The sequence below is a fragment of the Alnus glutinosa genome, chromosome 11 (genome assembly GCF_958979055.1).
Source record: "Alnus glutinosa chromosome 11, dhAlnGlut1.1, whole genome shotgun sequence".
Lineage (NCBI taxonomy): Eukaryota > Viridiplantae > Streptophyta > Magnoliopsida > Fagales > Betulaceae > Alnus > Alnus glutinosa.
The window spans coordinates 10,750,087-10,894,265 of NC_084896.1; the positions used below are offsets into that span (position 1 = coordinate 10,750,087).

A 144,179-nucleotide genomic window follows, 5' to 3' on the forward strand; every position below is an offset into this window, starting at 1 on the left:
AATACTGCAAATGACCAATTAACTGTCTACGAAATGAAATTTCTCAATCACTTCTTTCATCCACTTTCTGCATCGAACCCAACACATACTCATAAGAATCATGAATCATGTATTCAAAAACCTCTAAACCATTAACAAACAGAAGAAGAAAAATAAAAGTTTCACTTAACGAAGTATTGTAACAGCAATCAAAGGAACAACCATATACAACCAAAACAAACAAACAAACAAACAAAAAAACCTCAATATTAACAAAACAGAGACCCCGGCAACCAAACAGAGTCCAACATCAAAAATTCAAAAATCAGAAACCAAACCCGAACCCGAACCCATGGGCTCGGAATCGATCTCAATGAGATCCCCTTGCCGCCGCTCGCGGAACCCCTGCCGGATTCGATGGATTTGGTCCGGACCTATCCTGGACGGCGCAGCCCAGGGGTCCCGGGAGAGGAAGATGCTCAGGGCTCGTGCCCGTGCGGCGCGTGCGGGCGGCCCGAGGTCGGCTTCCACCTGGGTGTGGCGTGGGCGGATGTGGTCCGGCGGGAAAATCCCAGGCGCCGGTTAAAGTCTCTGGTCCGGCCGGAGACCCATTCTGGCGCTTGAGAAAAGAAAACTTACTTTTATCTTCTTTTTTTGAATCTTTTGTTTTGGTTTGGATGGGTATGTTTTGTATGTTTTGTCGGATGGGTAAAATTTGAATTTAAAATTTTAAAACTGTGGCAAATTGTCATCCTTTAGATCTAATGGAGGGTTAGGATTAAGACATTTGAGAATCTCAGAATTTGAGGGGTCCAAAAAAAAACACCGTATGGAAGATAAAATTATCTTTCTTTTTCCTCCTCCTTTTTTTTTTTTTTATTTTTTTTTTTGTATGTGAGACAAAGTTCTAGGACGTCTATTTTTAATCCTTATTTATTTTGTTGTGAATAATTTTTTATTTTTTTATATATTAATTCGGCCCCTCATTGAGCCTATCCCACGTCGACATTCTATATGCTTAAAAAAAAATAAATAAATTGGTGGAGATTCAGGTGATGCTTATCTGGAGTCTGGACGAGTAATTCTTGCTGTAGACAAAGCGTACAAAAAGTGTGTAATTTGTTGAAAAAAAAAAAAAAGTAATTTTTTTTTAAATGAATATTGTGTACTCCCGTGACAACGAAAAAAAAAAAACCACAAAAAAACAAGAGAATTAAAGTAATATCAAAATGTATAATTCCCCACGTGGGTGGGATGGTGACCACGGACGAAGGAATCAACGCCACGTTAGATGACCTGTGCATGATTTATTTATTGAGTAATTTTAGTAAACTTATGTATAACTACTATGCTATAATTGAAGGGCGTGATATTAAAAATTATTTTATAAATTAACATTTGATACTTTTTAACGGTTCTAATTTTTAAAGCTTGTCAAAACTTGTTGCCTTCTAAGCAAAATTTACTGAGAAAAAGTGTAGTAGATAATGCTCTCTGCCCTTCCTGTAATTTAGTAGAAGAGTCTATTGTGTTAGAAATAATCAACATATTATTTAATCTAACATGCGCAGCGGAAAACAAATAAACAGGATTCAGGCTTACCTCTAGCCATGTTTGCTCAAGCATCTCCACGATCCATCTGAAGAACAAGAAAGATTATTTGAGGGATCTTCTAACCTATGCCTATTGCTTGATGGCTGTACTGATGGTGTACACAGGCACTCTATTTATAGGCTAGGTTAGGGACCCCTTGATGGAAGGAAACAAATACAAAATGGTAAACACCGTATTTGTTTCCTTCCATCAAGGAAACAATATCGTTAATTGATTTTAAAATCAATTAACCGATTCCATATTTACGGTAATCTAAATTAATAGAAATAACCATAATACCGATTCCATATTTACGGTAATCTAAATTAATGGAAATATCCATAATGCCGTATATGTTTATTGAAAAAATAATAAACATAGTAAATACCGTAAATGTGATATAAATGCCACAACCAAAAAGGAATAATATATTACATTCTCCCACTTGGACTTTATAACACATGACCATATGGTATTAGGTTCTTTAGTTTTGGCCAATCTTTTATGGAATCCTCCAACTCAGTTAAGAAATGTTTCACACGAATCATGGCGGTAAAACCATTATAAAATTAGGTCGTCCCTTCCATGTATCACGATGTAAAACACTCCTTACATGAGTACCTTATGGATAATCAAGCTTTATGAATGAACTTCCTATAAGTCATTCGGGTCCAACTTTATTTATCCTCATGGATAAAATAACAAATGTGCACAAAAAATCTTTATTACAATAACTTTATGTCTATAGACCAAAAAGAGACAAACCAAGCGAAAATGAATTAATGAGTCTCATATATTCCGCATGACTTTATTCTTTCTTTACCGGTAAACTTTAAGTCATGGGATCCGCAATCATTAATTCAGTACTTATATGCTCAATAGACCCTTTATGTCTCTTAATGTTATCTCTCGTACTGAGATACTTAATGTCGATTTATTTCTGCTTCTACTCTTTATTCTTATAAAAGAAGATTATAGTAGAATTACCGCAAAGTATCTTTATGGTCTAACTGTAAAATCGACAAGATTGAGATTTTCAACAAATGTCTCAACCATCATGCCTGTGTACCAAATTCATAGCACGCTAGACTTTTAGCTTTCTTGGTAGACGTAGCAACTATAGTCTGCAAACTGCATCTCTAGGATATATCCTTCAATAAAAAGATATATACCTTAGAGTAGACTTTCTACTATCTACACAATCAACAAACTCAAATCTGAACAACTAACCACCTTCAAATGGAAAGTGTATCCTTAGGTTAAGTTGTTCTTCTTGGTTCCTTGCATATACCGCAAGGCTTTATTTGCAGCACTTTATTGACTCAATATACTTATTGTCAGTCATATGGTTATGTATAATGCAGACGCTTAAAACTTTTCATCTGCCCTTATTCCAATACCTTTTAGGACATTAATCTGTATTTAATTAGTCCCTCTTAATTGCTACTGAAGGTGCAAATCCTTCATTCTAAATTTTTTCTAAAACTTTTTTCAATGTAGGCCTTCCGAGACAATGTTAATATTCTTTATGTCTCTGTGAATCTCTATGTCAAAAGACATAAGAGGTTTCACCCAAATCCTTCATTTCAAAGTTTTTGTGAACTTTATGTAGCAAACCTAAATCATCACTTGCAAATATAGGACTATAAAGATTACTGTACTCCCACTGACCTTAAGGTATATATACTAATCAACAAGGTTTTCTATAAACAATAACCTTGTAAGAAGTATCTTACCATTGAGAGATCTATCACAGCCCATAAATAGAATTCTTTAATTTTGCAAGCTTTTCTGACTGTTATTTATAAAACCTTTTAATTGTTTCATGTAAACCTCATCTTTAAGATCCTCATTTAGAAAAGTTGTTTTCGCATCCACTTGATGTAGCTCTAGATAAAAATGAGCTACTAATGCTATGATTATCTTGATTAACCATTCTTAGACACTGGAGAGAATGTTTCACGATAATCAATGCCTTCCTTTATGAGTAAAACCATTGGCTACGAGTTTAGCTTGACCTTTTAGCAATGGACTTATCTCTTACTTCATGGCACTGAATCTCAATGTGGAGTTTTCTCCACTCATAGCATGTGAAAACAAATTTGGATCATCTTTATGTCCAATGTCAACATCAGACTCTGGGAGATATACAACATGATCACTAAGAATTGTTGATCTCCTTATTCTATAGGATTTTCTTAATTCTACTTCCTCTGCGTTTTTGCAATGGGAGAATAGACTTTTGAACCTGTTCTGTATGAGTTGGTTGTTCTAGAAATGATTGTGGCTCAGGATAATCAATATGATTTTCCCTGAATACAATCAATCATCCTCTATGAGGAGGAGATTTGGCCAACTCTAGTGCTTCCTCAAATTCCAATTTATGTGAATGAGCACTCCCACTAGGTTCTGCATCCTCTAGAAATTTTATAATCAACAATCCTAGGATTATATGAAGGATAATAAAACATTAAAACCCTTTAAAGTTTACTAAATAGCTTATAAAAGATCTACTGGTTGTCCTTGAATCTAATTTCCTAAGGCGAGGATTATAAATCCTCTCTTTAGCAAGGCAACCTTATATGTGTAAATAATTTAAACTTGGCTTCCATTTATTTCATACTTTAAAAGGTGTCTTAAAGACAACCTTAGATGGAATCCTGTTTAACATATACACAATGGTCTTCAAAGCTTTACTTTATAAGGGCAATAGCAGATTAGTATTACTGATCATTTCTCCTTTGTGTGTACCTACCTTAATACTCTATGCCTATATTAGATCTTATGATCTTCATATTGTTTCTCTTCTTCTTCCTTATAGGTTGAAAGCATTCAATACCCCAGCTTTAATATTTAGAAGATAGAGATACATAAACTTTATATGGTCATCACTAAAAGAGATAAAAAATATCTCTGACCATTTAGGCAATGAGTATGAAAAGGTCAACACCTTTCAATGTACATGATCTCAAGAATCTCAAAATGCTCTCTTTGGCACCTCTAGTGGTCTTGTTGGTATGCTTTCCCTTATGCAGCCCACACAAGAACCAAAGTCAGTAAATTACCGACTTTTATTTATTGTATGGAGATATATTTCAATCTCCAAAGCCATAACCAGAGCATTTTAAATTCTCAAAGACTCTACTTTACGTCAACATCACTATGCAGAAATAAACAAATAATTTTGTTTCAAAATTTGGGACGTAGATCAATTTTAAATAGACTTTAAATAAACCTCAACCAATATTCCACCAAAGATAAGAAAAACTTCAAGTTTAAAATAAAATTGAAATTTTCAACAAGCCAAACTAGAAAATAAATTTCTAAAAAAATTATGGAATATAAATCATTTTTGAGGTCAAAATTATGACTGAATTTTAAAATTAACCTATAGATCCCAACAAGCTCAAATTATAAACACGTGTTATTCATTTTAAAAAGACTCTGCATTTGTGTTGACAACGTGGATTGATAAACCATAATCAATCCACAATATATTTGAATGAGTCACTAAAGGAGATTCACGACATACTAGATATATGAGATTATCTTTATTTTAGGTCATTTCTTATACTTCATGCAATCTTTCTTTATATGCCCTCAATTTTCCTTATTTCATGAGAAATAGATATCTTGATTGCCATAATACTTTATTGGCACCTTATTCTCATGCTTTAAGTGTTGGACATGATTGCATTTATTGGTCCTTCCCTTGACATGAGTAATCATGTGAACACTTTATAAATTCTCTCATACCCTTGAACACACATGGTTAGAAGTTTATTTACTAATCATTTATCCTTATGTGTGTTACAAGATAAAATTCTACACTTAGAAGAGAGAATTCAAAAAATGAAATAGACCAACAATGACTCAAAAAATCTCAATCTTTAGGGACTTAAGCTAATCTATAATATCCTTCATTCCCATAATGGGATTATAAACACTTCAGAAACTGTAAAAGGTTTGTCTTTAAAGCTTTTTCTATTAGGGTGCTGGCCAAGTTTTGTTTGAACTTACTAAATGTTCATAAACAACCTTTATAAAACTTTGGCTTTAAAACATTCAGGAATAAATCCCTGATGACTTTAGTGACATGAGATTTCTAACTTAAGTGATTAAATCACTCCCACCGTTCATGCTTAATAATCTCACGTGGCGTACTTAATTCCGCGGGAGTAGGTGGTTTGTCCACACGGAGCACCAAAATTTTTAACACCCCAAATGAAAAAGCATATCAATCATTTTTCCAGTCAGAAAAATATTATCATAATGTATTGGAATATAAAACCACCAAAAGGTAGAGTAACAGGAATAGCTGCAATAACCCAAAATTAAAATAAATACTTTAATGCTATGAATTAACTTTATTTTAAATTAGCCAATGCCAATTTAAATAGTAAATTTCAACCTACCTGTGGGCAAAGGTTGCATCACGCATGAAATTTACTCTTTATTAATAAGACTAAAGCAAATTTAAATATTAATAAATAAAATTCTTCGTACCTTTGGGCAACCGAAAGAAATTTTACTTTTAATACTAAATTTGTTATCTTATTCTAATTAAGTCATAAAAATAAAAACTTCCCTGTGGGGATAAGTAATTAAATTTATGAATTAATTACAAGACGATGTTAATTTTTCTATATGAAGTTCATGTGTACGATCCTTATGCAATTATTATAAAATCGAGATGCTGTGGCTCTCTCAAAATCATAATAATCACTCTGTAATTTATGAACATCTAACAAAATTCTTTATGATGTTCTTATGTATAATCCTGATGTAATTATCTTTAAAAAACGAGATGCTGTGGCTCCCCAAAAATTATAACGTTAATTACGTGTGTGTAATCTTGATGCAATTATCATCCAAATTTGGGATGCTGTGGCTCCCCAAAATCATTATGATAATTGCGACTTCATTAACATCTAACAACTTTATAGATGCCCCCTTAATAGCCCCAGGAATATAACAAACCAATACCTAAATGGGGTAAACAGCATTTTCCAAGGTGCAAGCAGATGAGCTCCCAGGAAAGTGAGGGGGGTCACACCGGACACACTTAAATCCCAAGACTTTCCTTGCCAGAACTTTCCCCGACATTGCATTCTTAGATATTACTGTAAACACACCAGTATATATGGTATTGTTAATTATTCTTAGGTCTAGGCATCAAGCAATTTATATTTAAACAATATAAATTTAAAATATATATTCCTCAATATATGTATTAAAGAAACAATAATCTTAAAATACAACACTGTAAATAATAAGTGGAATAAAACTGCAATATGAGGATATAATAAAAAACATGACCCAATGGTTTAGTAGGTGGCCAAGGCCATTTACACTTGGTGAACCCAAGTTTTAAACACCATAAGGCCTAAGTTCCCCTTTTAAAAAAAAACTTGATGGGTTGTTGCAATGGGCTAGTGGATCTCTTTATAGGGCTGGGTCAAACCCACTTAAATGGGCCCTTTTTTTTTTTTTTAATAACCGGATAGGGCCTATTGGGTTTCTGGATTGGGCTGACCCGAATGGGTCAACCCACTTAAAAACCGGGTGGGCAAATGGGTTTAAACCCAAGCCATATATTCAATACCCGACTCGGACCTTATTCCTTTACAGGTCGAAATCATACCCGGTGGCCCAGGCCCTGAAATTAAGTCCCAGCCCGAAAAACCCCAAGACCCGAAATCAAACAAACCCTAACCCATTAACCCGCTTTATGACCCGGAAAAATAAGAACCCTGCGCCGCCACCCCTTTATGAAAATACCCATATCAAAATTACAACAACTCAAAATTAGGCAGTATATCATAATACACAGAATAGTGATAAAACAAAAAATAGTTTTATCAAATTTATGGGTTTTCACAAACAGTACGTGAACAACAAATATTCACAAAATAATCGCTAATGCGTTTCTATCATGTCACAAAAGACGAAATATTACTCAAACAATATTGACAAACAGAAGTGAACAATACCAAATAGAATATACTTGATTCAATATTGATAACAAATAAAAAATACTTGATTCAATATTGATAACACATAGTAAAATTATATGCTAAGCAAAATAGCATAGAGGCTGGCTCTGATACCACATGTTAGAAATAATCAACATATTATTTAATCTAACATGCGCAGCGGAAAACGAATAAACAGGATTCAGGCTTACCTCTAGCCATGTTTGCTCAAGCGTCTCCACGATCCATCTGAAGAACAAGAAAGATTATTTGAGGGATCTTCTAACTTATGCCTATTGCTTGATGGCTGTACTGATGGTGTACACAGGCACTCTATTTATAGGCTAGGTTAGGGACCCTCAAAATGGTAAACACCGTATTTGTTTCCTTCCATCAAGGAAACAATATCGTTAATTGATTTTAAAATCAATTAACCGATTCCATATTTACGGTAATCTAAATTAATAGAAATAACCATAATACCGATTCCATATTTACGGTAATCTAAATTAATGGAAATATCCATAATGCCGTATATGTTTATTGAAAAAATAATAAACATAGTAAATACCGTAAATGTGATATAAATGCCACAACCAAAAAGGAATAATATATTACATATTGTCCATACTTTATGAAATTGCCTTGGGGCTCAAGATGTGTTAGGGTTGTGGTCCTATTTTGATTCAGAAGTGCCCTTCCATTTTTTCTGGTATGGTAGAACTTGTTTCTTACTTATATAATAGACTAAATGATGATTTGTTGAGTTTAACAGTGGCTGTCTTTTATAGAATTTGGTTGAGAAGGAACAAGCTGATTTTTGAGGAGCAGTTTTTTTTTTCCCAATGATGGTATTCAAAGAAGCTTCTAAATTGATTGAAGACTTTAGAAATTTCAACTGGAAGGAGTCTTTGTTAAGGGCTCCTGTTGTTCAAAGTTTAATTGGATGTAAAGTTTGGAAACTTCCTGATGTTGGTTTTTTGAAGGTAAATTGGGATGCTTTTGTAAATGTAAATGCTGGTGTGATTGGTTTGGGCTATGTTATAAGGAATGAGGAGGGTTTTGTTATGGGGGCTAAATGTTGTGTTTGTAAAGCTCAGGCCGATTCGTTATTGGCAGAGGCCATGGCTGCTCTCCTTACATTAGATTTTTGTCTTGATATGGGCCTTGCTAAAATTGTAAGTGGAGGGGATTCTTTGCAGATCATTAAGGGGCTGAGTGTTCCAGAGAGTCATCAAGACCGAATTGGGCATTTTTTTGCTAGTAATTAGATAAAAAGCTTCTTGTTTTTCTGTTTGTAAGTGGGCTTATTGTTGTAGAGAAGCTGATGAAGCTACCCATATTTTAGCTAGAAAGGCTTCCTCAAAATGTCTATTCTTTTGTTGGGTTGAAGATCTGCCTTTTTTTTATTTCCACTGCTTCTCTTAGAGACTATTTGGTCTCTATGCTGTATTGGTTCTTCAGTTAATGGAATGTTATTCGGTGTTCAAAAAAAAAAAGAAAAAAAGAAATGATATAAATATATTTTTTACACATTTTATTTTCAAATTCACTATTAATTTATAAGACACATACATTTAACAGTGAATTTGAAACTTACCTGTATGGAAATGTGTAGAAAATGTATATATATCATTTCTTTAATTTTTATTATCGCATTGTCAAATTATATGACAATTGTACTTGAGTTAACTAAATAATATTACGTACAATGTTATTTAATAGAATGTTATATGATTATCATACAATTAATATGATATAACGATAAAAATAAAAATTAATAATAAGCTGTCATAATTATTTATGGTAGCATTAAATATACGAAAAATCTATGTTATATCATTAGGTAAACGCGCGATTTGAAATCATTTACTCATTTTTTAAAAATTAATTTTTTCTACTTAAGTTTTTTGTAGATTTGAAATTGGTCCCTCCAAGAATTTTTCGTCTATTTTTGTAACTTTTGTTAATGTCACGTTAGCCTTTTCACTACATCATCTAAAAATACTATTTTTTATTTTATTATTTAAAAACTTGAAATTTAATTATTTTTTATTTAAAAAAATGAAAATTGGGGTTTGGAGTGGCTACCAGCTCTCCTTGGGGAGGAGGGTGGCACACAGCTACCCTTAGATGTGTGCCACCCCTTTGCCCTTGGGAGTGGCTTTCGGGCCACCCTTATCTCCCTTTCAGGATGTCTCGAAAGCTAGCCCAGGCCTTGGGTTGGCCGCGTGCCACTCCCGGCCAAACTCCTATTTTGATATTTTCATTTGTTTTTAGAAAAATAATAAAATTTCAAGTTTTTTAAAAATACAATAAAAAAAATAATATTTTAATATTATCCGGTGAAAAGGTTGATGTTAGTGGAAGACTGTGGAAGTTATAAAAAGTGAACAAAAAATTCGCGGAGGGACCGATTTTTATTCTAATTCACAGTGCCATGACTGCCATCCCTGCCGCTGGCTGCAGGCGTGAGCCTCCCACCACGCCTTTATGCGGTTATGCCTTTCGTGGCGAATAGTTCAGCCAGACTGAATCAGGTACAGCTCAAGTACAGAGGTTTTCTCTACTCCACCACATGGGTCCCACGGAGGGCCTCATGGGTGTGTCTGAAACGTGTCGAGATTCTGTCATTATGTACAGTAGATGTGTAGTCGTTGTCGTTCTCCCCAGGAGCGTGAAGGATCGAAACAGAACATTCATGCATGACACCATGAGCAACTAAACAAAACCCAAAATTTAGAACTAGAAAAAGTTGGAGAGAGAGAGAGAGAGAGAGGGGTGCAGTGTCACTTCGAGCATACAGGATCTGGTGGGACATGGTCGGCTTGAATTTAATGCTACTTTCTATTTTTCATTTTATAGTTTTTGATTTTTCTGATTGGAGCAGAGGTGGGCTTGGAATTTTGATAAAGCGAATCATCTATGGGTTTCTGGCTCTTTCGGTCTGAATTATTAAGTGGGTTTCTCCTTATTTCACTTGAAGTTTAGCTCATCTCAGAGATTCTTCTTTCGTTTGAGCTTAGCTTTGGAGATCTACCTCAGGCGAGCTTTATGTTTTCTCATTTAAAATCATTGTATTTTATTGTTTTGGTTCAAGTGTGTACTTTCTTGATCAAGTTGATTCTCCTTATCAAGTGCAACTGTGAATTCATCACTCTATATGAGGTCACTGAAATTTCTATATACAGATTTTATTTATTTATTTATTTGTTGTGCCAAATTGGGAATGGACAATTATTCTAATAAAATTCTGATGATGCTGATTACAAGAGCTTCATTTTTTTTGTTCTTAAAAAAATTATTTGGATAGTTTTTGCTAGTTGAGGTGGATAAAGTCATCAATTTGTCTTATAACATACGTTTGTATGTGTTTTGGAGGGATTGAGTGAATACAAGCATTAGGTGTTGTATTATTGTGGAGAGGACTTTTGATATTGTTTGTGCGAGAAAGACTGTTGAATGAATGATAAGATGTGGTCGTAGTCAATCATAGGTTAATTTGTTAATCAACATTTAAGATGAAATGTATTAAAAGCGTAGGTGGCCTACAATGGCTCCAATTAGATGGTGCATTATGCTTTAGGCAGAGAATTTTGGAGGGGTGGTTGATAGTTTCACTAAAATCCTAATTTGCTATAAGTGGAATTTTGGATTTGAAATTAAGAAGATGCAGGAGATTCTGCTTATTAACATTACTCAGAAGGACCTTTCTATTTCCATGGCTCAAACTAATCATGAAAGAGAGTGTGCTTAGCTGCCGGTGAATATGATTCGTGCCATTAAAACCTTTTGGTTTGAAAGATTTGACTGGCTGTTTAGTTTGTAGAGGCTCTCTATAAACTTATGCAGTTGTCATCTTGGTTCTCACCTGGCAAAACTATCTGCTACGGTGGGACCTGCTAACTGTTAAATTTTAGATACTGTGGTAGGTGACGACTTTATGTGGCGTGCCTATCCTTTCTTTACTTGTTTAGACTAGAAATGTTTGTCCATACTTGTTTTAGGTGAAGGTTGGGATGCATAAAAACAAGCATTATACAAACTGCACTTTGTTTTCTTTTTATGCTAAAGAATGCACCTAAGAAGCAATATAATGGTATGGAAACAGAATCAACATGATTGCCAACTATTATGATCAAAATGCATGATTGGACCATGAATTTTAGTTCTTGAGGTCTTTGAAGCAACCAAATTTTTGAAAAGAAAAAAAAAGAAAAACTGACAATAATAGAACTGTATAGCAGTGAATTTTTTCTTTTGCAACATGGGAGAATGGAAGCTTTATTGTCTTAATTGCCATGTTGTTCTTTGATGTGCCTGCTTGACTAATACTAAGCCAGAACTGCCTTGTTTGTTCAGCGTCCCTAACTAGACATGATGGCCTTAATTAGGCAGTGAAGCTGAAAGACGAATTTCCTTCTCACAGTGCTCAAATGACATTTAAAGTTGAGAAATGTATCTGAGGTTAGGCCTGTGAAAGGCATCCAGATCAGCTAAATCACTTATCATACCCTGGTCATGGAGTACACTGAAAGGTAATAATTTCTCCTTGATAGATCTTGTTCTCTCCATCCCTCTCTCTCCCTTTGTGCCTCTCTCACTTTTCCAAAGTAAGAATGTCTGGCTGTGAATAAATGAAATCATGCTTCTTATGTACAATTTTTGATTTTTAGAGCTGATGGAGTTTTGGTTTAAATGTGTTTGTATTTTTTATTTGTTAAGACTTAGTGACAAGGCCTTTCCAAATGGAGACATCTATAGTGGTAATTTTAAGGGAGTACTGCCCAATGGCAAGGGTAGATATACATGGTCAGATGAAACAATTTACGAAGGTGATTGGGAACTTGGAAAAATGACAGGGAAAGGACAGATCATTTGGACATCAAGGGCAAAATATGAGGGTGATTTCTCTGGGGGTCACCTTCATGGTTTTGGCACCTTTACTCAACCTGATGGCACTGTTTACAGTGGAGCGTGGAGAATGAATGTTCAGCATGGAATTGGAAGAAAGCAGTATTTTAATTCTGATACATATGAAGGTTCATGGAAGGAAGGAGTACCTGAAGGTTGTGGCAGGTATTGCTGGAATGGTGGAGACACATATATCGGGAATTGGAAAGGTGGTAAAATGTGTGGTAGAGGGGTTATGAAATGGGTAAATGGTGATCTTTATGACGGATTTTGGTTAAATGGGGTTAGACATGGGTCTGGAATTTATAGGTTTTCTGGTGGGGGATATTATGTTGGAAAGTGGAGTAGGGGCCTAAAAGATGGAAAAGGAACATTCTATCCTGCTGGATGTAAACATCCAACTCTAAATAAGTGGTGTGACTCTCTCAGAGATGATGACGGAAAATGTTTTTTGTCTAATAGTTCGTCATTGAACTCAGAGGAAGGTAGTGGTCCAAGACCAAGTGTCAAGCGCAGTCTTTCTGAGAAGATTCTTGTTGATGGAACTTTAAGAAATACAGGTCGAATTTCACATAAGGCGTCATTGTTAGAAGAAAATTGGAGTCTCTGTGATCCTGCCAGGCACTTTAGATGTCATGAATCTTCAGGCATGTCATCCTACATCTTTGATGAAGATCAACATGAGGCACAAGATAACAGCACTCTATTTTATGAACGGGAATACATGCAAGGAGTTTTAACCAAAGAGAGAATTAGGAAATATACAGAGTCATCTCGCAAAACTAAACAGCATAAAAAGTTTAATGTGAAAGAAACAACAAGGAGCTCATGTCTGGATTTTTTCAAAGGAAATCAGAGCTATTATTTAATGCTTAATCTGCAACTTGGTATAAGGTAAACCAATTGAGACCCTGCACTTAGAAATCTAAGTTCTATCTTTTATCTGTCAATGAATCTTTTATTATTTGAAAAAAAGTGTATATTATGAAGTGTGTACGTTACTACTGTGTATGCAAATTGTAAATTTGAAGTTAGAATTCTTGTCAATCATTATAAGTTTCAAGATATATGAATGATCATTCTATATTAGTTTGCACTCTTACCAAGCTGGTCTTTTGGTATGATTGCTTGATATATTGTGTTAGAATATTGATTGAATGATTGAGTTCATAATTTTCTATTAACTTAAGTTTTTGGATTAATTGGTGATTTAACTTGATATCAGACCAGAGGTTATGACTTTGAACCCTTATTCTATAGTTCACCTCCCATTTCATTAAATATTCCACGTGTTAGGCCTCACTTATTGATGACGAGTTTGAGCTCATATGTGAAGAGGAATGTTAGAATATTAATTAAATGATTAAGTTCATCATTTTCTATTAGTTTAAGTTTTTAGAATAATTAATGATTTAACATATTGTTCTTCTCTTTTTTGGTTTTTCCATTGTATGTTTTTGCTGGCATTTACTGGTTTTTTTTTTTTTTTTTTTTTTTTTTTTTTTTTTCTGTTAATTGATTCTTATATTCTTGCCTATCACAGTTGTTCAATATTTAATTTTGGTTAATTTTGTTCACAGATACACTGTTGGCAAGATTACACCAGTGCCCATGCGTGAAGTGCGATCTTCTGATTTTGGTCGTCAAGCTAGAATAAGGATGTATTTTCCCAGCAAGGGTTCCCAGTTTACACCTCCACACCATTCTATTGATTTCTATTGGAAAGACTATTGCCCAATGGTCTTCAGGTATCCATCAATCTTATGCATAGTTGTTGCTTAATTGAATCTTTTGGTTAAGGGGTACTTAAATATGCATCTTGTTGTTTAGATCCCAAAAGGGCTGCAAACTGTGGAAATTATTATCTTACTTTTATAATTGTTGAGTGTTTTATGACCTTTACTAAGTTAACAAGAAATTGAAACCACTATTGGTGCATTTCTAATAATTGGAATGACTTAGATTCTACATTTAAGAATGCTGTTTTAAGTATGGTGACAATACACCATTGATCACCCTTGGGTAGATGGATGGAGCACTAATCACAATTTGGTGAAATGTATAGAAGGAAGGAGATGAGGGACAAGAAAGAGTTCTTTGATACCAATCTGACTTCCCACTTTCGTAGAAATTCTGCCGAGTAGTCCAAAGCGGGAAAGCTCCTAGTATCTGAAAGTGAATCGCAACTAGGTGGAAGATAATTCTTGATATGGTCAAAAGAAGTAGATGCTTTGACTTAATTTATGATGTTGGCTGCTGCTTGAGTTATTATTATTTTTTTTTGATAAGTAATTGCAATTATATAAAAAAACGCAAAGGGGCGCAACCCTTATACACGGGAAGTATACAAGAGAACCCCTAACAGGGACGAACAGAGAATAAATTTAAAAATTCTACATAAGTAAAAGCACTCAAACTAAGATGGCCATTGTCAAACTAAGATGGCTGCTGCTTGAGTTATAGAATGCACATAATGTTACAAATGTTATTTAAGTAGTAAAACTAAGGGGTAATTACCTTTTTCTCCTATGAACTATTGGCCATTGTCAATATACCACCGCGAATTGATACTTCGACCAAAAGAGAACATGCAACTACCATTTTTGTACCTTTACCCCCATTCCGTTAGGGAATCTCGTTAAATTAGACGGAACATTCGATTTTTAAACGTTAAATTTTGTTTAAAGACAGAAATACCCTCAAACAGTAATTTAATCATTATTATTATTTTTTTGATAGGTAACATTAATTTAATCATTATTACTATTATTATTATTATTATTATTATTTTTTATATAAAAAAAAGAAAAAAAAAAGGAAAAATAGAGGGGGTGGCCGCTAGCCACCTCTAGGGGTGGCTCGCGGTCACCCCGGCTTGCATCGGGGTGGGCACGCGGCCACCCCATTGGCTAGGAGTGGCTGCGAGCCACCCTCGGCTTGGATTTGGGGTAGCTCGCGGCCACTCCCAGATCGCCGCCACCCCCAGAGGTTGCTGGCGCCACCTTTGGGCGTGGCTCGTAGGCCACCCCCTCCCCTAAGGGGGTGGCTACCACCACCTCTCTTTTCCTTTTTTATTTTTTTTAATTGTTTAATTTTAAGGTATTATATGTAAATTTGAAACTTGAGTTAGGGTATTTGAGTCTTTTTAATGGTAGTTGTATGCTTTCTTTTGATCGAGGTGTCAATTTGTGGTGGCATGTTGACAATGGCCGATAGTTCATGGGGGGAAAATGTAATTACCCCTAAAACTAATTATTTTGCGTACAATGTGGGGAGACTGAAAAGGATAGATTTCAACTATAGGAATGTTCAAATAATAACTTGAAAGGTCACACATATTCACTGCCCCCCATGATTGAGGTTGTTTGAGTTTCTTTAAATTCCATTTTATTACTAGTTTCACAAGCTGACTTTGTTAGTTGTACGCCATTTTGGTGCCTGGATTGTCCACTGCCCGTCCTTTTTGTCTGTATGAAATTATTTTGTATTTTGTGAGCAATAAGAATACTCTTGACAACTACTTATCGAAAATAATACTCCTGACAACTGGCGAATTTAGTTTGGGCAAGGGTGTGGTTTTATTTATTAATAAGCAAGGTCTTTTTCTTATAGGAAATTTGGTTTGAAAATGATTTAGTTAATATGAGTGCGTCAGTAGCATGGGAAATTTGTGATGAGATTGCTATTTTTTATGCACTTATACGCAACTGAGGATAATGTTTGAGGAATTATTCATAGAAGAATTATCCATTAGAGCATTAACAACTTTCCTTTGATTTTCTCTAAATTTAGGGAACAAAATTACTTTTTGCTTCCCTATCCAAATTACACCTCACAATAGTTTTCCTTATCTTTCTCTATACTATTAAAATATTATTTATTTACAAGATACAAGTTCCCTATCTATCCTCACATTTTTTACAAAGTCCCAACACAATACCCAATGAAAGGCAAAAAGATGAGAGAGGAGAGAGGAGAGAGGAGAGAGATATTTGTGTTAAACTAATGTATAGGGAAGCTAAAGTGCTACCCATTGTATTGGGTAGCACTGTAGCATTCTCAATGTTTAGGGGTGCAATAGAGAAGCTGTTGCAGATGACTTTTTGTGGTTTTGTTTTTGAGTTTTTCCCTATATTTAAGGAAGGGAATAGGTTATAGGGAAGCTGTTGCTAGTGTTCTTAGAGTGAAATTTGGATTTAAAAAGCAATCTTACCAAAGTTAAATTATTGTGTGCTTTGTGGGATGTTGTAAATAGTTTTTCTTCTTTTGGGTTGTTCCTTTCTTTTTTAAGGTCTAAGTATTACGTTTCTTGAAAAACAGTTACATTATGAGGAAAAGGATATGTTATGCCTGGTTACTTTACAACACATGCTAATGAACAAGAAAATTGTATTTGAGATTTATAGAGCAAGGGTCACCTTCAATAATGTAACACCCAGGATTTTTACTCTTTGAGATTTAGGCATTTTAAATTCAAGGATAAGGAGGACGTTTGACATTTTATAAATAAAATATTAATTTTGGTAAATTATCCTTTTGGAATTATTTTCGGAAAAGTCCGATGAATGATTTATTATCAAGGCAAGTGGAATTTATAATATTTTGGAAAAAACAAATATTTTTTTTGATAAGTAAGCAAAGAAGTTCATAAAAAATGTAAAGGTGTCCCTAAGCATACATGAAGTTTACAAAAATGACACCAAAATAGAAAAAAGAGGGAAGAGAGGAAAAACACCCGCAAAACCCAAAAACAAGAAGAAATCCAAACATCCCAACAAAACTTGCCCACAAACCCTTAGACTATTACATCACATTAGTGGCCCTCTTGCCTTGCCCTGGCTAGAACCAAAACCCTTGGCCTCATAATTAATCGTGCACTCTAAGTTCTCAACTTCACGACTCCCTTTAAACTTAGAAGTGGAGACTGGAGACCCTTGACGCTGCTCCGCATCAATTTGAGCCATAAAGTCTAAAAAGCCCTTCACATTTCCCTCCGGAAAAAACAAATATTTGATATTACTGTGCTAATTTTTATTTGAGTGTACGCTATTTTATAGGCTTTAATTCTACTTGTTCAGGATTCGTGATCAAATTATGGGATTATTTGGAACAATTGATTGAGGACTTTATTCTAGGCTTCGAATTTTATTGAGAAAGGTTTAGAAGTGTTAAAGAATTTTGTTTGGACTAATGGGGATTTTCGAAAGTCTGTTTTGGGTATTAGATAATTAAGAGATAAGATGAATAATGAAAATAAATAAAAGAAAAAAGGGGCTGACTTCGATTGATCGAACCTACGATGATCGAAGTGGTGTGACGTCACTGGGCGAGAAAAGATAGGCATTTAATAGTGTGATCTGACAGACTTAGATCGATTGAATCGAAGGAGAATCGTGAAAGAGAAGCACAAAAAGATATATATATATATATATTTTTTTTTTTTTATGACAAGGAACCCTTCCAAAGTAGGGACACTTCATGTACCCCGCCCCTGTCAGGCAAAATTTGGATCCGTGCAAAGTGCCCATTCCGCACAGATTGAGTAAGACTCAGACTTCGCCGGCGGGAGTAGTCACAAGGAATTGTTTGTACTCAAGGGGATTCGAACCTTAGACCTGATGGGGATACCACAAAGACCAAGACCCTTATCACTTGAGCCAACTCCTTAGGGTTACAAAAAGAAAAATATCTAAGAGGGGAGCCTTTGTTCATCTCGGTCATACCCCCTTTTTAGAGAGAGAAAGAGAGAGTGGGGAGAGAATGGGAGAAGGATCGAGAGCTCACAAGGAGTAGTCGGCCAAGCCTAGAACTCAAGGAAGGTAAAAATCTCTTTTGAACTCTTGTCAAAGATTTTTTGAGATGCTCATTGTGTTTGAAGTTTGATCTTGTGTTGGATTCTTATGAGCATGGCTTTTGTAGTTGGTTTGGAGATGGGTTGTCTAGTGAATGGGTCGATCTAATATGGTGTGTGTGTGTGTTGTTGTGCATGAGAAATGGAGAAAAGAAATGTGAGAAATAATTGTTGAAGTTTTGGGTTGAAGGGTGAGATTTTAATTTTGAAATGATGTTTGGGTAGTTGTTTTTAGTTGTGATAACTTTGGGCTTTGGATGTTTAAGTGAGTTTTGGTTGTGGGGAAGAGGAGAAAGGAACGAAAGTGGTGTGAGAGGGGAGATAATCGTGCGAATGAGAGTTAAAAGTGGTTCAGGTCTGGTTCGATTGATCGAACCAAAAATAAAACGGTTTGATTGCTCCTTTGATCGTCGTCCGATCGTTCAAACCAGATTTAGAATGGTTCGATCAAACTTGATACAAAACGATTGGATTGATCCCTTGATAGATGTTTGATCGATCGTGCCTATGGTGTTCAACTAAAAATGATGGACTTAAGGGATTTTAATATATGGCCCAAAATAGTCCTAAGGCACTAGAAAATAAGGATTATAGGTACTTGATGTTATAAAATAATTTAAATAGGCTTTTAATCGTATTTAGTGAATGGTATATAAATTAAGGTTTTGGTGCAATAATTTGAAATGCAAAAGAGGTTAAGTATTTTAAAGGTTTGGAGAATTAGATTTAATCCTAGTCGTGTAAAGAGGTTAAGTATTTTAAAGGTTTGGAGAATTAGATTTAATCCTAGTGGTGTAAAGAGATGTTTTAAGGCCGAAGGAAATAAGTAAAGAAGGACAAGGTTAATTTTTGGGAGTTTAACCCTAGTTTTGAGAAAGATGAGAAATGCTGCATGAGAATGGAAATGAGAATGATGGATTAATAGGGTTGTTCAGTTGTTAGTTATTCAGACATTGGGTTGATGTCGGGTAGGGTTTTGACAATGGAGAAATTTAGTTAAAGAGAGTAAAGGTAATTATGGTCTAAGGAAATTATGTCATGTGACAATAGGTTTTGAGTTATGACTTTGATAAAGCATTTAAAAGAAATTGATTGTAATTGGTGGAATGAAACCCCAGGGTGTAAGTACTAAAAGGAATGCAAGTGCTTGAAGTAAGCAAGTTACGTTTGTGCTAGCATTTTTATGGATGTTGAAGTACACAAAATTATGCAATATTTTAAAGGAAAACCCCAAGTTACTTTTTAGCATTGACCATATGAAATGTACAAAATTGTTTTACTCATAGAAAGTGTGATGTGAATTGACTTCACAGTTGCTTATTTCAAAATGATGCATGCTATGTTGCAATCAACTGTTTTACTATGTTATTTACAGAAAATGTTATCGTATGTATGACTAAGTAAAATGTGTAAGTGAAATGATTAGGTTAATGTAAAAGAATAAAGTTAGTTGGTACCGAACTAAGGGATATTGTACAACACACTGAAGAACGTTTACGTGAAGGTGTGGCCTCATCTGGTGGATGCATACACTAGCCGTAGCATGGCTAGGCAATTATAGGGTTTTGAAGAGAGGGAATGTATGAGACCAGTCCTATGCCGAAAGGGGATGTATAGGACACACAACCTTGTCTCTGGGGGTTAAACAAAGAGATGAAGAAATGTTTACGGTATAGTAAAGAGCTGTTCACAGTAAATGGATAAGTGCTTACCGCAAGGTAATAAAATGTTTTTAGTAAAATGATAAAATGTTTACGGGCTAGGTCCTTGTGGGTTTGTTTAGATTTTTTTGTTTTGTTGCTTTGAGTGCTTCTTGTGGGTTTTGAGTTTAAGGGCTTAGGTCCTGTGGGTTTGTTTGGATTTCTTTTTGTGGGATATTTTGGTTGTTTCTATGTATACTTCCTGTATACTTAGGGGTGCCTTACGCTTTTTTATAAAACTTTTCTTACTTATAAAAAAAATAAAATAAAATGGTTATTGCAAAGTTTATTTTCGTATTTATGTCATATGATTATAATTGTTCAATGATACTGTTACTCTGTCAATGAAATGTTCACCTAGTCACAAACTAGCATCAGCTTACCTTGCTTACTGAGCCGTGGACTCACCCTTCCATCTGTAAACCTTTGGTTTTAAGACGGGCAACCTTTGTTACCCGATGAAAATCCTCTTCAATGGCATCCAAAATCACGAAGGACGGCTCTTCATCCTCATCAGCATCCCTCAATCCAAGTGATGACTCTTCATCCTCATCACCATCCCTCAATCCAAGGGCATGTTGGGAGGACAGGCACCCAAAGGGTGAGGGGAGTCTACATCCTCCCCATCCCAAACCTCATCGCCTTGATCCATACAACAATCTCCCCAGACGGGTCAAAACCTACCGGCTACTTCTGATATTGGATCAAACCGTCCAACTTGAAATCCTCACCCTTTATAGCGATTGGAGTAATGCAACCACCCAAAAGGGAGGGAGCCCTTTTCGCCCCATCTTTAGGCGAGAATGAGGAGCTACCTTAGGAAAGCCTGGGAGAAGAAAGCCTCGCCGAAGAAGGCTAGACGGAGGAGACTTTTCGACCACTTCCCCCACTTGGCTTTAGCGAGGACTAGACCACGGTCCCGCCAAGGGCTTGAAAAAGCACCCAAAGACGGCGCCGTCGGAGCACTAATCGCCGTTACAGCTTCATCAAACAGAGAAGCATCCATCTGAGCACCTTTGCCTACCTTCGATCTCCGGTGATATCTCAACACCTATTTGGACTCCGACGGGTAGATGGGAGCCCCACACTTCGACATTACCAGAAGAGAAAAGCGGAACCTTTCACCCAACGGAGGTGCCCCGAAAGAAGAGGCACCGAAGGAATCAGACCCAACTTCAGAGAAAGCTGGTGCCGAAGAAAACCCATTAGTATTCGAGTTTACCTTAACTGTCACAACCACATTCTGACCAGCTCCTGATGAGCACCCGAAGGGGAAACTCACTGCTTTTGGCGGTGGAGAAAGTAGAGCAGAGGCAGAGGAGACTATCGCAGAAGGGGAAGAAGACGCCGAGTACCCGAAGGGGAAACTCACTGCTTTTGGTGGTGGAGAAAGTAGAGCAGAGGCAGAGGAGACTATCGCAGAAGGGGAAGAAGAAGCCATAACCCAGCCCAGATGGAAAGCTTTAAAATTGAAAGTGGGTTTTAGACCCATCCCGAAAGCAAACGAATGACTCAGCAATGACCCAACGACCCAACCCATTATCCTTGCTAGAAGATTCCTCCACGTACACAGATTCAAACGAGGGAATATGTTCCTCGCTGATCCTGGTGTGCCTTGGGCAGAGAGAATACGTGCTGGATGTTCCTTGCCCAGCGGATTTAGGAGCAAGTCCTTAACCAGTGGTTTCTTCTCCATCACAGAGTAGTCCAGGGCCATCTCGCCACCTCCGAGTTTGCTGGTCTCACCACCGGGAGAAGATCAAGTTCACGCATCTCAACTAGCGGAACTTGTAACTTGACAGGACGACTAGCCTCTACCTCACCACCTCCGCGAATGACGGTAGAGCACCACCCACAATGGGCCAAGCCTCACCTAGGCCCCTAAAGAGGAAACCTTCAAACTCAAATCCTTCTTCTCCACTGGAGACAACACACCATTGGGAGAAGACCCAAACGTGGTTTCCAGGAAAACCATCACCTTACACAACTCACCAACCACTCTATTCCGGCTCTGCCCTCCTTGTCCCTCTGGGAACAAGATGAACCCACTCCAGCCATCCATTGCATAGATCACCAACTCCAAGAAGCGACCAGCCTTATTACAGCCTTTCTGAACAATCGAAGCCTTCGAATCCTCGAAAGGATTTGACAAAATCCTTGACCCCCTGAGACTGCAAAGCATCCTTCACCGCTGCGACAACCCAGCACAATCCCTAAGAAGCCTTTCCTTCTCTCCTCCATTCTGCAGAACCACCTCTTCATAGCCATCCTCTACAGAGCAGAATGAAATGGAATCCTAGTGGGACGAGCATTCACGCGCTGCCACTAGAGGAAGAAAGAAAACAGCTCTTCAAGAACACTATCTGCCACGCCTCTCTAGCTCCAGCAACAGCACGTCTTAATTACAGAGAAAATGATGAATGGCCCCTAACAACAGGATAGAGGCGGCAACAGATTAAAAGTGCAAGTTGTATGTAATGTTTTAGACAATTCTATGTTATATGTAAATTGGGTTGTTTATGAAATGTTTATTATTTTATGAGAATTTAGAGCTTTGGTGTATTTGAGACATGGAAAAAGTTTTAAATTTTCTGCTGCTTTGGCTTTCTGGAAATGTTTATTGTTATGTTTTCCGCTGCGTAGTAACAGATTAACATAGATAGTAGCACTCCCGGCTATTCAATTGGGGATTAGAATTTAGGGGCATTACAAATAATGTGTGAGGAAGGAGATTAAATTCATTAATATCACAATATTCATGGTTAATGTATAAACCCAAACTTAAGGGAGAGTTTTTGATGCAGACTCAGATATTTTATATTTCATATAGTCCCAAATAGCCACTAGGCCTAAGCTTAAGCCTATTCTATTAACTCAGTCATTAAGAAAGTATGGAGCCCTAATTGTTTAGTGTCAATTTATTTAATGAGTGTTTCATTTTATATAGTTCTGAATTTTTTGTCCCTTTCTGGAGATTTAGGCAGTGCCACCTTTTCTAGGATCAGGTAATATCAATTGCTCAGGGTTAATATTGTCTAGGTTCAATATGTGTTTAATCTAGCAAAAATTTGTATTTTTTCAAATTATTGAAGGGAAAAGAGAACTTCGCTTGGGGATTAATATTGTCTAGGTTCAATATGTGTTTAACATAGCAACAATTTGTATTTCCAAACAGTGAAGGGAAAAGAGAGCTTCACATTGTTCTCTTCTAGCACTTGCATGACTCCAATTAAGCAAGACGTTCAAACGAGCTCAGAGATTTTACCGTGAGTAATTTTACCACCTCCAGTTAACAATTGTTTTGTCGATTCTTCCCATCAATGCTATAAATCTAGTGGATATGTACTCTTTTATTAGCAGACAAGATTTTATTTCCTTTGCATTCTCTCATAGCAGTTTTGCTCCAGGGAACATACTGATTACAGTTTTCTAAGTATTTACTTGCTTCACGAAAGGTGTATCCTTGCTTTATATTTATTGCATGTGCTTTAATCATATACACAGGCATAAGCTCTCATGTATGTCTTGCTGCAATTTCCTTAGTTACGAAGTATATGACTGTAAATTTTAGATAAATTTGCACATATTAATGGAACCACATTATCAGGAATTTGAGGGAGATGTTCAAGCTCGATGCGGCTGAGTACATGATGTCCATGTGTGGTGATGATGGTCTAAGGGAGCTTCCTTCTCCCGGGAAAAGTGGCAGTATCTTCTATCTTTCTCATGATGACAGATTTGTTATTAAGACATTAACAAGCCCGGAATTGAAGGTTTGATGACAAACTTACATATATTATATCTTGTCTATTCTGTGTTCCAAATCCGTAGCATGTCAACCAATCTACTTGTTGTGTAGTGAACTTACCTGTTCGCTGATTGCTATGAAGATCTTCCATTTCAATTGGCAACTTTATAAGCAGATTCAATTATATCTGCTTCTGATTCCGGAGGATTTAGTTTCAGTTTGATTGTGCTTTTTTAACTTTGTCCTCTTAAAATAATTATGTTTATAATATGAACTTAAAGTTGCTTCCTTGTTGCGTGCTTAGATTAACTATACAAATACAAACCATGTGGCAAATGGAATTGTTACAGAGATCCCCTTTGATTCAACATGGCCTTTCTAGTAAGATTATGGCTCCTGTAATTAGCGGGCCAGTCTAATTGTAGAACCTTGAGCTAACAACTGTTTTTTTTTTTTTTAAATATGAAAATATAAAAAACAAGGGATTAGGATTAAGGAATGTGCATGAAAAAACAACAGTATTCTGCTCTTATTTGTCATTCTCTCTGTCAAACAATGATTTTCCTCTAATATATGATACTGTTCATGATAACATTTTGTTGGTGAGGAATATTATGCATTTCTAAGTAACTTGTTAGATGAAGTAATGGTAGTGATAGTTTTTTTTTTTTTTTTTGATAAGTAATTGACTATATCATTAAAAAGCGTAAGGCGCCCCTAAGTAAATTGTGAGTATATAAAAAGAAACACCTAACTAAAAGAACCAAAAAGAGTAAGGAAACCATTATAACTAATCAATTGTCCACAGATTCAAAGTTCTAAAGAATAGAGATAAGTCTCTCTTCCATCATCCTTTGTCGGTTCTCAAAACTTCTGTCACTCCTTTCTCTTCATAAACACCATAAAATGCACGTAGGCACCATCTTTTACATTGCAACACTTTGCGAACTGGCAGAGGTCCACCAGCATGTAGATTGACAACATGTATAGGCATAACCCACGACAACCCAAAACAACTGAAAAAGGCAATCTAAATGGCATAGGCCACGTCACAATGAAGAAGAAGGTGGTAACATGCAACATCTGTCCATCACAATGATGTGCCGCTTCCTGAGATTATCTATGGTTAGGATTTTACTTAGAGCTGCCAACCACGCGAAAAAGGTTGCCCTCAAAGGAACTTGAGTCCGCTATACACTTTTCCAAGGAAAAGGGCTCCCTTCAGAACATGCCAAGGTGCTATAGAATAATTTGACCTAAAACAACCCTCTTTTGGATGGGATTCACTACAGCTTATCTTAACTTCCTCTATTCACTCTAACAGCGTGCAACACCTGGAAGAAAGAGACAAAGATATCCCCCTCCCAATCTTGCGCCGCTTTGGCAAACCTCACATTCCATTGGTTAGAGCCACCAAAAAACTACAAGTGATCCACAATAGAGGCATCCTTTACATGAGCAATACCAAATGAAGTTAGAAAAGCTGCCTTAAGAGCCACATCCCCGCACCACTTATCTTGCCAAAAACTAATTCGAGATCCATCTCCCACCACAAAATTGGAATGACACAAGAAATTCTCCCATTCTTTCCTGATATTCTTCCATAACCCCACCCCAAATGCTCCAGCAGGCTCAAGAGAACACCACCCACCCCATAAACTTCCAAATTTAGAGTCCATCGCAAATCTCCACCAAGCCTCTCTCTCAAGCCCATAATGCCACAACCATTTGCCTTAGAGAGCTTGATTGAATACTATCAAATTCTTAATTCCCAACCCTCCCTCAGAATTGGTGAACAAATCTCGGATCAACTCACTAAGTGGTATTTGAACTCTACACCTAACCCACCCCACAAGAAATCACGTTGGTGTAAACCGTATCATCTCCACCTCAGCATGTCTAGATAAATCTGAAGCATCTCGTCCAGATCCGTGTGAAGATTCCTCTCTTGTGCAGAACTCTAATCATTCCTAACTACTAGATAGGATAGCTACTAGATAAGATAAGATTCTGTATGTTTAAATTAGAGAGTTTGAATTCAGTTCAAACTCTATTTCTGTTCAAACTCTAGATAAGATTATTCAAATGTTAGATAGGTTTACCTAACTGATCCGAAGATCATGTATTTACTCTCTCTATATATACGTTACTACATATCAATACAAATCATTGAAATTCAAAGTCTATTAGTTGGAGCTTCTCAATGCGTTTAGCAACACTCGCCGAGAGAGGAAAGAGGGACATAGTCACATAAAGTTCGTAGGCAAATTGGCAAGGGTACTCTTAATAAGGGTAACCTTGTCAACCTTCGACAAATACATCATTTTCCAACTAGCCAATCGATGGCAAACCAAGATACTTCACCAGAAAAGTGGAAACCCCACAACCTAGCAGTCCCACCAACCTTTCCACCTGATCAACATTCCCCACAGGAACCAACTCAGACTTGGCCAAGTTAACATTTAAGCCTGATGTAGCTTCAAAACAAAGGAATAGGCTCCGCAAAAGGCGCAAATGTGCGGGAAAAGCACCACAGAAACTCAAGGTATCATCAACAAAGAAAATATGAGAGATAACAACGTTGCCCACTGAAAAACCATCCAATAGCCCCCCACTAATTGCAGCAGAAATCATTTTACCCAAAGCCTCCATCACAAAAACAAACAACAAGGGGGATAAGGAATCCCCTTATCTCAAACCATGGTAACTACCGAAAAAATTTGTAGGAGTGCCATTAACCAAAATCGAGAATCGCACAGAGGATATACAATGAGCTATCCAAGAACACCACTTCTCCCCAAAGCCACACCTCCTCAGCATATACAATAGAAAGTTCCAATTCACATGATCATAAACTTTTTCAAGATCCATTTTGCAAATAACACCTAGCACACTATATCTTAATCTACTATTAAGGCATTCATTGGCAATAAGGACAGGATCAAGGATTTGCCAACCTCTAAGGAAAGCACTTTGCGACACATTTTAGAAGACCAAATTGTTAAAGTATTGATTAAGTAATTAAATTTATCTTTTCCTAGCAGCTTAAGCTTTTGAGATAAGTGGTGATTTAACATTTTTTTTTTTTAGAAAAGAAGAGAATTATTCTTATTGGTCACAGTGTTCCATACGACTACATTGGTTAGATAGAAAAAATGAAGAATTTCACTTATAATCTCTGATCTTTCATCACTTTTGACAAAAGGTACCAAAACTTTAAAAAGTGTCAATTTAGGGTATCCATCTTTCAATTTTATTTTTTTTTATTTTTTTTTTCAGTTTCAACCATCCGTTAGAATTTTTTGTTAAATTCTGTCAAAATTTTCAAAATATTGCTCTTTTTTTTAGGGAAAAAAAAGAAAAATATTGCTAGGATTTAGGTGTTGGTTAGAATTTAATGGAATTTGCAAAAATACCCATGCTTGAATCTTTGAATTTTTTTTTTTTTAAAATTTTTTTTAAAATAAAATAAACACAAGGGTCTTTTGATAGGATTTAACAGAAAATTCTAACGGAGGGTTGAAATCGAAAAAGAATGAAAGATGGATACCATAAATTGACACTTTTTAAACTTTGGGTAACTTTTTTCAAAATTGATGAAAGATCCAGGGTTATAAGTGAAATTTTTTCTAGAAAAAACCTAGACCCTAATATGGAAAGTATTACAACATGGTCAAATCAACATAAATAAACATTGATCACGGTGAATCAAATATTCAGCAAATCTTCAACACTTCCCCTCAAGATGGGGCATAAATGTCTTGCATGCCCCAGTTGCATAAGACTATATGAACACCACTAGATACTCCATTTGTCAAGATATCTACAGTTCTCCTGTCTTCACATATGGAGTATAGATGATACCTTCTCGGAGTTTTTCTTTGATAAAGTGTCTATCAATTTCAACATGCTTGGTTCGGTCATGTTGGACTGGATTATGAGCAATACTGATTGCCGCTTTATTATCACAATACAATTGCATCAAGTCCTTGGAGTCAAACCCAAGCTCTTTCAAGAGTATTTTCAACCATAATATTTCACACACTCCTTGAGCCATAGCTCTAAATTCTGCCACTGCACTGGATCTGGTAACCACACACTGTTTCTTGCTCTGCCATGTAACCAAATCATTTTGTTGTTGTTGTTGTTGTTGTTGTTGATAAGTACGATCAATTCATTAATAGAGCGCATAGGGGCGCAACCGTAATACACATGAAGTATACAAGAGTGCTCCTAATAGGAACGAACAAAAAATAAATTAAAAAAATCTGCACAAGTAAAAACACTCATGCTATGATGAGACGTTATCCAAATATATAACATGTTAAGTAAACGCTTCCGTAGCTCCACCATCTATGTCTTGACATCTTCAAAATGTCACACATTCCGCTCCTGCCAAATACACCACGTTAAACACAACTAGTCTAATTGCCAAACTTCCTTAGCTGGACCATACCCAAATGATGCGCCTCAACTAGTCAACAATTCTAGCACTCTTCGTGGCATAACCCAAATATAATAAGAATGTAACTAAATAGATCGCGAGCAACTTCGCAATGAAGTAGCAGATGTTCAATTGACTCCCCACTCTTTTTACACATACAGCACCATTCAATCAACATGACATTCCTCTTTTGTAGATTGTCATGCATCAAAATTTTACGTAAAGCTGTTGTCCATACAAAGAAAACCACCCTCGCCGGATCCTTAACACGCTCGATACTCTTTCAAGGAAATGAAGGGCCATCTTTCCTATTTAGCACTTCATAATAGGACTTCACTTCAAATAGACCCCTTTTGGAGAGGCTCCAAACTAACCTGTTATTCTCTCCATGTCAAACCGAAATAGAATAAAGCTGAGCGAAGAAAGAAAGTACCATCTCCATCTCCCAATCCTAGACTGGACACGTAAAAATAACATTCCACTGAATAACTCTATTTTGAACAACCAAGTTATCTACCACTATCATATCTTTATTCCTCACAATACTAAACAAAATTGGAAAACATTGCTTCAAAGATTTATCCCCACACCACCAATCATGTCAGAAACTTACATGTGACCCAACCCCAACCTCAAAACGAACAAAGTTATAGAACTTATCCCACCCCCTCCTAATATGTTTCCACACGCCCACTCCAAAAGTACCCAACACCTCTTTAGAACACCACCCACCCCTTAGACTTTCAAATTTGACATCAATCACCAATCGCCATAAAGCCTCTCTCCCTACCATACCTCTACAACCATTTCTCCAAAAGAGCTTGATTAAACTAAATGAAATTGTGAACTCCCAAACCCACTTGAATGCAATGGAGTACAGATCCTGTTCCAATACACTAAATGAATTTTGCCTCATCTCCAATGCCACCCTATAAAAAATCCCTTTGAAGTTTATCAAGTCGGTTAGCCACGCCCATTGGAATAGGGAACAATGACAAGTTATACATAGGAAGGTTGGAAAGAGTACTTGTAAGAAGAGTCAGCCGACCACCCTTCGACAAATATATTCGCTTCCATTCAACCAACCGTCGTTCCATTTTCTCAATGACACCATTCCAAATAGACATGACCTTATAAGAAGCCCCAACAGCAAACCCAAGTATGTCATAGGCAAAGATGCAACCCGACATCCAAGGAGTTGAGCCAACCCCTCTACATTCGCCACCTCACCGATAGGAACAATTTCTGATTTTCCTAAATTAATCCTTAATCCGGAAGTTGCCTCCAAGTATAAGAAGATATAGCACAAATGTCGAATTTGTTTTGCTTGCGCACCACAAAAAATAAGCGTGTCATCAGCAAACAATAAATGATTCACAAATAAAGCATCAAAATTCATGGGTCTCACTGAAAACCTTGTCAAGTTACCTTAATCCATTGCCGCAATCAACATCTGGCTCAAAGCCTCCATAACCACCACAAACATTAAAGGTGAAAGTGGATCCCCTTGTTGCAACCCATGAGTGCTATTAAAAAAAATCTGACAGAGTTCCATTCACAAGAATAGAAAATCTCACCATAGAAATACAAAATCATATCCAAGCCCTCAATTTCTCCCCAAAACCACAACGCTGTAGCAAATAGAGCAAGAAGTCCCTATTAACATGATCATATGCCTTTTCCAAATCCAACTTACACAGCAGCCCAGATTCTCCTGATCAAATTTGACTATCCAAGCATTCATTAGCAATAAGCACTGAATCTAAAATTTGTTGACTGCCAATAAAAGCATTCTGTGTGTTGGAGATAATCTTGCCCAATACTGACTTTAACCTATTCGCGAGAACCTTGAAAATAATCTTATACATCCAAAGCACAAGTCTTCTTTGGAATTAGACAAACAAAAGTAGCATTAAGACTCTTTTCAAATTGACCTCAATTATGGAATTTTGCAAATAGAGCCATAAGATCATTTTTTAAAATTTCCCAACACTTTTGAAAGAAAGCCATTGTGAAGCCGTTTGGACCTTGTACCTTATCTCAATTCATATCCCTGACCACTTCCCACAACTCCTCCTCAAATTCTCTTTCTTACCAAAACTCTCATCCGCATCAATGGATAGGAAAGATAGATCATCCACCCTTGGCCTCCAAGAACATTGCTCAAAATACAATTTGTTGTAATAATGTACCATGTGCTCCTGTATCTCCACAGGATTCTTGGACTTTGCACCATTTATATTCAAAGAGTCCACTTGATTGAATTTACGATGTGAGTTGGTCACCCGGTGAGAATTTTTTTGTGTTCTTGTCCCCCTCCTTCAGCCCCAAAGCTCGTGATTTTTGTCTCCTATTCATTTCCTCAAAAAGGAGAGTTTTCTCCAACTCTCTCGACATATCTATCTTTCGAACCCTTTCGTCCTCCTCTAAGCAACGACTCTCTTCAACTAAGTCCAGCTCTCGAATACCCTCTAATAATTCATTATTTTTCTTCCCTACATCACCAAACACTTCCTCATTCCATTTCTTCAAATCTGTCTTCAAAGCTTTCAACTTATTAGCCAAAATGTAACTTGGTAATCTAGAAAACTCATAGGCCATCCACCAAGTTTTATCCTGATCAATAAAACCATCCGATTTCAACCACATGTTTTCAAATTTAAAATACCTGCTCCCTCTTGGCACCCCACAATCCAACAACAAAGGAAAGTGAACGGATAGAAGTCTTGGCAATCTCCTCTATATCACTTCTGGAAAACGTTCTTCCCACTACAGAGAAATTAAGAATCTATCAATTCTAGACCAAATTTGAGCTTCCTAATTATTTGACCAGGTATATTGGCCACCTTCAAGCGGTAGATCCACTAAATTCTGAATGAATATGAAGTTTGAAAACTCTTCAATTGCTCTAGAAAAGCCGGCAACACCTAACCTCTCACATGGAAATCGAACCACATTAAAGTCTCCCCCAATACACCATGCATCTCCCACCAACTCATCAATCTAGCTAACTCATCCCACAGTTCCCTCCTATCCTTGTTATCATTCGGGCCATAAACCCCCTCAAATGCCCATTTAACATTATCACCAGTATTGTGCAGAGAACAAGCAACTGTATATCTTCCCACACACTCCTCCACCTTCTCCACCACCCGTCTATCCCACATTAACAAAATCCCGCCTGGCGCTCCACTTACTCCCATATATTACCAATCCACATAATGGCAGCCCCATAGACTCCGCACCACCTCTCTTGAGATAATTGCCATCTTCATCTCCACCAAACATACAACATCCGCCTTCCAATCTCTTAGTAGCCCTCTAATCTCCAACCTTTTATTAATCTCATTTAGCCCTTTGATGTTCCACATTAAGATTTTAGGCTTCATAAAAAGCAAGATGATCCCCTTCCCCTATGACAGCCTCTAACAGATTGTACCCCCTTCTCATAATTAATGGACCAAGCCAGCCTATTTAATTCCCGTTGACCTTTTGCCCCTGGTGTAGACGGATAAGTATTCTTATATTTTTCCATTGATTGATCTCGGGCAGCTTCAATCTCCTCAAATAATGCCAATAGTTTATCCTCACAACCTTCACAAGATAACCCCACCACTCTATAAAATCCTTAAACTCTTTTCAACACCCACCTAGGTGACACCCTAGGATGATGGCCATCTTCGACACCACTGCCAGGGGTGTGAGTAACAACGGATCACACCCCTCCAAATCCCCCTTTCTATCATCTTCTTCATACTGTAACAAAAGGTCTTTAGGTAGATACTCCTGCAAGTCCAAAGAATACTGATACAAAACTCCCTCCTCCTCTCCAACCACACCCTTGGATGTAGACCCAATCTCCCTTTTACCACCACTGCTCTCCCGGAAAAAGCTGCCCACTTGCTTCCCCACTAAAATGACTTCTTCTGTGTTGCCTCCCCCCTTGACCTCTTCTAACGAACTATTGATCAGCTTGAGTTCCGTGATAGCTCCCGTCTGGCCAAATCTCTTCATAGCCGGGGAAAATTGCTCGAACCATGCTCTTTGAGATTGTTTTAGGCCATACAAAGCCTTCTTTAGTTTGCACACTTTTCCCACTGAGGATGAATCTTCCAATCTAGGTGGAATTTTCATTGTATACTTCTTCTAGGTCTCCGTGAAGAAATGCATTTTTAACATCAAATTGATGTAGAGGCCAATCCAAGTTCGTTGCTATAGAAAGTAAAATCCTAATTGAGTTCATCTTTGCTACTGGAGCACATGTTTCCTCATAATCAATCCCATAGGTCTGTGTATAGCCTTTTGCAACAAGTCTGGCCTTGTATCGTTCCACAGAACCATTGGCCTTATGCTTGATAGTGAACATCCGCTTTCATCCAACAAACTTCTTTTCATTAGGTAATTTAACTAGATCCCAAGTCTTGTTTTTGTGAAGAGCTTTCATCTCTTCTTGCATTGCTGTCCTCCACTGGATCACTAAGTGCCTCCTGTAGATTTCTAGGGACAGACACAATAGACAATTTGGACACAAAGGAACAATATGATGAAGAAAAATGTTGATAAGAAACAAAATCTGAAACGGGATGGTGTACATGACCTAACTCCTTTGCGTTGTGCAATGGGTAGACTTGTATTATTGACAACAGGTATTACAAAATTCATATAAGAAGTAGAAGTAATATTACCTGAGTCAGGATCATATGTTTGGCATGTAGCATCCAAAATCGTCTTATTTTTCTGGCATCTGGATTAAACTCTCAACTCTTCCACAGGCGGCGTAAATGGCTTATCTGTAGGTTCAGTAGAAGACTCATTAGTAAGCTGTTGTTGCTCCTACTCAGGCATAAGTAGGGATAAGTAACGGAGTTAGAAAATCCTCTTCAATCTTACTCTTTCCCTGAAGAGGAGTTTGGGATGTAGAGAAGTAAGATTGTGTTTCAAAGAAAGTGGCATCCATGGAGACAGTGTTTTCTTCATGGGGGTTGATAACATTTGTACCGCTTTTGAATAGGGGAATAGCCCAAAGACACATGTGAGGGCTTGAGGGTCTAACTTACCCCGAGCAGGACCATGAACATGGACAAAGCAAACACAACCAAAAACTTTCGCAGTGACACCTTTTGAAGTAGAGAAAGGTGGGGACAACACCTCAAGGTGTGTTTTGAAATCTAATACTTGAGAAGGCACCCTATTGATGAGATAGGTAGCTGTGAGTAAGGTGTCCCCCCAATAAGATTTGGGAACATTCATGTCAAGCATTAGGGAACGAGTTACCTATAAAAGATGCCGATTTTTCCATTTAGCAACACCATTCTGCTACGGAGTACAACACACGTGTTTTGGTGTATAATGCCTTGCTCTTGAGAATACGTCCCAAGATCACCTAACATATATTCACCTCCATTGTTAGAACGAACAATTTTAATCTTGGTATTAAACTGAGTCTGAACCATCTTGTGAAACATCTGAAACACAAAACACATCAATTTTGTCCTTTAACAAGTAGATCCATGTGGTCTGAGAAAAATCATCAATAAAAAAGACAAACCACAGATAACCAGATAAAGAGACCACTCTTGAGGGCCCACACACATCAATATGAACAAGAACAAAAGCTGCATCACTTTTATTGATACTAGGGGAAAAAGACATGGTGTTTTGAAAGTTCACAAGTTTCACATTGAAACTTAGAAACATTATTATGCAAAAATAACGTAGGAAACATGCGTTGCAAAATGAAAAAGGAAGGATGCCCTAATTGCTAATGTCGGAGCCAGATTCTAGTTGCAGAGTCATCCGCCCGAACCGTATGATAAGCCTGTGTGAGCTAACCTTGTGAGTTGGGCTGAGAGTCTAGATAGTATAAGCCATCCTTCAAGCTACCACTGCTAATCATCTTCCCCATGACTAGGTACTGAAAGAAGCAATAGTAAGAGTAAAAAATTACTCGACAATTCAACTCGAGGGTAATACATGCAATCGATAATAGATTAGCAACAAGATCAAGAACGTGAAGGACAAGGGACAGAGGATAGAGGACAAGGTCATAGAAGGGGTGATAGAAACAGATCCTTCACCCGACACTGGCGACAGAGAACCATTAGCTATTCTAACTGTCTCTGCTTGAATAAGGATTATATGACGAGAATAAATGATACATACCAGTCATATGATCAGAGGCACCAGAGTCAATGACCCAAGGATCATCAGAGAGAGTAGCAGATGCATTCAGAGCAGTGGCTAAATTACCTATAAGAGCGAAGGAAAAGGATGTAGTAGTAGATGTGTCCAATCAGACATAAGTTGACGGAGTGTTTCTACCTTGTCTTTACTCAGGTCCACTATATCAGTGGCAGAAGGATATGTCTCGGGTGTGGGAATGACCATCTCAACTATGGAAGTATGATTGGCCCGAGGTCTGATTTGCCCACCTGTGCGACCCCCATGACTTCGGGTAGGAGGATGGCCCCAAGTATGTCGCGACCTATTACAATGGTCACAGAATAATTTGTGTTTGTCATAATGAACTCTAAAATCACCTCTTGAAGCATGTTGCGATGCACCAACGAGGGCAAATTGGATTTGTGAATTGGGATGAAGCATGGTGCTACGACGACTCTCATTTTGAATGTATGATAAAACCTCTTGTAGTGACGGAAGAGGTTCCTTTCCAAAAATTTGAACCCGCACATGATCATACTCTGAATTCAATCCACCCAAGAACTCATAAATGCATTCCTCTTCAATTAGCTGCTTAATTTTTATAGCATCAGTTGCACACTCAGGTTGCAAGTTTTGATAATGATCTAACTCCTGCCATAAACTATGGAGCTTATGAAAATAAGTGGCTACTAACCAGTCACCTTGGGTTAGTCCATGGATCCGTTGCTTCAAGTCATATTTCAGTGCAACGCTTCCCACTTTGGAATACATCTAAGCAGCTGCATCCCAAACCTCTTTTGTCGTACGAAGAAAAAAGTATCCTTGACTGATTTCTGGTTGCATTAAATGCAACAACCATGATATAACGAGAGAATTTTCTGCTTCCTATTTATCATAAGTAGGCCCATTGGGCTTTGGTTCTTGAATTCTACCATTCAAGTGTCCCATCTTCCTTCTGCTCTTAATAGACAAAAGAGTAGATTGTGACTAAGCAAGATAATTGAGCCCATCCAATTTGACAATTGTGATTTGGAGAGTTGGATTTTCGCTATGAGTGGTCACCTGACTCTCTACCCTTTCATCTGATTTGTCTCCAACATTTTTAAATCAGACTTCCAACCAAATAAATTGCTCCAACACAAGCAGTGGGCTAAAAAAAGAAAAAAGAAAATGAAAATTACTAAAAATCAACCATAATACCAACTCATCAACACTGATTAATTTGTAATCAAATTGATTGATTATTATTTTTTTGCTATACTATAGGTTGTTTAGGCCCTACATGTCGTATTCGTTCAGCAGTGGGTCAGAATCCGTCGTCCTACCCTAGAGAAAATGACAGATTATGACCCACTGTTGAACGGCATGTCGTTTTCCAACTGCCATAAAATGACATGTCATTTAGGCTACAATTTCAATTAAATACTCTACGTGTTGGGCCTCACCTATTAAAAGGGAGTTTGAACCCACATGTGAGGGGCAGTGTTAAAGTATTGATTAAATAATTAAATTTATCTTTTCCTATCAGCTTAAGCTTTAGGATAAGTGTTGATTTAACACAAATGTGTAGGCAAATCAAGTTTTTTTTATAGGTTCAAAGAAATATATAGAAAAAAGTGTAAGGCGTCTCTAAGCATACAAGAAGTCAAAAGAAACCAAACACGAGCAAGCAAATAAAACAAAAGAGAAAACCCGCAAAACCCTACAAACAACCGAGACACCAAGACCCACAGCCCAAACCCTTAACCCGCCAAAACACCTAAGACTACATTACATCAATAGTCATTTTGCCTTTACCCTGGTTAGAACAAACACCCCTAGCTATCAAAGTTAATTGAACATTTTAAATTCTTAACCTCTCTAGTCCCTTTAGGCTTAGGAACAAAAGCAGGATCTTGTTGACACTGACCCTCAACAATTAAAGTCAAAAAATCCAAAAAACCCTTCTCATCACCCTTGAAAGAAATCCCCATTGTGGGATAGCGCACTTTTGCATCCTGCGCAACCTCAGGGTACCCTAAAACCCCCACCTCTACCTCCTCTCCAACACCATCCCCATCCAGATCACCCTTCTGCGATGGTAGAGATAACTTGCATTGCGGGACTCTGACCAAGAAACCCCCACCGAAGAAACCCTTTCGTCGGAGGAGAGAGTGGTTGCCTCCACGGACTCAGCAATCAATCCCATCAACTTCGCATCCTTCATCTTCCGAGAATACCTCAACACCGGCTTGGAATCCAACGAAAACAGAGGCGCCCCATCCTCCAACATCACGGGACACGGGAGGCGGAGCCTATCACCTAGCGCTGCCGCCCCTGAAAGGTCACCTGAAAAAGCTAACCCATTGCCTGCCTTCCAAGCCTATGAATGTCATCGGAGAATGAAGTCAAAGGAGAAGCCCCTATTGAAACAACCTGCCCAAACCCTGCCTAGAACGACCTAGACTTGATTGCCGGACCTGCAAAACCCCTAGAAACAGATGAGAAAAGAGCAATGGCCGTCGACGACACGATTGCAGCTTTGGCGTCTACATGCTCCTCTAAATTGGTTGGAGTAAACAACCCACCACCTTTGGCGTGCACTAAGAAAAACGGATTAACAACTGGAAAGCCACCCACGACTTACTACGAAGGAAAAAGAATATCAGCGATAGAAGACTTCTCCAAGAAAGTCTTTGGGACAAAAACCTTTGATGGAACAAAAGAGGAATGTTCTAAATGCGCTAGAATAGTAACAACTGAGAAGCCCAAAGCTTCCGGTGCCGGAGAAGAACCTTCGATGTCCACTGAAGATGAAGACACCTCCTGACCCGAATGTTTAGAACCCAAACCCCCTGAGAATGCGTTGGATCCATAATCTGGAACAAAAACCATCTTTTTGGCCTTCTATGTTGGGCATAAAGCCCATCCTTCTGGATCCAGCCCGTAAACAGACCCCTCTAATCACATAAATAACACACTTTTACACCCGGCCCAAATCCATACAGTCCAGTTTCCGTTTCAGCCGAAAAGAAGAGGTCTTGCCCAAGTTCGTTGAACGCCCGTGCACCCAATCCAGCCAGTCACCAAAGATTTCAAGAAGTTTCCTGAAGATCCCATTCTCCTCTTGCCCCGAAGCGTCACATTCACACTCGATGTCACCCTCTATAACCTTACTCTTCGAGCCGCCTTCCAACACCCTCTGCAACTTCGATCTTGGAGCCATCAGCATGACGGTCTTTACCCAAAGGACCAGAAAGAGTCCTCTCCAAAGCGAAACAATCCACTGCCTGCCGGACCATCACCTGCTCCAGGCCCAGCAGAAGAATCTTCTCCACCTTGCACCAAGCTACCTCTGCCAACTGGACCATCACTGCCTTCAGGAAACAGGGTCATCGCTCTCCGATTGCCCACGGTGTAGACCGCCACCCCCAAAAACCGGTTGAATCTATTCCCACCTCTCCGAATGATTGTGACCTTCAACCCTCCCCATATGATTTAACGAAATCCTCATAACAGTATTACGCAACACCTCTTCCCCCATGGAAACCAACCAAGCAGCGCATAGCGAGCCCAATAGAACAAACCTAGAAAATCCTTTCCTGTTTTCCACCACCCTCAGCTCCTCTGACCCATTCACCACCAAGAAGATGAGGGATTTAGCCTCCACAAAGAAACGTCTCTCAATCCCCAACCTCACATGGCAACCCCCGAAGGGCAACTCGACAACTACACCACCACGTGACGACTCTCATGGCTGCTAGCTACGGTGTCACAAGCTACCGAGAGAACAACTGACGACACAACCAGGCCAAACCAGAAAAAGATTGTTGCTTGAGAGAGAGAGAGAGAGAGAGGGAGTCCAGTATAAGACTATTGAGGCTAATCAAGTTAACATTAACATTAATACACTGCAATACATTTGATGTCTTCTGGATTGCGTGATTTAGAAGACCTGCATATTTGACCATTTCTTTTTTGTTGTCATTGTATGCTATGTACCACCATGTCAGAACCTTGACCATTTCAACACATTTTAGCAATGCAAATCCAGTTGGACAAAGGAACACTTGTAATTGTAGTCACTAATCATGTCTGAAAAAAAGAAAAAGAAAAAAAACGTGATAGACATAAATGACAAATAATTCCTCACCTTGAACTTCCATTTGAAATTTTGACGGAAATCGTCAAAGTACGATATCAACATTGATAATAATTCGACATGTGTCCCCTATAATAAAAAAATATATAAAAAAAAAAAAAAGTAAAATTGAAAAATATATAAAAAAAAATGAAAACAAAAAGAAAAAAAATAAAATTCTATTGGGGTGGTTTGACCCCAAGCCGGGTAGATGGGTGGCTGAACCACCCCCAGATTCGGCCAGATGAGGTGACCAAACCACTCCCAAGGCTTGGGGGGTGGTTCGCCACCTCCATGATATATATATATATATATATATATATATATATATATATATATATATATATATATATATATATATATATATTTATATATATATATTTTTTTTATAGGGGACACGTGTTGTTATTATTATTGGTGTTGATGTGACACTTTAACAGTTTCCGTCAAAATTTCAAACAAAAGTTCGGGGTGGAGAAATCCATTTATGCTTACCATGGGGAGGTTTTATCCACTTTTTAAACCCTAAGAGCTTATTGGAAATCAATGTGACCGCAAATCAATGTGACCACAAAGATTGGTTTTTCTTTACCCCCCCCAAAAAAAATAAAAGTTAGGGGGAAAATTAGCATTCAGTGTAAGAGAGAACATCATGACTTTCTCACTAAAGAAATTTCAGAATATTGAAAATAAATCTTGCTAGTGCACCAAATATGACATAGAAAGTGAGCAATTGGATCATGCTTAGTCTAGATAGATGAATCTACAAAGGTTAGGGTGACTTGAAAGAGTTTGCACATGCATATGTAGATGATCAAAGAGACCTTTTAAGAACATTAGGCGACCTAATATCTATCCCAGATTTACCCCCTTCCATAAGGCCACCTGAGCTGCAGTTCTGGTGGATTTGATAAAAAAGAGTTGTTGTGATGTGACTTGACTTCAATCAAGTCATGTTGGACCTAATGTTGAAGTTGGGCTTTTTGGATTGGCTGTTGGGTTTCGGCTGACACGCTTATTTATCCTAGTTGGATTAGGAGTTGTTTTTGGCCAACATAAAACAAGGTTTATTTTCCTTCAAGTGCATGAATTTAATTGCATTAAATGCACTATTTTGCAGCCGCTTCTTACTCCTATTAAAACGCATTCGGTCTTTCATACAGAACGGAGAGAGCCTCAAGCAGCACAGAAACTCTTCACAATTTTTGTGGTGCCGCACGGCAGTGATTGCTAGAGAAAAATCTCTTTTGTGTGAGAATTAGGTTTGGGTGTATTGCCTTTGGATTTTGAGGGGTTTTCTCTTCACTACTATTTGTACTCCCTCTTTTGATAGTGGAGTTTTCTCATGGTCGTATCTTCCTGTAGATGTAGGCTTGTTAAGTTGAACCACGTAAATTTTGGTTTTCTCTGTGATTGACTTATTTTATTTTGTTCGTTTTGCTTCTTTGTGATCTAAAATATTAATTTGTCATAACAAATTGGTATCAAAGCGTGTCTCTTTTTTTTTTGGGGGGGGGGATGGCTGTTGAAAATTGGCTGACCAACGCCTCACCTGCACAAAGTACCTACGTAGTGTAGTGTCGGTCACACATTCAACATAGCGTTCGGACTCATGTGCCTTCCAGAACCAGGGGTCTTCCAGCTTGCTGCGTACGATTAGCCAGCCTTACGGCGGTAAAAGGATTAGACGTTCCCCCATAAAGAAAGAAAGACATCAATCAATAAAGCAATCAATCAAGAAAGAAAGGCAGCATCAAATTATTTTACTCACTAAGCTGAGATAGATTTGTTCTATCTGTGTTCATCTAGCAAGAAAATGGATGCGCTAACGCGCAACGGCTTTCACGCTAGTGCACTTGTCCATTGCTTGTTCGTTAGCACAATGGACGAGCTCGCTAACGGCATTCGCGCTAGCGTGCTCGTCTGTCGCTTGTTCGCTAGTGCGCTCGTCTGTTACTAATGCGCAACGGCTATCTAAAGCTCAATCCGTTGCTTGTTTGGTAAAACAATACTCATTATGGAATTGATCAACAATATTGCCAAAGCAACTCTCCCATAACAACATATGCAACTCTCCCCTACTAACATATTCATCTAAATTCTTTTTACAAACTTTGTGGGGGCCATGGCCCCCACTGGTCTTCACGTGGCTCCGCCACTGATTGTATGGTAGAAATACCATCTCCTAAATAGACATTAAGTCTGCTTTGAAATCTGTGGAGTTAAGGACAAGATTGAATGGAAAAGATAGTGATGATTAAACTGAGGTTTTATTTGTTATGGGTCGTTCGGATAATTCTTCTAATTCTAGAGGTCGATCTAGTGAGAGAGACTTAGGTAAAGGTAAACAAAGATCAAGATGTTGATCGCAATACAATTAATTTGGTGGGTTCAATAATGATATTGTGTGATTTGCTTTAGACTTTAGGTGACGTGTCTATTTGTTAATTTAGCCTTTTTCCTTCGTAATATACATTTCATTGCGAGTGTAAGTTGAGGAATTATCAGCTTTCTTTGATTGTACCTCTTGTTAAGGAAGGATGTTAGCCTTAAATATAAATGTATAAAGCAATACTTTTTTTTTTTTTTTTCCTGTTTTATGTAGGTTCTCCTCAAGATGCTACCTAACTATTACCGTCACGTAGGAGAACATGAGAACACTCTCATAACCAAATTTTTTGGGCTCCACAGGATAACATTAAAAGGTGGAAAAAAGGTATGTGCCATCCCGTCATATGGCCCTGGTTTCCTGTCTGTTGTGCTGGTCACTTATGATTAGTTTTGGTTTTTTTGGTCACTTTGTTTTTAGGTACGCTTTGTGGTCATGGGGAATATGTTTTGCACAGAACTACAAATTCACGATCGTTATGATCTAAAAGGGTCATCTCATGGAAGATTTACAGATAAAGACAAAATTGGCGAGATTACCACATTGAAAGATCTCGATCTATCATATGAATTTCGCATGGATAAATTATTGCGAGAATCCCTTTTCAAGTAAGTTCCCTTGTTTTGAAAAATGTGATGGAAATTTTGATTTTATAGCGTATCGGTGATCCGTTTCATAATAAGTAATGGATTTGATAGTGTTGTAGATTGTGCATGAAAACTTTAGAGAGAAAGAGGAGGTCATTTGTTCTTACATAGCCTACCTCACATGTTTTATTATATAGGTTTGAAAAGTATTACAATGACCAAAATACTCATATACATCAAACCTTAACGAAGTCTTCTAAAACTCCCCTCAAGCTGGAGCATATATATCATATAAACCTAGCTTGGAACAAATAAACTCTAATTGGTTATGACACAAAGATTTTGTGAACATGTCAGCTAACTGGTCTCCAAACTTCACGAATGGTGTAGATATATATCTCCACTGAGTATCTTATCTCGGATAAAATGACAATCAACCTTAATATGTTTAGTCCTTTTATGAAAAAGCTGGGTTAGATGCAATATGTAAAGCTATCTAGTTATCACAAAACAATGGGATAGGAGTCGGAGTTGAGAACCCAATCTCCTGGAGAAAAATGTTGCAGCCACGTCAACTCACTAGTAGTAGAGAGTCATTGCCCAGTTTGCTGCTTCAACACTAGATCGTGCCACCACCGTTAGTTTCTTATTCTTCGAAGTTACCAGATTACCGCCTAAGAATGTACAATATCCTGTAGTAGACCGTCTATCCTAGGGAGAACCTACCCAATATGCATCAGCAAAACCTTTTACCTTGAGATGTTCATTCAGTCTATACAGTATCCCAAGACCAGAGGCTCTCTTCAAATATTGGATAATACGAGTAATAGCTTCCCAATGTGAAACCCCGAGGAGCAGCCTCCAAGAACTTTTGGTTTTTTTTTTTTGTTTCAAGTATTTTTTTGTCCCCAAGGAGAGGGGGAAGGTGAAACTCGAACTAGTAACCTCTAGTTCATGAGATGTTTGGCCTGATGATAGTAAGATAATTTAACTTTCCAACTAGACGACGATACCTACCAGGATCTTCAAATAATTCCCCTTCATCTTTTTGTGATTTTTGATTCAGATCCATTGGAACCTCAATACGATGAACACTCATAGGACCCGACTATGCTAACAAATCAAGTGCATACACATTTTGAGATAAATTGATTCCTGTCCGAGATCTAGCAACTTTAATACTTAGAAAATATCGAATTTTGCCCAAATCCTTTCTTTTCTAGTGATATTGAGATAATTTAACTTTCCAACTGGATGAAGATACTTACCAGGATCTTCAAATAATTCCCCTTCATCTTTTAGTGATTTTTTATTCAGGTTCATTGGAACCTCAATGATCTGTCTCTTCTAACAAATCAAGTACATACTTTTTCTGAGATAAATTGATACCTGTTCGAGATCTAGCAACTTTAATACTTAGAAAATATCAAAGTTTGCCCAAATCCTTTTCTATGAAACCTTTGCTGCAAAACTATTTCAATTGGGCAATGCCTCTTGAATCATTTCCGATAATCAAAATATCATCTACACGTACCACAAGGAGAATATGACCTGCACTAGCATATGGGCGAAATATTGAATGGCTTGTCTGACGTCTTTGGAGACCAAACTTCAATACTACCTGAGAGAATCTTTCAAACCATGCCCTCGGTGATTGCTTGAGACAATACAAAGCATTTTTTAACTTACAGATACTGCCCTGACACTCCTAAGCAACAAACCCATGTCTTTGCTCCATATAAACCTCCTCATGTAAAAAAGCATGTTTGACATATCCAATTGAAATAAGGGTCAATCTAGATTAGCAGCCAATGAAATAAGCATACGAACAGAAGAAATTTTGGCAACTGGAGAAAATGTCTCATCGTAATCAATATCATACGTTTGGCTATAACCCTTAGTAACCAAACGAGTTTCAATCTTTCAATTGATCCATCAAGATTAAACTTGACCGTATAGACCCATTTGCAACCAACAGTCTTTTTACCAAGAAGAAGGCAACAAGCTCCCAAGTCCCATTCTGATGCAAGGCCTCCATTTCCATATCCATGGCTCACCTCCAACCATATAGGTTTGAAAAATATTACAATGGCCAAATTACCCATGTACATCAAACCTTGACAAACTCTTCTAACAGATAGCAATGTGACACCTTAAGTGAACATTGAAAGGTCTACTACAAGCTCAACCCCCAAAATTGATTTATTTGTTCTTGTCTATTGTTGCTTGTTATAATAATTTAGTGTTAGCTTGAATAATTTCCCGTTGGTTCTATTCTTTTTATTTATATATTTTTATTATGTGGCTTTCTGAGGCTTCTTGAATTGTTAAAAGGATAGAGATTTCCTCCAGATACCCACTCTATACAATTTTCATGTGTCCATTAGCATGTGAGAAACACATGATTTTTTAGTAGCATTAAAAATTCTATTAAAAAATGCCTTGTTAAAACTCTTTCGTTGTTAAAAAATAAAAAATTCCTTATAATAGCCAATGCGCTTTAGCTTAAATGAACTCTCTCCTCTTGTAAGAATAAGGTGGATCAAGAGTGAGGTTGTGGGTCGAATACCCAGTAAATGCGTGTGTTAGTTACTAATGAAATAGTCTTGTAACACTGGCTGGTTTAAGATTTTTTCTTTCACTGATAATGATTAAACAAATTACTGGGTATTAAACTTGCTCTTACAGCAAACAAACTTGTGCAGAGTACCCAAATAATCATGCTCCGAAATTGCTCTTGCTCCTACAAGTCTCCAAAGCTGTTTGTAGTGGAGAATTCAGTTCAAGCTCTCATTACTCTGTTGCTCAAAACCCCCAGAGTTTGTACAGATCAGACATTGAACTTATGACATAAGAATGGAACTCATTCCTCTTGAGCTCCCTACAGGCTCCCTTAAATCTCCTAATTGCCTATCCAATTTCATATTGGATTAGAATAATAATAGGGTGTCAGCACCTTCATTGACGGATCTCCAGACATCCATTTCACTATTTTTTTCCACACCTCTCAACATATGGACCATAAATTGTACAATATTGCATACTGTGCCTGGAGCAAAAACAAATAGGTGGAAGAGAGTGATCCCTACTGCAACCCTAAATCTGAATGGCCATTAGAATACCTAGAAATCACTTTTAAAGTTGATTTGCATGCATGACTTTAATACTTAATGAGTTAAAATCAATCTTATGGTTGCCTTTTTTATTTAGCAAAAAACAGAGTGAGAGGGAAAGTGCACATGTAGTTGACATCCTGAATCTTGAGATCCCAGTTTCAATGAGAATTTAAAAATATGATGTAACCATTGAATCGAATGCTGCTCGTTTGTCTTAAATGTTCCAAAAATTTAGATTTTGACACAGGTTACAATAGATTGATTATCCCTTATTGCAGAGAAAGATATATGATGGCAAACATGGATTTCAGATTGAATGGATATATTACCTATTATCACTACTTGTTTTGTTCTCTTTTCGAGATTTGTCATATGATTGCCTGCAATAGTACATAATATATTCACTTCTGATAGTGTTGACTTGTCGCTAGTATCTTAACTGCTTAAGTATGCATCTAAAAGAAAATATACAGAGTATGCGTCTAAAAAAGACATAAGAACTGTATGATACTTATCATTGACTGTATATGTTAGGTATTCTTTTCTTTTTTTAAAAAATGTTTGTATGGGTTAGTAAATCCACCTTCTAATGTTGGTAGAATTCTTTTTTCCTGTTCTGCAGACAAATTTATCTGGACTGTACGTTCTTAGAATCTCAGCAGATTATTGATTATAGCCTTCTCTTGGGGTTACACTTTAGAGCTCCTGAGCATCTGAAGGCTCTCTTAGAAAATGCCAGTGCTATGCACAATCATGAGAGTTTACCTTCTGGTGATGGTAGATATTTCTTTCTGATATGAACATCTTGTCTTATAAACTTAGACTTGTTTTCCTTATGCTCTTGATTACATTTTGGTTAACATCTTTTTGCTTTCTCGATGTCATTTAACCGTTTAGTTGCCAGCAAAGATCTCTGTCTTGGTGATACATAAGAAAGTGTTTCATAAAAGTGGTTGCTCTCTTCTGGTAGTATATGAGATATTACTTTTTGGTAGGTTCCACCATTTAAGCTATTGAAGGCATTGACTACTGTTTTTTCCTCCTTTTTTTTTCTTTTCTGGAGTGGACGAGGATAGTATTTTTAAATTTCATTGTGAAGATGGAGGGCATTCCAACATAGAAATTGTTGAGGGATGAGTTATCTGAATAGAATATTCTGGAATATTGCATCATCTGAGTAGAATATTCGTGAATATTGTATCGAAGTAGATAATGATTAGTAAATGGCTCCACGTGATACTGTCAAAATGGCGCACTGATATTCTATGTTGCATGTAGGTGTCAATTGGACTGAATACCTCTCTTTGTGAGGGTTATCGTATTATATAGAGATTGAAACGTTAATTACAAGTCTTAATCTCAGCAATTATAGCAATCTAGGAAACCAAATAAGGCAACTACAATCAACCTACTAATTACAGGATATTTACAGCAATAATATAAAAACATGCCATAACTAGAGAGACTAATTATGGCTAATATATGTTGTATCTGACTAACATCACCCCTCAAATTGATGCTGGTCGATCAAGAAGCATCAATTTGCCCACAAGGAATTGATGGCGCTGTTGTGTCATGGCCTTCGTGAAGACGTCAGCTATCTGGAGATTAGTTGAAACATGAGGAAGAGATATAACACGAGTGTCCAAGGCTTCCTGAATAGAATGACAGTCTACTTCAATATGCTTCGTACGCTCATGGTAAACAGGATTAGCAGCTATTTGAATGGCACTAATATTATCAGCATGAAGAGGAGTAGAATAAGATTGAGAAAAACCAAGCTCAACCAGAAGCCCACGAAGCCAGACAATCTCAGAACAAGCAGCAGACATTGCCCGGTATTCGGATTTAGTAAAGGATTTAGAAACGCGAGCTTGGTTCTTACTTTTCCAAGAGATCAAAGAATCACCAAGAAACATGCACCAACCCGTCACAGACCATCGAGTATCAGGAAATCTGGCCTAATCCGCATCACTGTAAGCAACAAGGTGAATAGGAGAGAGCCAATTGGAAAGAACAACCCATTTCCAGGTGACCCCCGAAGATATCAAATAATACGGCGAACAACAACTAAATGAAGATGGCGTGGAGTTTGCATAAACTGGCTAACCTGCTGGACAGCGAAGGAAATATCAGGCCGAGTAATAGTCAAATAGTTAAAGCTCCCTACCAATTGTCGGAACACAGTAGGATTAGAAAGAAGATCACCCTCCTCACCTCGATATTTCACATTTACCTCCATAGGAGTATCCACCAAAGGCGAATCCTGAAGACCAGCCAGACTAATCAAATCCTGGGTATATTTGTGTTGATTCAAGAATATACCTGAAGAATCCATGTGCACTTCCAAACCCAAAAAATATATAAAAGGACCAAGGTCTTTCATATGAAAAGAAGCCTGAAGATTCTGCTTGAGGTGGGCAATCAAGTTGGAGTCAGTCCTAGTAATAACAATATCATCCACATACACAAGTTAAAGAACTAGACCAGTTGGAGTCTTGCACAAAAACAATGAGGAGTCATATTGACTTTGAACAAAGGAGATGCGACGCAAAGTAGACTTGAATTTTTCAAACCACACTCGGGGAGCCTGTTTTAAGCCATAGAGAGACCGGTTTAACTTACACACAGCCGAAGACGAAGAAGAAAACAAACCCAGAGGAGTCGTCATGGAAATATCTTTTATGAGATCACCATGAAGGAAAGCCTTTTTTACGTCCATTTGGTGAAGTAGCCAGCCTTGGGAGGCGGCAATAGAAATAACTGTACGCACTGTAGTCATCTTCGCCATCGTAGCAAATATTTCCTTATAGTCCACCCCATATTCTTGCATGTTCCCAAGGGCAACTAACCGTGCCTTATACCAATCCAGAGTTCCATCGGAGCGGAGCTTAATCGAGAAAACCCATTTCCAACCGATGGCTTTAACAATAAAGGGGCAAGGAATCATATCCCATGTATGATTGTCCTAGAGAGCTTGAAGTTCCTTATCCGTCGCTTTTCGCCAACATTCATGTTTAACAGCCTCTGAAAAGCATGTAGGAATGGAAATAGAGGACAAAGTAATGTTAAAAGAAGTGTGGTAATCACCATACCGATCAGGAGGACGTGATACTTGGGTAAATTGTCGAGGACCAGGCTCAGGGGGCATGAGAGAACTGATCGGATCTGTCTCAGATGACATGTCAATCTCAAGAGAAGTTGTCGAAACAGTTTCAGATGAAGGGTCAGTCTCGGGAAGGGGCAAAATTGGTCGACGTCGAGTATACACAATTCCAGGTATGAACCGTTCAGGGAAAGGAGTCAATTCATCAAAACAAGGTAGAATACTAATCTCAAGCAATGACTCAACATGTTTAGAAAAGAAACATTGATTCTCAAAGAAAATAACATTACATGATATACAAAATTTGTTAGCACAAGAATCATAGCAAACATAACCTTTGTGTGAAATACTATTACCCATAAAGACACATTTAACAAACTGAACAGAGAGTTTGTGACGTTCATGAGGAGGTAAATGAACAAAACAAACACATCCAAAAGTATGCAGATTGAGATAGCTAAGATGCTGATGGTACAAACGATAATAAGGAGAATCAAAATTCAAGACCTGAGAGGACAGTCTATTAATTAAGTAAACTTCTGTAGATAATGCCTCAACCTAGAATTTAGAAGGAACGGATGATTCAAGCAATAAGGTGCAAACAACATCCAAGAGATGTCGGTTCTTTCGTTCTGCCACCCCATTTTGCTGAAGAGTATAAGGACAAGAGCGGTGAGAGACGATTCCTTTATGGTGTAAGAAATCATGAAACTCGTGTGATATATATTCCCCACCAGAATCAGACCTCAACATCTTAATACCTGTAGAAAATTGGTTCTCAATATATGCGACAAAGGTTTGAAACACATATAGGACCTCAGATTTGACCCGAAGAAAATAGACCCAAGTATACCAACTGAAATCATATATGAATGTCACAAAATATTTATATCGAGCATGAGAAATTACAGGAGAAATGCCCCATACATCACTTTGCACAATATCAAAGCATTTTGCAGCACGACTACCATGAGAAGGAAATGAAAGAGTCTTACTCTTACCAAATTTGTATACAGAACAGTCAAATGACAAGTGTTTAGAAATATGTTCTTTATTGCCTAACAAACAAGAATTTAACATACGAGACAGAATAACAGAGTTTAAATGACCCAAACATTTGTGCCATACTTCACTCGGAGTATTAACTATCATACAAGCCACAGACAAACAACTAGGAACTGAAAATTGCAGTGGAAAGAGTCTTCCAACTTTAGGCCCCTTCGCGAGTATCTTCCCCGACACCTGATCCTGCACAAGACGACCATCACGAGAAAAATGGGGATCACAGTTTTTCTCAACTAATTGGCCAACCAAAATAAGATTATTAGATAGTCCAGGAGATACATAAACATCTTTAAATGAATGATTGATATCTCATATTTCATTAATAGCTAAATGACTCCCATTAGCTACCTGAATTTGGGATGAACCGTGATATGGACGAACATTGCACAGAGTATCAGATGATCTGGTCATATGATTGGGTGCAGCAGAATCAATAAGCCAAGATTTATGCGAAGTAGTATCATTACCTTGAAGCCCTAAGGCGGAAAAGGTTGACATAATCATCTGCTGGACCATTTCAAGAGTAAGACTAGAGGATCCGGTTGCAGACGAAGAAGCTGAGGACATCCCTGGAGCAAAAGAAGTGTTCACTGTAGCCTGATAGGCGGTAGCTTGACGATTTGGAGGTCGAGTGGGACATTCTTTGATAAGGTGACCTTGTTTCTTACAGTAATTGCAAACTTTCTTTGCACAGTTGGCGGCAATATGACCATTTTCCTTGCAGCTGAAACATTGGACCTTGCGCATATCCTTACCATTCCCTCTCTCGTAGGCTGCATAGGCGACGAGATTCGGGTTGGAATCTTGCTGGAACGTAGCCTGTGTGAGAAGACGCTTCTCCTCGCGAAGGAATTCTCCAAAACAAACATCCAAAGATGGTGAAGGATCCCGGTTCATTAAATTTGAGCGAGTAGCCCCAAATTCCGGGTGCAATATCATCAGAAATTGATCTCTCTTGTTGTGCTCATGAACAGGTTCAGGCTGAGAGAGATGCAGTAGGTACTTTCGCATAAACCACATTAGAAAATTCTCCCCACAAATTCTGAAAACCAGAGAAATACTCCTAAATGGAGAGATTGCCTTGAGTGTAACTAGCAATCTCATATTCCAACAGAAATCGACGTGCGGTATTATCCTGGTGATAAACCTTCAGCAAGTATTCCCACATAGTCTTCGCAGTCTTATAGGCCCTTAAATTGAACACAATAAGAGGATCAAAAGACCCTAATATCTAGGATATCACACGTGCATCTTTGACCTTCCGCGTAGCCAACTCCTTAGGCTCCGTAGGAGCTGGATCACTACCATCAATCTGGCTCCACAACTCTTTTCCCGTAACAAACAATCGAAACTGAAATTCCCAAGCAGAGTAATTTTTTCCAGTAAATAGAACCCAAAAAGAGTCGCTAGAAGACATTATGAAACCAAGAAAAATTGAATCAGAAAGTATATGATTCACCAAAAACGCTCCTCTAGAGCCTATCGACAGCCACCACAGACCGCCGGAAACACTGCAAGAAACACTCCAAGACTGCACAGAACCTGCCGACAACCTGCACCAAATCACCGAAAAAAAATAAAAGCACCAGAATAACTGCACCAGAATGCCGACAGCCACCAGACCTAGATCACCAGAATGGGTAACAGGCCAGAACGCCGATGATCACCGGAAAAAAATAACAGCACCAGAAGGCCAACAGCCACCAAATCACCAGAAAACACCAGAACGCCGACAGCCACCACAGATCACTGACAGCACCAAGTCACCGTAAACTGCCGCTACCCTCAACAAAAGTTGCCGAATAGCAGTTTAGAACCCACTGGAAATCACTGACAGCACCAAGCCAGCAGAAACTGACGCTACCCTCAATAGAAACTGCTGAATAGCAGTTTAGAACCCACCAGAATTATCGACAACTTCCCCTGAAGTTACCGACCGCCAAAAGAAACAAGAGCCCAGATAATTGAAAACCTAGAACAACCCTAATATGGATGATTTTGGCTCTGATACCATGTCAATTGGACTGGTAATTACAAGTCTGAATCTCAGTAATTACAGCAATCTAGGAAACCAAATAAGGCAACTACAATCAACCTACTAATTACAGGATATTTACAGCAATAATATAAAAACATGCCATAACTAGAGAGACTAATTATGGCTAATATCTGTATCTGACTAACAGTAGGAAACTCAGCTTATATCTATTAAGTTGAGGACCATCAAATCATTCTACCCGAGTGTATGACATGGAAATATGACTTCATTATGTGTTTTGAAAAATGAGAGAAAGCAAAGATGGAAGATAGGGGTGCACTGATTCACCATCTTCTAACATTATTCAAAATGCCATTGTATCTGTATCATCTTTATGCTATATTTGTTAAATCACCACTTATTCCAAAAGCTTAAACTAATAAGAAAGAGTAAATTTAATCATTTAATCAATACTTTAACACTCTCCCTCATATATGGGCTCAAACTCCTCCTTAGTGAGGTTCAACACGTCGAATATTTAATTAAAATGGAAGGTAACTGGAGTCAAGGTTCGAACTCAGGATCTCTGATGTGAGTTTTCTATTTTTCTGGAATTTCAAACCTTTTTTTTCGATCTGTAAATCTGGGGCTGTTTGGGAGTTTTTGCTGCATGGTTCTCTTTCCATTGGGGTTGAATAGAGTGTAGAAAGTCTGATTTGCTGCTGGTTTGTTAACGTGTTGGTTTGTTTTGGATTTTTCTATTGTTTGGTACTCTCGGCTTTTCACTCATGGGGGCTGGGTTTTTCGAAAGTTTGGTGCAAGGTTATTTTTGCTTTTTTGGGTTTGTTTGTGGAATTCCTTTTGTGGTTTTGGTTGACTCGGTTCTTGTTAATTTGCTGTTGGGTGGTTGAATTTGGTTATAGTTCAAGTTTGGCTTAGTTGTGTTTGGTATTACTGAAGAAAAATTAATTGTTATGGCTGAGGGAAACCACCACTACTCCATGATGATGATATGCCTAAATCAATTACCTTGAAAAAATTGAACGGTCTAAATTATCTAGCTTGGGCACATTCGGCAAAAATCTTTCTTCGTGGGAAACAAAAATTGAAATATTTAACAGATAATCCACCTGATAAGGGAAATCCAATTTATGAAGATTGGATGAGTGAGGATTGTGTTATGGGATGGCTATAGCATTGTATGGAACCCACATTGCTACTACGGTTGAATTTTGTGATTCTTCTAAAAATATTTTAGAATCTATTGCAGAATCTTTTTCCCATTTGAGTAATGTCTCTCAGGAATATGAGACATATGTGAGACAATTTTCACTACTAGGCAGTCTGGAGCAACAGAAGCGACATTGGGAGGAATTTATAATTTTTTCCTTGCTATCTAGTTTAGACTTTGGTCTACGTGGGTTCAAAGATTAGATTCTTGCTAGTGAGACCTTACCTGCCGCTACTAATGCTTATTCTTGATTATTGTGCTCATCCTTGGGTCAACATTCCACTGTCACTTCCTTAGAATCTTCTGCTTAAGTTTTGAGTAATGGTGGTCATACTGGTAGGGCTGGTGGTAAGAAGTGTGATCATTGTAATGGTACTAATCATACTAAACCTTATCGTTGGGTGAAATATGGCAAGCCAGATAATGTGCATCAGGTCATTGATCGAACTACTCAGTCACAGCCTACTTCTACTTCTTCTAGACAGATATTTTTTGGTTCTTATTCCTGCGATGCACTCACCACTTAGCTTAGCGAGCTTGTTCAGCGCTTGCGCACTGCACTTTCTTCTTCCACTACTACATTAGCTAATTCAGCTGCTTGGGTCATTGACTTGGGTCATGGACTCTGGTGCTAACAAACATCTATCTGGTATATTATCTCTCTTTTCTGATTTGATTCCTGTTGACACCAAATTGTTTTTAGCTGATGGTTCTTCTTGGCCTGTTCTTGTAAAATGTGTTGTTAATCATACCAATTTTGTATCCTTACCGTCTAGTCTCTATGTTCTAGATTTTCCTTTTAATTTGCTTTATGTTAGTCAATTAACTAAAGCCTTACAATGTGAAATTTGTTTTTTTCCTACTTCTTGCATCTTTCAAGACCTCAAGACCAAGAAGATGATTGGTTCGGGGCATGAGTAGGACAATCTGTACTATTCGGATCTTGATGGCTCTTTTTCTCTCATTTCCTCAATCTTGAGTGCTGTTGTCTCTCCTCTCTAAGGGCATTTTTGTTTAGGTCACTCGTCCTTGGCCAAACTCAAGTCAATGATTCTTGTATTGAGCCATGTGCCTAATTTAGATTGTGAAACATATCAGTTAGGGAAACATCTTCGATCCTTCTCGAGTAGTAGTCATAGTCGTCAGTCGTAGTCTTTTGATGTAGTCCATATGGACATATGGGGTCCTCCCGGAATTCTACTTTGAATGAATTTCATTATTTTGTTATTTTTGTCGCTGATTACTCTCGGATAACATGGTTGTTTTTAATGAAAGAGAGATTTGAGTTGCCTTATATTTTTTCTAAATCCTATAATGAAATTCTTGTTCAATTTAAGAAGTGTATTAAGGTTCTTTGCTCTAATAATGCATTAGAATATACCCAGTTTGTTATGAGATCTTTTTGTGGTGATCATGGTATTATTCATCTGACTAGTTGTACTCACACTTCTCAACAAAATAGTGTTGCTGAGCGAAAGCATTGTCATTTGTTGGATGTTGCTCGCACATTGTTGTTTGATATGAAGGTAAAACATCTTTAGGGTGACCTTGTTCTCACTGCCTGCCATCTTATTATTCGTGTGTTTGGTTGGGTTGCCTTTGTTCACGTCCTTGATTCTCACCAAGATAAGTTATCCTCCCGGGCTCCTAAGTGTATTTTCCTTGGGTACTCTCGTACTCAAAAGGGCTATCGTTGTTACAGTCCGGAGTCTAGTAGACACTTTGTGAGTGTTGATGTTACCTTCTTGAGTCAACCTCCTCCTCACCTGGTCAAAGCTTGTCTTCTGACCATATCTCTAGTACTGAGAGGGAGTCTTCATTATCTTCTCCTACTCTTCCGCTACCTTTAACTTCCTCTCCTATTCCTCCAGTACCCTCGGCTTCCCCTCCTAATCCTCCATTACAGGTTTATCAACGATCTCGAGATAGGCGCGTTGTTTATTATAGCCACGACACTATATGTTCTCCGTCTGAGGTCCCCACTCCCCGCTCGATCCTCCCCTCCTTCGAGTACTGATGATTTACCTATTGCCTTACGACAAGGTAAGCATAATTGTACTCAACACCCTATTGCTCATTTGTTTCCTATGATCGTATTTCTGCTTGCTTGCATTCAGTTGGATGTGCCCTATCCTCTATCTCTATTCCTTCCTCTTGTAATTAGGCTTCAGCTTCATCTAGATGGAAGCATGCTATATATGAGGAAATAAGTGCACTACACAAGAACCAGATCTGAGTTTACATTGTTAAGTATCTTCCTAATGGTTCTGTTGAGCACCTTAAGGCGCAATTGGTTGCTAAAGGGTACACACAAACATATGGTGATGATTATCTAGAGACGTTCTCTCATTTGGCCCGTCTCAATTTTGTTCGGAATTTGCTTTATGTTTCTGTTAGTCGTTCTTGGCCTTTATACCAACTTGATATAAATAATGCATTCCTTCATGGAGACCTTTATGAGGAAGTATACATGAATCAGCCCCTTGGCTATGTTGTTGCTAATGAACACCTGATATTTTGATTGTGAAAGGCCTTATATGGTTTGAAGCAGTCTCCTCATGCTTGGTTTGATAGATTCAATGTCGTTGTACTTGGGTATGGGTTCCAGAGCTCTAGTTTTGAACATTCTATCTTTGTTCGTCACTCTTCCACCAGCACCATTGTCTTGATTGTTTATGTGGACGACATTATCATCTGTAGAAGCGACTCAACATGTATTGCTGATTTGAAAAGATATTTGGGTCAGCAATTTCATACTAAGGACTTGGGGTGCTCTTCGCTCTTTTCTTGGGATTGAAGTTTCTCGTTTTTCTCAGGGCATTTCTTTATCTCAGCAAAAATATGTTTTTGATCTTTAGTTTGAGATTGGTCTCTTGGGCATTTGACCTACTGATACTCCTATGGACTCTACTATTAAACTTGATGGTGAGCAAGGTGCTTTGCTTACTGATATTGATTTATACCGCCAACTAGTTGGGAAGTGAATTTATCTTACTTTGACTCGCCCTGATATTATTTATGTTGTTGGAGGGGTTAGTATATGCATGCTCCGTATCAACCTCACTTTGATGTTGGGAAGTGAATTTGTCTTACTTTGACTCGCCCTGATATTACTTATGTTGTTGGAGGGGTTAGTATATGCATGCTCCGTGTCAACCTCACTTTGATGTTTTTTTTCGTATCTTGCGTAATTTTTAAGGGTGCCTCTGGTTAGTATATACAAGCCTGGTGCTAATTTGTTTGTCACTAGTTTTAGTGATGTTGATTGGGCTGCAAGTCGCTCTAATAGAGGGTCCACTTCTAGCTACTTTACCTTTTTTAGTGGTAATCTTGTTACCTGGCGTAGACCTATGACTCATATTGCTTCCAAGATGTTATGGGTTTGCTCTCTTTGTGACTTGGGTCTTGATGTTGCTACTCCTATGCAGATGCATTGTGAAAACCAGGCCACTATTTTTATTGCTAACAATTTTGTTTTCCATGTGCATACCAAACATATGTAGGTTGACTGCCATTTTATTTAGGATTTATTGATGCAGAAACAGATAGTCATTCCTTATATTCACTCTGACGATGGACTGGGTGATATTAACTTGTTATTCTTATAGCTTAAGGGTATTCATGTATTCATGTTATATTTACCCTAACATAAATATGTGCTATGATGAAGGGACTAGGAAATACAGTCCTAAACCTTTTCTAAACATTCTCTCTTCCTTCTCTTTTCGTCCCTCTCCCCTGTAAACTTTACATTTCAACTCTCTCCTATTCAAACCCATGTATATGTATGGAACTATACAGTGAAATAAACAATTTTTCCTTCCTACCAAATTTCTCTTCTTTCTCCCCTTCTCTCAACTTGGTATCAAAGTGGTTTCTTGTTTTTTCTCTGGGTTGGTTTCACGTCTTCACTGTACGCATGACGGCTGACGCCATCCCTGCAAATGCTAACGTCGGCATAAACCCATGTATATGTGGGTGTGCATTTGATGAACCCAACATGGCGAGCGGCACACAGAGGTTTTTCTATTTGGCTTAATCTGAGTCACACCATTAGATAATGGTGGAGATTTGGTGATTGGCGAATGCAAGCGTGGTTGCATGGTGCATTGTATTTTTTGACAAATCAATCATGGAAGATTGTCTCATTTGGTTCCTCGGAGGCTTCTGGGTGTTTTTTTGGAGTTCTTGAGGACCACTACCGTATTTTCGTGGTGGCGGTATGATCTCAAGAGGCTGCACGTGGAGTTGTGATCGGGAAGAAAAACGATGCATCGTTTTAGGTATATTGACTATGAGGAAACATTTGCTCTGGTAGCAAAGATGAACTCAATTAGAGTTCTACTTTCTGTAACAACAAATTTTGATTGGCCTTTGTACCAATTGGATGTGAAAAATATATTCCTGAATGTTCATCTAAAAGGTGTTTATATGGAAGTTCCTCTTGGACTTGGAAGATTCATCCTCTATGAGAATTGTAACGACTTACCCCCAACAATACAATATTGTCCGCTTTTAGCATTCCCGAACCAAACTTCCCAAGAGGTCACTCATCTTAGTACTACTCTCGCATAAGCACGTTTAATTGTGTAGTTCTGATAGGTTCATGACCATCACAGTTTTAAAACTCGTTGTGTCAAGAAGGGTGTAAATATACATATCAGCACATCCCCATTCGACTCAGTCGATGGGGAACGTCACAATCACCCCCTTTGGGACGTAGTGTTCCCGCTGGCGACTCTCATGGAATCACCCCATTCTTGGCGTCCTAAGGAGTGCCCGCTAATGGCCCTCATAGGCTTATGCAGACTCCTCCCATCTCAGGTTGAACAATGGCTCTGATACCATTTGTAACGACCCACCCCCAATGACACAATATTATTTACTTTTGGCTTCCCCAAACCAAACTTCCCAAGAGGTCACATATCCTGGTACTATTCTTGCATTAGCACGCTTAACTGCGGAGTTTTGATAAGTTTATGGCCATCACAGCTTTAAAACACGTTGCGTCAAGAATGATGTGAATATACATATAAGCACATCCTCATTCCAATGCCTAGGTGATGTGGGACGTCACAAGAATAGTGTGCAAACTAAAGAAGGCATTGTATAGCGTAAAACAATCTCCAAGAGCATGATTTGAGCGATTTTCCCGGGCTATGTAGAGATTTGGTTACAAGCAAAGTCAAGTTGAACATACACTTTTTATCAAGCATTCCACTCAAGTAAAAGTAATAACTTTGATTGTGTATGTTGATGATATTGTAGTAACAGGAAATGATGATTAGGAGATACATAACTCAAATAGCTCTGTTGCCAACGAGTTTGAAATAAATGACTTGGGCGGTTTGAAATATTTTCTAGGCATTGAAGTAGCAAGGTCGAAACATGGTATATTTATCTCCCAACGAATATATAATCTTGATCTTCTCAAGGAAACAAGAATGCTCAGATCTTCTCAAGGAAATAGAAATGCTCAGATGTTAAGGCATTGATAATCCAGTGGAGGTGAATGTTAAGTTGGGAGAAAGTAGTGAGAGTCCTTTGGTGGATAAAGGTAGATATCAGCGATTGGTTGTCTGGTTGATTTATTTGTCTAACACCGCCTAGATATTGCATATGTTGTTAGTGTTGTAAGTCAATTTATGCATTCTCCACGAGAGCCTCATATGGAAGCGGTTTATCGGATCCTTTGCTACTTAAAATTCTTACCAGATAAGGGGCTATTGTTTTCTCGACATGATCATTTGAAAATAAAAGCCTATACATATGCAGATTGAGCTGGATTGATTAGGGATTGACGATCCACGTTAGGTTATTGTACATTTGTGGGAGATAACTTGGTTACATGGCGTTGCAAAAAACAATAAGTGGTTGTCAGATCCAATGCAGAAGTAGAATTTAGAGCCATCGCTCATGGAGTGTGTGAAATGTTATGGTTGAAGATACTCTTAAGAGAGCTTGGTTTGATTCCAAGGATTCTATGAGACTATATTGTGACTTCAATCTTGCAATTAATATTGCTCACAATCCAATCCAACATTATCGAAGCAAGCGTGTTGAAATTAACTGACACTTATTGAAAAAAACTCCAAGCAAGTATCATCCGCATACCATATGTAAAGACAGGAGAACAACTTGTGGATATCTTGACGAATGGAGTATCTAGTAATGTTCTTCATTCAGCCTTATGCAAGTTGGGCATGTGAGACATCCATGCCTCAGCTTGAGGGGGAGTTGAGGATGGAAACTACCGATATGCTATGATTTTATTTCCTTATTTATTTCTATTATTCTTATTGTAATCTCCTAATAATTTCTTTCCATAATAGTATGTATCTCTCCTATTTAAAGCCATGTAAAGTTATGGAACTATAGAGTGAAATAAAATATATTTTCCTTCGTACCAAATTTCTTGTCTTTCTCCCCTTCTCTCAACTGATTTGATGTCAAAAAAATTTATGGGATGCTTAGGTTTGTAAAAGACTGAATCTTGATTAAATTTGATGGCTTTTTGGTATTAAAATGGTGAAAGGTATTCGAGAATTGGAATGTATTGATGAAGATTAGGGGTTAGTGGAGGAGGAGCGGGTGCGGAAAACAAACATGATTAGGGAGCTGGAAAAAATGCTCCTCTTTGAGGAGGTAAATTGGAGACAGAAATCTCGGGCTTTGTGGTTGAAGGAAGGGGACAATAATACTAAATTTTTCCATAGGGTGGCCAACTCACATCGTAGATACAATCATGTGGGAGCATTGAGGATAAATGGAGCTATGTCTAGTGATCCGGTGGAAATCAAGGAAAATATTGTAAAATACTATGACAAATTGTACACCGAGCAGAGCATGTGGCGGCCTAGGGTGGATGGGCTCTCTTTCTGATCCATTGATGTGGAGGAATGTCTCTGGTTAGAATGTGATTTTGAGGTGTGGGAGGTGGTGCGGGATCTGAATGGTGATAAGGCGCCGAGTCTAGATGGGTTCACTATGGCATTTTTTCAGAAGTGTTGGGTGGTTTTGAAACAAGATATTATGGCTGTGTTTTCAAAATTCCATAATAGACGCCAATTTGAGAAGAGTTTTAATGCAGCATTTATTTCCCTAATTCCTAAGAAGGCAGACGCTGTGGATGTAAAGGATTTTAGGCCTATTAGCTTGGTGGGAGGGGTCTATAAACTCATTTCTAAGGTCCTTGCTAACAGGTTCAAATCAATGTTGGGGAAAATTATTTCTTGCTCTCAGAATGCTTTCATTGGTGGACGGCAAATATTGGATTCAGTTCTCATAGCTAATGAATGCCTAGATAGTTGAATGCGGTCGGGGGAGGCTGGGTTATTGTGTAAACTGGATTTGGAGAAAGCGTATGATCATGTTAATTGGGATTTTTCGCTCTACATGCTTAAGAGGTGTGGATTTGGGTAGAGGTGGAGGGATTGGATAAACTTTTGCATTTCTACGGTAAAATTTTCCATCTTGGTGAATGGTACCCCGTCTGGCTTCTTTCAGAGTTCTCGGGGGATTAGGCAAGGTGATCCGCTTTCTCATTGGTTGTTTGTGGTGGTTATGGAATCGCTAAGCCAAATGTTGAATGCGTCTATGCTCCAAGGTTTGTTGACAGGCTTCTCTGTGGGAACTAGGGATAATGAGGAATTAGTGGTGAATTATTTGTTGTTAGCGGATGATACTTTAATTTTTTGTGGTGCACAGGCATAACATGTTCGCAATTTGAGGTGTACTTTCTTATGTTTTGAGGTAGCATCAGGGTTGATGATCAATTTAGGTAAATCCGAAATTGTTCCCATAGGCAAGGTGGAAGATGTTGATTTTTTGGCACATGTTCTGGGGTGTAGACTTGGGTCGTTGCCTGACTTATTTGGGTTTACCGCTGGGGGCTTCTTTTTAATCTATTTCTATTTGGAATGGAGTTCTCGAGAAAGTGGAACGAAGGTTGGCTAGTTGGTAGAAACTTTATTTATCCAAGGGTGGTAGGGTGACGTTGATTCATAGTACTCTTTCTAGCATTCCTACTTATTATATATATTTGTTCCCCATTCCTATGAGTGTAGCTAAGAGACTGGAGCGACTTCAACTGGATTTTTTGTGGAGTGGCATGGGGGATGAGGCTAAATTTCACTTAGTAAATTGGCATAGAGTTTGTACTCCAATTAAAGCAGGTGGCTTGGGAGTATGAAATGTTATTAAATTTAATCAACCTTTATTGGGGAAGTGGATGTGGAGGTTTGTTCAAGAGCACGAGGCTTTGTGGAAATCGGTGATAGATGTGAAGTATGGGAGTGTGAGGGGAGGATGGTGTTCTTTACCAGAGGCGGGGTCTTATGGTGTGAGTGTATGGAAGTATATTTGAAGAGGGTGGGATACTTTTGCTAAGTATGTGCGATTAGAGGTGGGAGAAAGAACTTATGTATATTTCTATCGAATGGTTGCATGATTTAAATGTCATTGATTTCTAACATAAGTGTTATGTAAACCTAATCAAATAAATCTTAAAGTATTATCGTAGGTGAGGTCGTACGTAGTCGTTTCTACAACAGAACTTCTACGTGTAATCTTAGCTGCCAAGTATGTTCAAATGTTTTCTATTAGCCGGTGTGTGCTATATCAGCTATGGGGGTTTTCAAACAAAAGTTTATAAAATTGGTGGCTGTTATAGTGTACGCGAGACTAAAAAAAAGAAAAGTTGGTTCTTTACGAAAACTCAGTGAATAGTATACCTCTGAGGTCTTAGTGTATTTATTTATACTAAGATGGTGGGCTCATAATTCCACCTATACGGATGTGGCAAACCCCCACAACCGTATAGATGTTCCTTTGGCTGCAGGTACTCCGGTCATAGGGGAGAGTGTTGTAGATGTGCACTTGGGATAATATGACCGAAGCTCGCCGCGACGGTCGTAATGGTTGGACCACAGTTGTCCACTATTTTATAGGTTTTGTTTATGGCTGGTGACGCTTTAGTCACTTGTTATTGTCATTTTTGGCATGATTTGTGGTGTGGAGATAGGCCTCTCAAGCTATGTTATTCAGTTTTGTACACTCTTGCTCGTTTTCCAGATGCTTGGGTGGTTGATAATTTGTCTGTGGTAGATGGAGTTGCTTATTGAAATGTTGTCTTTACGCGTTATGTTTAGGATTGGGAGGTGGAAATGGTTCTTTCCTTTTATGAGCAGTTATATTCTACTCGGATTCGGTATGGAGAGGTTGATAGGTTGGTGTGGAATCTTTCTAAGAGGAGTTTTGAAGTGAAGACTTTCTATAGAGCCTTAGCTTGTCAAGATGTGGTCTCTTTTCCTTGGAAGGGTATTTGGCGTGTTAAGGCTCCGAAGCGGGTGGCCTTTGTTGTGTGGACAGTGGCATTAGGAAAGGTTTTGACACATGACAACTTGCGTAGGCGTCATATAGTGGTGGTAGAGTGGTGTTGTACGTGTAAGAAGAATGGGGAATCCATTGATCACCTTCTACTTCATTGTGATGTGACACAGGTTGTTTGGAGCTCTTTCTATAGTTTGTTTGGGGTGGAGTGGGTTATCCCAAGAAGAGTGCTGGATTTGTTGAGTGGTTGGGGCACTTCGCTGGGTAGTGGTCATGTTATGTGTCTTTAGAAGTAGGTTCCCTTGTGTGTTATGTGGGGTCTTTGGTGTGAGAAGAATCCAAGGCTTTTTGAAGATGTAGATTTACCGGTTGTGGACTTGTGTCGAAATGTGCTTAATATGTTATATATTTGGTTTCGGCGCATAGCCCGAATCGTATTATGTTTGTTGAGTTTTTACATTCATGTTCTTTTGTTTCCTCTGATTATGGGCATTTTTGTATACTTCTTGTGTACTAGAGTTGCGCCCTTCTGCGCTTTTTATTGAATTTTGTTACTTATAAAAAAAAAAAAAAAAAAAAAAAAAAAAAAAAAAAAAAAAAAAAAAAAAAAAAAAAAAAAAATTGGTGGAAGAAGAAGAAGAAGAAGACAAGTGCATGGAATCATGCCTGGTTTCCTAAGCAATCACACTTCTTTGGAGAAGGCAATCACTCACTCAAAGCGTTAAAAGCTGTTGAAATTTTATTGGATTCATCCATGCATGTGGCTTTCTTCTTCTTCTTCTTCTTCTTTTTGTTTTTGTTTTTTTTTTTTTTTTGTCTTCCCTTGCAGGTCAGGAAGATAAATGAATCTGCATTACCTTTTAGACACACCTATAAACGATATACATATACATACTATTACTCACATATAAACAGTCTCAATCTACTTAAGGTGTGCATCTTAATCTATCTATAATTTTTTTGTTCTTTTTGACAACGGGGATGTCTGGAGAATCCATTTATCATTATTGAATTCGTAAATTTTAAATATACCAGGTAACAATTACAACTGAAGCCAATGGCCTTTGGGTCAACTGGCACCTACACTCCCATAGGAATGTTGTCGTGGATGAAATCACACCTAGAATCCTGTGGGACGCGAGAGTTACTCACCAATCAAAATTTGTTATTGAAATTGCATCATTTGACTGACCTGTTTTCTTATATTTAGACTATAAAATTTGATACACCAAGAGGCTTTACAACTGGTAAACACTGCTAGAAATTTGTGTTTGGTATGTTTTGCACACATTATTTATGTTGGTTTTATTTCCCGCTGAATAAAACACGCCAACAATTTCAGGATATGGGGCTATCATATTTGTCTAATTTTGGAAGAATGAATTGTTATACTTTTTAGAGCGAAAACCTGAGAGTGATCATGGGAGAAAAAAACAATGCATGAGAAGAGGGGGATAATCTGTTGTCATTCAGTAGTTTATTGAAACCATTTGTATACTCTAGCAAATTAACTTGGTAGATTTGTGCGTCTGCATGTTTCTGAGGACACTTAATTATCTTCCTTGGACTTTCTTTAGTATTCTCTGGCCTCAGTTTCCTCTTTAAAACTCTTAGGTATTATATTAAGTAGCTTTCACTTTTTAGCTTATGTTCTGCTTCCACTAGGTGCAATTTTGCAAGGAGAACCCATGATTTCTTCTAAGGGCCTGCTACTTGTAACTCATGAGCCCAGCTTTGTCAACACGGCACCAGGTCCTCACATCCGAGGAAATACATTGAGAGCATACTCTTTAGGTGACAAGGAAGTTGATCTCTTACTACCTGGTACTGCAAGGTACGTAGCTCCTATCATTTTGATTTCTGTTGCTAACTTACTGCATTTTCTCCCTCTTAGTAATTATACATTCAGCCCCTCACAGTTTCTCTTAATGTTCATGGAATGACAGCCCTCATGATATTATGATCTCCTGCACCTACTCATCAATTGTTACATATCGATCGTTATGCACGCATACACATATGTGCGCACACACACATATATATATTTATACGTGAGTCATGTAAAAAATTGCCAGCTCTTATGTCACGTGTCAAGACATATGTATAAAACTATGAAGGTCAACCATAACCTGACTCATTTAATTAAACGGGTCAAACATTTCTACCCTAATCCGATAATTTCGTGTTGGGTTTATGTCAGGTTTGCAGATCGTGTCGAAAATTAAAAATTGCTAGCTAGCCCTACTTGCCACTCCCAACGTTATAATTTCTACTCTACTTGATCAACTTTCAGGAATATATAGTGATCTATTTACACAGATGAGTGCTAATTGCATGTTTACTCTCAGGTTACGAGTGCAGTTAGGAGTTAACATGCCGGCTCAGGCTATTCGCAAGCTTCAGCGGGATCGAGAGGATGATTCTGAAATTGGACTTTTTGAGGTTTATGACGTTGTTCTTTACATGGGCATAATCGATATATTGCAGGAATACAATGTGAAAAAGAAACTGGAACATTCATACAAATCATTCAAATTTGACCCCCTTACAATATCAGTAGTTGAACCCAAGCTGTATGCCAACCGTTTTTTCCATTTCTTGAAGAAGGTTTTTCCAGAAAGGCCCTGAAGAAGAAGAAGAAGACCACCTTCATGTAATTTTCTTTTTTCTTTTATATATATATATTGGAAAAAGCATCGTTTCTTTGCGTGCTAACATGTAATTCTTTGACAGTCAATTCATTGTAAAGTATAATATCACTTAATAAATAATCCCATTCACTTAATAAATAATCCCATTACTTTTTTTTCCAATGGAAATTGCTTTAAACAAAAATAGGTTTAGAATAACTCCACAAAGTAAATCCACTGGAAATTGCTTTCCAAAATAGCCCTCCCTATAATTTAACTTGAATGGTTATGAAAGGACAAGAAGAATGTTGAAAACTACTTAAAATACAATTATATGATGCAGGTCTGGCACTCTTTTTTCTCTCCTCCATGTGTTAGAATCCTATGAGGATATCTTATCTTATTTACTCATGTCCATTTTGGTTTGCAATTTTAATAAGTATGATTTAGAAACGTAATTTTTAAAATTGCAGTTTAGCCTGTAAAATCATACATTTTAAGAAAAGCAACTCTTTACTTTCAATTTGAAAATGCAATTTTTTTTTTTTTTTTTATTTTATATTTTCAAATAACAATTTTTCAAAATAATGCACTTCAAAACGATACATTTTTTTACAATTTAATTTAAAATCGCAGTAATCTCAAATGAATCATTTTCTATGATTTAACTTAAAATCTCACTTTTTGTCGGCGAAATCGCAATGTCAAATGCACCTTTGCATTACATGTTGACATCTTGCGGATATTAGTGCCTTAATTGTTATGTATTAATTTGCCAAATTCTCTTTTTCTTATTATGCTTACATTCCACTATAAATAGGCCTAACCATTATACAGTTGTACTCACTCAAAGAAATTCTTTTGTATGTTTTTGCTTTTTTTATTATAGATAAAGTTTTCCTCTAAACTGAGTTAGAGAAAGTTTCTTCAACGTAGTTTATAAAAATGACATGTCTTTTGAATGTGAAAAAACACATACTTTTATAACAATAGGGATAAAGTTAGAAAATTTTTTATTGAAAAAGCAGTTGTGCATCTTACATGCTATTAAAAAATGGACATGTCCTTTTTAAAAATTAGGTGAAAGAATTTCGTCTAACTCAGTTTGGAGGAAATCATTATCTTTCTCTTATAATATTGAGAAATGATTCTCCTACATCTTTCATACATTTTTCTCACACCTCATCCTACGTAGTCTTTTTTTCATTTTCATTTTTTTTTTTTTTTTGTCATCAACCAACTTTTAGTGACAGAGATTTAAAATGGAAAAAAAAAAAAATAGAAGAAAAAAACGCCACGTAGGATGAGATGTGGGAAAGGTATATGAAAGATGTAGGTATTAGTTGAAAGAATTTGAGAAGATTTGTTTTGGTTAACTTAAAACAAAGGCAGAGATTTGTTCTTAGATAAAGGGGAAATGATGAGAATACTACCAACAACTAGAATGCCCAAATTGCCACATGATAGGTACAGAAGTTTGCACTTCGATTAACCTTACAAGTTGTTCAGCTAATACGGAAATAGTGCAAGCAATTCTTCAGTTTTGAGTAATAGCGAGCAGTTGAAGAGCTAGAATAACTATAAGTGAATTATCTTCCAAAACATAGTTAAATAAGCCCAAAGAAACCGTCAGCCCACATATACTTACGACTGGTTTGAGATTGTATTAATTAGTTTAAAAAGTATGTTTAGTATATAGAAAATTGTGCAAAGCAAAATAAGTCTTTAAAAAAAAAAAACTTTATATTTCAACACAACACCAAACATGCCCATAGTAAAATTTTCTCACTTCATCAAGGACCACGTGATCTATTTAATATTTATGATTTCCATCTTTGTGGATGGCCGTGTCATTTTCAGTGTCTTAAGAAACTCTGCAAGTTTGCATTGTTGGCAGCTGGGGCCCAAATTATTCTATTTTTCTTTGCTCATTTGGTTCATGCTGGCCAATGTGGCCATGCTTCTTTAGCTCATTTTTTATTTATTTATTTTTTATCTGGGATTCATGACAGAAACATTCTTCATAAGTTGATTTCTTTTGTTGTGCAAGTTCCTTTTCCTTTTTTTTTTTCTTTTTTTTTTTCTTTTTTTTCTCGTAATGTTATATATCATACAAACATCTCAGGAATATCTCGCGATATTGATGTAACAAAGTTTAGTAGTAATTGAATTTTCTTTTAACAATGGCTGATCTAATAGCTATTAGATATTGTCACATTAGCTTTGTGAGATATTAGTAGGATATTTGTGTAATATATAACATTACTATTTTCTTTTTCTTTTTAAAAAAATAATATAAATAAGCTATGTGTAATTGGATTCGAATCTCTTGTCCAAATAAGAATAATAACAAGGAGTTATGAGCATGGGCCTGTCCAATTTGGGCTCGCCTGCTCCAATGAGCCCCTTCTTGAGCAAGGCTTTCATACTCGAGCAAGAGAGTCTCATCTCACATTCTCCATCCGAAAAAATAAAAGAAAAAGAAATGTGAATAATAATAAAGATCATTAATTATAGAGAATCCATGTCCAGGAGCAATTTGAATCTATCATTTATTAGAGCATTCAGAGCAGCCTAGCCAAAATAGCTTTTTAGTTATTTGGCTTGTCAAAATGCAAAAAGGAATCTAAAAGCCTCTTCATCAACCCCATTAAATTGCTAAAAAAACTACTGATTGTGAGTAGTGCACTAGTGCTCAACGCATTTTGTGAGCACTGTTTATTCACCAAATAAGAAATAAATTAATTAAAAAAAAAACATTAAAATATTTTGAACATTCTCTCCCCTCTTTTTTTTTTTTCCACTCTCTTCTTGGTATAAGAACCTGAATATCTAGGCCGTTCATTTTTTTCATTTCATTTTATTTTCTCATTGCACTCTTCATTTTTTTTTTATTATTATTATTTTTTCATTTGGATACCAACCTGAATATTTGGGGCTGGTGCAGGATAATGAATTTGAATAATAATAATAATAATAATAATAATAATAAATTATCGATAAGAAAATATAATTTTATAAAATATGACCATTATGAAAAATATCATATTTTTAAAAATATGACTGTTAGGAAAAAAAATAAAAAATCTTTAAAGATATGATTGTTGGATGGAAAAAGAATAAATAAATTTTTAAAAAACAATATTTAACGCAAATAGTAAAACTGCATAAACTAAAATGCCGAGCCTATTGTATAGGCTTTGAAAAAAATAGATATCTAAAATAATGAAATATAATTTATTTATTTATTTTTAACTATTTTGACAAGTAAATTTGTTGAGGATGTTATGAATTCATAATCTTATTTTTCTTAAGAATAGCGGATTTCATACTCTAGATATGAAAGAAGACTGAATTTTTTGATTAAGAAGAATATATTATTTTCTCATATACTGATTTAAGCATCGGAGCGAGACCACCGAAATGATCTCTTTAATTTTAATTGTTTTGCAAAGCTCTTGAAGAACACAAAAAAGTATGTCAAGTTCACGACATACCGAAAACTATACCAACAATTACTTTCTTTTCGAAAAAATAACATACATTGAAAAAAGAATTAACTAAAAATATTTTGTGAGTATATTTTTCTTTTTTATGTGATTACAAATGTTTAGCCGGCCTATTTTTCCACATTCTACTAATGAAATAAAGAAAGAAGTATCCGTGTGTGTGCAAGGCCATGGAGTGTCACAGATCATCACGCCGATAATCAGTGCCGGGGGTGGAGTAGAATACTAGAATAGTAAAGCCAAGTCTTTGAAAATCTGAAGCAATATGTCCCTTCAAGTCATTCAAGGCAGTCCCTGATCAGTAACCCACCCTCCGCCACCTCTCAATATTTCAAACACTTTGAGAAGCCTTTGGAAGAGCGAGTTTGAGATTCCGAGCAAATTTTGGTAATTTCGTCCGACCCATGCGAGTCAACTCGCCCAGAGAACTCAGCAGCTTTTGGAAAAGGAATCAGAAACTCCTAGGCCCTAGCTAAGTTAACTTAAATGGGCTGTGGTTTCGGAGATGGAGCATGTTGTGTTGGGCATTTGCTGTGAAAAATGAAACATTCTTATTTCTTAAATAAAACAAAAAAGCCCATCAGCCCCAACGTATTAATTCCACGGGTCGTTGAGTGCCAGTCCATTTGCTTGCCACCTTCCTACTATAAATAGTTAAATACATACACACCAACCAGCGCCCCAACCAACCCTCTGTCTGGCGGAGCTGGGGATGTCAGATGAGGGAGGGGGAGACGACGACTAGAATCTAGACGCAATAGACCACGCCAGTGGTCAACGACCCCCATCCTCTGGACAGACCTTCTGGCTGGTTCGACAGCCCTTCTGTCAAGTCCAAGCAGGCAGCTTGGGGTAGGTCTGTTAGGCAGATCTGTGCCTTCGGAAGACTTCTGGAGGTGAAGTCTCTTTCTTTTTTCTTTTTTCTTTTTTTCTTCTGGGTTAGTGGGTTGTATTCATTTGTTTGAATGCTGAGAGACTGAAATATTTGGTTTTTGCTCCCTTTGTTCTGGGATCTTTGCTGCATGCCGAGAGTACCCATTTAGGCCTTCTTTGGGAGATAGATCTACGAGGATCTTCGAATATTTATTCTTTTAAGGTGCAAAACTGAAATAAGGAAAAAGACAGCTCCTTTGCTTAGAGTTAGAGATAGGGTGGTTTTAATTTGAAGTAAACGAACATATGCGGATCTGTGATTTTACTTGTGCTTGTGGTCGCTCGCTGAGATGTCAGGAGGACTCGGAATTTTCATGAAATTTTCTGGCTTAGGATAGAGATAGAGGGTGGTTTGCTTTATACTTAATTTGTTTGGTTGAAGGAAAGCAGTGTGTTTATTTGGATTCATAGCTTTCTCTTAGCCTTAGGAACGATATATTAGAGCATTCTGGATTCTTGAGTTTGTTATGTGGTAGAGAAATTTGGTTGGGCTTTCTGGGGATAGTTGGATAGTGCATGGAAAACCCTGATTTTACCTTATTCATTCTGCCTTCACACTTCCTAGAGAATCTGCCAACGTTGGTGTCTATTGGATGGATTAGGTGGCATCAACGTTGGTTCTGTGTGGAGGAATTAATATGGTACAAGGTGTAATAGATTTTTCTGATTTTGGACTTTTATGAAATGTAAATGGAATTAATTGAATGTAATAGATCTTATAGGTTGTTTGGTATATGATTGTTTGTAATAGATGTAGGTTGTTTGGAAATATCAAGTAATTGACTTGACCACTATTCAAAAGAACCAGCATGTGGATGTCCACGTACAACTGGTTTTGGTCAAAAGAAACGTATATTTATGTAACCTCATGTTTACAAGAACCTGACTCAGCAGTTAAAGATTACATTATTGATTTCTCTCTGTTTACGAATAGCTAACTTTACCATTTACAACAATACTACTATTGGCAGATAAAAAATAGATTTTACATTGGAGAACAAAATTTCATCTATATATCATCTTACAAACAATACTAGAATGTATGTTTAATGTGCAGCACGAGGCCAATAATAGGAACAAGAAGACCCAATTAAGATGTCGAATTCTTTTTGAGCCCACATATTGTCTTCAAAATCAACTGTTTTTGTCATCTGCAGAGAGGTGCACAACATCAGATACCAAATTCAACCCAATGTAAAAATTTATATTTGATATGCTAAAAATGTGAACAAGTATTAGATAGAAGAAGGTAACCTTTTGCAGTGAAGCTCGAAAGGCTTCTTTTTCTATTTCTCGTCGATGCTTCAATTTAGCTTCGACCTCATCAACTTCAGCGTTTTTCATATGATGCTTCAATTTATCTTTTACTTCGTCAATTTCAGCCTCTTTCAATTGGGCTTTAATCTTTGTCATTTCTGCAAATAAACATTCAATCATGTTAATAAAAGAGAATTGGTAGATGGATGCCAAAAATATAATACAAGTCAACTAATAATGCTTATAGGTAAATAACAATTACAATTTTTTTTTTTCTTAGCATAATAAGTTTATACATGAGCTATAGAAAATGAGTACAAAAGCAAGAAATGAGTAACTCACAATAAGCCAACTACTAGAAAATTGAAAAGAGAACTGGTTTGATAGCATATTATTGAGGTATTGATAGCATTTTTCCCTTGCAAAATTGATGATTATACCACTGTACAGATTTAAGAAAAGAACATGATAATGAAATTTTTTGCAAATGATATCTAGATGATGTAATTTCTCTTTTCCTATATATTTATATATTGTAGTTGTTTTTGTCGTGGAAATTCTCATAGATAACTTTCAAAACACTTGCACTGCAGTTTATGGTCTATAGAATAAAAGTATCCTCTAAAGGTTCAAATGTGGTAGAAAAAAGGGGTTAAGACGGATGAGGAATAAAAGTATCCTCTAAGGGTCCAAATGTGGTAGAAAGAAGGGGTTAAGACGGATAAAGAATAGTAAGAGTTAATAGACTGCCTCACTAATCATCTTCCTTAATTATCGTACTACTACAACTAGAAAATTCTAAATTAAAAGTGCATAAATTTGCTGCTGTTGCTGATAAACTTGGACCACAAATTAGCTCAAATGCTGCCTTTTATGAGAGACCACTCACTCTTTGCCACTTATGTGCGCCATTAACGATGACACCTTACCAATTACCATATTATTAATTTAGCTACTACCTACCTTGGATCTCTCATCTCTCTACCAAGTTTACTGCTGCAAGGGCAGAGTTTAGAGCTCTAATTTTTGGGACGATTAAGATCTAAAATTATAATTAACAACTAGGCCAACCAGCTATACGAATATATATATGTTAGAAATTTTGTCAGGTAGCAGAGTACTAAACCAAAATCCTAAATCTTTTCATGCACTATTCAATTTGCAATAATTCTACTAATATAATCGCACATAATTTTGTGCATACACCCCTAATATAAACAGTACATACCCTTTCACCTAATATAATATTGACACAATGTGTATCTTAACATTAAAAGAAAGGACTACTTGATGATGGAAAACCTCACTCTACGTTAGACTTGCGTGCAAAAGTTGAGCAAATAGCACAACTTTCTATTCTTTTTTTTTTTAGGCCAAATGTATAAAAAAATAAAAAAATCAATTAATTTTTCTTTTTCTTTTTGAAAAGTAGAGCTATGACCAGTTTAGTAGAACAAAACGACCCAAACTATTTACGGGACAATCAAATCCGATTGAAAAGTAAAAAAAGTTTCAAAACTACTAAACATTGTTCTAGCACAATGAATTGAACTATCATACTAAGCTTTGTCCTAACACGTTTGCATCTGCCAACAAGCCAAATAATAATAAAAAGTTTATAAATTAATTTCATAAGAAAAAAGAGCACTGTTATTTAATAGTATCTTATAGGACTGCCATAGTAACTCGATCATAGTTCCTCTTTATCAGTGTTATGACCATTAATGTCAAAATGTTTTAAAAAACAAAAGGAGATCGAAGATTAGAGAATTATAATATCTTGATTCATTTGAAGAATGTAGCTTTAGAATCTTAAAGACAAATTGGAATTCACATTGAGATGAGATGGATGATTAACTCATTTTATCTAACTGTGATTATAATATTTCAGATGTAGCATTACTCAATTTAACTAACAGCTTCACTATATTTGAAAATAAAAATAAATAAATAAAAAGGAAAAATAGAAGAAGAAGAAGAAGAAGAAGAAGATTGGAATTAGACCGCTGAGCTTGACTTCTATGTAGTCTTGCACTAATGCTACTTTGAATTAATTCCGATCTTTTTAAAGATTTGCAAACCGGCATATTTTTGATTTGTGGTTGGGGAGGGAAAGAAAATGGACAAGGTTTATGAAAAGCTTTTTCAATAAAACTAAATTTACTTATAAAAAAAAAAAGTTTATGATGAAAAGCTTGATGAAACTAAAGCTGAAATTGAGAAGCTTAGGGCAGAATACAAAAGCAAAGCAAAGCAGAATTATGCAAGAACTTGAAGAAAGCCCACAATGAACAGCTCATTAAAAGCTAGGAAGCATGTTTGAAAAGTGAGAAGCAATCTCAAGAACTAAAATGAAAAGGCAGAAGAAAATCTCTGTGGCAAAGCAAATGTGTGAGGAACTTAAATGTAGTTTGAATAAAAAAGAGTCTATCATTAAACAAGTGAGTGCTGTAAATGATAAGTTTAGAGTTGATTGTGATGAGAAGTCCCTTAAATGGGAAAAAGAAAAACAGAGATTTGGTGTTGGCCTTAGATGAGGCGAATGAGAAGATCATGGATCAAGAGCAAAATCTTCGTGTATATAAAGAAGAGATTGACGGCCTCAAGGGATGTCTATCGGTTTCATGGAAGAAGTGTTTGGAAGCAGATAAAAGAGCTAAAGCATCTAAAAAACTGAGAGAAAGAGATGATGTGTTGCTCAATTCGTAGGAGGAGAGAACATGAAGCTTCAAGATCAGCTAATTAAGTGGAAAAAGGAGCAATTTGCTTTCATTTGGAATCATGCTCATGTGAATTAATTGATTCAAAGATCATCTAAATCTTGATATACCAAATAGAACCACGACAAACTTAACATGTCTAACAAACTAAGAAATTGCTAAATTGCACATCCAATAATGTAATGATAATATAATATTAAAAATCGAGGAATATATACAATGAGCATAAGATAATATATATATATATATATATATATATATATATATATATATATATATATTATACAAATCATATAATCATTCTAACTTGATAAAATACATAAAGAGCTTGTCTTGCAAAGTCGAAGTAAAGCACTTGCTCCTAGGGATCCTTACAAACCGATATATCATAGTGCACTTGATTTTTCATACATAAAGCAAATATTAAGTTACTTAAAAAAAAAAAAAAAATCATTCCAAGGAGCAAAAGGGGGTTACAAGAGAGGGGGGAGCAAATATTAAATTGCTTAATTCACCTTTAAGCTGTATATTTTCAAATCTTTTCTTTTCCTGCTGCATCTTCAAGGGATCTACTTTATTATCCTAAAGACAAAAAGAAGATAGCATGTAAGAGCAACTAAGAAAACATAGCACAAGAGGTATTCAAATGTTACATCATGGTGATGTCTTTTCTTTCAATAATAAAAATATTATCTTACATGGACAAAAAGTATATTCTTTTGCGCTTTCAGAATAGTTTCTGAAAACCTGCTCTTCATGATTGCTGCACGGAGAGCCTTCTTTCCATCATCAGACACTTTGGTCATAGAATTGTGCCACAGCCCACATGATTGCATACCACAAGTGGCTTCTAGTTGTTTCGAAAATACCATGGTTTCACTTGCACCCATAATGAGAAACTGCAAGAATTAAACAAGGCCAATTTTCAGGTGTTGAGCACGACAAAAGATTTTTCAGCAGATAAGCAAAACAGTAAACTATTTGTGGAATGAGTATGAAATTGATAGTCTTGTTTAGAAGAAAAATAAAAATAAAGAAAGAGATAAATAATTAATGAAATACGATAGTATAATTAATACAACCAGAAAATATGAGATAATAGTGTTCAATTTATGATACCATCATCAATGAGTACCTCCTAATTATGGTAAGCAATGGCTTCACTAATCTAAATGATTTAAGTTATATTACGGTAGTTGTAAGCATGCTCTGTATATTGTTTCCGAGGAATGCAGGATGAAGGAAGAAAGGAAGAAAATGTTTCTTCACTTAAATCCCGCAAATACAAACAGTCAAACACATGTTATTCAATTGTCAAAACGTACAAACATTTCTCAGGAACCAAGCATAGATAATTTTTTTAAAAAAATACAAACAAACAAACAAAGCCCCTCCACCACCCGTAACTTGAACCCAATACCATCGGTCCTACAGTTCTTGTTGGATTGCCAATCCAAAATTTTCATATTGATTAGGTATGCCTCTGTTTCTTCCAACAAATTTTCCCATCACCCAGACCCCACACAACAGTAAAAGCCAAAAAAAGGAAGCGCATGGTCCTAGCACCCGAAATGATGATAAAAAAAATGATCCAAACACACAGCACACTAAGATTTAAAAATTTGGCTCTGTTTTCTTTTCCCGGGACAGAGCGCGAGAGATCGTCTCTCTCAAACCCTAACCCTAACCCAAAAAGAAACGAAGCGCATGGTCCTAGCAACCGTAATGATGATAAAAAAAAAAAAAAAAAAAAAAAAAAAAAAAAAAAAGCTCCAAACGACACAGCAAACTAGGATATAAGGATTTGGCTCTGTTTTCTTTTCCCGGGACAGAGTGCGAGAGATCGTCTCACTCAAACCCTAACCCTAACCCTAGCCGTAACCCTAATTCAAGCTCCCAATCGTTGCCGTGGATTATTATTTAAGAAATACAAAAAAAAAAACCAATAAATGAAGGTTAGGGTTTGGACTTACCTCTGTATTTTGATGGCCGTGCGGCAGAGACAAAGGAACGCAAAACGGAAGTGAGAGAGAGAGAGCGGATCGGGAGCGACGATTCTCAGTGATGCAGTGTTCGGAAACGGCAATCGGTTGTGAGACAGAGAGAGTGAGAGAGCGAAGAAGGAGAGTGAGAAAGACGTTCAGTTGTTAAGCCAAACAAATAGTCGAGGAGAAGGTCTTTTATCCACGCGTCGCGCAGTGATTGGGAAACAAGTATTGGAAGCTTCCTGTAGCTTAGATCCGAAATGCCCAGTCAAAAGACAAACGCGCGGGAAGGAAATGGGAACCCAAGGGCCTTCGGAACGACGTGTAGTTTTAAGAGCATTACATTCTAAACCCTTCAGGAAATCTTTATTAATTACAGAATAGTAGTCGTTTTAACAATTTTTTTTTTTCACATCAAATATTGTTTTACTCTTTTTATTTTATTATTTGAGAGTCACGTCAAATAATTTTAATTGTCTAAATATATCATTAATACAACTTAGCAATATTTTTTTTTACTTTTATGAGTTAAATATTTTTTGCCCCCCCTAGTTTAACGACTGTATTTTTGTCTCATGTGGTTTATTACATACCATAAATGGTATATTGTTTATGGCTAAAGATAGAAATGGTCTATGTTCAACTTCCTTCCAAAAATTGACCGAAGTTCATGTCACATGTGTTAAAAAATTAACATTATATATTTAATTAAAAAAAATGAAAAACTAAAAATAATAATAATAAAAAAAACTTTTCGAAAAAAAAGAAAAAGAAATAGGGGTGGTTAAACTACCCTCAAGAGCCTTGGGATGGCTCGGCCACCCCTGTTTGGCCTGGGGGTGGGTTAATCCACCTAGATTGGCTGATCTGTAGGTGGTCGAACCACCTCACCCGCATCAACATCTATATAAGTTTGGTATTACCACATTTATATAAGCGGATTAATGAGTTCACAATCTCAATAAGTATAAAAATTACTGAACATTTCCAAATATCAAGCATCTTTTTCGAAAATATCCCTAACATGGTAATTATAATAACAGGTATGATAGGTTTACCAAAGAGATTGAATTATTTTATGTAATTCATAGCTGATAAGATAAGCATTGTAGAGTTGTTTAATAATACATAGTAAAATCCATTTATCTTTTCAGTAACATTTCTTTAATACGTATAGCTTTATACATATATCAATATAGATGTTACTTGCATCTCATAAATTGTATATGTATATAATATAAAGCAATGAAACAATTCATAAATCACAAAACATATAAATCACATTATTCATTAGATACAATGCAATCTTCTCTCATTTTCCTCTAGGAGACTCTTTTGGCTCATCCGGCTTTCTAAAGGATTTGAACCTTTCATTTACAGATATCAAGAGATACCTTTGGCTCCTCGGTTAACAACTATAAGAGACTTCTTCAGCTCCTCGTTTAAACATTCTTCATTAAAAACTTTTCGGTTTCTTATTTAATCTGGAAGGCACCTTCGACTTCCACAATTAGCATAAGAACACCCTCTAGCTTTACATGAAGACATTCTAACTTCTTATTTAACCTGGAAGATACTTTCGGCTTTCACAATTAATATAGGAAAACCTTTTGGCTTACACTCAACTTTAGAAAGACCTTTTGCCTTCTTATTTAACCTGGAAGACACCTTCGGCTTCAACAGTTAACATAAGACAACCTTCTGGCTTTATATTTAACTAAGGAAGAACTTTTGGCTTCCTAGTTAATTTTTTTTTTTTTTATTCTCATTAATCAACAATATGCAATAACATGTCTCTTTTAAAATCATTCTACTACAAAAAAGTTTGCAATTAGTGACGTGTCAACAGTAATGTACTTTGATACGTCACAAAAATAATTAGTAGTGTGTTAAATCTGACACATCATCACATTAGTGACAAATCAATTTGACACACCATAAATTTGTGGAGTGTCAGACTGACACGTCACTTAATTCTAACGTGTCAGACTGACATGTCATTTAATTCTTACGTGTCAATGTGACACGTCACAATTTAGTGGCGTGTCGAATTCACACGTCACTGAATTGTGATATGTCAATATGACACGCCACTAAATTGTGACGTTTCATACTGACACGTCACTATTTAATTTAGTAATAATATATTTTTTTTTCATAAAAATATTAAGTAACAAAATTTAATTGGTATACCCTATATTTATTGCACATAATTATATCAGTGTAGTCTAGGGGTTTTTTTTTTTTTTTTTTCTCGATACATAATGATTATTTTAATTAGAAATAAATAACTTAATGTAGAGAAATTAAATTAAATTTTTAGGGCTTTAAATGTTGTCATATATTTTGGTTTAAGTATTAATATATTAACACTACAAAAAAAATTACAAATTGCCACGTGCATTTTGACACGTGTACAGTGTTGTACACGTGTCAAACAGTTTGACACGTGCATTTTGACACGCGTCTCACGCGTGTCAGATGTGCAAGTCACTAACTGCACAGTTTGACACGTGTATTAAAATACACGCGCCAAACCGATTTTTTTTTTAAAAAAAAATTTCAAATTGAAATTTTCATTTAAATAATTTTTTTATTTAATTATTTAATTGTATTTTTAAAATAATTTAAAAATACAATTAAATAATTAAATAAAAATTTTAATTAAATAAAAACTTCAATTTAGAATTTTTTTTTCAGTTTAATTCTATTATTGTTTATTTAAATTTATTTGGGTTAATAAATAAAAAATTTAATTAAATAAAAACTTCAATTTAGAATTTTTTTCCCAATTTAATTCTGTTATTGTTTATTTAAATTTATTGTTTATTTAAATTTATTGTTATTGTTTATTTCGAGTGTTAGTCGAGCATTGTGGGGAAAATGAGCAAGCTTGCCAGACGGAGATACAGAGAGCGGAAGAGAGAGATAGGGAGAGAGCAAGAGAGAGAGAGAGAGAGAGAGAGAGACATAGAGATACAGAGAGGGATACACAGAGAGGGAAAGAGAGAGAGAGAGAGAGAGAGAGAGAGAAAAAGATAGAGAGGAAGAGAGAGAAAGGTAGAGAGAGAGAGAGAGAAAAAGATAGAGAGGAAGAGAGAGATAGAGAGAGAAAGGTAGAGAGAGAGAGAGACCGAGAACCGAGCAGAGAGAGGTGGAGAGAGGGCGTCTCACCGTCGGGAAGGGCGGATGTGCAGTGGCCGGAAGCTGTCCGGTGCGGCAGTGACGAAGAGCGAGAGAGAGAGAGAGAGAGAGAGAGAGAGAGAGAGAGAGAGAGAGAGAGACCGAGAACCGAGCAGAGAGAGGTGGAGAGAGGGCTGATGTGCGGTGGCAGGAAGCTAGCCGGTGCGGCTGTGACGGAGAGTGAGAGAGAGAGTGAGAGAGAGAGAGAGAGAGAGAGAGAGAGAGAGAGAGGGGGTGAGAGAGAGAGAAACCAGATCGGAAATGGGTAGCTTCCTGCTACCCATTTCCGATATATATATATATATATATATATATATATATATATATATATATATATATATATATTTAATCTATTATTATATTATTATATTATTTGAATTTTAAAAATTATATATATATATATATATACACATACATAAGCCAGCATTTTTCCCGCGCAACTGTCCCAATCCGGGACGTGTATTTAAATACACGTCCCCAATTGTTAAAATTCTATTTAATAAAAAAAATTATATTTGAAAAAAAATAACAATTTGACACGCGTGTCTAATTGTTGAAATTCTATTTAATTGAAAAAAAATTATATTCGAAAAAAATAACAGTTTGACACATGTATTTAATACACGTGTCCAATTGTTGAAATTCTATTTAATTAAAAAAAAATTATATTTAGAAAAAAATAACAGTTTGACACGTGTATTTAATACATGTGTCCAATTGGACACGTGTATTAAATACACGTGTCAAATTGGACGCGTGTATTTAATACACGTGTCCAATTGTTGAAATTCTATTTAATTAAAAAAAAATTATATTTGGAAAAAAAAATAACAGTTTGACACGTGTATTTAATACGCCTGTCCAATTGTTGAAATTCTATTTAATTAAAAAAAATTATATTTGGAAAAAATAACAGTTTGACACGTGTATTAAATACACGTGTCAAATTGTGACGGCTGTACAATTAGACACGTGTCTCCAAAGACACGTGTCAAATTGGACGCGTGTCTACAGTAACGGGTACTGTAGACACGCGTCAAAATGCTTGTATTTTTGTAGTGATATATAGTTAATATACTTGCAACTATAATATACAGTAGATAATATATTATACAACTATAAGTAACCATGTGTTATTAATTTATAAATATAAATATAGAATAATTGATATTGTATAATAATATATATATATATATATATATATATATATATATATATATATATATATATATAAAAGCATGATAATATTGTAAGTAAGCATGCACATTGTGTTATTAATAAGTGAGCGTGCATGCACATTAATTGTATAGTATAAACGTACTATAAGCAACCACATGTTATATATATATATATATATATATATATATAATACAATAGTAATAATATAACATAATGTATGATGCGTCATATCTTATATGTTTATGTACATGTTTATCAACTTTATATATATAGTATAAATTTATACTATATATATATATATATTAGTGCTATATATAGTATATATATATATATATAGGATTAGGGTTTAAATTTATACATAAATAAAGAGAGTATATATATGTATGTATAAATTTATATCCATGCCGGCCGCCCCTCCGTTGAGACCATCATACAGTATGCATGTCTTCTCTCTCTCTCTCTCTCTCTAGCTCTCTAGCTCTCTCACTCTCTCTTTAGCTCTCTCTCACTGACACTCTCTCTCTCCCAGCTCCGCCCAGCTCCCCCCAGCTCCGACGACCACCTACGATTGCCAAAGACCACCGACATCGTCCACTCGTACGGTTAGTCTCTTCGTCCTAGCCTCTATGGTTTTTTCTTTTTTCTTTAAAATTATATATTAATTATCTTTATATGTTAAATAAATATTTGATGTCATTTTAATATATGTCAAAGTGAATGTTTCTTGAACAACTTTTATACAACTTTTGCACAACTCTAACTACTTTTTATTTTTATTTTTTATGATCAACCATTGGATTTTTTTTTTCTACATGTGGGCCATAAATATTCAATGGTTGATCTTAAAAAAAAGGTATTAGAATTGTGCAAAAGTTGTGTAATAGTTATGTAAGAAACATTACTCTATGTTAAATACATATTTTAATTTGTTTTCCTGCATAGGCCTTTATATGCAATTCAATTATTAGAAACACTTGGGATAAATATATATAATTTAGTTCAAGAATTGATTTATTCTTGCATTAATTTTATTCAAAGTGATGTTTAATTATGGGACTTTTGGAAGTTTGACCTTTTTTTTCCTTTTTTTTTTTTTTTTTATTATCATTTTCCCAGTTGAATGAGTTTTAATTTAGTTTAACACCTTTTTGGGTAAGATCACAAGGTTTCATAGTAGGTTTTTTTCTGTGAACATTTAATATGAAAGAACAAACAGAAAGGATCTTCCGTTATCCACAATATTTTTTGAAGGACAACATTAATTTAAAAAATGTGTTAAATACCTCATAGTACTTAGTAGAATAATGAAATTAAAATCATCCTATTTTTCATTTAAGGAAAGATAATATGGGAGTTATTACTAAAAGGTGCCTATGATTTTTGAAAAGAAAATCATGGAAAATACTCCTTTTTTTTTTTTTTTTTACAAATTATGAAGGGAAAATTGAGTAAATAAATAAGTTAACTTAATCACATTAAGATATGTGGCTTTGGATGGGAATAAATGTACTGATCCAACACTTAAGCAATGCAAAATGCTATATGGTACGACTTTCCATAAAATAATTTGATAAAGATCTTGACTATCTATAAATAATTTTACATTGCTTTGTTTCCAAGAAAACACAAGAAAAGAAAATAGTAGGATTTCTTGTAAAATACCCATCCTCCTTTGCTTTCGTCCAAAATTGGTAGTCCTAAAATTAAAATCAATAATTAAGGATATGTTCAACGGTGTGGCTTCTTCAGCTCGGGTAATCTTTGGAGGTTCCTTCCCTAGACAGTCAAACTAAATGGTTAAGAAGAGAGTTAACCACCCTAACACAAAATAAGAGAACAAGTAGAATACTTACAGTAGTTTTTAAGACGCCTCAACTCTTGAATGATCCTTTGATCATTAGAAAAGGTCCCGATAGTAGGAGATTCCCGCTCCCCCGAGACTTAAAAAAGTACTTTGCTCCAGTACTTGTTATTGGAGTAGTTGCCATGAAGCCAAATAAAGATGGGATTTTGGCGAACTTGGAAAGCCACCATCCCATCACGATAGGCAGTTGGACGATAGATATTGAAGAACTCGGGGATAGTCATATGTTGTCCCTCGAGAATAGTCGGCCATAGGATGTATGAAGCAAAGAGATGCCTCCACCCATTCGGCAATATTTGGCTCGCACGGTGCAACCTTTAAGAAGTTCAGCAGTTCCTAATCTATGTTGGGGAAAGGAAGATGAAGTCCAGCTAAGCACATCCTATTGAAAACGTAGGCATCTAAGCCTGTACAAACGGGACGGTTATAACCGCTCTGCAACCACTAACTGCATAACTGCTTTCAAAAGCTGTTATAAATAACTACTAACCGTCTCCGCCAAGCAGTTAGCAGTTTTAGGGGTAGGCGGAAGCGGTTAGTAATCGCTAACCACCTACCCTTATATATATATATATATATATATGTTTTGGTTTTGGATTTGTTTGTGTTTGGATATTTGGATTTGTAGTGTTTTGGATTTGTATTTAAATTTCTTAATTTTTTACCAAAAGGTCCAAAAATTAATAATTTTTTTTTTTATTTTTGAAAAAATTAAAACCTCCCCAAAAACAGGCCCAAAACCCAAATTAAAAAATGGTTTTTAAACTTCCGGTCACTCAAAGAGTAAAAAGCTGTTGAAATTTTATTGGATTCGTCCATGCATGTGGCTTTCTTCTTCTTCTTCTTCTTTTTGTTTTTGTTTTTTTTTTTTTTTTGTCTTCCCTTGCAGGTCAGGAAGATAAATGAATCTGCATTACCTTTTAGACACACCTATAAACGATATACATATACATACTATTACTCACATATAAACAGTCTCAATCTACTTAAGGTGTGCATCTTAATCTATCTATAATTTTTTTGTTCTTTTTGACAACGGGGATGTCTGGAGAATCCATTTATCATTATTGAATTCGTAAATTTTAAATATACCAGGTAACAATTACAACTGAAGCCAATGGCCTTTGGGTCAACTGGCACCTACACTCCCATAAGAATGTTGTCGTGGATGAAATCACACCTAGAATCCTGTGGGACGCGAGAGTTACTCACCAATCAAAATTTGTTATTGAAATTGCATCATTTGACTGACCTGTTTTCTTATATTTAGACTATAAAATTTGATACACCAAGAGGCTTTACAACTGGTAAACACTGCTAGAAATTTGTGTTTGGTATGTTTTGCACACATTATTTATGTTGGTTTTATTTCCCGCTGAATAAAACACGCCAACAACTTCAGGATATGGGGCTATCATATTTGTCTAATTTTGGAAGAATGAATTGTTATACTTTTTAGAGCGAAAACCTGAGAGTGATCATGGGAGAAAAAAACAATGGATGAGAAGAGGGGGATAATCTGTTGTCATTCAGTAGTTATTGAAACCATTTGTATACTCTAGCAAATTAACTTGGTAGATTTGTGCGTCTGCATGTTTCTGAGGACACTTAATCTTCCTTGGACTTTCTTTAGTATTCTCTGGCCTCAGTTTCCTCTTTAAAACTCTTAGGTATTATTAAGTAGCTTTCACTTTTTAGCTTATGTTCTGCTTCCACTAGGTGCAATTTTGCAAGGAGAACCCATGATTTCTTCCAAGGGCCTGCTACTTGTAACTCATGAACCCAGCTTTGTCAACACGGCACCAGGTCCTCACATCAGAGGAAATACATTGAGAGCATACTCTTTAGGTGACAAGGAAGTTGATCTCTTACTACCTGGTACTGCAAGGTACGTAGCTCGAGCTCCTATCATTTTGATTCTGTTGCTAACTTACTGCATTTTCTCCCTCTTAGTAATTATACATTCAGCCCCTCACAGTTTCTCTTAATGTTCATGGAATGACAGCCCTCATGATATTTTGTTACACACACACACACACACACACACACACACACACACACACATATATATATATATATATATATTAGCATCTTAGCTGAGATGAGTGCTAATTGCATGTTTACTCTCAGGTTACGAGTGCAGTTAGGAGTTAACATGCCGGCTCAGGCTATTCGCAAGCTTCAGCGGGATCGAGAGGATGATTTTGAAATTGGACTTTTTGAGGTTTATGACGTTGTTCTTTACATGGGCATAATCGATATGTTGCTGGAATACAATGTGAAAAAGAAACTGGAGCATGCATACAAATCATTCAAATTTGACCCCCTTACTATACAATATCAGTCGTTGAACCCAAGCTGTATGCCAACCGTTTTTTCCATTTCTTGAAGAAGGTTTTTCCAGAAAGGCCCTGAAAAACCCATTAGAAGACCACCTTCATGTAATTTTCTTTTTCTTTTATATATATATATATAGGAAAAAGCATTGTTTCTTTGCGTGCTAACATGTAATTCTTTGACAGTCAATTCATTGTAAAGTATAATATCACTTAATAAATAATCCCATTCACTTAATAAATAATCCCATTACTTTTTTTTTCCAATGGAAATTGCTTTAAACAAAAGTAGGTTTAGAATAACTCCACAAAGTAAATCCACTGGAAATTGCTTTCCAAAATAGCCCTCCCTATAATTTAACTTGAATGGTTATGAAAGGACAAGAAGAATGTTGAAAACTACTTAAAATACAATTATTTGATGCAGGTCTGGCACTCCTTTTTCTCTCCTCCATGTGTTAGAATCCTACGAGGATATCTTGTCTTATTTACTTAGGGTCCATTTTGGTTTGTAATTTTAGAAAGTATGATTTGAAAACATGATTTTTAAAATCCCAGTTTAGCAAAAGTATAATTTGAAAACCCAATTTTTAAAATTGCAGTTTGCCTTTTAAAATCGCAATTAAGCCTGTAAAATCATACGGTTTTAGAAAAGCAACTCCTTACTTGCGATTTTAAAATGTATTTTTATGTTTTCAAATAACAATTTTTCAAAATAACGCACTTTAAAATGATACATTTTTTTACAATTAGATTTAAAATCGCAATTTTTTATAGGAAATTGCAATACCAAAGGTACTCCAAGGGTTCTATTGGGTTTGTGATTTCAAAATATATAATTTTAAAATGTGCGAGTTAGGCGTTTGGCAAAATCACAATTCAACCTTTAAAATTGATCATTTTAAAAAAAGCATCCACTTGTGATTTGAAAACCCAGGTTTTCTGTTTTTTCAAATCGCAATTTTTAAAATACGTAATCCTAAACGATCTATTTTTTATGATTTGATTTAAAATCGCATTTTTTGTTTACGAAATCACAATACCAAACGCACCCTAATTAAGGGCCCGTTTGGATTTACAATTTTCAAAAAATGCAATTTTAAAATGTGTGATTTGAAAACGTGATTTTTAAAAACGTAGTTAAACATTTGACAAAATCGCAGATGAGCATTTTAAAATTGTAGTTGACTTTAAAATTGTGCGTTTTAAAAAAACAAAAAACACTTCATTACCTGCGATTTGAAAAACAGATTTATTCGTTTTCAAATGATTCATTTTCTATAATTTGGTTTAATTGAAAAGCAGATTTATTGAAAAATGTAATCTCAAAAGATTCATTTTCTATGGTTTGATTTAAAATCTCAATTTTTGTCGGCGAATCGCAATGCCAAATGCACCTTAGTGCCTTAATTGTTATGTATTAATTTGCCAAATTCCCTTTTTCTTATTATGCTTGCATTCCACTATAAATAGGCCTAACCACTATACAGCTGTACTCACTCAAAGATACAAATTTTTATGTATATTTTTGCTTTTTCTATTATAGACAGAGTTTTCCTCCAAAATGGGTTGGAGGAAGTTTCTTCAACAAAGTTTATAAAACTGACATTTGTCTTTTGAGTGTGAAAAAACACATACTTTTATAATAGCAGGGACAAAGTTGGAAAGAATTTTATTGAAAAAGCAGCATGTGAAGGAACTTCCTCCCAAAAACAAAAAAATGGACACGTCCTTTTTTAAAATTAGGTGAAAGAACTTCCTCCAACTCAGTTTGGAGGAAATCTTGATCTTCCTCTTATAGTATTGAGAAATGATTCTCCTACATCTTTCATACACTTCTCTCACACCTCATCCAATGTAGTCTTTATTTTCAACTTTTTTTTTTCATCAACCAACTTTTAGTGACAGAGACAAAGATTTAAAATGATTAAAAAAAAAAAAAAAAAACGCCACGTAAGATGAGATGTGGGAGAGGTATATGAAAGATGTAGGGATGTAGGTATTAGTTGAAAGAATTTGAGAAGATTTGTTTTGGTTAACTTAAAACAAAGGCAGGGATTTGTTTTTAAATAAAAGGGAAATGATGAGAATACAGTCAGCAACTAGAATGCCCAAATTGCTACATGGTGGGTACAGAAGTTTACACTTCGATTAACCTTACGAGCTGTCCAGCTAATACGGAAATAGTGGAAACAATTCTCTAATCTTGAGTAATAGCGGGCAGTTGAAGAACTAGAATAATTATAAGCGAATCACCTTTCAAAATAAAGTTGAATAAGCTCAAAGGGATCGCCAGCCCATATATACTACGGTCGGTTTGAGATTGTATTAATAAGTTTAAAAAGTACTTTTAGTACATAGAAAATTGTGCAAAGCAAAATAAGTCTGTTTGTTAAAAAAAAAAAAACTTTTTGACTTTTTGGTTCTAAAAAGATAAAAACACAGATTTAATAAAGAACTTGAAAATAAAGCTTTTTCTCAATAGGTTTTTTTTTTTTTTTTTTTTTTTTTTTTTTTTTTTCTTTTTTTTTTTTTTTCTTTTTTTTTTTTTTCTTTTTTACTTTACAAACTCTATTTTTCATCGCAATATCAAACAAACTCTTAGTAAAAGTTTCTCGCTTCATCACGACCACATGATCTATTTAATATTTATGATCACCTTCTTTGTGCATGGCCGTGTCATTTTCAATGCCTTAAGAAACTCTGCAAGTTTGCGTTGTTGGCGGCTGGGGCCCAACTTATTCTATTTTTCTTTGCTCATCTGGTTCATGCTGGACAATGTGGCCATGCTTTTTTAACTCAGTTATTTATTTATTTATTTATTTTTGAGATTCGTTTCAGCCTTTTAGACCCATAAGCTTCTGTAATGTGCTTTATAAGATGGTTTCTAAAGTTCTTGCCAATAGGTTAAAGGAGGTTTTACCTTCTGTAATCTCTTCTAACCAAAGTGCTTTCATCCCTGGAAGATTAATCACGGATAATGTTTTAGCAGCTTATGAGACTCTGCATACAATGCATACTAACATGTGAAGTAAGGTGGGATTCATGGGCATTAAGCTTGATATGAGCAAGGCTTATGATCGTGTGGAGTGGAAATTTTTAGAAGTAGTTATGGAGAAACTGGGGTTTTCTCAAAGATGGATTTCTCTAGTTATGGTTTGTGTCCGAACAGTCTCTTATGCAGTGGTGGTCAACAGTCAGGCGGTGGGAAATATTCAACCAAAGCGGGGTATTCGTCAAGGAGATCCTTTATCCCCATATCTCTTTATTATTTGTGCGGAGGCACTGAGTGGCTTATTACTTCAAGCTGAACGGTCTGGAAGTCTCACAGGGGTCCCTCCAGCCAAAAATGGTCCACGGATCAGTCACCTTTTTTTTGCAGATGATAGTCTATTATTTTGCAAGGCAAACTCAGTGGAGTGGCGGCGGTTAATGAAGATTCTGGAAAAATATGAAGTAGCCTCGAGCCAGAAATTAAATTCAAGTAAAACCTCTATTTTTTTCAGTCGCAACACTAGCACGTTGAAGAGGCAGGAAATTACCCTTTTATCTGGGTTGCAGGCCACTGACAGGTATGACAAATACTTAGGCTTACCAGCCTTGGTTGGGAAATCTAGAATGAAGGCTTTCCAAAGCATAAAAGATAGAGTCTGGCAGCGTCTTCAAAATTGGAAGAACAAGTTTCTCTCCCAAGCTGGAAAAGAGATTCTTTTAAAAGCAGTGATTCAGGCTATCCCAACATACATCATGAGTGTCTTCCAGCTGCCTATCACTCTATGTAAAGAGATCAATCAGATGATGCAGAAGTTCTGGTGGGGGCATCAGCAAAATTCTTCAAAGATTCATTGGATGAGTTGGGAGCGTATGGGTTTTTCAAAGAATCAGGGGGGAATGGGGTTCAGAGATTTGGTTTTGTTCAACCAAGCCCTTTTAGCCAAGCAAATTTGGCGGTTGATAGAAGACCCTTATTCTTTAGTAGCTCGTATTATGAAAGCTAAATATCATCCCCGGTGTCCGGTAATGGAGGCTCCTTTGGGGAGGAAACCTTCATTTGCATGGAGGAGTATATCCTCAGCCCAACCGGTGATTAAAAATGGGCTTGTATGGCGGGTGAGAAATGGTAGAGATATTAATATTTGGGGGGAAAAATGGCTTCCAATTCCAACAACTTTTGCAGTTCAGACTCCAAGGAGATTTATGGTGGAACAAGCTCGGGTTGTTGAACCCATTGATCCAATTACCAAGAGTTGGAATTTGACACTCATCCGAGCAGTTTTTCAGGAGGATGAAGCTAAGATTATTTCCACCATTCCCTTAAGTCCTCTTCAGCCAAAGGATCAATTAATTTGGAGAGGAACTAAAAATGGTAAGTTCACAGTTAGGAGTGCGTACTATTTGGCAGTTGAGAAACAAGGACAAAGTAGAGGGGAAAGTTCAGGAACCAGCTCTATGGAAAAATTTTGGAAGACGATTCGGTCTTTAGCTGTTCAGAACTCTGTTAAAATGTTCATCTGGAAAGCTTGTAATAATATTCTCCCAACTAAGGACAACTTTTTCAAGAGAAGAGTGGTGGACCATACAACATGCCCAATTTGTGAAAGGGATGAGGAAACAGTTCTCCATGCTCTGTGGGCCTGTCCAGGGGCTCAAGATGCTTGGGGTTGTGGACCGGCAAAATTACAAAAATTATCTACTAATCAACTCAGTTTTCTGAACTTAGTTGAGGAGTTAATGGACAGATGTGATAGTGAGGAGATAGAATTGGGGGCTGTGCTAACTCGTAAAATCTGGCTGCGGAGGAATTCTGTAGTTTATGGGGTTTTTTTTACTCATCCTGTTCAATTATTCAAGGAAGCAAAGGTGAGTGTGGAGGAGTTTCACAGGTTTAATGACAAAGAAAATGGGGGTATTGTACTGCAAGAAAATCTATCACTACCTATTTGGAAGCCACCACCTAGTGGTTTTTTAAAAGCAGACTGGGATGCGGCTGTGAAGGCACAAGAGGGACAAGTTGGAGTGGGCATTATTGTTCGAGATTGTGAGGGATGTGTTTTGGCTGCCCGCAGTACCACTTTCTTTCTTGCAATAGATCCCACAATGGCTGAAGCATGGGCGGCTCTTCAAGCAATCCTTTTTTGTAAGGAGTTGGGTTTTTTTTTTTATATTTGTTTTGAAGGAGACTCTCTGCAGGTTGTTAAAGAATGTTCGACAGATTTGGCCAACATGAGCAGATATGGCCATATTTTGGACGGTATAAAATCAGGTTTGTAGTCTTTTAGGTCGGCGAACATAGTTCATGTCAAACGTGAGGCCAATTCTGCAGCTCACGGATTAGCCCGAGCGGCTGTCACCCATATTGTAGACTCAATCTGGATGGAAGAAATTCCTCCCCAGATCTATGATATTGTAATTAGGGAACTTGTTGTCCCTATGTTTTGATCTCAGTTATTGCTGGTGGTTTTATAATATGAAGGAATTTGATCAAAAAAAAAAATTAAAAAAAAATTATGGATTATGCAACAAAATATAATTCTCTTCTGTTTTTTAAATCTTTATTCTTTTTGAAAAGGGAATTTGATATCGAATCTCTAATATCACACAAACAATCTTCGTAAGTTGATTTTTTTTGTTGTGCAAGTTCTTTTTCCTTTTTTTTTTTTTTTTTTTTTTTTTTTTTTTTTTTTTAAGTAATGTTATAAATCATACAAACATCTCACGAATATCTCATAAAGTTGATGTAGCAAAGTTTAGTAGTCATTGAATTTTCTTTTAACAATGACTATTAGATACTGCCACTTTAGCTTTGTGAGATATTGGTGGAATATTTGTGTAATATATAACATTATTACTTTTTTTTTTTTTTTTTTTTTTTAATAAATAAATAAATAAGCTATGTGCAATTGGATTCGAATCCCTTATCCAAATAAGAATAATAACGAGGGGTTGTGAGCAAGGGCTTCTCCAATTAGGGCTCGCCAGGCCCAATGAGCCCCTTCTTGAGCAAGGCTCTCACACTCGAGCAAGATTCTCCTTTCACATTATCCTGCCCAAAAAAAAGAAAAAAAAAAAGAAAAAAAAAAAGAGAGAATAATAATAAAGATCCTTAATTGCAGGGAATCCACGTCCAGAGCAATTTGAATCTATCCTTTATTAGAGTATTCACAGCAACATAGCCAAAATAGCTTTTTATTTATTTTGGGTCGCCAAAATGCGAAAAGGATTGTAAAAGTCTCTTCATCAGCCTCATTAAATTGTTGAAAAAACTACTAATCGTGAGTAGTGCACTAGTGCTCAACGCATTTTGTGAGCACTGTTCACTCACCAAATAAGAAAGAAATAATTTTTTTTTTTTTTTTTTTTTAAAAAAAAGCATTAAAATATTCTGAACATTCTCTCTCCTCTCTTTTTTATTTTTTTTCATTTGGATACTAACCTGAATATTTGGGGCTATTGCGGGATAATGAATTTGAATAATAATAATAATAAATGATCGGTAAGAAAATATAAATTTTATAAAATATGACCATTATGAAAAATATCATATTTTTAAAAATATGACCGTTAGGAAAAAAAAAAAAAAATCTTTAAAGATATGATTGTTTGATGGAAAAAGAATAAAGAAATGTTTAAAAAAACAATATTTAACTCAAATAGTAAAACTGCATAAACTAAAATGTCGAGCCTAATGTATAGGCATTGAAAAAATAGATATCTAAAATAATGAAATATAATTTATCTATTTATTTTTAACTATTTTGACAAGTAAATTTGTTGGGGCTGCTATGAATTCATAATCTTATTCTTCTTAAGAAAAGCGGATTTCATACCTTAGATATGAAAGAAGACTGAATCTTTTGATTAAGAATAATATATTATTTTCTCATTTACTGATTTAAGCATCGGAGCAAAACCACCGAAATAGTCTCTTTGGTTTTATTTGTTTTGTAGAGCTCTTGAAGAACAAAAAGAAGCGTGTCGAGTTTATGCCATACTAGAAGCTATACCAACAATTATTTTCTTTTCAATTTGGTCCAACGACCCAAAAAATAACATGCATTGGAAAAATAATTAACTAAAAATATTTTGTGAGTCTATATATGTGTGTGTGTGTGAGAGAGAGATTACAAATGGTTAGCTTATTTTTCCACATTCTACTAATAAAATAAAGAAAGAAGTATCCGTGTGTGTGCAAAGCCATAGAGTGTCACAGATCATCACGCCGATAATCAGTACCGGAGGTGGAGTAGAATACTAGAATTGTAAAGCCATGTCTTTGAAAATCTGAAGCAATATGTCCCTTCAAGTCATTCAAGGCAGTCCCTGATCAGTAACCCACCCTCCGCCACCTCTCAATATTTCAAACACTTTGAGAAGCCTTTGGAAGAGCGAGTTTGAGATTCCGAGCAAATTTTGGTAATTTCGTCCGACCCATGCGAGTCAACTCGCCCAGAGAACTCAGCAGCTTTTGGAAAAGGAATCAGAAACTCCTAGGCCCTAGCTAAGTTAACTTAAATGGGCTGTGGTTTCGGAGATGGAGCATGTTGTGTTGGGCATTTGCTGTGAAAAATGAAACATTCTTATTTCTTAAATAAAACAAAAAAGCCCATCAGCCCCAACGTATTAATTCCACGGGTCGTTGAGTGCCAGTCCATTTGCTTGCCACCTTCCTACTATAAATAGTTAAATACATACACACCAACCAGCGCCCCAACCAACCCTCTGTCTGGCGGAGCTGGGGATGTCAGATGAGGGAGGGGGAGACGACGACTAGAATCTAGACGCAATAGACCACGCCAGTGGTCAACGACCCCCATCCTCTGGACAGACCTTCTGGCTGGTTCGACAGCCCTTCTGTCAAGTCCAAGCAGGCAGCTTGGGGTAGGTCTGTTAGGCAGATCTGTGCCTTCGGAAGACTTCTGGAGGTGAAGTCTCTTTCTTTTTTCTTTTTTCTTTTTTTCTTCTGGGTTAGTGGGTTGTATTCATTTGTTTGAATGCTGAGAGACTGAAATATTTGGTTTTTGCTCCCTTTGTTCTGGGATCTTTGCTGCATGCCGAGAGTACCCATTTAGGCCTTCTTTGGGAGATAGATCTACGAGGATCTTCGAATATTTATTCTTTTAAGGTGCAAAACTGAAATAAGGAAAAAGACAGCTCCTTTGCTTAGAGTTAGAGATAGGGTGGTTTTAATTTGAAGTAAACGAACATATGCGGATCTGTGATTTTACTTGTGCTTGTGGTCGCTCGCTGAGATGTCAGGAGGACTCGGAATTTTCATGAAATTTTCTGGCTTAGGATAGAGATAGAGGGTGGTTTGCTTTATACTTAATTTGTTTGGTTGAAGGAAAGCAGTGTGTTTATTTGGATTCATAGCTTTCTCTTAGCCTTAGGAACGATATATTAGAGCATTCTGGATTCTTGAGTTTGTTATGTGGTAGAGAAATTTGGTTGGGCTTTCTGGGGATAGTTGGATAGTGCATGGAAAACCCTGATTTTACCTTATTCATTCTGCCTTCACACTTCCTAGAGAATCTGCCAACGTTGGTGTCTATTGGATGGATTAGGTGGCATCAACGTTGGTTCTGTGTGGAGGAATTAATATGGTACAAGGTGTAATAGATTTTTCTGATTTTGGACTTTTATGAAATGTAAATGGAATTAATTGAATGTAATAGATCTTATAGGTTGTTTGGTATATGATTGTTTGTAATAGATGTAGGTTGTTTGGAAATATCAAGTAATTGACTTGACCACTATTCAAAAGAACCAGCATGTGGATGTCCACGTACAACTGGTTTTGGTCAAAAGAAACGTATATTTATGTAACCTCATGTTTACAAGAACCTGACTCAGCAGTTAAAGATTACATTATTGATTTCTCTCTGTTTACGAATAGCTAACTTTACCATTTACAACAATACTACTATTGGCAGATAAAAAATAGATTTTACATTGGAGAACAAAATTTCATCTATATATCATCTTACAAACAATACTAGAATGTATGTTTAATGTGCAGCACGAGGCCAATAATAGGAACAAGAAGACCCAATTAAGATGTCGAATTCTTTTTGAGCCCACATATTGTCTTCAAAATCAACTGTTTTTGTCATCTGCAGAGAGGTGCACAACATCAGATACCAAATTCAACCCAATGTAAAAATTTATATTTGATATGCTAAAAATGTGAACAAGTATTAGATAGAAGAAGGTAACCTTTTGCAGTGAAGCTCGAAAGGCTTCTTTTTCTATTTCTCGTCGATGCTTTAATTTAGCTTCGACCTCATCAACTTCAGCGTTTTTCATATGATGCTTCAATTTATCTTTTACTTCGTCAATTTCAGCCTCTTTCAATTGGGCTTTAATCTTTGTCATTTCTGCAAATAAACATTCAATCATGTTAATAAAAGAGAATTGGTAGATGGATGCCAAAAATATAATACAAGTCAACTAATAATGCTTATAGGTAAATAACAATTACAATTTTTTTTTTTCTTAGCATAATAAGTTTATACATGAGCTATAGAAAATGAGTACAAAAGCAAGAAATGAGTAACTCACAATAAGCCAACTACTAGAAAATTGAAAAGAGAACTGGTTTGATAGCATATTATTGAGGTATTGATAGCATCTTTCCCTTGCAAAATTGATGATTATACCACTGTACAGATTTAAGAAAAGAACATGATAATGAAATTTTTTGCAAATGATATCTAGATGATGTAATTTCTCTTTTCCTATATATTTATATATTGTAGTTGTTTTTGTCGTGGAAATTCTCATAGATAACTTTCAAAACACTTGCACTGCAGTTTATGGTCTATAGAATAAAAGTATCCTCTAAAGGTTCAAATGTGGTAGAAAAAAGGGGTTAAGACGGATGAGGAATAAAAGTATCCTCTAAGGGTCCAAATGTGGTAGAAAGAAGGGGTTAAGACGGATAAAGAATAGTAAGAGTTAATAGACTGCCTCACTAATCATCTTCCTTAATTATCGTACTACTACAACTAGAAAATTCTAAATTAAAAGTGCATAAATTTGCTGCTGTTGCTGATAAACTTGGACCACAAATTAGCTCAAATGCTGCCTTTTATGAGAGACCACTCACTCTTTGCCACTTATGTGCGCCATTAACGATGACACCTTACCAATTACCATATTATTAATTTAGCTACTACCTACCTTGGATCTCTCATCTCTCTACCAAGTTTACTGCTGCAAGGGCAGAGTTTAGAGCTCTAATTTCTGGGACGATTAAGATCTAAAATTATAATTAACAACTAGGCCAACCAGCTATACGAATATATATATGTTAGAAATTTTGTCAGGTAGCAGAGTACTAAACCAAAATCCTAAATCTTTTCATGCACTATTCAATTTGCAATAATTCTACTAATATAATCGCACATAATTTTGTGCATACACCCCTAATATAAACAGTACATACCCTTTCACCTAATATAATATTGACACAATGTGTATCTTAACATTAAAAGAAAGGACTACTTGATGATGGAAAACCTCACTCTACGTTAGACTTGCGTGCAAAAGTTGAGCAAATAGCACAACTTTCTATTCTTTTTTTTTTTAGGCCAAATGTATAAAAAAAATAAAAAAATCAATTAATTTTTCTTTTTCTTTTTGAAAAGTAGAGCTATGACCAGTTTAGTAGAACAAAACGACCCAAACTATTTACGGGACAATCAAATCCGATTGAAAAGTAAAAAAAGTTTCAAAACTACTAAACATTGTTCTAGCACAATGAATTGAACTATCATACTAAGCTTTGTCCTAACACGTTTGCATCTGCCAACAAGCCAAATAATAATAAAAAGTTTATAAATTAATTTCATAAGAAAAAAGAGCACTGTTATTTAATAGTATCTTATAGGACTGCCATAGTAACTCGATCATAGTTCCTCTTTATCAGTGTTATGACCATTAATGTCAAAATGTTTTAAAAAACAAAAGGAGATCGAAGATTAGAGAATTATAATATCTTGATTCATTTGAAGAATGTAGCTTTAGAATCTTAAAGACAAATTGGAATTCACATTGAGATGAGATGGATGATTAACTCATTTTATCTAACTGTGATTATAATATTTCAGATGTAGCATTACTCAATTTAACTAACAGCTTCACTATATTTGAAAATAAAAATAAATAAATAAAAAGGAAAAATAGAAGAAGAAGAAGAAGAAGAAGAAGATTGGAATTAGACCGCTGAGCTTGACTTCTATGTAGTCTTGCACTAATGCTACTGTGAATTAATTCCGATCTTTTTAAAGATTTGCAAACCGGCATATTTTTGATTTGTGGTTGGGGAAGGAAAGAAAATGGACAAGGTTTATGAAAAGCTTTTTCAATAAAACTAAATTTACTTATAAAAAAAAAAAGTTTATGATGAAAAGCTTGATGAAACTAAAGCTGAAATTGAGAAGCTTAGGGCAGAATACAAAAGCAAAGCAAAGCAGAATTATGCAAGAACTTGAAGAAAGCCCACAATGAACAGCTCATTAAAAGCTAGGAAGCATGTTTGAAAAGTGAGAAGCAATCTCAAGAACTAAAATGAAAAGGCAGAAGAAATCTCTGTGGCAAAGCAAATGTGTGAGGAACTTAAATGTAGTTTGAATAAAAAAGAGTCTATCATTAAACAAGTGAGTGCTGTAAATGATAAGTTTAGAGTTGATTGTGATGAGAAGTCCCTTAAATGGGAAAAAGAAAAACAGAGATTTGGTGTTGGCCTTAGATGTGGCCAACGAGAAGATCATGGATCAAGAGCAAAATCTTCGTGTATATAAAAGAAGAGATTGAAGGCCTTAAGGGGTGTCTATCGGTTTCGCGGAAGAAGTGTTTGGAAGCAGATAAAAGAGCTAAAGCATCTAAAGAACTGAGAGAAGGAGATGATATGTTGCTCAATTCGTAGGAGGAGAGAACATGAAGCTTCAAGATCAGCTAATTAAGTAGAAAAAGGAGCAATTTGCTTTCATTTGGAATCATGCTCATGTAAATTAATTGATTCAGAGATCATTTAAATCTTGATATACCAAATAGAACCACGACAAACTTAACATATCTAACAAACTAAGAAATTGCTAAATTACACATCCAATAATGTAATGATAATATAATATTAAAAATCGAGGAATATATACAATGAGCATAAGATAATATATATTATACAAATCATATAATCATTCTAACTTGATAAAATACATAAAGAGCTTGTCTTACAAAGTCAAAGTAAAGCACTTGCTCCTAGGGATCTTTACAAACCGATATATCACAGTGCACTTGATTTTTCATACGTAAAGCAAATATTAAGTTACTTAAAAAAATTAAAAAAAATCATTCCAAGGAGCAAAAGGGGGTTACAAGAGAGGGGGAGCAAATATTAAGTTGCTTAATTCACCTTTAAGCTGTATACTTTCAAATCTTTTCTTTTCCTGCTGCATCTTTAAGGGATCTACTTTATTATCCTAAAGACAAAAAGAAGATAGCATGTAAGAGCAACTAAGAAAACATAACACAAGAGGTATTCAAATGTTACATCATTGCGATGTCTTTTCTTTCAATAATAAAAATATTATCTTACATGGACAAAAAGTGTATTCTTTTGCGCTTTCAGAATAGTTTCTGAAAACCTGCTCTTCATGATTGCTGCACGGAGAGCCTTCTTTCCATCATCAGACACTTTGGTCATAGAATTGTGCCACAGCCCACATGATTGCATACCACAAGTGGCTTCTAGTTGTTTCGAGAATACCATGGTTTCACTTGCACCCATAATGAGAAACTGCAAGAATTAAACGAGGCCAATTTTCAGGTGTTGAGCACGACAAAAGATTTTTCAGCAGATAAGCAAAACAGTAAACTATTTGTGGAATGAGTATGAAATTGATAGTCTTGTTTAGAAGAAAAATAAAAATAAAGAAAGCGATAAATAATTAATGAAATACGATAGTATAATTAATACAACCAGAAAATATGAGATAATAGTGTTCAATTTATGATACCATCATCAATGAGTACCTCCTAATTATGGTAAGCAATGGCTTCACTAATCTAAATGATTTAAGTTATATTACGGTAGTTGTAAGCATGCTCTGTATATTGTTTCCGAGGAATGCAGGATGAAGGAAGAAAGGAAGAAAATGTTTCTTCACTCAAATCCCGCAAATACAAACAGTCAAACACATGTTATTCAATTGTCAAAACATACAAACATTTCTCAGGAACCAAGCATAGATAATTTTTTTTTAAAAAAACAAATAAACAAAGCCCCTCCACCACCCGTAACTAGAACCCAATACCATCGGTCCTACAGTTCTTGTTGGATTGCCAATCCAAAATTTTCATATTGATTAGGTATGCCTCTGTTTCTTCCAACAAATTTTCCCATCACCCAGACCCCACACAACAGTAAAAGCCAAAAAAAGGAAGTGCATGGTCCTAGCACCCGAAATGATGATAAAAAATATGATCCAAACACACAGCACACTAAGATTTAACAACTTGGCTCTGTTTTCTTTTCCCGGGACAGAGCGAGAGAGATCGTCTCTCTCAAACCCTAACCCTAACCCAAAAAGAAACGAAGCGCATGGTCCTAGCACCCGAAATGATGATAAACAAAAAAAAAAAAAAAAAAAGCTCCAAACGACACAGCAAACTAGGATTTAAGGATTTGGCTCTGTTTTCTTTTCCCGGGACAGAGCGCGAGAGATCGTCTCTCACAAACCCTAACCCTAACCCTAGCCCTAACCCTAATTCAAGCTCCCAATCGTTGCCGTGGATTATTATTTAAGAAATACAAAAAAAAACCAATAAATGAAGGTTAGGGTTTGGACTTACCTCTGTATTTTGATGGCCGTGCGGCAGAGACAATGGAACGCAAAACCGGAGTAAGAGAGAGAGAGAGAGCAGATCGGGAGCGACGATTCTCAGTGATGCAGTGATCGGAAACGGCGATCGGTTGTGAGAGAGCGAGAGAGCGAGAGTGAGAGAGCGAAGAAGGAGAGTGAGAAAGACGTTCAGTTGTTAAGACAAACAAATAGTCGAGGAGAAGGTCTTTTATCCACGCGTCGCGCAGTGATTGGGAAACAAGTATTGGAAGCTTCCTGTAGCTTAGATCCGAAATGCCCAGTCAAAAGACAAACGCGCGGGAAGGAAATGGGAACCCAAGGGCCTTCGGAACGACGTGTAGTTTTAAGAGCATTACATTCTAAACCCTTCAGGAAATCTTTATTAATTACAGATTAGTAGTAGTCGTTTTAACATTTTTTTTTTTCACATCAAATATTTTTTTACTCTTTTTATTTTTTATTTTTTTTTATTTGAGAGTCACGTCAAATAATTTTAATTGTCTAAATATATCCTTAATACAACTTAACAATATTTTTTTTGGGAATAACTTCTATCAGGTTATGGCAGAAACTAGCAACATTTTGCCTGCAAATTAGACGGTGACACGTAAGCACCGAGCAAGAAACCCAAATAGAATAAAAACACCCGATCTTCTTCAACTCACACACATACCATGTCATTCCAGAAACTGAATGGACGGCGAAGAAAACACATGAACGCTGCTCAGGCCCAAACGCCGCCACCCACGTAGCCGCCCATGCCGCCACCCACGTCGCTGCCCTCGCCACGCCGAGACTTCTGAAGAAAACACACGAAGTCTGCCCACGCCCACGCCGCCCACTCTGTCTCTTTCTCTGTCTGTGTTCTCTCCGTCTCTCTCTGATTAGTTTCCCCACATTCACAATTGGCTCACATGTGATTCTCAGAGCCAACGTCGGGGTCCTCTCTGTCTGTCTGTCTTGTTCTACCACAAAATGCTGATAAGCGTGAAAATGGTCAAGATGGGTTCCATTGGTGATAGTTGGATTTTTGTGTTTCTTTTTTCTTCTTCTGTTGATTCATTCTTCAGTCCTGATTATGGGAGGATTTGTTGTATAATCTAAAGGAAACAAAATATTTTTATGTAATCCAAAGCAAACAAAAATGCAAATATGCACACAAGGTGTTTGAGGAAATGCCTCAACCAATGTGCTGTTATTGTAGGCTCTATTATTAAGGACCAAGCACAACTCATTGAACCTTGAGTGAAATTTCTGGCCGTTCAAGATCTTCTGATCTTCCACATACGGTGATTTGGGGAGGACGGGCTGGCGGATTTGGGGTGGACAGGCGGATTTTGGGAGAACGGACGGATGGACTGCGCGTGGTTCAGTCCAAGCGGACGTGCAGTGATTTGGGGCGACCGGTGGGCCGGTTGACCGGCGGACGTCATTTGGGCAATGGGGTTTTTTTTTTTTTTTTTTTTTGGAATCGTGGGGTACTTCATCAGAAGAGAGTTCAGAAGATAGGGAAGGATTGGCTACTTCACCAACATTTTCATTTTTTGCTTTTAGTTGATGTGTCAAGTGGTTATTGGTGGGCAAAAACCCACTGTTTTTTGCCATTACCGTATAGAAGGGGCTTTCTATTTTTTTTTTACTTTTATGAGTTAAATATTTTTTGCCCCTGTAGTTTAACGACTGTATTTTTGTCTCATGTGGTTTATTACGTACTGTAAATGGTATATTGTTTATGGCTAAAGATGAAAATGGTCTCCATTCAACTTTCCTCCAAAAATTGACCGAAGTCCATATCACATGCGTTAAAAAATTAACACGCGTCCTTATATATATAATTAAAAAAAATGAAAAACTAAAAATAATAAAAAAGAAAAAAACTTTTGAAAAAAAAAGAAGAAGAAAAGAAATAGGGGTGGTTAAACTACCCTTAAGAGCCTTGGGGTGGCTCGGCTACCCCTGTTTGACCTGGGGGTGGGTTCAGCCACCTAGATCGGCTGATCTGTGAGTGGTAGAACCACCTCACCCGCATCAACATCTATATAAGTTTGGTATTACCATATTTACATAAGTGGATTAATGAGTTGACGGTCTCAATAAGTATAAGAATTAGTTTAACACCTTTTTGGGTAAGATCACAAGGTTTCATAGTAGGTTTTTTTTTTTTTTTTTTTTTTTTTTTTTTTTTTTTTTTTTTTTTTTTTTGTAAACATTTAATGTGAAAGAACAAACAAAAAGGATCTTCCGGAAAGATAATATGGGAGTTATTACTAAAAGGTGCCTATGATTTTTGAAAAGAAAATCATGGAAAATACTCCTTTTTTTTTTTTTTTACAAATTATGAAGGGAAAATTAAGTAAATAAATAAGTTAACTTAATCACATTAAGATATGTGGCTTTTTTTTTTTTTTTTTTTTTTTTTTTTTGTAGGAAAGTTAAACTTTCATAAAACATTCAACAACATGAACAAATCACCATCAACTGGTGTACACAGAACAACACCAAAAAGTTGTAAATCCAACACTGAGCCAAGCTCAGATCAACACAACAACAAACAAGAAAAACACCCAAAACAAAGCTACAACCAGAAGAAGACCGCCTCCCAGAAAACACCTCACCAAACTTCAACCACCAAAAGTCACCGGATGCCACGAACCACGGCAAAAGGAACGGGGTGTAACTCTCACGCGCGTCTCAGAATGACAATAAAACCTGGCACGTGAGGGCTACACGCCGAACACCAACCTTATTACCGGCCATAAAAAACAGCGGCAAGACTAGAAGACCCCGTCGACTAAAGCTGAGGGGCGCGTATCGATCAGAGGACAGCAGAGAAATACAGATCTGGCCTCGCGACATGCTTAAAACGTTGAAGATCGGCCACCGCTGCCACCGGCGGCACTAGTAGAGCACCACTCCTCCTTCAGTAGCTCCTTAGTGTTTTCCTGTCATAAACAACGAAAAACAAACAAAGTAAAACCTTCAAAGTCCAAAAGGACTAGAAGGGGCGCTACCACCACCGGATCTAAACCGGGGGGACAAAACCACCACGCAACCCTAACGGTTGGGAGACTTCTAGCCTCCACCGAAAAACTGGGGAGGAAACAAAAACCCCTTAGCCCAACAAGGCTAAGAGGAAGAAAACAGAAACCGGGAGGGAGGCTTCCCCCGGCGAGAAAGACCAACGATGAAGAGAGACTTTTCTAAGAGAGAGAGGCTCTATTTTTTGAGAGAGAGATCTCCGGTTGTTGAGCAAGATATGTGGCTTTGGATGGGAATAAATGTACTGATCCAACGCTTAAGCAATGCAAAATGCTATATGGTACGACTTTCCATAAAATAATTTGATAAAGATCTGGACTAGCTATAAATAATTTTACATTGCTTTGTTTCCAAGAAAACACAAGAAAAGAAAATAGTAGAATTTCTTGTAAAATACCCATCCTCCTCTGCTTTCGTCCAAAATTGGTAGTCCTAAAATTAAAATCAATAATTAAGGATATGTTCAACGGTGTGGCTTCTTCAGCTTGGGTAATCTTTGGAGGTTCCTTCCCTAGACAGTCAAACTAAATGGTTAAGAAGAGAGTTAACCACCCTAACACAAAATAAGAGAACAAGTAGAATACTTACAGTAGTTTTTAAGACGCCTAAACTCCTGAAGGATCCTTTGATCATTAGAAAAGGTCCCGGTAGTAGGAGATTCCCGCTCCCCCGAGACTGAAAAAAGTACCTTGCTCCAGTACTTGTTATTGGAGTAGTTGCCATGAAGCCAAATAAAGATGGGGTTTTGACGAACTTGGAACGCCACCACCCCATCATGATAGGCAGTTGGACGATAGATATTGAAGAACTCCGGGATAGACATATGTTGTCCCTCGAGAACAGTCGGCCATGGGATGTATGAAGCAAAGAGATGCCTCGACCCATTCGGCAATATTTGGCTCGGTGCAACCTTTAAGAAGTTCAGCAGTTCCTAATCTATGTCGGGGAAGGGAAGATGAAGTCCAGTTAAGAACATCCTCTTGAAAATGTAGATCGACAACTAGGCCTGTACAAACGGGGCGGTTATAACCACTCCGCAACCACTAACTACTAACCACATAACTGCTTTCAAAAACAGTTATAAATAACTACTGACCGCCTCCGCCAGGCGGTTAGCAGTTTTAGGGGTAGGCAGAGGCGGTTAGTAACCGCTAAAAGGTTTTGGTTTTGGATTTGTTTGTGTTAGGATATTTGGATTTGTATTTGTATTTAGATTTCTTAATTTTTTACCAAAAGGTCCAAAAATTATTAATTTTTTGGGATAATTACCTTTTCCCCCCATGTACTACCAAAAAATGCGCTATGCCCCCATGAACTACCAACTTGACCGAAAATGAGCATTCAACTTCCACTGTTACGCACATTACCCCCTTCCGTCAGTCTTCCTGGTTAAAATAGACGGTCAAAGGCGGTCAACGGTCCCAGCCCTTTTTATCCCCCGTTTTGCCCTCAGCTGCAGTGGAATGAAGAAAAAAAATAAAAAGAACAAGAAAAAAGAAAAATAATTCATAAAAAAGGAATCAAAAGACAAGCTTCTTTCATTTTCGAAGCTTGTCTTCCATTTCTCTTCCAAACTTCAAACAGCCCTAGAGAGAAGGAGGAGCTGACTTCCAGAAAGAAGAAGGAAAATGTCTTGTTCAATGAATAGCGAAGCAACCTCTGTGGAGCCCAGGTGTCGTTGTGGACTTCCGGCACCTTTGAAGACCTCCTTCATTGAGGATAATTTCGGCCGGTTGTTCTATGGTTGTGTTAACTTTGAGGTGATAATTATTTTTAATAGATCTGTAAATTTCCTCCGTGATTTGAGGATGTGATGGGTTCTTCACTTCTATTTGTAGACAATGGGTAATTTTTTAAGGGTTTGAAAGTTTAGATCTTAGGTCTGGATTCTTGTTGCTGGATTATTATTAATTTTTATTTTTTTTTTGTTTCTTTTTTTTGGACAATGGATAACTGAAGTTGAGCTATTTTTTAAGCTTCTGAAGTTGAGCTTTTTTTTAGAGTAATATAGTTATATATTTCGATTATCCAAATTAGATTCGTTATATTTTATGTCTTGTTGTCGATGTAACAACACTGTTTATGGAAAGAGATGGATGATTCACGATATTGTACTAAACTAGAAGACCCTAGATGTTTTTTTTAACATCCACGAACTTTTCAAGATATTGTACTAAACCAGAAAACCCTAGATGTTTTTTTTAACATCTATGTCCCTCTGATTTGATAGTATGATGAGATTGGATCTAATATCAAAGCTCAACTCAGTTCTCTTCTGTTCCTGTTTTTTTTTTCCCTCATGGATGGTCCAATGTTGTGCACTAACAGTTGAAAATAGCATGTAATATTGGTGCAATGTTGATGGATTTCTTGACTTTGTTGAATATTTTTCAAAACTAATAAACTAATAAACTAATCCTTGTTTATTTTTATGGCCTGTAATTTGAATAGGCCGGTCGCTCTTGTGGATTCTTCCAATGGAAAGATAGTGACATGTGTGACCATGCTAAACGAGTGATGGGTCGTTTGCAACATAGGGACGCGATGCTGAACAAAGAGGTTATAGAGTTGAAGGCCAAGCTAGAGATTGAAGCAATTCGATATGACATGCAAATGAAAGTTTCAAAGACAACTAGTCATCTTTTGGCATTTTCTTGGATTTTCGTTGTTGTCTTTGTAGCTGTATTTTGGGGCCAGTATCATGGTGCAGGACATTTGTACTACAAACGGCTACCATGAAACAAAATGGCTTGTGTATTTGTAATTTTGGAACTTTGTAATGAGTAGTTCATTGGGGCCAGTATCTAGTGATGACTAATGTGTTTGTAATCTTTGTAATGACTAATGGCATTTTTGCTCTATGAAATGGGATGTTCATTTTGGAACTTTGTAATGAGTAATGGCCTTTTTGCTCTATGAAATGGGATGTTCATTTTGGAACTTTGTAATGACTTAAGTATTTGTAAACTTTGTAATGAGTAATGGCCTTTTTGCTCTATGAAATGGGATGTTCATTTTGTTGCATGTGATTATATTATTAGTAGCTATCTGAATTTAATTCGGTTGGTAGCTATCTGAATTTATTTTGGTTAGGATTGTCAGTTCATGGTGGTATTGTCACAATCCAAGGTAGTTCATGGTGGCATTGTCACAATCCAAGGTAGTTCATGGTGGCATTGTGACCATTACATGTAGTTCATGGTGGCATTGTGACCATTACATGTAGTTTCATGGGGGAATATGCAAATATTTGGTCAAAGTATATAGCATGCAAATTTTGTATTAGCATCAACACACGACTCATCAAAGTGCCTACATAAATCAACATAACCTGTAATTCTCAATTTTCAACCTGTAAGTATCATATGAACAACTACAGCCACTCAAAATCCAACATAATCAAATTTGGGAAGCTACAACTACAAATTGTTCCTACGTAAATGTGCCTACATAAATCAACATAACCTGTAATTCTCAATTTTCAACCTGTAAGTATCATATGAACAACTACAGCCAACATAATCAACATAACCAACATAAATCAACATAACCTGCATATTACCATAACTTGTACAAAAAACCAACATAATCAAGTTTGGTCCAAGTACAAAAAACCAACATAATCAGTTCCTGCATATTACCAATAACTTGTACGTAAATCAACATAATCAGTTCCTGCATATTACCAATAACTTGTACAAAAAACCAACATAATCAAGTGTTGTCCAAGTACAAAAAACCAACATAATCAAGTTTTGTCCAATACAAAAAACCAACATAATCAAGTTTTGTCCAAGTACGACTACAAATTGTTCCTGCATATTACCAACAACTTGTACAAAAAACCAGAAATAGTCCTTTTCCTTCCATACTTCCAACAACCAACAATAATACAAACTGATACATCAAGCAAAGACAGTCTCCAAAAACCCATCAAGGCTGCCATATTGGTCTTTTTCCCTTGTCTTTTGCTTCTACTCGTTGCATACCCTTCTCCATTGTTGGTACCACCACTCTTGTTGCATTTCTTGCTGGTTCCCGAATGAAAACTCCGCCTGCCCTGGCCGGTTGTCGATTGAACACTGCTGGTGCGGTTACTGGTTGACCAGCATCACTTGTGAGGTCAACAGTTGGTATCTCTTTGTTTGGATTGGACTCCTTAAATGTTGCTAACAATCTACCAGACCTCCTGCGAGGTCCAACGTGGGCAGTTGTGGGCTTCCGAACCTGTGCAACACATGATGAATTAGAAACTAAAAATCTGTTTACCTATAGGGGTGTAAATCTGTATTGACTTACAGCTGTTTGGTTTCCTTTAAGTGATGCCCGAGTATGCACTGAGGGAGCTGGAGCAGGCTGCACCGAGGGAGCTGGAGTTGTCTTACTCCTTTTGGTAGAAGCAGGCTGCATTGAGGGAGCTGGAGTTGTCTTACTCTTTTTGGTAGAAGCAGGCTGCATATGCAACATACAACAATTAGAAATAACTTATATTTGTAATAACTGCACTCAACTTAATGATACCTACACCAACAGTAGTATATGCATGTCTCCTTTTGGGCCTTGAAATAGGTAGTGCAGATGCGGACGACTGTGTAGGCTATGAAGCATCAGGAACTGGCTGAGAAGGCATCTGAACACAAAAGAATTAAAGTTAGTAAAATCATTAACTTGATTGGCAATGACATTTGATTATAAGCATATATAAAACCGAAAACAGACTTCCATCATCAAAGCTCAACTCCGTTGCAGTACTCGTGGGTACACTTACTCCTGAGCTACTACGAGTGGACACTATCTTCCTCCTAGTGCAAGTCCTGGCGTTGTGGCCAACTGCTCTGCACTTCAAGCATCTCATGATTACACCACCTTTCCTCATGCAATATGGATTTTTTTGGCTCCTCTGGACCCTTTCTCCTAATCTTCTTTGGCCTTCCTGGGGTACGTCTAACAATAGGTGGGTCCACTTCATCTTGGCCGGTTCTTATCCATTGGTCCTCGCTTGGCACTGGGTATATCATTGGGTCGTATGCCTTCCTGTAATTTTCGACACTGTAATACTGATGCAAGTACTGCTCAGGCTTGGATGAGTTATGTAAGATGGCTGAGATGGCATGTGGGCATGGAATGCCAGTCATGTCCCACTGCATGCACCCACACGTACGATGCGCCAGGTCGACGACAAATGTGCAATAACTGCACTCAACTTCGTATAGTCCATCCCCAGCATAATGTGCAATGCACTCTACATCATCCTTTCCACATTGTTCCAACTTCGCCACTATCTTCGGGCACCATTCCCCAACATACTCCCTAATTCCCTGCCTTTTCTTCTGGTACCACCTCATCAACTTCTTCCTGATCATCTCTAGCATGGTAAGGATTGGCTTGTCCCGTGCTTTGATAATATACGAATTGAAGCACTCATAGAGGTTGTTCATTACCAAATCGCACTTCGGGCCTACGTCGAAATAAGCCCTAGCCCAGGTATGTGGGTCAATCTTCTCCAAGTAAGCATGTGCAGCTAGAATCATCCTCTTCATCGCAGCCATTTCTCGGTCAAATCCATGAATATTATAGGCCGAAGCTGCCTTCCACAACTTATCCTTCAAAACCAATCCTTTATGCCCATCACCCCTAAAGTTCGCATATAAATGTCTCAGACATATGCGATGCGGGGCGGTTGGCAGCACATCCTCGAAACTAGAAATCAAACCCTAGGCACAAAACAACATAATACAAATAAATAATAAATAATAAATAAAAATCAGTGAAAAATTATGAAGAAACAACAATAATTTAATATTGAAACTAAGCAAAGTAACATACCTTTTGCCTATCAGAGATGAATGTCCACCCATTACTTCCATTTGGACCAAGGTCAGCCACCAATGTCTCTAGAAACCAACTCCAACTGTCCTTATTTTCAGCTTCAACCACAGCCATGGCAATGGGATAAATGTTGTCATTGGGATCTCTCCCAACAGCAGCCAACAGTTGCCCCCCATAGCGTCCCTTGAGAAAGCATCCATCCACACCTATCACAGGCCTACAAGCCTGTCTGAAACCGTCTTTGCATGCTGCCAAAGACATTTACAACCGTAGAAAAGTAGGTGGGACATCTAAAGTAGGTCGTTCAACTTTCATCAGCATTGTACTCCCTCTATTTGTTTGCCTAACCGTTGCACAATAATCCCATAGCCGCTTGTACTGCTCTTTGTGCTTACCTTCTATAAATTCTTTAGCTTTCACCTTAGCCCTATACAGTTGCCTAAAACTGACATCTACATTCCATTTCCTTTTTACATCGTCATGGAGAGCTGTAAGTAGATAGATTGGCTGTATCTTGAATTTGTGGAACATCCTGTCCGCAATCCACCTAGAAGTTACAATTGAGGACTTGTAACATCTTGTACACCGGTGATCAGGGTTCAGTGACTTAAGTATAAAAGTCATCTCACCCGGTACCAATGAACCATAAACTCTCCAAGGACAACCCTCGGCATTATTCCTACAGACTCCAATGATCCAGTCCCCATCAATTTTTGTGAACTGAACATCCTTTCCCCTGAACAAATTGTATTCCCTCACAGCTTTCCTAAATTGAGTTGCTGACTCAAATGACATGCCCACATCCAAATGCGGGTCTTCCATGTCCACATCTTCGAATTGAGAAACCCTAGTAACACACCGAACCCCACTAGTCGCCTCAAACTCCTCGTCACTTTTAGGAGGACTTACCAAAACATCATTTCTGGCCAAATTAGAGGATACCTCATCCTCTTCCTCATCATCCAACAATTTAGGCGGATCGCCTAACCCACCAACATGAGTCCTAACTTGTTGGGCTGCCTCTTCATGGCCACCATCACCACCCTCCTCCTCACCGGAATCACCACCCTCCTCAGAATCACCCTCCTCATCAAAATAAGAATCATTATCTTCTGATTCGTCATGTACATCCCATGCATCGTTCTCATCATCACTCATCAATGCCCTCCAGTATGGGTCATTTACATCCTTCATCCTCCTTTCCTCAACTCCATCATCCTCACCCTCTTCAACCTCACTCACATTTGGGACTAATTTATTAGCAGACTTTGAAAAAGCAACAATGTATAGCACAACAAGTTTATGACCTAAAAATACATCAGCCATTTTCACGACATCCTCATCTGAGGTTAACAAAACTAACCCGTCTTCTAATTCTTTACCGGCCTCACAATAGTAAACAAGGTCACCTGGATGGTATCCAAATTTTTTAACTACAGTTTCGATCTCAAAAAATGACAGACGATCCAGGTCATAAGGTTCTTCATACAACCCTATATTCCCACCAACATATGTGCACCTATGTCGCCAGTCAAACCGGCCCCCATAATGAACCCTAAAAATCACATCATTGCTTGCCATTGTATATGCAGGCTGTGTGACGACCCTTTTTTTTTTTTTTTTCTTTTTTATACAAAACATTTCATAAATATTAATTTCTTAAAATACAATGGATCCTCACAATGGCACGACGATGTGTCGCAAAGCCAACATATGGTACATACCCCATAATATGTACCTGGTAAATCAGAGTACAACATCTAACTACTATGCAGCGGAAAACATAAACTCAATAGTGGAAATCACATCTTAAACATCTATCATAAATTAATAACAACAAGAGCCATTTAACATCTATGTGTTTAAGTCTTTCCTCAATATAAATACATAACAGAAATGGCTTTATACAATAACGAGTGACACATGCGTCACAAGCCATAACAAAACCTATAAAACTGAGGACGCTCATGGTCCCGCATTTACGACCGTCGTGGCGAGCTCCAGTCATAATATCTCAAATGCACGTCTACACTCCCATCAACTACGACCTGAGTACCTACAGCCAAAGGAACACTATTTATACGGTTGTGGGGGTTTGCCACATCCGTATAGGTGAAATGATGAGTTCAGCGCCTCAGTTATATTAAACTAACTGAGTTTTCGCAAAGAACCAACTTTTCTTTTTAGTCTCGTGTACACTATAACAGTTACCAATTTATAAAATTTTGTTTGAAAACCCCCATAGCTGATATAGCAAACACCGACTATCAGAAAACATTTAAAACATACTATGTAGTTGGACCCATACGTAGAAGTTCTATTGGCATGGAAGCAACCACGTATAAACCCACCTACAATATTACTTTTATGTTGGTAGCTCAAATGCACATAGGTTTAACGTTATTAACTGTGATAACACTGTGCCTCAGGGCATTACAACTTCATGCCAAAGCACATAGTTGTCCATGCGGTTACTAGAGTGACTCTGATATCCAAGCACTTCTTACTGATGTGCCACGACAATCCATCTACCTACTCCTAAGCCACACTGATATCGCAACCAATAGCGTCATAACCAAGCACACTAAGCTTAAAACATGCCATCTCGCTCTTTAGTACAAGCTTACTATCATTTTCCGAACATGGTTAACACGGAATCCTAGGGCATTACAACTTCATGTTGAGCACATAGTTGTCCATGCGGTTACTAGAGTAAAACTCGGGTATCCAAGCACTTCTTTCTGATGTGCCACGACAATTCATCTACCTACTCCTAGGACGCTGTATTACTCATACCGAACCATGAAAATATTCTTGTTCGTCCAAGCTCAATGTTCTGAAATTATGCAACTAGACGATAACAGTATACATAAGCTCTTTTGCCATTAAAACTCTTAGGCATACTAATACGTCTAGCATAAAAACTACAATATTCTATATCATGAAAACATTATACAATTTAACAATGATATGCATGCTCATGATTGTCCTTCCATTCTTTATGTCAATCCTTTCATTCCTTGTGCTTTGTTCTTTCATTCCTTTCATTCTTTGTACTTTGTCCTTTCATTCCTTTTATGCTCATGCTTTATGCGTTACAATTCAAACTCTATTCTCTTATTCTTTACAAATCATGCTTTCTTCAAATACAATAAACCAATTAACATGAAACTTTATCATTCTACTTTGCATAATTTAAATCGCAACCGCAGCTCACATTCAAATACTTTAAAAAAAATTCTACACATTTCATCCATACATCATTTCATAACATCATTAATATTATTTGAACATAGTTGAAACTACTCAAATCAACCAAAACAGATAATCAACATACAGTTGGTTTAAATTTATAAAACACATATATTTTGCTATTCTGATAAACATAAAAATAATAGTTTCTCAGTGAGTAAAATATCACCTGGCTGCATTAGACTCTTGACTTGAACATCCCCTCGGATTCTAGTCACTTGGACTCTACATTGGAGAATCAATTGAAATCTCCAATCAAGACACTATCCTGAAAACATTAGTAACGTTAGACTACGCTATGGAACTCTATACTCTATGACACACAAACCACCCGCGTGCTCACGCGTCGCATTACTCGCTTCTAGGGCTAGTTGGTACATTAAACTATTATTAGGTTTACCATTAGTTCATGGTTCCTATTGTATGTTAGATATTAATTAGAAGACGCATTTACTATTTTATTTGTCTGCTTATTATTGTTAAATCGTATTATCATCGTTAATCTTTTTATGGCCCGTTGCTTATTTACCAAGTTACCAATATATTTTAACCCGCATACATGCATGTGTATACATATACATTTATACAAATACACATACAATGCTTAAACATAATCTAAAGATACACGTAAAGTTGGTTTAGTAGTTCCTTATATAAGCTATGTCTCTTATGCTACAATCTTTATGCGTTCCATTTATTTACTTCACTTTTTCGCTTATTCTTTTCTTTAACTATTCCATATTCATTTATTCAATTTGACACCACAATAACATATTCTCTATTTCCACCGTATTTGTCATCTACATAAAAATGATCTAAACACTTAACTTCAAACTCTTCCATTTTTTCCTAACTTCCTATACTCAAACTGTATTCATCAAGAATTCCGATTTCAACCAACCACGGCCTACCAACTAAACCAATCCATCATCATCAACTAACCCAAAATCCAGCCATCACCCATGCATTTAAAATCCACTACAATCTCACCCTATGCCATACAACCATCAAAGTCAATCAACAATTATATCCTAAAGAAAATCAACATCTAACATGAACCAACCATAATTACCTAGATAGGAAATCCACACCAAGTTTGCGTTCTACCAAGAACATCCCTCAAAATTCATTTCCAATAAAACATCAATAATCTACAATAAAGCATTTATCATAGGCTAACTCAATATTCAATTTACAATTTCAAATCCATATTTTAATTTCACCAAGACACCCATCAAAATCTCTAAATATCCAAAATTCCATCATTGAATCGATTCTTCAACAAAACAATACAAGGATCAATTATAATCATCAACTAAACCATAGTTCCCCAAGCACTCCCCATTCTCCTAATCGGGAATCAACATCTATAGGAAGATTTTATTAATATAGGACTACTCCAAATCAGAATTTCAATAAATAAAATCAAACTTCACCAATGTCCAACACCAATTCATCAACAATCCATGAAAATTAAAGAACCAAAACTCCGCAAAATCACATAGCCATATGTATTAAGCTTTACCCAATTCATAAATCTACAACCAAATCCGGATTTCATCAAAACTACACTATGGGAACTAAATCAAAAATCCAACAACTCTTTAGAACATTAAACATAAGCTGTTAACACTAAAAACCGAAACCCCCAAGTGAAAAACATCATTCGGCCTTCCCCTTCAAAATTATCAAGAAATCCTAAATTTTCATCTTAAGTAAAACCCACAATTTCAACTCAAAAGGCCTAAATCACAATTTTTAAAACCACCAAAATGGAACACAAGTGCAGAATTTACAACCCAAAAGGACCCTCTCGGCTCACCTCCAAAAATCCCCACAAAACTCATACTCAATGCAAACCCCAAACAATTAACATGATTTCATACTTAATATTCAATGGGTAAACTAAAGTACCAAGGAAAGTTAGGGATCCTACCTCACAATCCCACTAGACCGAAACCTTCTTCTTCCTCAACGGCCGGATCTCTCACATGACAGCTCTCTCTCTCTCTCGGGTTCCCTGTGCGTGTGTGTTGAAATCAGAGAGAAGAGGAAGAAAGAAAGAAAAGGAAGGGGAAGGGATTGCACCAGTTCAAACGGCCAGATCGCCCATAATCTCTGTACCTCTCCCACGGCTGTACCACTCACATGGGCTGAGTATGTGCGTGTGATGAGGTGGAGGGGAAAAGGGGAAGAATCGGGCTGGGTGCAGTGCGTGCGTGAGTGACGGAGAGGAGAGGGAGAGAGAGAAAGGAAAGGAAAGGAAAGAAAGAAAAGGAAAGGGGGAGGGAATGTGTTGCTGTGCGGAACAGAGAGGAGAGGGAGAAAGAAGGAAAAGAAAGAGAGAAGGAAGAGACTCGGTCAAAAGGGGAAAAAGGGAAGAAAAGGAAAAAAAAAGAAAGAGAAAAGATAAGGAGACATGTGGCAAGTTGTGAGTGGGTGGAAAGAGATGATGAAATCTTCCATAGCCAATTAGGCTATGACACGTGGCAGATGGAGATTACTTTTATTTTTAGAACATTTAGCTTATATAAATTATAGTATGACCCATTAATTTAAAAATTCTATCTTTTGATAATTAATATTTAACCTCACATTTAAGTTTAACTACACTTTTGCAAATGCGATTAATTATTTATCTAATTAGGACCTATAACAACAATTATTCAATTCTACTATTTTATCTTAGACTTAGTTTATTTTCTCAACATAAATACTACCGCCTAAAATATAATTATTGGTTCCTATCATTTTTAAATATACCAATTATTAAATGCAAAATTCCTGTTAATTTTTCTTGACCTTTACAAGCTGCTTGACACTACACATATAAAATATAAACTAATATGAGTATTTACTAATATGTGTATGAGTTGCTTGAATTCATTTCTATGTTAACTTAAGTTTTTAAGAATTTTTTTTTTTTTTTTGTTAGGGCAAATTTTTACTACATGTGCTTACCTATCATCTTCATATATATGAAAATATCATTATGTTATCAAACCCTAGATTAGAGGTATTTTTATTAACTCCAGGTCTAGTATACATATATTTCTAGAAAAGTAAAAAGTCAGTCAAAGTGTTTATTAATTGTTAATGCTTATAGAAGCAGTATTGTACTTTAGATACAAAGTAAAATTTCAAGTTGTAAGATTCTATAGAAGCAGTACTTTAGATAGTACTTTAGATACAAAGTAAAATTTCAAGTTGTAAGATTCTATAGAAGCAGTACTTTAAATACCTAATTGTGATTATTTAATGGATTAATTGTTAAATCTGTTCTAAACAATTAAATAAACTCATCAGGTTGAACAAAATGTAATCTACACATTTTAGACAATTGTGGACCATCCTATTTTGACCTTTTCCCCCCTTTACGAAGACATTCGGGACCACCTAAGAGAAGAGGATAAATATAAACAAACAAAGTTTTGGACCACCGAAACATATTTTTTAGTACAAAACCATCCTATTCCCAACGTTTTCCCCATTACAAAGACATTCGGGACCACTGACAAAGGGAAAACACGACAACCGTGCAAGACCACTATAGGAAAAAAAATTAAAAAAAAGCAACAAAAAAGTTAAACAATCAACAAAACCATCGACTTTATCGCACAAAACAACAACAACCACACAGAATGTCAGAGTGAAATTTTGCTTTCACTCCGACTTCGACAACAACAACACACTTTCTTATTTTAATGAAAAAGTGAAAGTCGGCCGATACCTGAAACAAGGGTGACCTTTAAGTGCGAATCCGGGTTTGTTCCAATTTTTTTGTACGAATCCGCCGTGCGTCAGGTTCGAAGTGCAAGTCTTTGGTTCTAGAAGATTTCTAGGGTTTCTAAGTGTAGAAGACGGTTGTGCGGCGCTCAGTGAGTTAGGTCACTCTTTGTCTTAGTTCTTCACGGGGAATTTCAGGTTTTTTGGATGATAAAGTAAGGGCATATTCGTAATCTAACACCCCATCATTTACAATTTGGAACGGTATATTTAGGGAGGGTAATTTCGTCCTTCATTCCACTGCAGCTGAGGGCAAAACGGGGAATAAAAAGGGTTGGGACCGTTGACCATCTTTGACTGTCTATTTTAACCAGGAAGACTGACGGAAGGGGGTAATGTGCGTAACAGTGGAAGTTGAATGCTCATTTTCGGTCAAGTTGGTAGTTCATAGGGGCATAGTGCATTTTTTTGGTAGTACATGGGGGGAAAAGGTAATTACCCCTAATTTTTTTTTTGAAAAAATTAAAAACTCCCCAAAAACCAGCCCAAAACCCAAATTAAAAAATGGTTTTTAAATTGCCGATCATAAACATAATAACCGCTAACTAGCGGTTATAAAAATAACCACTAGCCCTCTAGGTGGAGGCGGTTGTGGTTGTTAAAATTTAATAACTGCTTTAGGTGGTTGTGGTTAACGGTTTTAGCCAATAACCACTTGTGTACCCCTACAGACATCTCCACCACTAAAGGTCCTGAAAGTGAAGTGTAACAGAAGAGGGAATATCGAAGCTGTTTTGAAGTATATTCTCATCTCCTTGGGTTAGCTCACTTTGAAATGTCCCTCGCGAGAAACAAACAGGTGAGCCTCGGGAATTTGCGCCACCTCCCCAACATGTTGAACTACCTCATCAACTCGACGTTCAGAAGGACTGCCACTCCGAGAAGTGTTTTGGGATTCGCCAGAATGAGAAGCAGACGTTTTCAAATGGAAAAAATTTGAGAAGAAGAAGAGTGGAAGCGATCAAGGGAAGGGGAAGGTATGATGATGTTAAGCTAATACATGCTAATAATGAGTCATCATTGATCACATAACCAGACAGCCTTGGCGGCGTGGGTCCAAAGTACAAGGAGACGTCACAAGTAGCTCCAATGCATGGATTGATGGCCCACTAATAATAAGTTAATATAGAATACTATGGTTGATATTTTATACCAGTGTCATCTGTAGTATATATGTTACTATTTTAAGATGTACGTATTATTTAAGAACACCAAGTTATATTATTTATTTATAGGTAATTTAGTCAGCTCAGATGTGTTATATTTCCAAGTCTTTAATATATATATATATATATATATTCCGTTGTCAAATTCAATTCTAATGATGTCATAATGTCACGAGGAAATTCAAAATTTTCACTTATACCTTTTTATAGAAGGCGGGGCGTTACATTCAGTGTCAAATTATTGTTTAACATGTCCCTATAGAAACAATCAGTGACCAAATCTTTGCAGAAAGAGACGGTCACTAAAGGATTATGTTAATTTAAGTTTGTGCTATGTCTTAGGGAGAGTGTATTGGATAAGTGTAACTAGGCCCTAGTATGATAGGATTTGACTTTTGACTTGATGTGCCTCTCAACCTTCCTCATGAGGATTTATGAGCTTTTGCTTGCTAATTAGCTTATCTCCTCATGAAATAAGGTTTTAAGCTTGCTCAATAGAATGTTATCACATACAACACACAAGCATGGGTTGAGTGGAACATATTGCTTTGCTTATGTTAAAATTTTTTTTGATCCATTCATCTTTCGATTTTCATGCCGACTTTGCACACTTTTGAGGGTTTTTTTTTTTTGTGTGTGTGTGTGTGTGTGTGTGTGTGTTGGGGGGGGGGGGGGGGGGAATTCATTCTTTAACACATGAGCTATTGAATTTTTTTTGTGTACTATCTGGATATTTGATCATTCTTTGAGGGGGAGAATATTTTTTACAAAATATTCAATTCTGCATATCATATGTTCTACTGTTCATGGTGTTGCATTTCATTCATGCTGCATTCTGTGATTTGCTCATGATCATGGTTGAGATTGGCATAGAGTGAGAGGTCCATTATTTTTGTGCTTTGCCCACTAATGTTCATCTCGTGCATGGGTAATTGTTTTGGTTTGTTTTTATTGCTGGACACTGTGTTTGGTCGTTTTTTTGAAACTTTTGTTATTTCGTGATAAAAAGGGTGAGAAGGTTTGAGTTTACTTTGATGTCTTTGATAGGGAGAGTAATATTTTTTCATGTTGTGATTGTTTAACATAGTTGTGCTAATGTGGTTATTGGATATATATTCAATTATTCATCTTTATGTTAATCTGAGTTTTATTACTTCAAATCTTTATGCGTTTAATGGTTTGTTCATGTTCCAGAAAAAATGTTAGACTTAGAATTTCATATAAGTTTATGTTGGGTTTTACGTTTTAATTTTTTAACTTGAGCTTTTTTTTTTTTTTTTTTTTTTTTTTTTAATTGGGTTATGTAACCGAATTGTCAAAGGGAGAGTTTGTTAGATTTTTAGTGTTTGCAAATTCGGTATCAAAACTTATTTGGTTATAAGTTTTAGTCTACTGGTTAAGTCGATGAAGAAACTTATCCAAGACTGAATCCAACTCAAATTGGAAGACCTAGAAGAAATAGTTAAGCCTAATCAATCAAGAAAATGAGCAAATTAGAATTTAATTAAGTGGAGTTAAAATCGGATTTGTCAATTTCAGATTGAGCATGTATCTGTATTTTAACCATAACTTTCAGCTCAAGTATCTGATTACGGTAAAATCAGCGGCTGTGGAAATCTAACAAAATAAATAAATAAATAAATATCTCTGAAATAGGATTTCCCTAATTCGGACATTTACTAAGCCAAAAGCCCCACAATATTGGATCGAAAATTTAGGCAAATTTTTTTGAAATCCTATTCCAACTTGAACTGGGTTTTCTTCAGAGATCTATTTAAAGAGACTTTCATGCACAATATATTAAGGATTCGATCTACTCTAGAATTCATTGTACTAAGAGAGTGTTTTTAGACCTAAATAGATTTATGATGTATCTCTCTTAGTGTTTTTTAGTTCAACCATCAACCTTGAACAATTAAAGGCAACTGGAGTTCCAGTTAAGGAAGATCAAGAAGAAGAACTCTCCAGAGGTTCTAGGAGAGAAGCAGAGAAGTTGATCACTTGTTATAATTCAAGAATGTGATGACTGCAAAAGTTTTTTGAGTATTAACCTCTTACAAGTCGCTGTTTCTTCGTATTAATTAATTTCCTGGGTTTGACTGCCCCGGAGTAGTTTTTATCTTTGAGTTCAAAGAGTTTCCACTTCGTAACCAAATATATGTGTTAATTGCTTTACTACTTTACATATTTAGTGAATTTTTTGGTTGTGGTTGGTTTGGAGTCTATTTATTATTTTCATACTCAAATAAGAATAATCAAAGTGAAGCAAAACTCCATGTTTATAAATAAATTAACCTACACCCCAAGTTTCAAGAGGATCCAAAATTCATGTTCGTTATGCTCTCCATATTTTTGTCTACAAGAATTTGACTTAAGCATCAGAGTGAGACCTCACCGACACGATCGATTTCTATCCTTTCGTATTTTTTTTGTAAATATTTTCTAATTAAATCTCATTTTTTGCTTGGAGAGGAGGGGCCTATCAATTGGCTAGCTAAGAATTATGAATATTCATTTTTCTGACCAAAAGGAAAAATGAAATATGAAAAATGTAATTTTTCCATGTTTCATTTCATCCGCAAGTCTCATCAGCTTGAGTACCTTTTAAACGCTCATATCCTGCTTAAACCGAACTGTATCATATTTATTAGCTTCGCTTCAAGACCCAACTCCCCTCTTATTAGGAGTTTCACAATATAAAATGAAAAAGACTAGATATCTCAACATAGATCGACTTTCCAGAGAGAGAGAGAAGAGAGCATATATAAATGCGAGATCGATAACTTAATAGGATTACAAAATGTATATATAATATTAAAAAGACAATCAAGATATCAAAATAAAGAAAAGTGATACTTAATTACCATTAATTTCCTTTCTCTATCTTTTATTTAATATTTTTCTTTTCATCTTATTTTGTTGAGGCTAAATTATTGAATTGATCCCTGAACTTTAATTGGACTTTTACAAAATCGATCCTTGTCGTACGAAAAGTATTTTTCCTATATTTCTTACTCTTTTTTTTCCTTTATTTATTTATTTTACTTTTATTTTGTTTTGTGATTTTTTTTTTAATTGATGGAATAATTATAATTTCATAGAGTTTTCATAAAAAAAAAAAAAAAAAATACCAAGCCACCTTTGGAGATTGCCGAACCACTAAATCTTTTTTTATGTACTTTTATTTTAATTTGTTCTGTAAGTTTTTTTATTTGATGGTAGAATTATAATTTTATAAAGCTTTTAATTATCCAAAAAAAAAAAATTGACAAAATTTGTATTAAAAAGAATATCAATTTCATACAGAAATAACGGATCTTTAAAATATTTTTTTATACCTTAGGAATTGGTATGATACAAGTTCAAATTTCAGGGTGTCCTCCAAGCTAGACAAAACCCATATATCAAAACCTAGACGCCTACACAGAATTTCAAATTTATTGGGTTTCACATTTCTATCTTGTCCATTATTTATATATATATATATATATATCATATGATCAGTTATCCAATCGCCCACTTTAATTTGGAAAAGAAATCATTACACTAAAAGCTTGGGTTCTTTTGCGAGGTGAGAGAGAGAGAGAGAGAGAGATGAGAAGAAAGCCATGGTCAACTCAAAAAAGACGTAACGACTACGAGTCTACGAACAACAAATTAAGTCAAATGGCATCTTCTGATCTTGTTTGTTAGCATTTTTGCCAAGTGGCTTAAAATTATCCCATGCAAAGTCCAAATTCATAAACGCAGAGAGAGAGAGATTTACCCGGCCAGGCCCCCGGCCTGATAATCTGAGCTGCGGATGATCATCGGAGGAAGAGAGATCGAGTAGTTGGTTGACGGGAATGAAGCCTGGTCCGGGATCACATGGGGCTATAAATCTATGAATACATCATTCTTTTTTCTGGGGACCCAAAAAATCCCAGAAAGCTTCAAAGACTTATTAACATCTTACCCTACATGCCCTCGAGCCAAACAACATTCCCATAAACCTTAACCCCTCGATCATGCATGGCTCATCAACAAGAACGAAGCCTACCTAGCTAGTCCGACAACATTCATTGTATTTGTCTCCCCACCCAACATATACACAATCTCTACCCACCTGGAAAAGTTTGGGAGAGAGAGAGAGAGAGAGAGAGAGAGAGAGAGAGAGAGAGAGAGAGGGCTTTCCAAACAAGCAATGGAGATAGACTCGATCCGTTTCTCCCCCAAAAACAAAAACATTTTCATCCTTTTAAAAAAAAAAAAAAAAAAACTAGTCGCATGGCTTTATTGAGAGGGAAAGAGAGACACCTCATTCGATGACATCTCTAAACCTACCTTATTTGCGACAATGCTCAGTACTCTACTATTCTGCACGTGTGAATCACTTTTTTACTTATATATATATATACACGTATGCTCTTAGAGCACTAGCAGCAGATTCCCAACCATTTTTTCTATTTTTGAAAAAATTTAGTGAACCAAACCACTTTTTTTTCCCTATACAAAAACACCACACACAACAGCTTCCTTTTATCTTTCCCTATATATTAAAATAATATTTCTTTTATCTTTTACTCTTTTTTTTTTTCTTTTTAATTTCATTGCAGACTTTCCTCTTCTTCTTCTTCTTCTTCTTTCCTCTGAGACTTTTTTTTCTTTCTCTCTTCCGGTTCTCTCTCAGATTTTCTCATTTTAATGATCCCCCAACAGCCCAACTCACCCCCTCTCTTCTCCACCTAAACTCTCTCCCCCCACGCACAACCCACCCTCCGGTTCTCTCTCAGATTTTTTTTTTTTTTTTTCATTCTTTTTCTCCCTCTCGTCTGTCTCTCTTCTTTATTTCTTTATTTTTTTTCGTCTTCTCCTCCCTCTCGTCTGTCTCTCTTCTTTCTTTCTTTCTTTTTGTTTTTTTTTTTCGTCTTTCTCTCCCTCTCTCTCTCGTCTCCATCTTCTTCCTATTTTTTCTATCTATTTTTTTTCTTTCTTCCATTAACTCTTCTCTCTCTCTCTCTCTCTCTCTCCATCTTCTTTCTCTCTCTTGTCTGCATCTTCTTTGAGGTTGAGGAATGAGGACGACTGAATGAGAGAGGAGAGAGAGAGCTGTTTTTTGAGGTTGAAGAATGACGATGCGTAGAGGAGAGAGGAGAGAGAAACTTTTTTTTTATTATTAAAATAATGTGTTAGCTTCCCAAGAATCCTCATCTAAAATGAGGAAGCTGCACATTTTTTTTTTCAAATTTTTTTTATTTTGAGGAATAGAACTACTTACAGAGCATATGCTACTAGTACTCTTATACGTACGTAATATGTATCTAATAAATAGGGAGTGAATTCTTTATCTCCTTCTAATAAAGATGGAAAAACATCACCAATGCCGCCACTAAGCTTCTAGGAAGCAAATGAAAATTTGATAGCATGGATGGAAATGACACTGATGTAATATATATATATAATTCGACAATAGGGCACTTCTAGATGATAATGTCTTGCAAAGTCACAATAAATAATTATATGTAGTACGTACTAATATGAATAAGAGCTTAATATATATATATATATATATATATATATATATATATATATATATATATATATATATATATATATATATATATATATATATATATATTGTCTGAATGACAGTTATATATCCTTAAATTCACAAATCATGTATTAATTTTTATGGATTAAATTCCAAATTGCAAACTTTATATAAAATGATAAATAATGTCGCTAAATTACAACGTGATTCATGATTATGGAACTTAATTTATATGAAACACAAATTTTTATTTAATAATTACAACGTACCAAGCTTAATATTGACTATTATTGAGGGACCAACATGCCAAATTAAATAAAATTATACTAAAATTTGTTTTGCTTATTTTATTTTATTTTTGGAGGAGGACGCATTCTTTTTTGTTATGATATATACAATGGTATGGGCAATTTCTATCAAATAATGTAATTTGATCTTATAACGTTTCAAATTGGATTTTTGTTTTCTTACCACATGAATTGATGTGCGTCGATATATCTAGCATATTGGACGTTCCTTGTATTTGTGGGACACCTAAATTTTAAATATAAATTAGGCTGTTTTTTTTTTTTTTTCTTTTAGAGTTGTTTAATGGGGGGCTAATAGGGCATATATATGAGTTACACAACATTAATTAGGGCTGGGTATTGGTTAAATCGGTCACAGTATGGGTATTTTCGCCTACAGAACTGAAAAAGTCGGTTAAGTGGGTCAATTAACCGACAAGAATAAATTTCGACCATTTCAGTTAACTTAGTGAAATCAGTTAAATGTTGGTCGGTTAGTCGTGGGTTTTTTATATTGGACGAAACCTATTTTTATGGGTCAAAATGGGTTTTTTTTGGGCTAAACAAGTGTTTATTGGGCATGTTTTTAGGATAAACAAGTGATGCAAAAAAACTGAAGGTCAAAGTTAGTTAAGTGATCAATTTAGTTCGGTTAAATGAAAGAAATAAGAATTCTTCCACCCACCTAACTGAACCAACGTCGAAACTGTTTTTTTATTCCGAACACCGACCACCGAAAGTCAATAGGTAGTCGGGGATGGTTTGGTGGCAGTCGGTAGGTGGCAATCGGATATTCTATCCACCCCTACACAACATAAGATTAATCTGTCATCTCTTCAAATCTACTTTTCTTAGAGTAGGAATGATTTGCATAAAGAAGGAAAAAATAGTATGATTTTATATTGGGTCTATTGTACAATACAACCATACCTTATCAATTAAAACTATATATATATATATTCGGAAAAGCGGTTGTAAGATGTACTTTAAGAGAGATTGGATTGCCTGAGACCTCTTACTTTTAGATCTATCTTTTCTGCGCTAGCGCCCTTCCATTTTTCAGCCGGGCGAGACAAGCTACCTTTAGCTAGGAGCCTCTTTTCCTTTGGCACAACTCCCCGAAAACAACGTTCGACTTGCATGTGTTAAGCACATAGCTTGAAAAGCTTCTTGGGATTAAGATCAAGCAAGTGGGGTACCTTAAGCACTTCCAAGAACGTATGCTCATCAAAGGCTTGAGATTGTGTATCTGTGTCTCGAGTCCTAGGAAAAGGGCCCTAACCTTTTCTTTTTAATTTTCCAAATACGGTGGGGAGCTTATTGACTAAAAGGGCCAAACCAAAGAGGATTGACCCCCGAAAGATAGAAAGCAATATCAAAATGCTTAAAGCGCTAGAGTCGGGAGCTGCACAAGGCTTTCTCTATGGTGGGTTTTGCTTAAAGTATGCCTCTTTCCTGGACGAAGTCAAGAAGAAATGAGCTATCTGTTGAAAAGTCCAGAACGATGGTTTGTGTTTTAAAAGAAAATCAAAGAAATTTTGGAGGTAATTGTTGAACTATGTCTATGGCTATGGCACAAAGGCTTGCTCAACTTGGAGAATGTTGGGAAATAATCCCGATCTCGCCCAATGGGCCAGATTCACGGCCCATCAGAATCATACTCGGCTAATTAGCCGAGTCTGCGTATTTAAAGGCGGTAATTTGCCGACTTCCACGATAAGGCTAAGGACGGTAAATTACCGACCTTGTACCAGCCAGGGAAGAAACCCCACTACCTACACGACCGCTACTACTTAGGAAGGTGTCCCCACGATCTAAGAGCAGTTGAAGACCGACTGGACCACGATCGCGTCGGCGGTTGAGAACAGATTCCAGTAGTGGTCGTGAAGCATTATTCTCCACGATCTCCAGACGGTTAAAAAACCAACCTGGCCACGATTGTTAAGCGTGTGCCCTGATCCCACTCCAAACCTGACACGTGGTCCAACGAAAGAACCAGATCGCTTGCAACACGACATGTATAAATACCTCACTACTGGGCATGTAATTTAGATTGCTCATTGTGATATAAGAGTGATATACACTTAAGATAAAAACTGACAAAGGCATCGGAGTGGGATTGTCGGATTCCCCCCGACGTAGTTTGTTTTATTTGCAGGATAGCGAAGATAGGCTCAACTGGTTCATCAACTACCATATCAGAAACTGTTCTAACAGTTTGGCGCCGTCTGTGGGAACGACTAGTACGTGTGTGTCGTTTTCTACGCAAAAACAAAATTATCTGAAATGGTATGAACAAGAGCCACGACCTCAGGGGCAAACGTTCCTCGCCACGAGACGGGAGGTGGGTCTCACCAGAATGCAACTGAGACGGAGGCACGACTGGCCCAGATGTCTAGGGACATGGAGGTCCTAACTCAACAGAACCTTCGTCTCTTAAGGCGATTGGCGGACGAACGAATTCCTGAAATGGCCGAGGGAAATGAAGAAGAAGAGAGCAATACCCACAACGAAGCAGACAGGGAAAGCAGAAGGGTCACAGAAAGAACTCAGCAAGAAGATCAACCCCGGTCAGCTGAAGGGATCGCAAACCCCCCTCCTGGTGGAGGTATGGTGAATCATCAACATGAAGAAAGAAGACTTAATGAAGCCATCGCCACCCTTGATGAGAAATATGAAGATAAGTATAACCGACTGCAACTCGAAATCCAACAAAACCACAAAGGAAAGACTTCTCGGGTGGATAGCCTGTTGAACAGGTCTTCCCCATTTACCGAGCATGTCTTGGCAATTCAACTCCTGGAGAAATTTAAAATTCCGGCCATTCAAGCATATACTGGGATTGAAGATCCCACTGAGCATCTCGACAGCTATAAGATGCATATGGACCTACATGGGTCCCCTCAGGAGATGGCATGCCGAGCTTTTCCACTTACCCTGTCCGGTTCGGCTCGGGATTGGTTCCGAAAACTCCCGCCAAATTCCATCACAAGTTTTGATGATCTCGGGCGGAAATTCGTAACTCAATTCCTGGCTGGGTGTAAAAGGAAGAAGCCTTCTGGGCAACTGATGGCGATGCGCCAAAAGGAGGGCGAGTCTCTGAAAGACTATATGGCCCGATTCAATCAAGCAAAGCTCACAGTTGATAATCCAACTGACGAAATGGTCTATGCTGCCTTATATCAGGGCTTACGAGTGGAAGGGCCCTTGATGTCGGAAATTGCTCTCAATCACCCTGAAAGTTTGACCGACTTGACAGACGTGATTGAGAAATATGTAAACCAAGAGGAAACCCTCTCAGCTCTGAGGGAATCCCAAAGGCAGAAGGTTGCGGAATCTAACAACTCCGTAAAGAAGGGAAAAAAGAGTCAGAAAGAAGAAAAGCGGACAGAAAACAAACCAGCAAAGTATTACCAGTTCTCTATAGAGGAGTGGACTCCTTTGAATGCTCCCATTAACGAGGTATTAATGGAAATCAAGAAGGATCCGCATTATGAGAGGCCTTTTCCCCTTCACAACAAGCAGGTAAGGGAAGAAAATAGACACAAGTTCTGCGCGTACCATGATGCTCGGGGTCATGTTACCGAGGAATGCAGAAATCTCAGAATCCTGATCGAGAAGTTTATCAAAAACGGAAAGTTACTCCGTTTCATAGCAGACAACCAGGGCCTGCCTCGGCAGAATCAGAGGCCTCAAGAGCGTAGAGACCGAGAGCAAGGACGTGGGGAGCGTTCTCCTCAGAGACGTAGAGAGCGTTCTCCTCAGAGACATAGAGGGCATTCTCCTCAGAGACGTAATGAGGATCGCTGAGACAGAAGGGATGAACCTCACCGAGACAGAAGCAGAAGCAGAGGCGCACAAGGTCATGAGCCACGGAATGGGCCGGTCATCGCCGACATCCGAACTATATTCGGAGGCTTTGGCGGAGGAGGAGAAACAAGTGCGGATAGGAAGGCATACGCTCGGTATCAGAAACATCAGGAGGTGATGGCTGTAGAAAGACCCCACAAATCCCACAGGAGGGAATCTATGGTGGTGGGGTTTTCAGATGAAGATTACGCGGGAGTTTCACTTCCGCATACCGACGCGATCGTGGTCACGCTGCAGGTGGCTAACCACCGAATTCATCGAATGTTCATTGATAATGGGAGCTCGGCTGATATCCTATATTGGTCAGCCTTTCGGAACATGGAGATCAGCCCAGAAAAGGTGATCCCGGCTACCTGCCCTCTGGTAGGATTTGCTGGGGAACAGGTCTTGCCGATTGGGTCCATTGAACTCCCCGTGACTGCTGGGGATTATCCGACCACAAAAACTATTATGGTCAAGTTTTTGTTGATCGATAAACCCTCGGCCTACAACGCCATCATTGGAAGAACAGCACTTAATGATCTGAAGGCGGTCACTTCCACTTCACATTTGAAGATCAAATTCCCAACCGAGAGAGGTGTTGGGGAAGTAAGGGGAGAGCAGGGAGTGGCACGTCAGTGTTACAACATAACGCTGAAAGGGACCCCTTCACAGAAGAGCTGCAGGGAGAAGGGCGAGAAATAGCAATCACAGCAGGGGGAACCAACCGAGGAGATGAAAGAATTTGAAATAGGAGGTAACGGGAAAAAAGTTAGGGTCGGATCCCTGTTATCTTCGGAAGTCGAAGAATCCTTGGTAGCTTTCCTTCGGAATAATACCGACGTGTTCGCCTGGGGCCATGACGATATGCCGGGAATTGATCCTTCGGTAATTTCGCATAGGCTAAATGTCGACCCTAATCACCGACCCGTTAAGCAAAAAAGAAGATGCTTTGCTCCAGAAAGAAACCAAGCCATACATGAGGAAGTGGAAAGGCTGTTAAAGGCCGGTTTTATCCGAGAGGTGGACTACCCCCAGTGGCTGGCCAACGTTGTCCTGGTGAGAAAGTCAAACGGAAAATGGAGAATGTGCGTGGACTTCACCGATCTCAACAAGGCATGCCCAAAAGATAGTTTCCCTCTCCCCCGGATGGATGTCCTGATCGACTCCACCTCGGGGCATGAGCTCTTAAGCTTTATGGATGCCTTCTCAGGGTATAATCAGATACACATGAGCAAACTCGATAAAGAAAAAACCTCTTTCATTACCGACCGAGGGCTGTATTGCTATAACATGATGCCGTTCGGCTTGAAGAATGCCGGTGCAACCTATCAACGGCTAGTCAACAGAATGTTTCGTGACCAGATCGGCAGGAATGTAGAAGTATATGTGGATGACATGTTGGTAAAAAGCCGAAAAGCAACCAACCATCTGACCGACCTCGAAGAAACCTTTGACACATTAAGGAGATATCAAATGAAGTTAAACCCGGCGAAATGTGCTTTCGGTGTCTCATCCGGAAAATTTCTGGGATTCATGGTCTCGAGTAGAGGAATCGAGGCGAACCCTGAAAAAGTCCGAGCTATACTTGAAATGCAAGCTCCTCGTACAACAAAGCAACTGCAGCAATTGACCGGGAGAATTGCAGCCCTAAACCGGTTCATCTCTCGGTCAACAGATAAATGCTTGCCCTTCTTCAAGATACTCCGGAAGGCGTTTGTTTGGAACGACGAATGCGAAGTGGCTTTCGGACATTTGAAAGAGTACCTAGCCAACCCACCGCTCCTAAGCTCACCAGAAGAAGGGGAAATTCTCTATCTATACTTAGCAGTGTCACCATCCGCGGTTAGCTCGGTCTTGGTCCGGGAGGAGTCCGGACTGCAAAAGCCGATATACTTCACAAGTAGGGCGCTACACGGGGCCGAGGAAAGGTATCCCCGGATTGAGAAATTAGCTTTTGCCCTTATTACTTCCGCCCGAAGGTTGCGACCATACTTCCAGGCACATGCTATAAGGGTACTCACAGAGTATCCTTTGAAGAAAGTATTGCAAAAGCCCGACCTCTCAGGAAGGTTAGTAAATTGGGCCGTGGAACTCGGAGAATTTGACCTGGAGTTCTATCCAAGAACCACCATCAAAGCCCAAGTTCTGGCAGACTTTATAGCCGAATTCAGCAATCTCCCCGAAAGCCACGAAGTGCCTGCGAAAGAAGCCTGGATAGCCTATGTGGATGGATCATCCACGAATTCCCGAAGCGGAGCTGGGGTGGTCTTGATAACACCGGACAAGGAGGAAATCGCAATGGCATTGAAGTTAGACTTTCCAACCACAAACAACGAGGCGGAGTACGAAGCGGTAATAGCAGGCCTTAGCCTGGCAGAACATCTAGGAGCAAAAAACCTCGAAGTACGAAGCGACTCACAGGTTGTTGTCGGCCACATCCAAGGAGGATCTGAGGCCAAAGGTGAAAAAATGATAAAGTACCTCGCCAAGGTGTTGGGCTTTTGGGACAGCTTTGAGCAAGTGGTGGTTACACAAATCCCAAGAGCCGAAAATGGACGAGCCGACGCATTGGCTCGGCTGGGATCAGCAGCAGACGAAGTAATTTCGACTTCAAAACACCGGGTTATCATTTTAGACAGACCTTCCGTGGAGGATGTCGGACCGGTAATGCAGATCGATGACGTCTACATAATTCCTGAATGAGCAAGGTACGTAATTGAATATCTCAAAAACGGACAACTGCCAAATGACAAGAAGGAGGCTCGGAAAATCCGGATGCAATCAGCACGATACACTCTTGTCGACAACGTTCTATATCGCCGAGGCTATTCACTCCCATTATTAAAGTGCCTCTCGGCAACTGAGGCCAGGTATGTGTTAAAGGAAATCCATGAGGGAGTCTGTGGCAGTCACTCGGGGGGTAGAATGTTGGCACACAAGGCTGTACGAGCAGGTTACTATTGGCCGACGATGAATCAAGAGTCAATGGAAATGGTCCGAAGGTGTGACAAGTGCCAAAGGTTCGCCAAGTTACAAACAAAACCACCAGCAGAACTTAGCTCGGTTTCTTCACCGTGGCCGTTTGCCCAATGGGGGGTTGACATTGTAGGGCCCATGCCCACGGGAAAGGGGAATTGCAGGTTCCTGGTGGTTGCAGTAGATTACTTCACCAAATGGGCAGAAGCGGAGCCTTTAATGACTATCACGACCGGGGCAATTAAAAATTTCCTCTGGAAGGCAATCATATGTAGATTTGGGATACCTTACGCCCTAATAACTGACAATGGAACACAATTCAACTGCAAGCCATTCCAGGAGTGGTGCGATGAGCTCAAGATTCGGCATTTTTTCTCGTCGGTATACTATCCACAGTCAAATGGGCAGGTCGAAGCAACAAACAAAACTCTGGTGACGATACTGAAGAAAAAACTCCCGAAGCGTAAGGGAGGATGGGTAGAATACCTACCAGAGGTTATGTGGTCATACCGGACGACAGTCAGCTCGGCAACTTCCGAAACTCCTTATTCACTAGCCTTCGGGGTCGAAGCAGTAATACCAGTCGAAATTGGTTCCCCAAGCTTCCGCATTCAGCACTATAATCCCGGATTCAACAACACAGGATTAAAGCTACACCTAGATCTTCTGGAAGAAAAACGAGGAGATGCGAAAGTCAGAACTTCAGCATATCAAGAAAGGGCAGCTCGGTATTATAATAAAAGGGTGAGGCCCCGATCGTTCAATAATGGTGATTGGGTGTTACGGAGGATCACTGCGGCAGCTAAGGACCCCACGGAAGGGAAACTGGGGCCGGTCTGGGAAGGGCCATTCCGAGTTATCAAAAGCAATCCAAAAGGAGCGTACCATCTTGAAGATACAAACGGGAAAAAGCTGCAAAGACCATGGAATGCCGAGCATCTCCGGAAATATTATATGTAATTCCGCTTATATTATATGTAATCTGTTTATTTTTAGACTTAATGTTTATCAATAAAATGCAGATTCAGACAGCATATTATATCCGAGTACAACATTCCCAATGCCGAGACTTGAATCACGTTGAGGGGATTCAAGTCGGTCAAACGCCGAGTTTTGAATCACGTTGAGGGGATTCAAACCGGACCAACGCCGAGACTTGAATCACGTTGAGGGGATTCAAGTCGGTCAAGCTCCGAGTTTTGAATCACGTTGAGGGGATTCAAACCGGACTAACGCTGAGACTTGAATCACGTTGAGGGGATTCAAGTCGGTCAAACGCCGAGTTTTGAATCACGTTGAGGGGATTCAAGTCGGTCAAGCTCCGAGTTTTGAATCACGTTGAGGGGATTCAAACCGGACCAACGCCGAGACTTGAATCACGTTGAGGGGATTCAAGTCGGTCAAGCTCCGAGTTTTGAATCACGTTGAGGGGATTCAAACCGGACCAACGCCGAGACTTGAATCACGTTGAGGGGATTCAAGTCGGTCAAGCTCCGAGTTTTGAATCACGTTGAGGGGATTCAAACCGGTCAAAGTCTTAGATCCGAATCAAATTTGAAAATTTTGTCTAAGTATGAAACCTAAGACAGTATGAGTATGCTGGAAAATAGAGTAAAATATATACAACACTAATATAGAATTTCCGAATGTTATTAATATGGAAAAGCAGAGGTCAACAAAAACGCCGAAACAAAAGGCGCCGAAACAAAAGGCGTGCTAAGTCCTATCTGTATTCGGTTCCCTAGAAGCTGGGCTATTAGGAGCCTCAATTTCAGCGGCCTTAGTCGAAGCACCCAAGTCTGCCGGCTCAGTCACCTCATCAGCTGTTCCGACGTCTTCACCAACCCAGTCCGGGACATCAGGAATCAAGTCTCGGCCAATTTCCCGTAACTCCAGGATAGCCTGCTCAGGGACATCCATAAAGTCGGTATAATTCAGCCCGGCAAAATTTGGGGAAGGCGTCGAAGGGTTAAGCACGAATTCTTTAAGGGAATCGAAACCCCAGCTAAACCCATTGACCCAGGTTCGATCTCGAACTCGGGTGAAAGCAAGGATCTGACTATGAAACCGATCGGCCTTTGCTTTATAATGAGCAGCCTTCGATTTGTAGTGCTTAGACTTCTTTCGCAGCTCGCTGGACTTCAGTTTAGCTTTTTGTAAGTCGGCCTGAGCAGCCTGCAAGCCCGATTCGGCTTCCTTCAATTTTTCTTCAAGCGCCTCCAACTTTTCCCCCGCAGTGCTCCTAGCCTCTTCAGCTTCCCGCCGAGCATCTTCGGCGATTCTTCTCTGCGCCTTCGCAGCACTCAGATCCGCTCGCAACGCAGTATTGCTACACGATGTGGCCAAGTATCTTGCCTCGACAGCATCCGTATGAGCCTTAAGCGCAAACAGTTCGCGAGTCCGCGCATCGAGCTGGGCGGATAGACCATGATTGGCTACCTCGGCCACATTTCGCCTGAGCTCGGGTCAGCGATCAGCGCGTCATAACTAGCAAGCTCCGATTCCCGCTCAGCAAGAAGCTTACTCAACCGAGCCACTTCGGATTCCAAGGATAACCTCCGGGCTAATTCAAGCTCAAGCTCAGAAATCCGTTGTCGAAGTCCGGCCATAACCGGGACCTGATTTCGGTGGAAATCCCTATGCTGGTCATAAAGAGCAAGGGTATCCACCAATTGCTGCCGAGCAAAGAAGAAACTTAGAAAACAGAATATCAAAAGCCAAACACAAAAAGAAAAGGGAAAGGCAATTTACCATGGTTTGCAGACGGACTAACGAAGCGATCATATCTTCGGTCGGTATGCAACCAACGGTACTTAACCCCAAATAGTCGGCTGGAGTCAAAGCCCGAACCGCGTCCATAATTGGCCCAGCTAAACGCTCTTCCAAAGAAGCCTCGTCAAATTCATACTCCTGGGCCGGCCTAAAGAACCCAACGGAATCACGAGTGGGTTCCGTCACTGGCCCGTCTTCTCCAAGTCGAGGCTCGACGAAAGGCGTGCTAGAACTCGGCCCTGCCCTTTCCGCGACGGACTGAACCATAGGTCCAACACTTGGCTCTATGGCTGTGTTCTCGGCCTCTATTTGCGCAGAGCCCGTGTCTTCACCAACCTCAACGCCCATTCTTGGTTGCAATATTTGACAAGGCTCGGTATCGGTTTCCACCCGTGCATTCAACAACTCGGGTAAAGCCGAATCTGTTTCAGAAAGGGCGGTCTGGAACACCTCTTCCCTAACCACAAGCGGAAGGATCGCGTCTTGGCTCACGAGTTCCGTGCTGACCACGTCCTCGTTATGAAGAGCTGGAACTTCCCCCCTTGTTGAATGTTGAGGCTCAGCCTCCTCCTCGGTACTTCGGGGTGGGCACTCAGAGGCATTCAGGGCGGCCACTGGATCCGAGTTGGGAATGGCCTCATCACGAAGTACTAACACTTCGCCTAGGGATGGGCACTGAGGCGCTCCCTCCTTCTCGGTACTCCGATGTGTGCCCTCGGAAGCAACTATTGTCGAAGGATCGACGCGAAGGGAAATACCCTTAACCGCCGAACCAATCGACTTGAGGTATGACCGGGCCGCCTCGATCCTCGGTCTTTTCCTAACAGGTTCTCTTTCTGCCTCTTCATCTGGTTGAGGCCTTTCTTGCAAAGCCTTTGATTTTTCAGCCGGCTTCTCGACGACTTTCTTCTCGGCCGTTTTCTTCTTCTCGGCCGTTTTCTTCTTTTCTGCGGCCTTTTTGGCTTTAGCTTCCTGTTCAGCCCCTATCCGTTGGGCATCGGCGAGAAGCTTCTTTACAGTTTTTGGAACCTCTTTTGGCTCCTTTGACTTCTTCGGTCCGTCAGAGACCTTCTCTTTACCCTTGAGAATGGTAGGCGCAGGATCTTCTCTCGGTTTCTGGGCCTTACCTTTCCTCTCCTTCAGAAAAGGAAGGTCGGAAATTGGGATTTCGTACCCGAGCATGTTCCGCATATTTTCATTCGTAACAAGGTGGTCGAAATCCAACACCACCTTAGCATCCTCGGCTGATGTAGCCTTCACAAAGGCTAGTATGGTGTCGACATTGTCGACTTGCTCATCATTTAGATCAGGGGCTTCCGACGCCCCGACTCTCATGCGACCCCACTCTCGGGGAACCCTTTGATCCTCTGGCAATAATAACTGTTCCGGCTTCTCCCACTGGCCAGAAACCCGAAACGTTTGCTCCTTCCACTCTCTATTATTTGAATATCTCCAGGCTAGATGGATGATAGACGGTTTCTTGCGAACAGTAAATTCTACCGTACCATCTCGGCGGAAACCAGCTCGGTAAATTGTGAAAAACTCGTCTATGGTCATCCTCTTCTGGAGCTTAGTCATCCAGAGAACAAAAGAGCCGAACAAGTACCTCCATCCGTTCGGCTTTACTTGGGAGGGAGCCACCCCAAGCCGTACTAATAATTCCCGAGCTATATCGGGAAGAGGAAACCGACATCCGGCCATCAGCATTCGCTCTGTAATGGTTACATCGCCGCCGGCAATGGACAGTTGATCGGAATGCTGGAAATGAAGGCTTACGGAAGACGGAATACTATAACTCCGGCGGAGGCGTCTCTCCTCAGAGGCCAGAATCAAAGACCTATATCTGTTCTCATGAGGAACAAGAGTAGGGTCGCCCCCGACTTGAGCACCGTCAGACTCAGAATCAGAACCCATGGCGTGACTCAGGGGTTGAAGAAAGTCGGTAAAATGTTTGAAGGAGGTCGGTAAAATGTTTGAAGGAGGTCGGTGAAATGTGTGAAGGAAGTCGATGAAACGTTTGAAGCAACTCGGAAAGCCGCTTGAAGATAATCGGGGAGTAGAAAATTTCGCCGGAAAGAAGAATTCTCGCCGGAAAACTCAAAGACGTTTTACGGAATAGTAAATGGTAAAATGTGAGAATGAGGGGTGGGTATATATACTCCTCCTGAGAGTAGCTGAAAAGACGCTAATTAAATGCGCCGGGATAAAAGATTTTATTACCGTCGGGTCTACAGCTGGCCTCGGAAGATAAGCCAACGCGCATCTGGCGCGTGATTCAGTTGTCACGGCGAAAAAACCAGCAAGTGTCGACACGCGCAGCATAGCAACCCAAATCAACCTAATCATAGCCCTGCGATTCAAGGATATGAACCGACTTGACAGCAGGTTTCGAATCTCATGATGACCAAGTCCATTATTTGGGATGGCTCGGATTTCAAAAAAAAAAAAAAAAAAAAAAATCTTCTCTTTCAAAATGTCCCGATTTTCTAACGGCTTCCAGCTTACTTCAAATTTCGAACTAGGCAAAAATGTACAGAAAAATTCCTTTTACCGAAACTACGTCGTGCAAAAGGAATTGGGGGGTAACTGTTGGGAAATAATCCCGATCTCGCCCAATGGGCCAGATTCATGGCCCATCAGAATCATACTCGGCTAATTAGCCGAGTCTGCGTATTTAAAGGCGGTAATTTGCCGACTTCCACGATAAGGCTAAGGACGGTAAATTACCGACCTTGTACCAGCCAGGGAGGAAACCCCACTACCTACACGACCGCTACTACTTAGGAAGGTGTCCCCACGATCTAAGAGCAGTTGAAGACCGACTGGACCACGATCGCGTCGGCGGTTGAGAACAGATTCCAGTAGTGGTCGTGAAGCATTATTCTCCACGATCTCCAGACGGTTAAAAAACCAACCTGGCCACGATTGTTAAGCGTGTGCCCTGATCCCACTCCAAACCTGACACGTGGTCCAACGAAAGAACCAGATCGCTTGCAACACGACATGTATAAATACCTCACTACTGGGCAGGTAATTTAGATTGCTCATTGTGATATAAGAGTGATATACACTTAAGATAAAAACTGACAAAGGCATCGGAGTGGGATTGTCGGATTCCCCCCGACGTAGTTTGTTTTATTTGCAGGATAGCGAAGATAGGCTCAACTGGTTCATCAACTACCATATCAGAAACTGTTCTAACAGAGAAGAAATCGAACATGTCGAGAACCAGCTCTGCAAATGCTGGAGGCTCCTCTTCGCCTTTTGGCGATACCTACCAAAAGACCAAATAATAAGGGAAGCCAAGCTCAGGCTCCAAATGTTGCGAGCGATAGCTTACTGCTCGCATGCTGTCTACTAAACGAGCCTTCACTGCTCGCCCAGCCCCTATCTTTAATACTAAGTAAAATGAAGTCAAATCGATGAAGTGAACAGCCCAAAATACCCCTATATAATTGTTACTCTTTAGAGAGGGGTTAAATGTCTTTTTGGTACCTGTAGTTTAAAACTTTATCTTTGTTGTACCTCAGTTTCATTTTTCTTCACAGATGATACTTGAATTTTGGAAAAAAACGAAATTAGTACCTCCGTTTATTATTCCGTCTAATATTTAACGATTTGCCATGTGTCAACCAATGAGGGTTGACACGTGGCACAATATAAAAATTAAAAAAAAAACTTTAAAAATTAATTAAAAAATTAAAATTAATAAAACTTTAAAATTAAAAATATTAAAAACTTTTAAAAAAAGAAAAAGAAAAAAGGGGTGGCCCCTTGGTCGGCCTGGGGTGGTTCGGCCACCCCTATAGCCTTTAGAGGAAAAAATTGAAAAAAAAAAAAAAAAAGAAAAAAAAAAGAAAAAAAAAAGAAGGAAAATGGGTTTTGCCCATTGGGGGTGACCGAACCACATTTGTGGCCCATGGGGGTGGTTCAGCCAAACCCTAGAGCCAAAACCCTCTTTTATATATATATATATATATATATATATTTCTTTTTCTTTTTGGCCATTGGGGGTGGCCGAACCACCTCCATGGGCTACGGAGGTAGTTTGGTCACCCCCAAGGGCCATAACCAATTTTCCTATATATATTTTTTTTTCAATTTTTTCAATAAAAAACCATAGGGGTGGCCGAACCACCCCCATGAGGGTGATTTGGCCACCCCTTTTTCCTTTTCCTTTTTTTAAAAGTTTTTAATATTTTTACTTTTAAAGTTTTATTAATTTTAATTTTTTAATTAATTTTTAAAGTTTGTATTTTATTTATTATTATTTTTTTTTTTATATTGTACCACATGTCAACCCTCATTGGTTGACATGTGACAGATCGTTAAATATTTGACGGTAAAATAAACGGAGGTACCAAACGTTTTTTCCCAAAACACAAGTACCATCTGTGAAGAAAAATGAAACTGAGATACCAAAAAATAAAGTTTTCAAACCACAGGCACTAAAAAGATATTTAACCCTTTAGAGAATAATAAAATTGTTGTTACTCTTTAGGGAATAATAAAAAATATCATTTGTCTTTAAGGCCTCGTTTGGTTCGCGGAATGGGTATTCCATTAAGAAAATAAATAGTTATTTCTAGGAATGGAGAAGAGTGTAATGGAATAATTATTTTAATTCCTTAGTTTGGTGACAACACATATTCCACAATTGGAATTGACCCAAAATTACTAAAGAACCTATATAATTTCTTATTTTTGAAAAAAAAAAAACTCAAATCTTAAAATAAATAAATAAATAAATAAATGTTGGACCTTAGATCTGTGGGTGGCCACCCACAGATCTGATCTAAATTTTTTGTTTTTTTTTTTAAAAAAAAAAATTGAAATTAAAAATTCTTTAATTTAAATTTTTTTTAAAATTTTTAAAATTTTTGAATTTTAATTTTGAATTTTAATTTTTTTTTTTTTGTTAAGTTTTTTTTGGAAAATGTTGTCTACTCCCTCAAAAATAGCTATTCCTCTCCATAAGGAAATAGTTATTCTCATGGAATACTTATTCCAAAGAATAGGTTCATACCAAATAAAGGAATAACTATTCCAATATAACAGTCATTCCATTTCAAGGACTTATTTTGCGAACCAAACATGGCCTAAGTGTCATGCCAAGAATATAGAAAGTAAAGAGGAAAAGGCATGACCAGAAGATCGAATTGTGTAAAATAAGTGAATTTATCTAGTTGGGCATTGTTGATTGAGAAAAAATGATTCCCTCCGGACAAGAAGAGACTCCTTCCTGTATGAATAGTGAAGAACTATAGGGAGCTGTGGTTGGTTATTGACCAACGGAAAGTATGGGACAGTTTTATATTGAATAATAAAAATTTGGTAAAGGGGCAAACTTTTCTAAGTATTGGTGGGGAAACAACTCAAACAAGCCTGAACAATGTTCGCGGAGCTGGCTCTCGACACGTTCGATTTCTTCTCCAAGTTGAACAAGCCTTTGCGCCATAGCCATAGACATGGTTCAGCAACCTCCAAAAGTTCTTTGATTTTCTTTTAGAGCACGAAATGCTTATGGCTTCTCTTGCAGACCCTCTATTATAGAGTGTATAGTACAGCCATGCGGCATGAATTTGATGAACAAGCTAACTAGTTTGCAGCAGTTGAATCATGCATTTTTTATATATGAACAAACTAACTACCTTGCGAAGCCCCCAATCACACTGCCTGTGTGAACAAACCAACATGCTATCCTTACCCCTTCATTAATTTAACGGATCAACACATATAGATTGCATGATAAAGCCGTCAAGCTCGTTGCATCTGAGAATCTGCCTTTCCTGAAAGTTTAGTAAGGAGATTCACCCTTTGCCATTATTTATTGCAAAAAAAGAGTAAGAGTAAGAGTTATATATATATATATATATATATATATATATATATATATTCGTAGCTTGTCGATCTACAAGCTCAATCACCGATTTGCCCTTGCATGTTCATGGGGTCTTGTTATTTTATCCATTTGTAATGTGAAGTTGTTCACATCCACTCAGTTGATTCACTCAGACTAGTTAGTTGTGTAATGTTAATGTTTGTATTAAACATATGACTTTCGTTGTATGTATAAATTAGTACTTTAGGTGAAGGTGCAATTCACTATTTGTAATGTTCACATCTTTTGAACAAAGCATGTTAAAACAATGCGGAGTAGTTTTACGTTGGCGGAGTCAGGATTTTGGTTCAGAGGGTTAATTTTGTTTTTTTTTTTTTTTTTTTTTTTTTTTTTTTTTTTTTATGATGAATGAAAAAAAAAAATAAGTTGAATAAAAATCAATTAAAAATATTTAAAAATGTAACTAATGCAATAAATAAATAATTAAGCAAGAATTAGTCATTGTTTAAAACACATATTCTTTGAGCCATGCTGGATTGAAACAACGCCATGTTTTTCCAAATTGTATTTGTCAAAAATTATGGTTAACTGGTTGACAAAGTCTTTTTTGTAAATATACTATTCAGATTTGGTCTCTATCACTAGAATGTAATCATAAACTTTTTTTTCTTAAGCAAGGATCTAGTGGCAGATTGGCTAAATTTACCTTAATACGAGCTTGTTTATAATTTGATTGAAGCTCAATAGAATAATTGTTGTTCTCTATAATCTCATATAACTACAATTATATATTTTATACAATTAAAATAAGAAAAGAAAAAAAAAAAAGAAAAGAGCATTATAAATATAAAAGTTTGATTACATATCTGAATATATTACTTTTTACAAAATTACAAATAAATTGATTTGAACAGATGAAACGTGATAGCTTGATTTGAAATGTTGAATGCTTAAAGTTAGAAAGAAATACTGTAAGAAGAATCGGCAAATCCCAATTCTTCTAATGCTCCATTTGTTTCGACGTAAAATGTTTTCAGGAAAGTCATTTTTCAGGAAACCATTTTCCGTCGAAAGCATTTTCCGGTGTTTGGCGCGTACGGAAAATCGCAAATATTTTTTTATATTTTTATTCAATCATATTAACTTATAAAAATCAATTTTTATTCACAACAAAAAATATTAATGTAAAATAATATAAAAATCATCAATGACGAGATTCGGTCACTAACCGACAAGATTCTGATCATTTTTACCTGATTCCGGCTAATATAGCCAAAATTCGAAATAAAGGCCGGAATCCAGACAGTTTCGTCGGAATCTGGGATAGCCGAATTTTGGCGAAAGTGGCCGGATCTGGCCAGATCCGTCTGGCCAGGGCCGGCCGGGAACTGGCCTCTCAGTTCAGGGCGGGCCGGGATCCGGCTGACCGGATTCCGACGAAGGTGGCCGGATTCCGTCGACATTAACCGGATGTGGTCGAATTCCGATACCGACAATATTTCGATGGTGGTCGGCTGCTTGAACATGAAGGTCGACTGTGCCGTTTTAAAATAGATCGACTACGTCTGGCGTCTTCGGAAAACGATTTATGCTTTTAAAAAGCGTAAACCATTTTCTGAAATTTACTAAGCATTTTTTGTCAAACAGAAATTATTTTTCGGTTGACTATTATTTTCGCCCTTACCAAACACCGGAAAATGCCGAAATTATTTTCCAAAAATCATTTTACGCCGAAACAAACGGAGCATAAGTCTCACACTTGATGACTTGAAGTAATAATAATAATAAATATATATATATATATATATATATATATTGTAACGACCCGCCTTTTATAAAAAGCGTAAGTGAAATTTTCGATTTTCACGTGACATTACGACATCATCAGAATTATAAATTGGCAGCGAAATATCCTTTTTTTTTTTTTTCTTAACAATGACACATCAGAGCTGACTGAATAATCTCAATATATAAAATAATAACCTTTGTTCTGATAATATAAATACATCTAAAATAATAACATACGTGTCACAAGCGGCACTAAATAAAGTATCAGTAATACCAAAATATTATAACATCAGGGACATATAAAAAGAGTTTGACATATGTACATGAAAGGATAAACTAGGCAGGGTAGTCCATCACATCCAAGAGACCACAACACAAGAGGTAACCTAGCCTAAAAAGACTGCTACTCATATCCATCTAAGCGTCTGGATAGTCTTGATACTCTTCATCCTCATAACCTGTATTAATATATAATACAGATAGAAACAATAATACAAAAATACCTAGTGAGTCCACTGTTTTTAATAATATTATAATTGCTGATTTATTAGAAATAAATATCACAATGCAATGACATAATAAAATGACAGTTTTATATGCACAGTCTTATTATAAAATAAATCATGATCTTCTTGCGTTCAATCTTTAGAGACATAACTCTAACACATAGATTCAAGGAAACGTAATTCCTGTCTTGCGTGTTATAGGAGACGTAACTCCCGCTTATCGAGTTATAGGAGACGTAACTCTCGTTTAGCGAGTTCTAAGGAGACGTTACTCCTCTAACAATTTATTATCTTTTTGGCACAGGCAGACGTTACTCCCTGTTCCGTAGGCAGACGTAACTCCCTACTCTGTTGTTTATTAATATTTCTGGCTCAGGAAGACGTCACTCCCTGATCCGTTGGCAGACGTCACTCCCAACTTTGTTATAATAAAATTCATTAATTCAAATAACAAAATATGCAAATTCCACATGCGCAACCAATTAAATAAAGCAGAAATCATAACATTATGGAAAATCAGCATCACCCTCAGTGAGTAAGAAATACTCACCGTTTTCTGCTACAAAGAAAGATCCACAGGAATAATGACTGCACAGTTATATACATTTGATAATATATTAGTATAAAATACTAAGAACTTATTTTGACGTTTTTATCATTTCGACTTTTAAACCACTTAACCCGATTTATAATGCCGCTTAAATATTATAATGGCATAAAATAGGTTATTTATTTTAACACATATTTTATTTGGACATTATAACAACGTGATTTATAAATCATTTGCGCCACCTAAAAAGCCCTATTTAAAACACAACTTATAACGTTAGATTTCTTTAACGACACTTATAAAACATTAAAACAAAACCTTATAAATGACTTACCAAATATATCACTAGGTTATATATTTTGTATAGATACCCGGTTGGGAGAGATTATAGTCGGTGAGAAAGAGAGCTTCTATTTCTTTTATTTTTTGTTCTTTCTAAAGACACTCCCACGGCCACTAGAAGAGAGAGTTTGAGAGAGAAGAAGACTTACCAAGAGAATCTTTTTCTCTTTTTCTGATTCTGAACCGTGAGAGATACAAGAGAATTCTCTCCTGCAGCAACTCACATGAGCCGAAAGAATCAAAGGGAGGGGAAGATGAGGGAATTTCTGCAGCTTTTAAAAGAAGTGATGCTGCAGATTTTCTATTCTTATTTTGGTTAAGCAGTGACCGAAAGAGAAGGGAGGGTCGGTTTTGGGTCTCCTACTCAGTTTCTTCTCTCCCTCTCACGGTCTCTCACTCTCTCGTTCAGTCTCCCTGTGTCTCTCTCGGCAAGAGAGAGTAAAGGGAAGAACGGGAAAGAAGGAGAACAGAGAAGAAAGAAGAAGGAAGGAGAGAGTTGCTGCGGGTTGGAAGAGAAACATAGAAGATGAAGAGTTTCTGGTTTCCTGCTGTAAAATAGAGGAAGACAGGGAGAAAGCTAGAGAATTCTGCAAAACGTAGAAAGAAAGAAAGAAGAAGAAGAATGGGGCAGCTTGTGCGTGAAATGTAAAAGGGGGATGCACCTCAATTTATACATTTTTGGACGGTCAAGATCGCTTGATTTTTAATCTGATCTGATGGTCAAGAATGCTACTTGGGCAGCAAGTTTGGGCTTGTAGAAGTGAGCTGGGCATTCGTGACTCATCTCAAGGGAAGGATAAAAATCAGAGAAGGAAAAGAGAGGAAGGAGTCGCACATGATTCATCAAGGTAGGGGAATAGCTAGGTGACTCATCTCATCTAAAGGAATCTCAATCATTAGATTGCATAATTTTCTTATCTTTTCCTAACTAAATCTTAGCTTCTAACTAGATGCTTTGATTCTCTTTGCAATTAAACTAGGCAGTAACTGGGCAGTATCAACGTGTAAGGAGGCTGGGATGAGATGGGCTGGGCTAACATGGGCTTGGCTGAGTTTTTATAGAAATAGAAATGGGCCTACAAAATCTATATATCTGAATTTTCGTCCAATTCAGAGGTATAACTTTTCATGGATGTTTTTGGGTAGTAAATGGAGTCCAAAAATTATTAAATTTGGAGGGTAGCTAGAGGACTATGAGACGAGCGTTCTGGCTTTTGAATCGATGAAAACGGAGTTCATTTGCCCTATTTTCGTTATTCCAAAGTTTAAGGTCCGTTTGAGTTTTTATCAAAATACAACTATAAAGGCTTTTAAATGAATATTTATTTCTATAAATATTCATATTTATTCTTTTTCATTATTATTATGTCTTAAATCATATTTTAAGATATTTTATTCAATATCTTAAAATACGGGATATTACATATATATATAGCACTTGGTGGTTGGAAACTTGGGATTTGCTAGTTTAAGCCAAATAATAATTAAAAAAAAAAAAAGAAAAAGAAAAAAAAAATTGACTTGTGAATTTTGCTTTGACGTGCTTTGCTTCACGTACTTTCTTTCTTTTTAGGGGCCTTGTCAATTAAACGATGCGTTTTGAAAAGAAAAGAAAAGAAAAACACATGCATCATCTTCAACCTTCCTCTCTTCTTCAACTTTTGTAACTTTTTAACTGCATAAACGGCTTGAACAGTAACAGCAGAAGAAAATCACGGCAGAGGGTGGGCAATTCTATCCCCCTATGAGTTGCTGAGGCCTTGAGGGTGGGCAATTGGGGCATATGTAAAAGTTCTACCATGAGTAAGAAGAATTTTTGGGAGTTGAGGGGGGCATGTGACTCCCCCCCCCGGGCTCCGCCCCTAAAGTTATACATTATAAAGAAAGCGCAAAAAAAAAAAAAAAGAATTTTACGTATTTAAGTATATAAACTTCTCTATTGTGGTTATCTTATCAGCTATGAATTTTCAATAATAAAATTCTATTTTTTGAAAATTCTAAACTATGCGCTATTATAAACACAAGTTAAACATATTTTCTAAAAATGGGGGCTCTTATTGCATAAGGTACGTTTTTATTATACTTAGTGGGATTGTGGACTCATATATCCGCCTGTAAAATTGTGATAATTTTATAATTTCATAATTGATGCAGGAGAGGAAGCTGAGGACAAGGACTCTTATTTATGTTTAGGATATTATGGATGAGGCTGACAGTAGCCTCGATTTTGTTGTTAGTCTAATATTGTATATATTTTATGTACTATCTGTGACACTTTTTGTTAAACAATGTTAGAGCATGTATTTAATATTGTAACTTAACATTGTTAATATTTTGTTTAAATTTGAGGTTTATATAGTAGCTCTCGTATATTTATTGAGATGAGATTGTGATATCAAAAGAAAATGAAAAATTTATTCTGCTGCGAGATTTCTGTATTATATTTATGGGGTAAATATATTTAGGCCCCTTAAACTAACACTCGCGCGTTTTCAAATTAGTCATACAAACTAACAAATATGACATTTAGATACAGCAAGTTATCATTTTGTATAATAAATAATAAATAATAAATAAAGCCCTTTCGTCAGCCTCAGGCGTTAGAATAAATGGAAAGTAGTCATGTGCCTTGATGTGATCAATTTGAACAAAATCTTATGAAAATACTCTTACTTTATGCTCCGTTTGTTTCGACGTAAAATGATTTCGACGAAATTATTTTCAGAAAAAATGATTTTCTTGAAAATATTTTTCGGTGTTTGGTTTGCACGAAAAAAAATTACGAAATGCAAAAATCAAAGTTTGGCAAATGTCGCCGGAATCCGGCAACGTCCGATCGCTGTCGCCGGATTCCGGCGAAAAAGTTTGATCGGATCCGGCCGGAATCTTTCGGATCCAGCCAGATCAATGGCCGGATCCAGTCATATCCGGCCGGATCCTAGCCATTTTGGCCAGATCTGGACGGAATCTTCCGGATCCGGCCGGATCAATGGCCGGATCCGGTCATATCCGGCCGGATCCTGGCCGTTTTGGCCAGATCCGGCCGGATCAATGGCCGGAAACCGGTAAATTCCGGCCGGAATTTGGTCATCCGGTGGCCGGATTCCAGCGCCGGCATAATTCCGGTGACTGATTCCGGCACCGGCAGGGTTCCGGCGACCAGATGTTGTTGGACTCCGACGCCGACCAAATTCCGACGACCGATAATTGTTAAATTCTGAAGATCGGATATCAAACATGTGTGTAAGGACGAAGAGTTTCATTTCATAAAACGATTTACGGTTTTAAAAATCGTAAATCGTTTTCCGAAAATTAAAGAAGCTTTTACGGTCAAACTGGAAATGATTTTCGTTGACCATTATTTTCGCCCTTACCAAACACCGGAAAATGCTGAAATCGTTTTTCAAAAATTATTTTAAACCGAAACAAACGGAGCATTAGTGTAAATTTATAATGACCATCAAATATGTGAACCCTAAAATTTTGACGGCTTGTCAAAGAAATGGCACACCCATTATAAATGACATGTGAACTTTTGAGTTGTCAAACCAATTAGCCATGTGAACTCAAAAGGTGACGGTTGGAAATTAGTTAATTACAATTGTCAGTTTTCAAAGCAATTAGCCATGCGAACTGAAAAGTGACAGACAGTGGGGGATATTAGCAAATTACAATTTACAGCACTCAAATTCAAGAGTGACAATAAGGAAGTAATGCTAAAACTTACGCTTTCCCTTTTGTTATTTTTGTGTTCTTTCAAACATTACGTGACTTTTAAAATTTTTATTAAGCTTACAATTAATTATTATTTTAAATTTTGATCAAATTATAATTTTAAAAGACACTTCATTTTTAGAGAAACAAGAGTGACACATGAGAAATTTTTGGAATTATTCCTACAACGTAAGTCTTTTTTAAGTGCTTAAAAACTTCGTCCCTATAATACATATGATCAAAGCACCCACACCTTTTTTTAAGTTATATTTTTTTTCATAGATGGAGAGGTGATGGAAAGACAAAATGCCGATAACAGGTCTACGGAGACTTTGAGACGAGTCTTTTTCTTAAAAACTTTCATGTATGTAATGATACTTTTTATTTTGATTAATAAAATTATCTATAAAAGCTTTTTAATATTTAGATTGCTTTGTCGATGAAACCTAATTTGTTGGTGAACTTATCAACATTTACGTGAGATGACATCCATTCTAAACGTTATCCCGTTGCAAAAGTAGTGGAGCATCCCTCAACCCTATCATTTTAATTTCATATCGAATTTGTGAGTCGTATAAAAAAGTGTCAATCCTAGTGCCCTATGTCAAGTTCAGGTCGTGTCGCAACTGCAGAAGAAAAGTGATGGGGCTTGATTTTGTAGATGGGAAGATGTTTGATTCTAAACCCTACTGGAGAAACCAGACTCAAGTATCCAAGCAAGGAGAAAAAGGGCCAAACAAACAAGCCAAGTAAGAAAGATGGACAGGTAAACAAGAATGAAAGGGGGGCCAAAAACTTTATCAAACAACAAATAGTTTTCACGAATTTGGAATGTGTACATGGAACTAAATCCAGCACATACGCTCGAAAACCAATCAAACCAAGTTTTTACAAATATTCACTTGGAGCCAAATGCAAACGACAATTTCGGACGGGATTTGTTCTTGCCCAACAATTTAATCTGGTTTAGCCGTTCTTCCTCCTCTTGCTGTTTCTTTCTTCGCATAGCCTCTTCCTTTTGTCTTTGCAGCTCTTCTAGCTCCCGGTACCGTTCCTCCTCTCGCCGCTGCTGCTCTAGAGCTTCCCTTCTCTGGGCTTCTTCTATCCTCCTCCGGTTCTCCTCCAGCATCCTTTCCAGCTCTTCTTTCTCTTTCCAAGCCCTTTCCTGTGAGAACCAAAGTAAATCAGCTTCGATTATTCTGGAAGGAGTGAGGTAAATGGAAGAAAAGAAGAGGCCCATCAAAACCACCAACAGAATCCTTCTCACAGAAAAAAGTGTACGCCAAGATGGTTTTGGCAGATTACTTCTACAATACTTCCGTAATAATGCTTTTGATAAGTAGCAGGAGTTGATTTAAAACAATAAAACTATAAAGGCAAGACTAAATATACAGCAATTGTATAAAAAGATATGCTAAAGAGTGAAAAAAAAATAAAAATAAACAAGAAATTATAGCTAATATTTAACATTACAAAGATTTAAAAATTTCAAGAACGATTAAATAATACAAACCCCCATATGCTCTCATCCAATCAACATTGATAATTCAAATCCATTAAATGTCCAAGCAATCTTCTCCCTCCGAATACAACTCCACATAAAGATAAAACAGAATGGCATTCCATATGATGCTCCTCAGGTCTCCAGCAAATGACTTTTTCAAAACCAAAACACCACCAACTTGGCATAAGATAATGTTATAAACTATATTTTTATCTTTCGATTATCCCACAATAATGAGGTAACAATCCCAACCAACAATTGGATTAGTCTTTGTTAAAACAAAAAAAAAAATAGGGAGAACTTCACTTATAACCCCTGATCTTTCATCACTTTTGAAAAAATGTACTCAAGCTTTAAAAAGTATCAATTTAGGGTATCCATCTTTTAATTTTTTTCAATTTCAACTTTCCGTTAGATTTTTCTGTTAAATCTTATCAAAATTTCCAAAATACCCCTCCTTTTTTTAGGGGAAAAAAAAAATAAAAAACTTACTAAGATTTAAGTGTTGATCAGAATTTTATAGAATTTGTAAAAATACCCATGCCTGAATCTTAGAAAAAATTTATAACCTTTTTAAAAAAAAATAAATACAGAGGTATTTTGAAAATTTTAATAGGATTTAACGAAAAATTTTAACAGATGGTTATTTAATTGAAAAAAATTGAAAGATATATACCCTAAATTGACACTTTTTAAAG

At 37.2% G+C, this 144,179-nt stretch overlaps 5 protein-coding genes and 2 long non-coding RNA genes across 12 annotated transcripts in view; 4 read left to right on the forward strand and 3 right to left on the reverse strand.

Moving 5' to 3' along the window:
* Positions 1-11,911: 11,911 nt before the first annotated feature.
* On the forward strand, positions 11,912-64,074 carry LOC133880863 (phosphatidylinositol 4-phosphate 5-kinase 7-like). The gene is made up of 9 exons (XM_062319822.1): positions 11,912-12,085; positions 12,273-13,355; positions 14,042-14,209; positions 23,620-23,785; positions 41,092-41,202; positions 41,296-41,483; positions 45,201-45,355; positions 62,954-63,122; positions 63,637-64,074. Exons 1-9 carry the CDS (start codon positions 12,069-12,071, stop codon positions 63,914-63,916), a joined length of 2,337 nt encoding a protein of 778 aa, XP_062175806.1. The 5' UTR covers positions 11,912-12,068; the 3' UTR covers positions 63,917-64,074.
* Positions 64,075-68,070: 3,996 nt separating this feature from the next.
* Positions 68,071-85,914, forward strand: LOC133881104 (phosphatidylinositol 4-phosphate 5-kinase 8-like). The gene is made up of 4 exons (XM_062320065.1): positions 68,071-68,323; positions 82,268-82,436; positions 82,679-82,908; positions 85,778-85,914. Exons 2-4 carry the CDS (start codon positions 82,291-82,293, stop codon positions 85,912-85,914), a joined length of 513 nt encoding a protein of 170 aa, XP_062176049.1. The 5' UTR covers positions 68,071-68,323; positions 82,268-82,290.
* A 4,639-nt stretch (positions 85,915-90,553) lies between these two features.
* LOC133880837 (uncharacterized) lies at positions 90,554-92,186 on the forward strand. Its single transcript, XR_009902433.1, has 2 exons — positions 90,554-90,806; positions 91,901-92,186. It is a non-coding gene; the product is annotated as an uncharacterized LOC133880837 (long non-coding RNA).
* Positions 92,187-95,285: 3,099 nt separating this feature from the next.
* On the reverse strand, positions 95,286-96,892 carry LOC133881548 (uncharacterized). Its single transcript, XR_009902545.1, has 3 exons — positions 96,736-96,892; positions 95,480-95,680; positions 95,286-95,363 (listed from the first exon to the last, which is right to left on the reverse strand). It is a non-coding gene; the product is annotated as an uncharacterized LOC133881548 (long non-coding RNA).
* A 4,521-nt stretch (positions 96,893-101,413) lies between these two features.
* LOC133881105 (uncharacterized protein At1g43920, Chloroplastic-like) lies at positions 101,414-102,524 on the forward strand. The gene is made up of 2 exons (XM_062320067.1): positions 101,414-101,545; positions 102,237-102,524. The coding sequence occupies exons 1-2, from the start codon at positions 101,414-101,416 to the stop codon at positions 102,522-102,524; spliced, it is 420 nt and encodes a 139-aa protein (XP_062176051.1).
* A 987-nt stretch (positions 102,525-103,511) lies between these two features.
* LOC133882650 (uncharacterized) lies at positions 103,512-106,145 on the reverse strand. The gene is made up of 5 exons (XM_062321857.1): positions 105,612-106,145; positions 104,554-105,499; positions 104,311-104,415; positions 104,085-104,237; positions 103,512-104,012 (listed from the first exon to the last, which is right to left on the reverse strand). Exons 1-2 carry the CDS (start codon positions 105,873-105,875, stop codon positions 104,588-104,590), a joined length of 1,176 nt encoding a protein of 391 aa, XP_062177841.1. The 5' UTR covers positions 105,876-106,145; the 3' UTR covers positions 103,512-104,012; positions 104,085-104,237; positions 104,311-104,415; positions 104,554-104,587.
* A 36,628-nt stretch (positions 106,146-142,773) lies between these two features.
* LOC133881457 (uncharacterized protein At1g10890) overlaps positions 142,774-144,179 on the reverse strand; it is an 11,476-nt gene continuing 10,070 nt past the window's right edge. For all 6 annotated transcript variants that reach the window (XM_062320389.1, XM_062320388.1, XM_062320390.1 and 3 more), the window contains one exon: positions 142,774-143,142. In XM_062320389.1, the coding sequence (XP_062176373.1) occupies positions 142,876-143,142 (267 nt within the window). In that variant the 3' untranslated portion in view covers positions 142,774-142,875. The remainder of the gene's footprint in view (positions 143,143-144,179) is intronic.

Excerpts from the sequence above, each read along its gene's own strand:
- LOC133881105 (XM_062320067.1), top strand. The coding sequence starts at position 101,414 with ATGTCTTGTTCAATGAATAGCGAAGCAACCTCTGTGGAGCCCAGGTGT. Across the intron at positions 101,546-102,236 it reads ATGGTTGTGTTAACTTTGAG|GCCGGTCGCTCTTGTGGATT; the intron begins GTGATAATTATT and ends TAATTTGAATAG.
- LOC133881104 (XM_062320065.1), top strand. The coding sequence starts at position 82,291 with ATGATTTCTTCCAAGGGCCTGCTACTTGTAACTCATGAACCCAGCTTT. Across the intron at positions 82,437-82,678 it reads TTACTACCTGGTACTGCAAG|GTTACGAGTGCAGTTAGGAG; the intron begins GTACGTAGCTCG and ends GTTTACTCTCAG. Across the intron at positions 82,909-85,777 it reads TCAGTCGTTGAACCCAAGCT|TTCTTGCCAATAGGTTAAAG; the intron begins GTATGCCAACCG and ends TGGTTTCTAAAG.
- LOC133882650 (XM_062321857.1), bottom strand. The coding sequence starts at position 105,875 with ATGTCTTTGGCAGCATGCAAAGACGGTTTCAGACAGGCTTGTAGGCCT. Across the intron at positions 105,500-105,611 it reads TCATCTCTGATAGGCAAAAG|GGTTTGATTTCTAGTTTCGA; the intron begins GTATGTTACTTT and ends TTTTGTGCCTAG.
- LOC133880863 (XM_062319822.1), top strand. Across the intron at positions 45,356-62,953 it reads GAGTTTACCTTCTGGTGATG|GTGCAATTTTGCAAGGAGAA; the intron begins GTAGATATTTCT and ends TGCTTCCACTAG. Across the intron at positions 63,123-63,636 it reads TTACTACCTGGTACTGCAAG|GTTACGAGTGCAGTTAGGAG; the intron begins GTACGTAGCTCC and ends GTTTACTCTCAG.